The sequence below is a fragment of the Pholcus phalangioides genome, unplaced genomic scaffold (genome assembly GCF_987345545.1).
Source record: "Pholcus phalangioides strain wild (caught in Gottingen) unplaced genomic scaffold, Ppha-v1.0 ptg000015l_1, whole genome shotgun sequence".
Lineage (NCBI taxonomy): Eukaryota > Metazoa > Arthropoda > Arachnida > Araneae > Pholcidae > Pholcus > Pholcus phalangioides.
The window spans coordinates 11,649,062-11,793,240 of NW_028301608.1; the positions used below are offsets into that span (position 1 = coordinate 11,649,062).

Genomic DNA, 144,179 nt, shown 5'->3' on the forward strand with positions numbered 1-144,179 from the left:
TCCTTGTAGTGTACCCCCTCCTACTATCCCAAGAGGAGGAGAGAGTCCTTCTAGAGCAGTGGTTCTCAACCTTTGTAAGCCCGCGGCCCGGTTGATATCTTTTTTGTGATTGGAAGGCCCAGCCATACATACGAATAATGGGAAATAAATGGATAAAAATGAAAAAAAAATGGACGACTCACGGCCCTGTTCGAAGAATGTCAGGGCCCGGTGGTTAAAAAACACTGCTCTAGAGCAGCATTTCTCAACCTTTTTCAGCTCATGGCCCCCTATGGATCACATTTTTCTCTCGTGGGCCCCCTGCCCTATCCAAGACTCCCTCTACTCTCATTCAAAAGTGAGATACTTTCTATTTTTTTATTTTATGAATGAACTTTGTTTTAATAAATCAGATCAATCTCTGGAATCCTGGCTAGGAACGGATTCAAATGGTGGATTATCATCCCTCCCCGGTGAATTATTCAAATTAAATTAGTCAAATTATATGGTAAAAACGGTCTGTGTAAAATACGGGATGATCCAACCAACCTGCACGATAAATCAACCCTCCCAACACATCAACCGTTTCTCTGGTGGACCTCCATACTCAGCTTATTACATATGAAAATCATAGTACCAAATCCCATATAGTGCAGTTCCCCCTCCTCTATTATAGACATTAAGACCCGGGTCATGCCCATATAGACGCAAGGGTTAAGATGCCCTTGATTCTGTGGACGAATCTGATGGATTCTGATAGTAGTAATATTTTTCAACTATGTTTCATTTTTAAAGCTTTTCTCATCACAGCTCTCTATGACTCCCTTCACAACCTGTCGTGGATCACCTTTCTTCTGATTTTCTCCCGTGCCCCCCCCCCCCCAGGAATATCCCAGGACCACAAGGGGGACATATGGCTCCAGGTTGAGAACCACTGATCTAGAGGACTTCTCAATATATTTTTGCATTAACGAAATTCAAGTCTATGTCGGAGATTTGCGATTGATTGAAAACTTCACCCTCAAAAGACTGAAGGAGGGGGGCGGGGGACGACGAAAACTGTATATATAATGGCTCATCATCAAGAGCTGTAAAAGTTATCTGGCATAATCGAGAGCGGTGAAATAATTATGGACCAAAAAAACGGGCCAGTTTGTTTTTGGACTTTTTTTTACTAGACTACGTAAATTTAAAACATGCGCAGCAACTGTTTTGATTTTAAGAAAATTTAACTTTGTCGTAATTTACAGTAAATTTTCACCAAAAAATAAATTTCCCATGAAGCTACTTCCCGAATGTATGCTAAAAAGTAATGAATGAGTTCAGCTTGAAGTTATTTTTCTACATACGATATTTACCCGAAAGTTAGCAAACCTTAACTAAGTTCCGAAGGCGTTTCTTCGCCAAGTTTTAGAGCATTTCCAAGCGTTACATCCCAGATTACATCCAATTTATTTCTCCTCGTTGGAGAGGTACGAGGAAAAATTAAGATAAATTCCTTTCTTCAAACAGCAACGTATGCAAACACAAATACACAAAATTAGCTCATTTCTGAGGGTAATTAAAACTCGGACTAGCGTGACTTTATTTTTATAAATTCATGATGTATTTTGTTCGTAAATCATTACAGGCGCGACTGAAAACAGGAAACACCGAGATCACTGAAATAATGTTTGTTTGCTTTTTTTCTCATCTGCTCTCTCTCTCTTCCAAGTTTTCCTTATAATATTAATATACAGGGCAGTTTAAGTCGGGAACATCCATATTTAGGCAAAGGAGCTAGGACCAATTTTATAGGTATATTTTGCAAACCATGGGAAACTGCAATTCACGAAAAAGAATTCTAATAATAATTAAGTTATAAAAAAATGATAAAATATATTCCATTGCACATTCAAATTTATTGTGTGAATAATAAAATTTGCATAACGATTGTAATACAAAAAAAATAATCAGGAGAAAATGATTTATTAACAAACATTGTCTGACAATTCCCGATGTTGTTGTCATTTCATGAGTGTAATTTTGCTACTAAAATTGTTTTACACGAACGATGGAAACATGTACTTTGCATAACTTTGAAAAGTCATTTATATTTCAGACATTATTAACACAGTGATTACTACTCAACGACATCTAGAATTAAGATTTATTAATGTTTGTGTATCGTTCTTTTTTCCCATGTTCTGGACCTAGCATGAACTCTTGAACTATTCAGGTTATCACAGGTTTCATATATTTGAGTTGTTTCATTGATTCAACTAATTAAAGAAGTTTATCATAATTCCATAAGCATCTGGGTATTTGATTCAACAAATTTCTGTGATTTTCACTATCAAAAGATTCTTAATATCAAGAAACATGGCAATTTTTTTAGGGTTATCAATTCCCAGATGCGTAACTATTTTCATAGATAAGAAGTGCCGGAATTATGGAATAGTGGAATAATAAAGGGTTTATTCCGGCTTCAAATGTGGCCTCTGAGAGAAGCAGTGATAAACTATTGTACTTCTTTTATGCTCTACTACAGATCGTAAAAATCATTACGTATGCTCTATAGAATATTTCTTTCAGTTTCAGAAATTTACTTGAAGTGTTTTCAGAATTCTTTATTTGGTATTGAAAAAAGTACCAAATACAGCAATTTGAAACTCTAAGCACAATTTACATCACAAGAGCTATTTTATATTATAACTAGCTATAATTCCCGGCGCTGCCAGCTTTTGCTTTGCGTCATGGCTGGCGATGAGCACGTGATAGAGATACGAGAAACCGAAGTCGAGATTGTGTAGCAGCACCTCGGGGATGAAGCGTTGGAACGTTTGTGCAGCGTTTGTTAGTCCGAACGGCATGACTACGAATTCAAACAATCCAAAAGGAGTTATGATTGCTGTCTTGGGAATGTCGCCGGGATTTACAGGAATATGATGAAATGCTTTGAACAGGTCTATTTTAGAGAAAACTTTACATCCATGCAGATTCTGTGCAAAGTCCTGTATATGTGGTATTGGGTAGTTATCCGGCACAGTAATTCGATTAAGATTTCGATAATCACCAGTTGGTCTCCACTCATTCGGTCCTTTTGAAACCATGTGCAACGGGGAAGCCCAGTTTGATTTCGTAGGACGACATATACCTTGGTCCAACATCATCTGGAATTCGGTCTTGGCAATTTTGAGTTGAGCTGGGTCCAATCTGCGTGGCTTCGTGAAAACAGGAGGACCTTTAGTCTCGAGTGCAACGTATTATGGGAGGCTTTCTTCGAAAACGGACAAGGTCTCGTTTATTCGGGAAATTCCCTCAGAATTTCAGTTATAGCACTATACCCTGAGATTGTTTTAATCGTCGTCGAAGGTCCATTGTAAGTAAAACCTTTACACGTGAAAGAAGTGAGCGGATCTATAAGTCGCTTGTTCTTGATATCCATAATTAGTCGTAGTGAGCAAAGAAATCAGATCTGATAATCGGTCTCTCAACGTCAGCAAGGGTGAAATGTCATTTGTAATTCCAACGTAAGTTCAGGTCCAACTCCAGGAGTTTCAAACTGTAGGTAGATATGAGTTACTTACCCCGACCCGTACATATGGGGGTTCCCCGGAGGGAGCATTTATTTTCTCAATTAAAAAAAAAAGTACATATGTTAAAATATGTACACATTCTATCCCCGGAGCACCATTAGCCCGAGGTTGACAATTCACCTTACAAAACAATTTACATTGCATTACAATTAAAATAACAGAACAAAGGATTACTACTACTATTACAACTTACATTATACCTCAGGCAGTACCATTAACATTACGCGAGCAGGAATTTAATGCTCCCGAGGTTATTACATTAAGACGTCATTATTGCTTTGATAAATATACATTAATATACATGCGTTTTATCAGTCTCCCCAATGTTCAATATGTGATCCATTCATATTATGTAACATCGACTGGAACATACTGACATACTGATGCAAACCAGTTCAAAATAATACAAATTTATTCAAATAATATGTCATGAATAAATGAAATTCGTATGATAACATGAATATATTCAAATATTAAAATGAAAATTAACAAAATTTTCACATATTACTTGTCACTATTCACACAACACTTGCTATATGCATATTGTTATATATGTATATATACATGTATACTGATAGTATATTTACACGTTATCCTTAGCCATATATATCTTCGTTTGGGTACATGTACTTTTACTAATATTTATTAATTACCACTTTTCAATCTATTTGTTTCTCTCAGGAACATTTCACTCTGTTCCTAAATACCTTTTCACTGCCAAGTCCATTATACCAGAAAGAAGGGTTCTCGTTTTTTGGTTTTTAATCAGTGCCGTAATTGGAATGTTAGTGCTTGTGAAGTTTATCTTCTTTCTCTCGCTTTCCCAATATTCGCATTGATATATAAGATGTTGGGTGGTGCCACTATCTTTGTTGCAGAAAATGCACATCGGAGACTTTCCATGAAACCTAGCTTGAGCAATTCCTGTGGCACCATGTTGCGTGAGTAATTGATTTATATAAAAGTCTCCTTGAATTCTTGTGGTACTAATCTTAGGGAAGATAGCATATGTCACCCTTCCTTTGTTGCTATCATCCCAATATTCTTGCCACTCTTTGAGGATGTCTTTTTTCATAACTTGTCATAATATATGAGTTTGTATATTTGTTGTTGATGTCAATCTCATCCTTTTGCGTGGCTTGTTTTGCTCTTGCATCAGTATAGTCATTTTTAATGTTTTCGTGGTGTGCTTTAACCCAATGTAGTTTTGTATTAAATTTCTTAAAGATCTTCTGCATTATGAGCACTCTGTTGTTTTTGTAATTTAAATTACCGATTGCACATAAAGTTGATTTTGAATCTGTATAGATGTGGGCCTCATATATTTTATTTCCAAGAATATGTTTTGCTACATTATATATTGCTAATAATTCTGCCAAAAAACGGTACTATTGTCTGACCATCTGTACATTTTTTCAAATGTTCTTTTGTTTTCATGATAGTACATGTACGCACAGCCCACTCTGCTTAACATTTTGGAGCCATATGTACAAAATGAATGTGTGTTATTGTCCTTAGCATTTTCGTCAAATTAAATCTTGATTCCATTCCATGGTGGAATATTAGAGCAGTCTGGCTCTTGTATTTGAGAGTGCATTATAGTTTGTTCTTCAAATTGTGTAGATTCTTTCAATTTACTGATATTATACCATCTTATTCGATTTTTCAGAGTAATGTTGATTGGAGGTATACCTGCTAGTGTGAACAACACTTCGTACGAAACCGTCGAATAGCATTTCGTTATGTCTAACAAGAATTGCCTTTGTATTTGAAGAAGTTTGTTATTATGTGTTGTTTTGTCTTCAAACCATATTTCGTAACCATATATTATTTTCTTATTAGGTAAAAAGAACAACTTTGTTTCTGAGGGTTACGACGAAGCTTCACGATGATGGGGAGAGAAGAAAGAAAACAGAAAGAACTTGTTTGAATTTATTCCACTCTCGCGTTTGGACGCAATATTACGACCGTGATCGTAAATCAATTAATTGGAAGTATGCCTCTATTATCAGCGGTCCACGAGTAAAATGCGGCTAGCGGAATTATGGAAATCACCCTCTATACCACGGACTACCATTAAGAAACGGTAATACAATTTTAATTTCGACGTAAAGTTTTAAACGATATACTGATAAGCAGTCGATCGAACACATACACACGTCACAGTTATCTAATACCAATTCATTCCGACACTCGATCATTCGAGAAGAATTCGATATCGCGCACGTTTTCCGCGTTAAGACAAGACTCGCAGAGTTACATTGACTATATTTGATATGGTCACAAAAGCCTATTCAAGTAGGCCGTATTTCAACTGTCGTCTTACGCGGTACCGACTTTAATGATGCAGAAACATTGCTGAGATATCTCGGAGGATAATTATCCTAGAAATATTATGCCTCGTATATCCATAATTTAAAGACAAGGAGAGGGGGAAGCTGTGACGCACATTCACTTGTACACACACAAACGCTGAATTCAAATGTCATACGGGATGTCATTATTTAAGTCTGGAGGGACCAGGATGAGAATCTCGGAAATGGAGTATCATATTTTTACGGTCGAGAGAGGGAAAGACTCAAATTCTCCGTCGAGGAAAATTCTATTTGAAATTTGCAAATTTTATGCAAATTAAATTATGGTTAACGTATTCCGTCCGTCGACGATCGAAGAAGAAGGAGAAACGAAATTAAAATACGCCTACGGTGAATGAAATACGATCCGAAAGAGAGATGACTGAGGTGGATTTAACAAACCTACTATTGTACTGGTGGATTGCAATAAGTATACAACTATTATATGCTTACTTATACCGTATTCCCCCGCATTAACTGGCATGCCGTGAAACTCGAGGGGACACCAGCTTTTTGAATGTTGGTGTCTGGTCCGTTCTTTGCATATCAGTAAAAGCGAGGTTTAATCATGGTCACATTATCCATTAAGCCGATTCAATGGATTTTTATCCAAAGAAATGCAATAAAGGAATAAGTTTGATTTTTTTCCTCCAATTTATATGTTTCTACAGTGCAAAAAAACAAATTCGTTTACAACGAGAAGTCCGTTGTAATGACAATTATACCTCTGATCATGAACTATCGTTACAACGAACTTTTACTGTGTTGCGCCGTCATTCAAATGCTTTGATTCGGGGACACGAGTTTCGGTTAGTTAGAAAGTCTCGCTGGTGTTTTTCTTCTAATTCGGTCGTAAATGGATGGAATTACTTACCCTCGATAGTCGTAAATCCCCTCCCCCGATAAACACCTTCAAGAGGAAATATAATGAGCTTGGTGGGAGTAATCGAGTAGTTATTCACAATTAAATGAGAATAACACCACATTTTTATGGGCAGTGTAATTTATATAACCCTTAGTTATTTTAGTTTATTTTCCCTGAATTTTTCCTAACTTCGGGTTGCTGTATTTAGATCATATCAAAAAAAGAATGAAACAAAATATTTCATCCAAAGTTGTTTTCAAAACGCTTTCAAAACAAACTAAAAGTATTTTCGAAATTTATCGACTTAATTTAGAAGTTGGCTGTTACTGGCTGTTATTCATATAAGGCAGGAGTCTGCAAATAGTAAGCGGGCAAGCCTTTCATTCACGGCTGGCCAAATTAAAACTTCCCGCAAAGCCCGCGGGCCACCAATTTATGTAATTCAGTGGCATCTTAATGGGGGGGGGGCAATATAGCCCAGCGTAGAACAGGGACAAAAATAATTAGACTTTTATTTATTTTAAATTACTTTTTTTTATTCATTATCAATTTTAATTTGATCCGAAATAATTTTTTCGTTGATGCTGAAAAAAATTTTCGATTAATTAAGAAAAAATTAATTTATTCTGATTAGTTTTAATCTGAAATCCCTTTATAAATGATTCTGTAATTATTAAAATGAGTAATTTTGAAATTATTTTTTCTTTCTCATTATACCTATAAATCATTTCTTTCAATATTTACGCAATTATTCTTTTATTGATTGTGAAGTCATTTCTATCAGAAATTACGAAATTATTTCTCTAATTATTATATTTTAAGTTATTCTAAAATATTATGTTATTTTTTTTGTTTATAAAATTCTGAAATTATTTCGTTCATTTATAAATGATTCTGTAATTATTAAAATGAGTAATTTTGAAATTATTCGTTCTTTATTCTTTGAAATTATTCGTTCGTACATTAATTCTGAGTGTCCATCAATTTATTCTAGAATTATTTCTTTCGCTTATTCTAGAATTATTTCTTTCGCTTATTCTAGAATTATTTCTTTCGCTTATTCTAGAATTATTTCTTTCGCTTATTCTAGAATTATTTCTTTCATTTAAGGGCCATTCAAGTATTACATCCATAGAAGGGAGAGGGGGGGGGGGTTGAATTATGCTTACGTCATCAGCAACACTTTATAAAAATATAGATATTCTAATGGTATCGTACTCGGTGTGCCAAAAACGAGAAAAACCTTTCCTAGTATGAGGGCACCTGAACTAACATTCCACCTATTGATAAGTCTTCTACAGAGCCACTTTAGTCATATCTAAATGTTCCGTGGATCCTTGAAGTGCTATAGAAATGTGTCGCGGGTCACTCAAATGATCCGTAGTTATGCTCACTTAAGTAATCTAGGAATGTGCCTCTGGTAACTTGAGTGATGTAGAACTGCACCGGGGGCCGCTTAAGTGCTCTGAAACTGTGTCACAGGTCACTTAAACTATCTGTAAATTTGCCACTTAGTTCATTTTTACGAAATTATGTTTGAGATGCGGGCCATGAAGCATATATGGCTTAGAGGGTGGTTCGCAACAAATTTCTTAAAAATAAATTTTGAGTTCTTAGCCTTCAAATTGCATTGAAATTAACAGAAATACCTTATAATAACATATAAAAGTATTTTCTTCCGAAATTTTAATTTTTTAAAATATGTTTTGCATTAAATACATTTTTGATTGTCTGGGGGGGGGCAGCATGCGCCTCCATGCCCCCCCCCCTCGTGTATCCTAATATGCGAAGTAAAAGGCAGAGCTAACGAAATTTTGCTGACGGGGGGGGGGGCTCAGAAATGGCTAAAAATTTGCAGACGTAATACTTGAACGGCCCCTTATTCTAGATTTATTTCTTCCATCGACACCAAAATTATATCTTCCATCAATTCCGAAATTATTTTTTCATTAATTCTAGAATTGAACGTTTTTCAATGTTTCCAACCATTTTCTGAAAATGATAGGCGGGCCACGAAAAAAAGCTCCGAGGGCCAAATGTGGCTCTCGGATGTGTGCCTTACGTCTAAGCACCCTGATATAAGGCCTCTCCTGGTCAATTCACCACTTGCAATTCCATTCCAAGTACTCAATTGAAGTAAAAAAGAAAAACCTATTGCTTTTAACAAAGATTGTTGGTGACTAGAAATAGATTTTATTTTCCCCTAAAGAAGAGAAAGAGGATCCATGATGATAGAGAATGTCTTCTTGGAAAAAGCTTTCGGACCCATAATAGCAGTAGCAAGAGGAGGAGGCATAAATGGATGAATTCCCAATTCGATTATCAACTTAGAAGAGTGCCCATAAACCTTTACTCGCTCAGAAAGTGGGAAGTGAATTTAATTTAGTTAAGCGTGTATATATTTCTGTCTCTTTTCTCTTTCCGTCGAAGAAAGGAAAAAAGACAAGCCTATCTATCCATACATTTTTATACTGATTTGTAGCAGCAAAAGTATCCCAAAGTAGCTTTTATTTTTCGGAGAAGTTTGAATAAATTGAAAAGTTCTCGATTAAAATCTACGGCACTTCAGTTTGCAGGATCTGAAAAATAATTTGATTACGTTTTTCAGGATTTTATATTTCGATATTTCTTTTCAAAAAATTACGATGCGTTGTGTTTGTATGTTACGGTAAATGTAATAAATCCGGTTATATTATGTATAATCGCCGACCATTTTTGTAAGTTTGATAAATTTTCTTAAATTCACCACTCTTACCGGCGATTATGCATAATTACCAAACGTCGTTTCCAAAATTTTCGAGCTCCCTTCCGAAAATTTGGAAATTATAATCAAAAGGCAATGGTGAGGTGAATATACGAGAACAATGCACTATCGGAAAATCAACAGAGGTTAAGACAGGGGACGTCACATGTAACCAACCTCCTTTGCTTCTATGATCACGTGACTAAGGCTTTGGGTAAGGGCAAAAATGTCGAAACTCGAGCGGAGTATCGATGGGATTGTTAGCAAATTCTGTTCAATTCTAATTCAAATGTCATGAAGCTATTGGGAGAGGGGTAGTCGGGAATCAAAGCGATAAGGAGTTGCTTCAGACCAACCTAAACGGAAGTGCAGCATGGGCAAATGAATGGAGTATGTCTTTTAGCATTGACAAGTGCATGGTCGCTCATTTTGGTGCGAACGGTCCCCGTTTGACTTAGGAGTTGAATGGTGTTATATTCCAGATGCAACTTGGATCACTGATCTGGGTATTCTCATTGATGAGCGGCTTAGGTTTTCTGAACATTTTTCAACGGCGGTCACAAAACCGAATAGAATGTTCGGTTTCATTCTCAAAAGTGTATCTTCGCGTTTTCCAAAAGTGATCCTACTACTTTTCCGGGGCTTAGTTCTTTCTGGATTGGAGAATGTTGTCAGGTTTTGGAGACCATACCTCCAATGGGACATAGACTTGGTAAAGGGGTTGCAGAGAAGAACCACGCGTGCTGTTGATGATACACGGAGATTAAGCTATGAAGAGAAACTGGATTTTTTGAAAATGTTTACATTAGAAGAGCACAGATGTCGTGGGGGGATGTGATTGAAGTGTCAAACGTTTTCTACGGATGGATAAAATGGACTATGAGCTATTAATCGTCAGTTAACTGTTTCAACAAGAGACCCAGTATCGACTGGTAAGGGAGGTTTTTAAGTTGGTATCATTGTGAGTTTTTCTCTAATAAGGTTGTGAATAATTGAAATAGTTAACCTCCGGGGGCATGAATTCTCACACAATTGGCACGTTTAAAAAGAAATACGATAAACATATTGGGATATAAATTGAGAAGCTATCCATACTTAGATGAGACAACCATAATTTTTTTGCTAGTATATTTGTATTTTATCATAATTACTGGTTTTTTATTGCTTTTATTGGGTTGCTGTATTTTTGATATAGTTTAGATATATATTCGACATTCATATTTATTACGGGCATCTTTTTTCTGCCACCTCGTTGGACATTTTGTCTGTTGTGACCCTTGTATTTGTAAACATGATAGATCGTAATACATTCATCACATTTCACGGTTATTATACATAATCACCATTTCGTACTGGCAAATAAGTTAAACCATTGCCATGATAAGATTTATTATTTATCTGACCGCACTTGTGAGCCAGTCTCTTAACAGGATATAATGAACTCTGATTTAACGAATTTTTCCAACACCCCCGAAATAACCCATATACCTACTTTAACTCGTACTTTACGAATTCTTAAATTAGGCCTCGATATAACGAAATCCTATTAAATAATTTCACGACTGTACCTCGATATAATGAACTAATGTTTAACAAATTTAACTGTCGTTCCCCGAGCCCATATTGAAAATTTTACTATCATACCCCGATGTAATGGGTTCTCATATAACGAATTAAATATAAACTCCCATTCAACAAATTCTTCGATTTAGCAAGTTTTTGCAAGTTCTTGTGTGTAAGTACAATCAGACCCCCCCCCCCCCACAAAACAATAACTGACTATAACGGATGTTTATCAGATACTACAGTTGCGCCCCGATATAAGCAGTTCGATATGATAAATGTTTAGAAGATTCCTTGTGAAAATTTAGGTATATATTTATATAAATTATTTACAATTTATAGGATATTATTTTTGTATTAAAGTTATATATAACTAATTTTAGGCAGTTATCAAATTTACCAACGACACTTGTGTATCATGCATAATTGCCAGTAATAATATTTTATCAAATTAACTAACATTTGAGTATTATGCCTGGTCGCTGGTAAAAGCGTTAAATTTATCAAGCTTACCAAGATGACTGGTTATTATGCATAATAACCGATTTATCACATTTACCGTAACATTTGTACAAAACGAAGCATGGCGACCGAAGGAATTTATGATCATTCCATTTACTTACAGCTTGTCTGAAGATTTTCTGTCTGTAGGAATTTATGATTTCTGTCTGTTTGATTTATAATATATGTATGGAAAGGAGAAGCAAAACGTAATTTTGGTAAAGTATGTATGGAAATCACGTAAAGCGATTCCACCGATGTTAGTTTAGTAAATGAAATCGAATATGGAACAAATTACTGCCGCGATTTTCGCGTGCCGGGGTATTGTATCAGTATTCTCGAGGAATTTTCCCAGGGATTTTTATTGTACCAGATCACGTTCTCGAAAAAGTCTTCAGAGTAAAACTGTATATAAGCTCTCACAATTTTTCGGATTAATAGCTTAGATGATAATCCCTACTCTCTTGGTAGGGTTCGATTCCACAGGGTTGTTCTCAATGAGTTGTTGTTGTTCGTTCGTATCCCGTGCTCACCATGTAGAGGTAATGATGTCACGTACCACGGGGAAACAAAACCGGTTTTTCCTGTTTGGGCATTATGAAAAACTACGAAACAATAAACAGAGTGAAGTCTAATCCGTCAACGTTTCACGAAACGAAAGGAACGCCACTCTTTCAATCTGCAATTAATCTAGTAGTTTGGAAAATGACTTTGTGTACCGGTGTATAGCTTGAATATGCTTCGTTTCAATTGTAATCGATCCCGTTTCAACGCGATGTGTGGATCGATCCCGATATGCGCAGCCTAATAACATGTATGCAAACAACAAAAAATTTGTGTTATTTTCACGTGACATTTTTTGAAAAGGGGAAATATCGGTGTCTCTATGGCATCGGTCTCGCATATTAATGCATAATTTCCATATCAAAAACTCTTATGAATATGTAATGGCTTTTCATATATATTCGAAAACATCAGAAAGAGTGTGTTTCTGACTAATCCACAAAATCGATCCCAAGCAATAGGTCTTTGTAGAAGGATTTAATTATTGCACGAAGCATAAAAGCTTGAAATTTCTCAGGTTAATACGAATAGGAAAACACTTTGATGAGCATTGGTTTTGCACTGGTATTCACCAATCACACTAGTGAAATATGCGTGATAACTGGTGAACGTTTTAAATTTCACGTATTTATAAAATTAGCCTGGTATGTTTATTGGGTAGTATATATACAGGGTGCATAGCAAACGGGCGTATGACAATTTACTGGCGAACCGTTATTCTTAGAGTCATACTTTCAATTAGAAAGTTTCCAAATGTGACGTGTAGTATTCAGATACGTCATTTGTGTCATATGTCATTCGGGGTATATGTAAGCGCGCACATACACACGGCTGCAATGCTACACCTAGTTTCGTATCGTAAATATTCACACTCGCGCGTGTATAAATTTTCCGAGTGAGGTACACTAACCGGAGACTGTAGGGGAGAATATTACCCAAATTTACATAACATGTGTATGGGTGAAAGCAAAAAAAAAAAAACAAAAAAAACGTCAGTCCAGTTATGATCTCGTCAATATAATTAAATAAAGCGAAAATGTTTTGCTCGTAATGCAAATCATCGTTCGTTAACCGTGTTGCTCGTTAATCGAACCACTCGTAACCGAAGTTCCACTGTAATAAAACGAATAAACGAGAATTCTTCTCCAATGGAAGGAGCCCCGCAAATAATTTGCTCTACGAGCTTTGTGATTGATTGGTAATGAATTGATCTTCTAAATTGACCAGAATTGACCCAATACTGAGGGTTCACTAACATTTTATTTTGGGATTGAAATCAATTTAACTTGGATAATAATGCAGTTACTATAAATTACTTCATGCTTACGGCATGAATTAGGAAAAACTTCTTTAAAAAAATAGAATTATACTTTAATGACTCAAATATTAAAAACACACATGATAACCTGTGTAATCGTGCTAGGATAAAAATAAAATAAATAAACTTCAATGCATATAGAAACGTCCTCTCCACTTGTCAATACAAGATTCATCGAAAGACTGGTTATTTGTGGAGATGAAGATTACAAGGAAGGAAATTCATCACTGCCCCCACGGGGACTCGAACCCCGGTCTCTCGCTTGCCGGACGAGTGCTCTACCATCTAAGCTATGGAAGCAGATAGAATATTTCAACCTTGGAGCGTATATATATACGGGGACTCGACTGCCATTCATCGACCTTGGAGCGTTATTCTATCTGCTTCCATAGCTTAGATGGTAGAGCACTCGTCCGGCAAGCGAGAGACCGGGGTTCGAATCCCCGTGGGGGCCGTGATGAATTTTCTTCCTTGAAATCTTCATCTCCACAAATAACCAGTCTTTCGATGAATCTTGTATTGACAAGTGGAGAGGACGTTTCTATATGCATATGGCCACCTGGTTGGCCTTTGTCATTCACGAGCTATTAGTTGATTGTTGACGCCGTCCGTGTACGGTGCCTTTCAACATATATATATACGCTCCAAGGTTGAAATATTCTATCTGCTTCCATAGCTTAGATGGTAGAGCACTCTTATAAACTTCAATGTTATACAGTCGAATCCCGTTATAACGAACGCGCCAAGAGACCGGAGGAATCACTTCGTTGTATCGAAATGTCGTTAAAGGAATTCCAGTTTGCCTAGCATTGTTCCTTATGTAAACTTATTTGGGGGATTAGAAAAGTGTTCGTTAAAACGAGATTTTCGCTATAACGATATTCGTTAAAACGAGATTTTCGCTATAACGGTATTTGTTAAAATGGGATTCGACTGTATATAAGCCATTTTTCTTGATATTAAAAAGCTTTTCACAGCATAAAACAGAAAATTCTTCTGAGTAAAGTACTACGCACTTGTAGAAATCCAGAGAAACTTTAAAAAAAATAATTTAAATCGCACTTTAATGAAACAATTCGTATATTAAAAGTATATAACATAGATAATAACATAGTAATCCTAACATTAATGCTAGGCCTAAAAAGTAATATTCAATTTATATAATCCCATCGTATTTCAACACGTCGATAAAGACGATCACGTAGGGAATAATGGTTCTTTAATCCATCTTTGGAATCTTGGTGGCTTTCAAAAGTAATACCAAACACAAGTTCCGATCAGGACTTTTATCATTCCACAGCAAAACGGCAAAGGGGGCATTTTCCTTCCTCACTATGTATAAAAATGAATGTATGAAATGAAAGGATGTGGCAGAGGAGGAGAAAGAGTAAGAAAAAAGGAATTTGCTGGCAGTGTATGTGGATTATTTGAAGTCCAGAGACAGCGTAATCCATCATTTTATGACGGGCGATAATATATACTTTTATGCTGGAACTATGGCCGCGTTGGCTGGGTGGGTCACTAGAAAATTTCACGGGGCAAAGAGAGAGACAGAAAAAAAAAATAAATATATATATATATGTGGAGATAGAGAGATAGATAGATAGAGATGAAATTGGAATTAAATTATGATTGACGACTTCGTGATGTGAAAGTACAAGAACATTACTATGGAGACTAAGTATTCTTAATCCGATGCAGAGGCATTTATAACACAAAAGGGAAGGTCATCCATCCATTCGCCTCTTATTCATACTTATACAGGGTTTTTTTATATATAAAATGAGTTAATGTACCACGAAATAGAAAAGCCGCAAGAATAAAAAATAAAATATATATATATAAAAAAAAGACATCAAGTTATTAATTTGAAACAGATTCTCTCTGGAGACTGATACTCGTATTCTTTTCGTAGATGAAGCCATTGGAGAAGGTCAAATTCTGACGATAATGGGTATTTCGAAGATGGAATAGCCGGCTGTGTGACCTGAAACTTTCTGATGTATACCGGTGGAAAATAATCCGTTCAACAGTGAGAATCGAGTTACGAACCATGATTTCTGTAGCATTTGCTGAGTCTTAGAAATTTCTGAGTGTTTAGTTGTTGATGAGAGGAGAAACGTTTTACACTTATATTTGAAGTACTACACACCCTTATTCCCACATTTTTAATTAGTCTGTATTTCTCAGAAATCACCGACGAATAAGGCAATTATACGAAAAATACAAAACTGCTAATGCATTTTGACAAGCGGTGGATGCCGTCTTCAGAGGAAAAATATATAACTGTTACATTAAATGTGATAAATCCAGCTATTATATATGATAATTTGTTATTATGCGTAATCACCGAGCATTTTGGTAAGTTTGATGAATTTCCCTAAATTTATCACTTTTACCTGTGATTATGCATACTGCCCAAGGGTCGTTGGTGAATTTAATAAGTACTAAATAAACGATCACTTTTATCAGCGATTATGCGCAATACTCAATTGTCTCGTGGTTGGTGAACATGATAAATCGTACTATACGAAATTATTCACATATGTTTAATATCATTATGTCGAGGTACGATCTTAAAATTTGTCACAATTATTATATTAGGGGTCCGACTACATTCATCGCACATACTAGACCCATTTGGGATTTTTTTAATATTTATCAAATTTACCAATGATGCTTGGTAATAACAGATTTATCATATTTACCATATTATCACACAACCGCTAATCACGCTGACCGAGGATCAAAGTTCGGTTGGGTACCATATACAAATACAAATACAACGCCACAACAGGCAAAATGCCCAACGAGGTGGCTGAGAAAAAGATGCCCATAAAAATATGGATGTCATATATTTCAAAAATACAGCAACCTCATTAAAAATGCAATTAACACAAATTATAAACAATATATATACATGATAAAATATTATACAATGCCCATAAAGAATAGTTATGGTTGTCTTATTCTAAGTATGGATAGCTTCTCGATTTACCCCAACATGTTTATCGTATTTCTTTTTAAACGTGCCAATTGTGTTACAATTTACTACCTCCGGGGGTAAGCTATTCCATTTATTAACAACCCTATTAGAGAAAAATTCCCTGCGACACCATAGTCTTGCATTGTCCTTCACCAATCGATACTGGTGTCCCCTTGTAAAAGCAGTCGATTGGTGGTGTACTAAAAGTTCATGGTCCATCCTGTCCATCCCATTGCAAATTTTGAACACTTCGATCATATCTCCTTGACACCTGCGTTCATCCAATGTAAACATATTCAAAAAATGAAGTCTCTCTTCATAACTCAAGCCCCGTGTGCCAATAAGGACACCCGTCGCTCTTCTCTGCACCCCTTCAACCAAGTCTATGTCCGTCTGTAGGTATTGTCTTCAAAACCTTACAGCATACTCCAGTCCAGGACGAACTAAGCCTCGAAATAGCGGAACAATGACTTTAGGAGAACGCGAAGAGACCTTTTTGAAAATGAGACCAAGCATTCTATTCGATTTTTTGACCACCGCTGAACAATCTTCAGAAAACCTAAGCCGCTCGTCAATTAGAATTCCCAAATGGGTGACCCTAGTTGCATCCGGGATAGTGACACCATTCAACTCGTAAGAGAACCGTTGGTTGTTCAAACCAAAATGATCAACCATGCACTTATCAACGCTAAACGTCACGCTCCATTCATTTCCGCATGTTGCAAACTGTTTAAGTTGGTCTGGAGCAACTCCCTATCGTTTTGATTCCCGATTACCCCCATTAGCTTCACATCATCTGCGAATTTGCTAGTAATCCCATCGATACCCTGATCGAGTTTATCGATAAAAAGTATGGGGCCAAGGACACTTCCCTGAGGAACTCCACTTGTGACGTCTGTCCAACCAGAGAATTCCTTGTTCACTATAACTCGTTGCGACCTATCTCTTAACCACGATTCTATCAAATTCAGCAAGTTATCCCCAATCCCAATCTCGTGTAAAAACGCCTCAAGAATTTACAATGTTGGATTCAATCGAATGCCTTCTGGAAATTAAGGTAAACAACATCTACATTTTTGACCTTACCAAAAGCCTTAGTCACGTGATCATAGAAGCAAAGAATTTTAGTCACAGGACTTCCCCTTCCTGAACCCATGTTGATTATCCGACAATGCATTATTCTCGTCTATCCACTTCATCAATTGCCTTTTGATAATAATTTCCAAAATTTTCTAGAGGGAGCTCGTGAAACTCATAGGACGATAATTGGACGCAGCTTCTCAACTACCCTCATTAAATATCGGAACAACATTAGCAAGTACCCAATCCCTTGGGACGATACCCTCAGCAACACTACTCCTGTATATCTGTGGGACTAGCCCCAACAATTCATTAGCACATTCCCTGTGGACCTGGGACAGATATCATCTGGTCTTGGTGCTTTGCTTGCACATACATTTCTTAGAAGATTTAGGACCTCCACGTCTTCTACTTGAATATCGTTGAGGGTTTTATTACCCCATGCAACACCCGTATATCGAATATCATTATCTCTATTAAAAACCGATGCGAAAAAGTCATTGAAAGCACTACACATTAGGGTGGAATGAAAAAGGATGTTTTTTCACTTTTTTTAGAAATTGATGTTGCCTTAGTATTCAAAAGATGCCTTTCAATGTTTTAAGAAGTTATACCAAAATCTAGGAAAATATTTTAATATCTTGAGGTTCCTCACAGACCCTAAAGGTCTAGCGAAAACACTTTTCTAAGTACACTTTTTAAAAATGTTTTCAAACACAAACGAAGTTGATGATTTTTAAAAAGCATTCGGGCTAAAAAAAATCATTTTGATCATTTTTGTCGCACCACGGTCATTTTCTGCACACGAGGGCTAATTAGACCGGGACCTACAATTTATTGCCGATTCCGAACGGCAGGCTTGCTTTTTATACTCATCGAGAGGTTGGTACGCTAACCCTTCGATGGGGGACTCCCTGAGGTAGCAATTTTTTGCTGCGGTCAAGTCGCCGTTTTTTGTCGTACCCCTGCCAGGAAAGTTTTCTGACAAGACGAACCGGGTATCGAACTCTCGACACCTCTAAACATCCTTTGGTACTTTAGGCGAACATCTTATCGACCTGGGCTACCGCGCCCCTAAAAAAAAGCAAAAAAAAAAGCACACACACACCCACACTTTTAATTTAAAAGTTATTCAGTACATCAGGCAACACTGAATATATATATATATATATAAACCCAGAGAAATACTCACAAGTTAAGAGTTCCATATATGTTATAACTGACAAGCATATGTGCTTATTTGCAGCCGTCATGGTAGTTGAAAGGAGAATTTTTCAAGCAATCCGAATATAGTGATTGATAAAGGGAGATGAAAATAAACCCCCATTTTTTTTTGGGGGGGGGGGTGAAGACAAAACTATAACCATGTTCCAAATTAAAAATAAAAACATAGTTTGACAATATAGGTGTCAGGAGAATGCCTCTATTGCTTTCTCTGTTATCAACATTTCACTGTTATTACGCACTGTTTTACACGTACACGCACATTCCCGCATGTACCGATTCATTGGTGGGTTCCGCGGGGGGGGGGGGGTGCAGGTGCATGTGTGGTGTAGCATTTTCATTTCATTTCATTCCGTGCACCGCCCAGGCTCTATCGACCATTGTCAATTTTAGCCATTGCCCGGATGAGGGGCTGGGCGATGTCGGGTGCTTTATTATGCATATAAAATATAAAATACATGACATTGAATATAAAAACACATTATTAAAAAAAAAAAAAAAAGTATATACAGATTTAAATATTTATATTATACAATTTATTCCGATGAGCTGTTCTCATGTCCCTTCCAGCTTTATTGAGCCCGAGCCCCCTGTTCCTCTCTGTGGCCAAGCGCCAGGTCCTGGACCCATGTCTTCCCTCGTTGGCTTGTTGGCTAGTGTGAGTCCTTCGTGTCACATTGGTCCAACCAGGTGCCAGGTCCTTCAGCATGAGGGGAGGGGGTTGTTCGATTATTCAAAAGCTCCTCAGCTTTTGGTTGGGTGCTTCACAGTTTAAACACTGATCATTGGGACTTTGTTTCTTGATTACTCTTTCACTGGATCATCCTATTTGAAGTCAGAGTCAGAGTCTTCCCATATTTCGATCGCTTCTTCTCTCTCCGATTGCTCTCCCTCTGTGTCGTATTCTTCGTCTTCTAATTCTTCTATTTCCTGGGAGAGTACCCTATCGACGCTGTCTTCGGCTTCTGCCCTTGTGGTGTAGCAGTAGTAGATGGGGCTTCCAAAAAATGGCTCGGGGATCCATGATGTTCTTAAGTCAGCCACCTCGTTGGGCAATTTGTCTGTTGTGGCGTTGTATTTGTATTTGTATTTGTATTACATTTTGCAAAATATTCCGCTTTTTTTTGAAACGATGGAAGAGTACTCCTTGATTTCATTCTGGCTTGAATGAAGGCTTCACGACTCCCGGTTGTTGATACAGCAGGAGATGCTTCAGTTACGGGTCGTACGCACCGTTCAACTGCTTGTGTGTGACACGGAAAATTCGGTATAGATGGAAAAAAGCAGGTTCAGATCATTTTTGTGGGTCCATTTCCTGATTTTTTCATAATAGGTGTTCAGTCACTCGCACTTGATCCCATGCAATTAGCTCCGAATAGTGCTTAGCAGAAAAGTTTATTTTCGGAACATGGAATCTACGGATTTCTGCTTCTGATAATCCTCATTTATAATTTTTAGAATTCTCTTGGTTCCCAGTTCTTTGTAAATGAGATTCTCATCTGAGAGTAATGGGAGCAATAAATTCTCTGTGCGTGTGTGTGAATGGACGTAGAAGTTTTTCCTCCCATCGCCCCCAACACAATCTAACCCATAGGATCCCATGTTACACCCGTAGCTTCTACCGCCCCCCTGGAACATTCCCTCGATCCCCCCAGGGGGCGTTAACGCCCACGTTGGGAATCACTGATCTAGATGCTTCACAAGATGCCTTGGAGGTAACTCATTAAAATGAAAAAGACAAATAAGCCATTACAAGGGATGGCCTATTTTTTTCTCTATTAATTTGATAACACCATTTTTATAACCGGTATTGGTAACAGTCCCGTCGCATCCGATCGCCATCAGTTCCTTCGTATCAAAATCTTGCTTCAAAAAGTCTAGGATTGATGACTTTATATCCCTTGCTCTACTGCTTTTTGGAGTTGTTCAAAAGCAAATGAAGTACTTGCTTCGGCCTCGATTGATGGACCAGCTTCTAGTAGTACCAGTACTAGTAGATAAAAATGCTAACTTCAACGGTAAACTGTGTTTTGGCTCATATAGATCACTTTCCTCAGAATCGTTGGATATAGATGAGTTTTCAGTGGTTGATGAACTAGTTTCCACCGTTTCTTCTTGAGATGACTTCAAACCAGATACCATTTTCATTTTAATTTGTTCATTGTTTTTCAATTTCTTCGTTGTTAGGACATCAACTCGACCAATGGTCATCTTGCGTGTACTTTCGCTCTCGCTCTAAATTTGGGACCTTTCTCAACTTGTCACATTTAGTCTTCAAAATCACATTAGCATGCTGCAATGTCGAACAATTTCCGTGCTTGCACTAAAAATATTTCAAGTTCAACTTGAAAGTTTGAGAATCTTTCCTTTTCCTTTCATATTTTTCTGAAGATTCTTGTATTTACAGTAAAATCCGTTGGTGAGAAACCGTAGGAATTGAAGCAATTTCCAAATTATTTTCTATCTTTGGCACGATAATTGCAAGGATGTCTACAATAGCTGGATGCTTTCTTGATTGTTGTGCGTTGAGTCATCAAATAACAAAACGTAACCACGCCATAGGTGGGTGAGACCCGAGAATCCCACTCTTTAGGATATCCTAAAATGTCACAAAAGTAAAAGCTTCTGGTCATCATTTCGACTGCTAAACACCCTCTCAGTTAAGGGGTAAGATTGCAAATGAATACTGAAAACAAGGGAAAAACATCGAGGTCACAGAATGAATCACGTGTTCAGGGGAATAGGAAAGCCTCCTCCGCGGTGTCATGTTACAGAATTCCACACGTGCGTAAAATTTCAGGGGCGATGAGGAACCTCAAGAAGTTTGAATTTTGGGGAAAAAAAAATTAGGAATGGCATTTCCTCACATAAATGCATATTTTAAATTCTATTACAATGGCAATTTCGAATTTTTTTTTTTCGTTCCACCCTACTACACAGGCCTACATTGCTCTTTAACCTAGAGCCTCCTATCGAGAGGGGGCGCACTGTCCCCTTACATCCATTATTGACGTATCGAAAAAAGATTTTGGGTCATAGCCAATGTTATCTGCCAACCTAGATTCCATTTCCTTTTTACTATCTCTTATCGCTTTCTTCAACACTCTTCTTTTATCAGTAAACAATGATAGATCACCTCGTCCACTTTTATACTCTCTGAATGCTCTTTTCTTTTCAAATATCTTTACTCTCGGTTTCTCGGCGGAAAAAAAAGTACGTGTGTTTACTTCAAACGTTTTAGTCATTCTGACCACCAATTTTTGTTTGACCAACATTACCTAAATGGGAAAAAATATATAAATAAATCAATACACCACTAAATGATTAAATTTAAATGTTGATCATCCATATAAGAATATTCAAAACACCCAATTACGCGATATAATTCAAAATAAAACTCTAATCTCAGTGGACCTTCCTCAAATTCCTCTTGTAACAATAAACTGTTTGTTTTGACGTGATAAAAGCAGGCATTTTACACCTGAAACATACACGAACAAAAAACTGAGAAATTTGAGAACAAAATTGTTTGAAACATAAAGTTTTTGGTAGCTAAAACGGTTGTAACTACGCCCGTAATAAATGTATTAATATAAGTGTGGATCACAGTTGTTATAATTTGGTTTATTTTTATATGAATGTGGCAAAACTTTGTGTAGAATCAGAGTGGGGGGGGAGGGTAAAGAAGGCAACTCCTCCCCTACGTGCCGTAGGTCGTCACTCCGAATCACGTAATTTGTGTTGACGGTCGGTCGACAGCATCGACGGTTGTTTTTTCATCTGCGTCTGAGAAACGTTTGCGAGTAACGAGGAGTAACGTAGTGATATTCGTTTTTTAGTGGCAGAAGAAGTTAGAGTTCGCAAAGTGCATCGCCGAATGAAGGCAGTGCATGGATTACCGATCCTTTCCCATTGAATGACATGGAGCCACGATGTTCACAAAACAGGCAGTATTTTTCAATGAATCTCACGGAAATAATCCACCTTGATTCGCACATACACACACACAAGAACACAGGCGAAAACAATTATAAATATCCCCCAAAACAATTGAAATTAAATCGGATGGACAACTTCGATAAACACAACGAACGCCCGTCTACTAAACCGCCGGGGGAGATCCGATGAGAACATGCAGAGACACGCAAAGACTCGTGTGCAGAACTGGCACAAGCGTTTCCACTGTGCACTTACTTTGCTGTTGTGGATTTTCTCTATCTAACGGTGGCATGAACGTAATCGAAACGCACTCACACCTTCTAGCTGATATTCCTTATTGTAAGTCGTCTGTTTGGATGGATCATCTGGTCGACTTCTTTCACCAAAACGTCTGTGATGGCTTTGACCCGGGAGCGTATCATCATTCGATTCCCGCCCCTCGCGGAAACGCCTATGTCAGTCCTGCATACGAGTCAATGACAGTTCATGTTCTCCTTACACTGCCTTCGTTCGCCGATACCCTTCACAAACCCCAACTCCTTCTACCACTAAACAACGAATACCCCAAGTTGCTCATCTTTACTCGCAAACATTCTGCAGACACAGATGAGTCGCTGTGGTGGTCGAGTGGTCATAGTGATGGACTCGCATCGTGAGGCCCTGGCTTCGAACCCCACCGTCGCCGCAGTGGTGGTCGGCTGAAGTTGATTTTCTGTGGTTTCCAACTTCGAGGTGGTAATGCAAGCCGATCACTCATAGTTCGAAAAATATGTGGTAGATGGCAGGACTATAGCAAGCATTACAAAGAAACAAGCTTCACATTAGGCTCACAACACGGACATGCATATTCCAACATGTACCAATTCGTTAGAAGTTCCGCAGAGGAATATGGATGAGGTACATGTGTGGTTTAATAGTAGTAGTAGTAGACATAGATGAAAAATCAACCGATTGCCTGTTGGACGATACTGTCGGCCGACCGCCAGCGAATATCACGTGGGTCCGCGTGACTACATAGGGCAAATCCATTCCACATTATAGGGCGTGCCTTCTTTACTCCTCCCACTCTAAGTCTACACAAAGTTTCACCATATTCATGTAAAATAAAACCAAATTATAACAAATGATCCGTTTTCAATTAATCCACACTTATACTAGTACAACTCGATAATCTGCGCTACATTGTGGAAATCATCAGCTTATAAGTGGAACTATGAATCTTTAGGAAAAGAGTATTGTTAAATAATCTAATCCCCCCCCCCCCCGCACCCAAACTTTCAAAAAGAAAACGCTCAAAAAATTTGTTTTTCAAGAAATTTTCACAATGTGATCGATATTAAAGCAGAATGATATTGTATGTTGTTATCCGTATCCTATGTTTTATCACCGCCGCTTCATAACCAAAATCCGCAATTAATAGTCAGCTATAAAAAGAAGTGAATGCGCTGGGAAAAGGTAAAGAATGATTCCATATCCCGGATAATGCCCATAGGGCAGCAATATTTCCTCCGAAAATAAGGGGGCAAAAACAGGAGAATAGTCTAGATTAATTTTGCCCTTCCGTTCTATAAATATCCTTGTTGTTTGCCATTTCAATAAGAAGTCCTGGAGGAGTAGGGACCGTACCACGTTGTTATCCCGCTGCAGTGCCCTCTGCCCTGATGTTAGGAGAATTTTATGGGGCGAACATTTCTATGAGGGAATTTGTTTTCGTGTGTACGGTCATGACCAATATCAGGTGTATATATATATATACGGAGGATGAGAGACTTAGGGACTATAAACGTTTTCCTATAATAGAACTGTTTTGCGCAGCGGTTGCTTATGATCAAAGTAAATGTTCCTCCTGCCCAGAGGAAGATAACAGCAATAAATTGAATGCGATTAGCAGCCTTAAGGTGAAAAGGTAGAAAATTACGTTTATACGTAAGCAAAAAAAAAGTATGATGAGATAAGAAGGGTAAAGATTGTGATGATATGAAAGGGAATTAGAATTTTTATACGTTTTAAACCTTAGGACACTATTGGACACTATCGGACTCTCGACTATCAGGCTGGTGACTATCCGTACTATCCGGCCTAGTTTAAAAACAATAATGCGTTGCTAATGAATTACAATATTATTTTTTCACATTTGTGTACAGTAATCATTTATCGGATAAGTAGGACAGTAGAATAAGTTTCAATAATTTTTGTAAGAAGTTAGTTCTGTTTTACGTTCATGTTTTGTTCATTTTGAAATTGTAATTGTACTGTACAGCAGTGTACCCAGTGGCGGATTCAAGTCGGTTTATAGGCCTCGTGCGCAAAAGAAAATATTGGGGCCCTTAAATTAGAAAAAGTGTAAAGTTTAGGTTTTTCGGGGCCCTTCAGAATTTGGGACCCCGCGTTGCGCCCTTCAGAAGTTGGGACCCCGCGTTGCGCCCGCCGTTAAATCCGCCTCTGAGTGTACCCTAGCCTTTTGATGTAGTGGGCCCCTTTCAGTGAAGGTCAAGGCACCAAAAACTCCCTGTGACGAAGGTCAATTTTCACGCTGCCTCTCCCATGAAATCCGAAATATGTTTTTTTTTTAAATATATAATTTGCATATCATAAAAAAATTGAGTGAAGAAATAAATTACAATTTCACAACACCAAACGTGGCCTTCATGCAATAATAGTAAATGAAAGTGATCCCACGAACGTACGGGGATTCGTTGAAAACACTGCAGTACAGTGTACATGATTTTATATTCCTTGCATTTAGACATTGTCATAAGTTCGTCTTGAAATGTAACCAGTATTTTTTTATTCTTGGACTTCCTTTTTATGTAGTAAATTTTGAAAACAGAACAGTTCAGACGTACATAAAAAACAATAATTAAGTACTGCCATGTACTTCGAGGTCAGAAAATGTGAATAAGAACGAGTTTTAGTATAAAAAGAGCGTTTTTGATTGTGTGTGTGTGGGGGGGGGGGCATGGGAAGGATGAAGTGGGCATTTATAGAACTCCTCCCTATCCGGCTTTTCAGTTATCCTGCCCGCCCTTCCGCCATTAGGACGGGTAGTCCATAGTCTACTGTATTTTAATGTTTCTTTGTGTCGAAGAGACACTATGAAAGTATATTTTATGATCATTGTATGTATACGACCAACACATTTCCAAACAAATCGGCGAGTTACATGCATTACAAAAGCTGCAGGGTAAATGTATAGCCAAATTCGGTTATAATGACATTGAAGATTCCTCGAAATTGTATAGTTGCAGCCGAGGAGTTGTTAAAACCGAGATTGACCATGCTAAAAAAGAACCAATAACTTTTGTAGCATGGTAAATATAATCAGATGCAATCAAGTACTATATACGAAGTTTTTCTTTCATTATGATTAAGTTGACCATATTTTAAGAAGAAAAATATGGGACAAACAAATCGAGATCATGAATTCGGAGTTCAGGAGTCTGAATTCGGAGTCATGAATTCGGAGTCTGAAATGAAGTGGGGGGGGGGATGATGGCGTTAAGCAAGTTAACCACTAAAAAACAGCGAAAAGACATTAAAAAGTCGACGTCTTTGGCCGTCCCGAACAATAAAAAAATGTATTTTCGGCTTCACTGCAAAAGTAAGTGGGTAGTGGATGCCGTCAGTGATGATGATGACGATGATCGTGACGATTATTATCGGCAAAAGAAAATAGAAAAGAAATAAAGGCGCGAGAGAGAGAGAGAGAGAGAGAGAGTCTGACCCGCGCAGACAGGAGAGTTGCGCACGACGCAGACGTCGGACAGACCTTCAAGAAAAGAATCGCGCCGTTTTTACGATCCTTTTACCTAATGCGGGAGAAAAAAAAAAGATGGATTCATGCACAATGAGAGACAGAGAGGAGGCATCACACAACGCCTGATTAATGATTCAGAGGTTGAAAAGCAGACACTGCAAAAGACACGCGTGTGCCAGAATAGCACGCTAAAAGAAAAAAATATTATTAATAATATTATTCAAGATAAATACCGCCTCGAATGATGAAGCAACAACAACAACGAGGAAGTGCTCGAAAAAGCGTTGGCATCCGCCATGTTGGAAAAACAACTTCATTTATTATCCGTCTGTCTCTGGCACTTGTGGCGTTTTTTTTTTTAACCCTCACCATCATCATCGTCATAATAATCCGTGAGAATTGAAATTTTATTCGCATATGACCCCGAACTAGCCGAGTGAATGGTCAGATCCAAAAACTAGCCTCCGCATCCGTGAAGTGTCGGCACGGATTTTTGCGGTTGTTGTTCTTCGAATCGATTCCCGATGACATCTTGAACTTTTGTCAAGATGTCTGAATCAACACTTCAAAAAATAAAAGTAATAATAATAATAATAATTATGATTAATGTTTTGATTTCGAAGAATTTCTATATTAACTTATATTGGTGGCTTTCAAAACAGCTTAAAATCATATACGTTTTTTTAACCGGTCTGAGATGATCGTAGATATGACGCTGGATTTTATTTGTGTGTACGTGTCCATTTTATTGTTTGTTATGTGCATTTTACACTTTGCATATGTTCGTGTGCGCGCATATTTAATTGCTTATTTAATGATATTCCCTGCTTTTTCCTTCGAATTTTATTGATTGTTTGAATCGTGCACTTGTGAAGTTAGAGCTACTGGCCTTGCACAGGTTTGTATATTAAATAAAATATAAATAAATGAATTCCTTAAAAAATTTGAATGACATTAGTTGAATTATACGTATGTCCAAAAGTTGAGGACGAATTAGTTACTTGTGCACATGTTATACACATATGTCATGTATATGACTTGCATTTGTGTTACCATTCCTGTTTTCTCAACGTGTGTAAAAAAGTATTCCGTGCTCAACTTTCGGACATGAGTATTTTTTTTACAAGAGTCTCCCGACAGTAAATAATTTGTTTGGATGCGCATGCACGTGAGGTTGCTTTGAATGTTGGTTGGTAACTGGTGACTTTAATTGACGCCAACATCTTTGTTGGTGACCAGCAGATGTTAAACAATCGATACATTGTATATCAGGGATTCTCAAACTGTGCGCCGTGGGGCCCTGGTGAATCGGCAACCTTTAGTTCTTTGAAGAGATTCTTTGTTAGACTTCTATGAGGGAGCCGCGGGAAAGCATTAATTGGAGAGATGCCGCAGGTGAAAAAAGTTTGAGAACACCTCTGAAATATTTAATTACAATTAAAACCGCTAACCGTGGTAGTTACAAAAGGCAGCGCGCTTAGGATTTTTATTACGAAGGTTAATAGTTCGATTCCCTCTCATTCGTCTGCGTTTTATTTTTTTCTCTCTCTCCCATCTTCGTTTCTTGTGTGTGTGTGTGATGACTTAAATTTATTTTCATTCACCGTAATTTTTTTGAAACCATTGCGCTAGTTAAATGCGGTTCATTCCTGATTCTAGAGCGAAAACAAGATTAGATTTACTACTTTTCAAAGGTGGCAAAACTTAGTCCTGCCAATCTGTAGGTCGATGGTTCGAATCCCACTCCTAACGGGTTTTTTTTTCTTTTTTTTTCGCTGCATTCATTACACGTCACATTATTTGAGCTCATGCGAACCATCATAACAAAATAAAAGCGAAATTGTTAGTGCCTCTTTAATTCTTGGCTTCAAATCGGAAAAAAAAACCCCCATTAATAATCGAACTGTTGGCATAAGTCAATTTTTCATTTGAAAAAAATGCCTCTCCAATTTTGCGCATGCGCCTTTTTACAGAGTTACTATCGCGAGATACTCTTTTTCTTTTTAAAGTCTGAAATATTGAATCAACATGCTATAACTATAAAAACTCTTTATATAACGTAATCAATAATAATACCGTTACTCGTATGATAATGATTGTAGGCGCAGTACGTTTTTATTGTGATTAAACACAATTAAAACTAGAATGGTGTAGTTTATTTCGAAATGATTTCGCATCAAATGCTTGCTCTTGACTCAGTGTGTCTGTCATGCTGAAACCAGGAAGATAGGCTGGAACTTGTTTTCCGTCATCTCTCTTAAAACTGCCTCGACTCTTTCAAAACCACTAATGTCAAATTGTAAAACCTGGCCTAACAGCTTCGATTTCGTTCGAGGAAATAATTAATAATAATAATAAAATAATAAATAATAATAAATAGTTACACGGAGCATGGATATGTTTGTATGGTGAATGTATAGTAATATACAAGATATAATAAGTTATAGTAGTATAAAAGATGTTTTCTTAGGTTTATAATTGGGTAATAGCGTCGACAACGTGAAGGCGTGAAATTATTCTCTCATCACTGCCGGTTTTAGAAAAGGCTGAGGTTATTCTGGAAGTGATATCGGAAGACGGGTTCTAGCACGTCTTCCAAGAATGACAGACACGGTAAGCCATGTTCAAAAGTACAAGCAAGTCGAACCATTTCGAAACCAAACATATCAAGCAGCAACCACAGTGGAAATCACTGAACCGTCTGTAAAATGCTGCACCCTCTTTTTTTTGAAGAATATACAATATATTTTTTCGATTTTGGTAGCTCATAAGATCCCCTTTCTGAGAATAATGAAAAAAACCACAGAGGAAGAGAAATACTCCGGCCTTTTCTAATATTTACACTTTGGGTACTTTTTCTATTATTTACACTCAAATATAGGAATATTACCCCAAAGGTTTGGAAAAAAAATACAATCTCTCCCCTTCCGTTATCAAACTCTGAACAAAAGAAATTACTCTGCCTAATGGGAGTTAATCTTGCAGGCTGGGGGGAACGGAAAACATGGTTTGTGAACTAAGCCTTCCGTACAGAGCTAGCTAGGTTCAGCATTGCCGAAATAAGGTAATGAAGTATTAAGAGGACGTTGCGAGGTTTTCAAGAAAGTGATGAGGTTTTTAAGGAAGCGATATATCTCGTAGTTGCCAAAATATAAGGGATTGATTTATGTGAGATACCTCGACATTGCTGCTGAGAAAGTTAGCGTCACATTTTTGTGAAACAAACCACAAACTTTTCTGCAACGGACAATATTAAAACCAAAATAGACTAGAATTATTCGGAGAGAGACTCAAATCAACCCTTTTAAGAAGGCATTCTAGAGAAAAACGTCATTTTGAAATATCTTTTTAAATATGTAATAAATTAAAATAAACACAAAAACAAAAAGTATAGTTTGAAAATTTTTTCATTGCAAAACTCAAATGAATTGTTTCTGACTGTTAATATTGTTACGTAGGAAAAATTACGCTCATTTGAAATCAACAACTCGATTATTTAAGCGCTGTGTTGAAGTTTGAAGTCTGTGTTGAAGAGTGTGTGTGTGCGCCATGAAATAAAAAAGATATATCGAAAAACACTGAACCTACCCGATCTAACAATTATTTCGAGCTACGATAAAACCGAATCGAACCCGTTAATTAAAACTTGTCTTTAATAGGAAGTGGGGGGGGGGAATTCCAGGAACATCCTCATTAAAGAAAGATTCCTCAACCAATTTTTTTTGGTTCATCCTCCCAAAGAGTGACCTTAGTTAATAACGTGTCCAAGCTTGATCGATGAGTTCCGTAGGTTAAACCGAGTAATGTCCACACAACAGATAATTTACTTTCCCAGCTTATCTAATTCATTAACGGGTATATTTTTTTCCCCATTTAATCTTCAGATTTACCCTATTTTTTTTACGTATACATTTTGTTGCACAGTAATAATAATAATAATAATGAAAAAAAAGAGGCCTGACGTACTGGAATAACCTTTTTCTGGCATCAGTGCCTCAATTATTTCATTTTGCGATACATGACGACGAAATACACCCGGTAATCCTTCATCTGCCCATGACAGGATGGTTTGTTCACTTATAACGCTTGAATGGATCCAAAGAAGAAAAGGGGGATCCAACTGTAATCTGGATATACCCTCCGTGTAAACGGTATTACACTGTGAATTGTTAGGAATCTTTTGTACGCTCAGCTTAAGATGGGGACTCCGTATCTGATTTGTCTCTTTTATCGAATCCTTTGTCCTCTACTAATTCTTCTCTGTCTTGGAGAATCTAGTACGTGGGGCATCATGGGGTTGAGATGCGAGATAATCGTTGTATTGTGGAATGAACTTTAGCTGTAAGTTGACCTCGTTTTGAGCATATAATGTAATGCATTAAATCTCTATGAATTTTTTAAAATTTAATGCATTTTGTTCAGTTTTTGCTATAAATGACATGCAGCGAAATCCGACTCACTAACAGTTATGGTTCCAAATACTGGACCGTAAGTCAAATCGTTAGTAAGTCGGAAGTGCGGTGATAAATACTTTTTTATTAATATCGATTAGAGACATAATTACAGATTAATAAATACATCAATATATTAATCTATAATATAGTATAATCACCATAGGATACATGTTGGTGATTACAAAGAATTCGTAAAGAAATCTGCAAGTACATATGTCAATATATAGAACAAAATACACAAACACGAAACACATATAAGACACAAGTGTAGTTTTATTGACTATTGATTAAGGTAGAATGAGCTGAAAAAAAAATTAAAAGTTAAACTTCATAATCGTTTACTTATTTATTTATTTATATACTTTATAAATTATGATTAGCTATTATTAATATTTACTATTCGTGTCTGAAAATAAACTCAATAATAATCGTGTCCACCAGTATGGATCGACAACGATCCCTTGGATGGATTTTTCTTCGTTTTGCCAATGTAAGTTTTATGATGTGATGAATAAAATTGAATTGAATTGAATAATACATGTTGGTGGTAAGCAGATGTGTGTCAGATCATGATGTAAATAAATAAATAGTTTCAGTCATCGAGGCGCTTATCTTGAAACAGAAAATAAAGAATATGTACATATACACTGAAGAGCCAAAAAAACTGGCAACACCTGCCTAATATCGTGTAGAGCCCCCGCGAGCCCGCAGAAGTGCCGCAACACGACGTGGCATGGACTCGACTAATGTGTGAAGTAGTGCTGGAGGTAATTGACACAATGAATCCTGCAGGGCTGTCCATAAATCCGTAGGAGTAAGAGGGGGTGGAGATCTCTTCTGAACAGCACGTTGCAAGGCATCCCAGATATGTTCAATAATGTTCATGTCTGGGGATTTAGGTGACCAGCGGAAATGTCTAAAGTCAGAAGAGTGTTGCTGGAGCCACTTTGTAGCAATTCTGGACGTGTGGGGTGTCGCATTGTCCTGCTGAAGTTGTCCAAGTCCGTCGGAATGCACAATGGACATGAATGGGTGCAGGTGATCAGACAGGATGCTTACGTACCTGTCAGAGTCGTATCTAGACGTATCAGGGGTCCCATATCACGCCAACTGCATACGCCCCATACCATCCATCACAGAGCCTCCACCAGCTTGAACAGTCCCCTGTTGACATGTAGGGTCCATGGATTCATGAGGTTGTCTCCATACCCGTACACGTCCATCAGCTCGAAGCAATTGGAACCGAGACTCGTCAGACCAGGCAATGTGTTTCCAGTCCTCAACAGTCCAATGTCGGTGTTGTCGAGCCCAGGCGAGGCGTAAAGCTTTGTGTCGTGCAGTCATCAAGGGTACTCGAGTGGGCCTTCGGCTTCGAAAGCCCATATCGATTATGTTTCGTTGAATGGTTCGCACGCTGACACTTGTTGATGGCCCAGCATTGCAATCTGCAGCACTTTGCGGAAAGGTTGCACGTCTGTCACGTTTAATGATTCTCGTCAGTCCCGTTCTTGCATGATCTTTTTCCGGCGGCAGCGATGTCGTAGATTCAATGTTTTACCGGATTCCCGATATTCACTCCCGGACACTCGTGAAATGGTCGTACGTGAAAATCCAAATTTCATCGCTACCTCGGAGATGCTATGTCCCATCTCTCGTGCGCCGACTATAACACCACGTTCAAACCCACTTAAATCTCGATAGCCTGCCATTGTAGCAGCAGCAACCGATCTAACAACTATGCCAGACACTTGTTGTGTTATATAGGCGTTGCCGCAGCTCCGTACTCTGATTGGTTCCATATCTCTTTATTCGCATACGCATGCCTGTACCAGTTTTTTTTGGCTCTTCAGTTTATATACATGTAAAAAAATCATACACATAATTTTTCAAGTTCACATACATACAGTACATGCTTGCGTATACACAAAAGAAAGTTTAGATTCAGTATATTGCTTCAAGACGTTTCTCACACCATAGTAATTTTCTGTATCAGATATCGGGAGTAGAAACTTTTTCAAAGATTTTGTTTTCACGATAATTTTAAAATCACGGGCAATAACAGTTACGATTACTATGAGATCAGCCAGCACCTCCTAGAGATAGAAGGACTCTGTACGGGTTGCTAAGTTCATTTGTGACGTCATTAAACTACCTAGCAAGTTTGCCACATTTTCAACCACAGCATCCTATTTCTTTTCTTCTTATTTTGGCATAGAATCTTCCTGGTTGGCTCACAAATACCGCATGATGATTGGATGTGGGGAATAGAAATCGCCAATTCTGAACCCGATCATTTCTTTTCCGCACAACAATGATACTGGCACGAGCAGGAAATTTTTTTCCCTGAATATTCTGAGGGAAAATTGGCATCTTGCTGACGTCACGAGCAGATTGCGGAGGCCTTCTACTTCTAGGAGGTGCTGGATCAGCTAGGTGTCCCAGATGAATTTTGGGAATTGAAATCATATAAGAAATAGAAATTGAGACATTTTAGTTAGATCAGTGACTGACCATAAAATTCTGACCGTAATTCTCAATTGATGTATGACGTGGCTTCCCATTTACTTGATTTACACCGGTGGCCCTATAGAATATGTAGAAGAATACTGACAGCATGATGATGACAAATAACAATTTATACAACACCGACATATATTTCGGCACTCATGGGTGCCGTTATCAAGTGGAAAAACAAACAAATGCATTGTGGCACAATTACTGAGAACACAATTACTGGCTTCAGAGTACCACTGAATGCCGCGAAATGCTAGATTCAATCTTATTTCCAAGGTGACTGCAAACATGAAAGTTTAGAAAAACTGATGTATCGGGGGGCGTAATAGGGTCAAGAGAAAAGGCGTCAGTTTCTGATCCAAATAAACGTGCAGTGGCGATAGTATACGTAAATATTCTGAAATGACGATGATTCGACGCAATAACCTGGTGTATTCAGCTAGAAACGACAAAAGAAGTACGATATTTTTATATTCCGCCATTTCTCATAGCTCCTCATGACCAACACTATTAAATATGATAATGTTCACGTCTCATTAGGATAATTTGAAGCATTTCCACCAATCCCGACGATCTATCTAAGAATCTAAACAACGCCAAAATATTTATGATCGTAACTGGGAAGTTCGTAAGTCGGAATGCGGCATGTTTATAACCACTGATACCTCAACGCATGGAATCGTTTCAAAGTCATTGATTAATTATTTGTTTTCGTTTTCAAAAGCCATCGTTTCTAGAAGGTCATATTCGTAAAATTAGAGATTTTTCCATGGCTTTTCGAAGAAAATTCATCTTCTCCAAAGATGGCTAAGGTGATTCTTGTCTCATTGGTTCAAGGATGATCGTCCGTGCAATTAGTCATCGTCATCGTGGAGATTGGAGGAGGAGAAGAAGACACACTCGTTCACGATTTTCTTGATGTTTTTCGTGATCTTCAATCATTATAAGTCGGTGCAGAAAAGGGGCGTCAACACGAAATAACTTGAAACTCTAAACAAGCTGTCGTAAGCGATTCAAAAGAAACATCAATCAAGCATGAGAATCATCCTCTCTTCAAAACAGAAATAGCTACAAATCATTAATTACTCCCATTTTCTAAGATGCCGAGTCGCCGACAAACCCTTAGAAGTATTTTAGGAGTAGGATATCATTCACATATACGTACAATTTTGAAACCGCATCTCTTTTTGAGCACCATAGCTTTAGTTCGTTACAAACTTACAGTTCTGCACAAAATAAAGTATCATTGATCCAATTTAATATACGGCAACTTTATCTGTATAAAGTTTTAGTATACATCTATAAGAATCCTGATTGGTATCCCAGAGTGAATATACAAAGAACTATGAGATCACAATATTTATATCAAATACCATTACCTAAAAAAACAATTTTCAAAAAATCAATATGTTTTCTTGCTCCAAGAATATGTAGAGAATTTGATGATATTATTAGACAACAGCAATCATTTTATATGTTTAAAAAGACTATAAAGGATCGTATACTGGAAATAGCAGATATGGAGCGGTTCGTTTCGTTCGATAGTTAATGCAATTGCAAATGATATAAGGAGTAAAATTTGTTTATATTTTTGTTGTGTAAGAAAATATATCTGTATTTCGACATATCAGACTATAGTTTAACTTTTAAGGTAATATAGTTGGTGTGACTTGAATGCAGCAATTGTAGTAAAATATATCTATGTATGTTGCCAGAAATTCTTTATGTAATGTATCAATACGACCCATGGAAGGTTTCTTATATCCCTTTGGGTCGAAAAGTGTTTGTTTAATTTTTTTTTTTTTTTTGTCTGTTTTGTCAATTGTGCTGTTTGTTCAATAAATAAATAAACTAAAATATTCGATCATTTTTGTCGCACCATGATCATTTTAAACGTGCACCGATTAAATTGTGATCCATTGATAGAAGCCGAAACCTAACTTTTACTTTTTAACTGTACACGATCCAGACTATATCGAATCTTGTCAATTTAAACCATTGCACCAATTAAGGAGTGGGAGTGCGTCGGGGAAAGCCTTATTATCACCATGCATACGAATCCTAACGAATAACTCCTAACGGAATTCTTCTTCAACGCCTCAGCTGGGATACGGACTCAAGGTTGTCGAACATGAATCACTGAACATAAAGCATCAGCACTGAAATTAATCTATAAACAAGCTTGTCAAAAGATGTGATAAAAGTACTTTGTTATATTTGGCCGGTCGTTCACTGGAGGTGACAACATGTGGCGAGCTGCGCGAGCGGTAACAGCCGGCATTGAGTCCGATTATAAAGGGAGTCTGACGTTGTCCACTGAAAGCGACTTCTACACGCTACTCAGTTCGTGACTGCACTCCATTTAGACGAATGTGTTCGCTAAATAATCGTGAAGAAATATTGAAAAAATAAATAAAAATTTTGAAGAAATTTATTAATATAATTTTAATAATTTATTTATCGAAGTCCATACTTAATGAGGCATTTGACAGAAACTCGGAGAAGGCATTCTTGTTGTAAATAAATGAATAACTAGATTTAATCGATTAAGACTTACCATCACTATCCATAAAAGGCAATTATCGAATTGCAGCTTCCTTTCTCACGTGCGAAAGGAGAGAGAGACAGACCGAGGAGAGGAGGAAAAAGACGGAGTAAACGGAAAAATAACCGTACTATGTCTGCGCAGATACGGCAAGAGCCATGTTATCCCACAGGAATCGGATATTTTCTCGTCCACTATTGCAGGCCGGAAATCACTTGTTGAAGATCACTGCAAATGGACAAAGTTCTCGTACTTTCTGTGCAATGGGATCAGTTTTGCAAATACAGACAACTGGGCGTGACTTGTTCATCGCGTCAAGTCGCTGCCAGCGAACGACCGGTCTTATTCGTGTTTGGAGAGTGACTCTCTAGTGACGGCCTCAAGGCGGATACACTACAATGACGTGACGTGTAACCACGTGAGGTCAGATGACGCGGGATCATATCAGACAATATACGGTGTGCACACTGGTGTGATGCATTAAGACCGAAACACACTGCGATGTCGAATTCGTGAAATCTTATTCGTGGAAATTCACAACGTCTCTGACATGACGTGCAACTTTATTGCGCTAGGCGTTTGTGCTCTCCAAGCGTGACCCATTTCAGCTATTCTGTCGGCTGCATTCTTCAATCTGTGCTCTTCGGCCGAGAATCGTACTTTGGACGCCATTTTATACTCTAAAAAAGTGGAAACAGAGAAATTTTAAACGCACTCAAAGACGAAATTTATTCATTTCTTTGGGGGAGGTGGAAGCTGATTTCTGTCCTTGTTTTGGTCGATTTAATTTCTCAACCTTTTTGATATCACCGACCTCTTGTGTTGAAGTTCAATTTCGAGATGTAAACCCCAAATAAAATTTAAAATCATAGACGCTGGAAGGTGGGGACTGCAACTATATGAGACCTCCTCCAATAAATTTTATGAGGAGGCTGAGCCTCCCTTCCCCCCCCCCCCCGAAATAATTAATTAATGTACAATGCAATGCAGCATTTCGCATCTTTCGCGTATAGGGTATATACATACAGGAAGAAAAATGATTTTCATCTCCCCTCAATGTTTTCTACGTGTCGGCGCCTCGGTCCAAAATGTCAGACCCGTCATTTGGGGGGTCGGGGGTGGGCCGTTCCCCCCCTCCTCAGCTTTTTAAAATACACTAAAAGTGGCATATATATACAAATATATATATATATAATTATAAATACATTGAGTGCATGTTCCTTGCCCCCCCCCCCCGGAAAAATTTTGCCCCTCCCTGGAAAAAGTTGAAATGACGGCCCTGCAAAATGTATTGTTTTTGATAATTCGCATATAAAAAAAGTAATTCCCTAGTGTAGTTGAGGAATTTTATAAATATGAAAAAAAATTCCAAATGAGTTATGTCTGATGAATATAGTCGGACCCCGATATAATAACAAATTTGACGATCGTGCCCCGATATAATGATAATAAATTTTACTATCGTACTCCAATATATTGATACAATACATGTATGAATTATTATGTATATCATATACATAATACGTTTTATCATGTTTTATCACCTGGTTATTATGCATATTCGCCAGCAAAAGCTACAATTTTTTATTAGTTATTAAATTAACCAATGATGCTTGGGTACTATGCATAATCACCGGTAAAAGTGATATAAATTTAGGACAATTTATCAAACTCACCAAGACGAGTACATAATAATCAGTTATGTATAATAACCGCATATATGAAATTTACCGTAACGTAGCCTATATGTTTGTAACGAATCTATTTTCCCATGTATGGATATTTTTACTAACTCTGTGGCCTTACAGCACATAATATGCTTTGTTTGTTTATGCGTTGCTAAAAGAAGGTGAGAAGAGAAAATCTATCTTCCAAGAGAAGAGAACGTGAGTTGGAATGTGGCTTCCGTTCTGTACGGTTGTCTGTTTTGAGTGTGCTTCGAAATAAAGACTTCTTCTTTAAGTTCCGCAGTTTCGTGCTGTAATTGGACACCCCTCCAATATCAAGGGTTTAGAACTATTCCGCCATCTCCCGGAAAAGCGACGCACCTCCTACACGACGTCCCCTTATAAAACTGGCGCCCAACGTGGGGCTCGAACTCAAGGCAGTACGAAACGGACATTCGATCTCAACTGTGAGGTTCCTGATAGCTCCTAAAATCGAAATGGCGTACTTGGCCAAAGGTAAGAAACGTGATTTGATCCTACTCGCTCTAGAATTAGGAGAGGAAGTTCCGAATGATTCGCGTGTAGTAGATCTCAAGCATATAATAACAAAGTCCTCCGGTTATGAGGAAGAATTCGTGAAAGCCCTGCTGGCTACTATTATCGGAGAAAGAGAGGGAGAAGAAGAACGAGCTAGAATAGTTGAGGAAAGAGAAGAAGAACGAGCTAGAATAGCTGAGGAAAGAGCTAGAATAGCCGAAGAAAAAGAACGAGCTAGAATAGCCGAAGAAAGAGAGAGAGAGGAAAATCGCTCTAGAATCGCCGAAGAAAAGGAACGAGCCAGAATAGCCGAAGAAAGAGAGAAAGAACGAATCGCACTAGAACGTTCGTTTGAACTTGAAAAGATGCGGTTGCAGCTTGAGTTTCAACGACTTTCGCAACCGGCAGAAGAGTCATCCGTCGCTCTCATCGATCAGCCCAAGTTCGACGTGAAGAGGTTGATCCCGAATTTCAATCCGAGTGAAGATGATATGTCGCTATTCCTAAAGTTGTTTGAAAGACAGCTAAAATTCTTGAAAGTGGAGAAGATGGACTGGGTTGCGTATCTGCTGGGAGTTTTGCCGAATGAAGTCGCTAAACTCATTGCTCGAGAACCTGAAGATAAGGCTCATGATTACGACCACATCCGGGAGGTTCTCTTACGCCGTTTCAAGCTGAGTGCGGAAAGGTTCCGGCAGCTCTTCTCTACGCACAGAAAATCACCTGGAAGTGCCTGGAAGGACTATCACTTTGAGATCCAAAGTTATTTCGAAGGCTGGCTGTCCGAACTGAACATTGGAAACTTTGACGAGCTGAAAGATCTAATGATTTCGGATCAGATGAAGAAGAGGATCCCACTTGAAGTTAAAGAACATTTTCTGGATGTTTGGAGTGAGTGGACTACCCCTGAAGAAATCGTGGAGAAGCTTGATGCTTATGATAACCTTCGAAACAAAAAGAGTGAAATCCAATGTGAGAGGAAGAAGTTGCAGTCAAAGCAACATGAACCCCCTAGGTCCCCAGTGCGACAAAGAGACTTTCATTCTAATCAACGTGCGAATCCGGAATCGGAAGATGCAGGACGTCATCCTGCCTTAAGATGTTATGGTTGTGGGGAACCTGGTGTTACCAAGTCCCGATGCCGAACGTGTAATCCTCCAACGGATAGACCAGGACCCAGTGTCAACGCTTTGGACTTATACAGTTTATCATCCCATCCTAATACGGAATCGAAAGATGACAGTAGCAGTCATATCCTAAGATGTTACGGGTGCGGAGAACCTGGTGTCGTCAAGTCCCGATGTCGAACGTGCAATCCTGCCACGAACACCCCAGAAGTTAGTGTCGACGAGTTGGACTTTTACAGTTTTTCAACTGAGAGACGTCAAAAAAATGCTATCGAAGTGATGATTTGTAACAGGCGCGGAGCAGTGTGTGCTGACACGGGTGCCACCCATTCAGTGGCAGGGGAGAAGCTATACCATCTCCTACAAGAATATGGCTTGCCCTTTTCCCGCAAGACTATCGTTATGAGACTAGCCGATGGATATGCTCGTAGAACCGAAGTCCTAACTACGACTGTGGACATTAACGTCCAAGGTAAAGTGATTCCCACCGAGATGATGGTGCTACCACAGGCCAGAGAAAACCGAACCCTTCTCGGTACCGACTTTCTCAGTGATGCTGGTATTGTCCTGGATGTTCAGCAAGGAAAGTGGTACTTCTCTGAAGCTCCTGAGAAGCGACATCCGTTCGTCGAAGGCCCATCTGAAAGCAGTGCCCTCCTGGCACTACCTGCTGAGTCACAATCGTGTCGACTTCGTGAAGATAAAGGTACCCACCTTACTTCTCAGCAACGAGAACTTGACTCATCCCCGGCGGAGTTCAAGCGATGCTTCAAGCCAGGGGGAGGCCCGATACCTTTCATCGAGCAGCGAGAACTTTATTCCTTCTCAGAAGGAATCCCATAGATGCTCCAAGTTAGGGGGAGGAAGACCTTTCCTCAAGCACCAGATCAACAAGAGTGGTAATGACGGGGTATACCGCTGTAAAGGTGGCCCTGGAGAAGTCTACGAAAAGTGTCGTGCTTCAAATTCTCGCTCGACCTTGCGAGGAAGGCATGCTTGCTATAACTGCGGTCGACGTGGACACGTTGCCCGAAGATGTTGGGATCAGATAGTGTGTTACCAGTGTAAAAATCGTGGTCATATTGCCCGTAACTGTCCAGGTAGCCACGCTGATAAGCTATCCAGCCCGATTGGTAAAGGAGCCAAGCAGTGTGAGCTGTTGAACTTCATTGTAGTGGAGAAGAGTTCACGGACTCTCCGTGAGTCCCAAAGTGGGAATGATGTTTTGGATAAGATCATTGAAAACGTTGAATCTACTCAGGAAGCTGAAGATTTCCTGAACGGGAGGAAACAAGAACTCGTCTTGAATCCCTTAAGGCAGTACCGATTCCAAGGGGAGTTGACTCCATTACGAGATGCTGAGACCACAACCATGGTTACCCGGACCCCAAGAGAGCGGCGTTCTTCAAAAGTGCATCCGAACCCTAGTCGACGTCCCCAGAACCGGTGTGACTCGAAAACTGAACTTCGACCTGACACAAGAGTGTCAGCAGTTGCCCGGAGCTTCCCGTTCTGTTCGTCAGGAACTACTCCCGAAGGAAAGATGGCTCTTACTGGCTCCTCGCCGAGCCGTCGTCGGAGCCAGAGGGGGAGATTGTAACGAATCTATTTTCCCATGTATGGATATTTTTACTAACTCTGTGGCCTTACAGCACATAATATGCTTTGTTTGTTTATGCGTTGCTAAAAGAAGGTGAGAAGAGAAAATCTATCTTCCAAGAGAAGAGAACGTGAGTTGGAATGTGGCTTCCGTTCTGTACGGTTGTCTGTTTTGAGTGTGCTTCGAAATAAAGGCTTCTTCTTTAAGTTCCGCAGTTTCGTGCTGTAATTGGACACCCCTCCAATATCAAGGGTTTAGAACTATTCCGCCATCTCCCGGAAAAGCGACGCACCTCCTACACGACGTCCCCTTATATGTTTATTTATCTCATATTCAAATACACTTGTTAAATTTTAAAATTTCAAGTACTAAATAAATAATTTGTTTACTGACCGGAAACTTCATGTTTTTCTCCGATCTCGTCCAGGGCCTTCCTCCGCGCATTTTGATTTCTGTATTTTCAGTGGGTAGGGTCATAGAGCAAAGAATTTGACCGAACGTGTTCGATCAGTTGCTCTTCCATCATCAACGCGCGAACAAAAAACAAATCAAATGAAAACACGAAAAAAATTTAAATAAATCAAAACGCGAACAAAAAACAAAATTGATCAAAACACGAACGAAGCAAAAAGAACGAGGAAAACAAATATGGCGTCTTCACATGCCATCACACGACTGACGAAAATCTGAACGATTTGATTTTTTTGTGACGCGTAATAAGGCATGTTACGTCGGATTTCATCATCCGACACATTCCCACGTCGCGTCAGCACAGTGTGGAAGTACCTACAGAAGACTCATTGGTGGAACTTTATATCACATTAACGTGTGGTAACACGCCACGTCAGTGTAGTGTGTATCCGCCTTTAACCTTTTGCTGTCCTATGTCAAGATGGACTTGACATGGGTCTGCGTCAGAAAACAATGACACTTCGTTGTTACAACGGCCGCTTACGGTGATAGGAAAGCCCATGTAGATTCGGTTTCTTAGCAGAACTCATAAGCTATGCAAAAATTGCGACGGGACAAACTTCCAGGGCCTTCTTCATTGCGGGGAGAGGTTAATTAGAACCGCACTAACGAAATGCTGGAAAAACCTCTGGACCGCAAAGAGTTAATCCCGTCTGCTCTTAAACGAATGCTGTTCTCGCAGATGGTGTAGTGATCTGATGATAATGTTTCAATCATACACATTTAGTGTGTTACAAGCAGGTCTTTAGTGTGATTACAAGCAGGTCTTGACCTAACGTTTCGATATCTCACTGATGGGAAGCGGAGTGAGTTTGGTCTTCACCTAGGTGTCGTTGGCGTACTTCCTTAAACACCGTTTGCATGAAAAATGGAAGATCCAGTTTCTTCACTCAGCAATAGGGAAAAATCGCAAAGGATTATTGGAAAAGGGTGTGCACCACAAAAATTCTCATAGAAGAGGATGTAAATATTTCCTTCTCTTCCCTGCGAGGGAAAAAGGCGTGTTAGAACTCCCGATGCTACCGCAATATTGCATATGTAAACGGGGCTTCAGACAGCCCGGTTGCCAAATGTATTAGCAATAGAAACGTATAGGAAGGCTTTTTCAACTTCCTGATTTTGCTTGGTATATACGTCTAATGACATTGGTTTTCGGGCACATACAAGGTGTTGGATCGAATTATGGCAGCAGAACGCCTCAATGGTAACACGTACCGCATCATGCATCCAGTCTAGAGGTGATCCAAAAAAAGTCGGAACAACTAAAAGTATATGAATGTCTGAAAAGTCTGAAACATTCATTTCTGGAGGGTCCACCGGAGACCCTGGCCTAGGGATCAAGGCCCCTTAAAACTGAAAAACTACTCGCATTCATCGGAAGAATCAAACACTTCTTAGCAAAAAAAAAAAAAAAAAAAACTGAAAAAAGAGTGGTTTGAGAAGGAAGTTTTAAAAAAAAATTCCAGCACCTCGGACGATTCGGAATTTCGATCTTTTGAGGATCGAATTATCGAGACCCTATTGTGTCTCTAATTATCAACGGCGGTTGTCAGGTCGGGAAGCGTGCACAGCGCAGTCTTATCTATCTCGTCTGTTCTCATTAGCAGCCCCATACATCCGATGAATATCTGCCAGCTCCGCATTTGTATAGCGATTCATCGTGCAGTTAAAAATACAATCCGGCAATGATGACGCTCATCACACAAATGATGTTATCGACTGAACAAAGCAGCTTCGTTTAAAAACATCATATTTGTGGAAACTTTCTTACCAAAAATATGTTTATTTTCAGGCTTCCGTTTCATTTCCAAATTTGGCATGATATTTCCAAATCACCCTATATGTGGGAAAAAAAATATTAGGAAACCACTTTCTAAAATATTCATCCATCGATCTGGAAAAGATTACATAAAAAATTTCTTTGTTAAGAGAGCATAATTACATACTCTTAATTTTTCTCGGAAATTTGCTAAATTTTCGGTTGCGCACTCACTTTAATTAATTAATTACTTCGTCCACACAATCAAAGAAAATAAATTTTCAGGTTTCGAGGAAAAAAAGACGTTCCCGGATGTGTCCGGGAATAAATATGTAATTTTTTTCTAGTTTCCTGCCCATAAATTCCAGTATTAAATCATTATTTATTCCGTTTTGTTTCCCCAAGTATAATAATGTGCTATTTTTTACTTTTTTTAGCTCAGATGTATTATTATTCTGGTTCTTTCCTACGAATTCATTTGTCTTTCGGGAACTGGGAAAAAAATTTCTGGGAGAAAAAAATTCTCTCTTTCTTAATTGCTTAGTTATAAGGAATTAATGAATTAATGTGATTCTTTCTTAAGGAAATTATATTCTTTTGTTCGAATGTAGGAGCCTTTTCTTTTAAATTACATATTAGGTTTTGCTTGTTTGACCCTTCGACCCAATTCACTGATTAGGAAAACAGTAATTGATATTTAATGGTACTAAAGATTTCTTTTTTCTATTTTTTTGCATTCGGCAATAGCATTTGCAGATTGAATCCCATTTACATGCAATTCATAATTTTAGAAAGCAAATTCTCCGAGTATGAAATGAGTTTTTGTGAGAATTCCTTGAAAATTATTATTTTTTTAACTATGGGGGTTGTATTTATATATTCAAAAAAATATGTGAATTATGTATAAATTGATAATATGACATGTAATATATTTTAATAATTTTTTATCTGACATTATAGTATAATATTTGAAATTGAATATTATGGAGAATGAATTTGTTGGTGATAGCTCGAAAAAGTTGGTGATATCCTACAACACATAGATAGCAGCGATTTTAAATAATATGCGCATTTAATAATGTTTATAGAAAGCACGGGTACACAAACTCCAGCTCACGAGCTAATTGACTTATTCAAGACTGTTATCCTGCCTTCAAATAAATTAACGAAGCCTGCCTTGAAAGAAAACTTAACAAACTTAACAAATTGTTTGAATTTGTTTATGTATATTCTTATTTTTGTGGTTTCCCTACTAGAAAGGTATGCGTTGAAGGTCCAAGGTTGTATTTGGCATTTTATCAACTTTTACATATTGTAGCTAAAAGGTATTCCGGATGAAGTATGGCCAGCAAGCCAAAATGTTTATGTATGGGCCTACTGATGATAAAAAAAGATAAGCTTGAGAAAATCTGCAGTATACATCAGGGATGCACAACTTCCGTCTTGAGCGCCAAATTCGTCCCGCTAAAGGGTTCCATCCGGCCTGGAAAGTTTCAGTGCTAGAAATTTGTTCTGGCGGAAATGTACCAATACACAATACGATAAATACTTAGACTGCCTCTAGGATCAACGTTTCGCCGGTAAAGTGTCATACGCCCTGTTACCTATGCACCGTGTACATCAGTGATTCCCAACGTGGGCGTTGACGCCCCCTTGAGGACGATGTAATGTTCCAGGGGGACGGTAGAAGCTATAGAAGCTACGGGTACAACATAGGATCCTATGGGTTAGATAGCGTTGGGACGGGGGGGGGGGAGCGATGAGAGGAAAAAGTTTCTGAAGAAGAAGGCGATGGGAGAAAAAAATTTCTGAAGAACGGGGCGATGTGTGTGGGACAAAAAAGGTTGGGAAACTATGCTGTATATGAACGAAAACAAATATATACATACGAACCGAAGTCAACTGCGAATAAATAAATTTTTCCCTCATTTCAATAGACTGGGAAGCCATGCTGATATAGATTTGTTCCACCTCGTAGTTGTTCGATCAAAATTGGGTACTACCTTTCAACCGCGGTCTGTCCGTGTCTTCATGTATGCTAACTATGTTTTGTAAGAAAATAAAAGTCAGGAAATTTCGATTTTTATTTTTTTAAATAAGTAAATAAAATTCACGTGGTACGGCACCGAATAGATCCTGAAGCGAAGAAAAATAGACGAAGCGATGCTAAAAGGGATGCTGAAGATAGAAGATGAAGATTGAAGCCAATAGAATTCATCACTGTCCAAAGAAGAGCGTTGAGAAAGCATTTTGACCGATGGAAAATATCGAACGTGCTGTAAAGCAAGTTGACGGGTTTCCTCTCAGGGGGTATCGAGCCTTATTCAATCATGTTTCCTTTCTCCAAGGCCTTACATTTTTTTCCTATTTTTTCCTTAAACTTTCGCCATTATCCAGGTTGTCTCTCTTCAACACTCTGCGTATGGCTTCTATAACAAATAGGCTCACCCGTCCTTATATAATCGATATCTCTTCCCCTTTAAAAATAATGTAAACGGGGAAAAATAGAGGTACCTACCTTGGTATAGTTTTAAGGTAAAGGCAAGATTTTTAAGAGAAAAATACCATAGATTTATCGGATCGAAATATATATATACGAGAATTTCGTGATTCACCTCATCAAAAATATTCGGAAATTTTTATTATGACTTTTTCTGCACTGGAAAAAAGTTTATAATGTATATTTTTTACTTAAAATAGGAGAGTCTTCTTAAGGTTTCCAGCAGCTCTTCATTAGACTGCGGTATCATCATAGTCCTCGTACCAATGTTAGTGGTCTATGGTCTATGCTATTGTTCATACAGGGATGTGTATCGCAGAAAATGTAAGAAAGAATCACATAAACTATAACGGACAATGCTCTTTTCTCTCATTTATATAGGTTTTCCATATACTCTCCATTTTTGAATGTAAATATCTCAGCGAATATTGCATGTAGAAACATGAAATTTTTTTGTTGACCTCAGTAGAGACAGGGAAACAACTTTATATGTATGCAAACACAAATATAAACACAAAGGTCAAAACAGGCAAAATGCCCGGCGAGATGTCTGAAATAAGATGTCCAGACGAAAAAAATATGGATGTCAACTATAACCAAAATACAGCAAACCAATGTAAAAGCATATATAACTTTCTAGGTGAAAGTCAGAGGTGTGAGTGTAAAACTTATTAATTTTTTATTTTATGACACTATATTTTTACTCTCGAAACTGTTATAGAATGATTTCTGAACAATTTCAAGCATTTTTTAAATTGAAACCATACCTCTACGACGAACAGTTGATGAGATAAAGGTCGGATTAGGACTTACAGGACACCCTGTATAAACGAGGTGCATGATCATGTGAGCCATCTTCAACCTGTCGCTCGCGAGCACCATGGTGTTCCTTGAAGCATCAAGAGTGCTCAATGCTCGGGTCCGCTTTCTTGCTCGCGAGCACTTGATCCACGCTTCAATTAAACACCCTGTAAAAATTTCATTCAAGGATTATAATTATGTAAACTTCAGGCATAAGTACGTCAAAGTTGCCGCAAGGAGTGTTCTCTGTCTGACGATGAGCATAAGCAGTGCTTGTAACTCGAGAAAGGTTGAAGATGCCTGGAATAAGTGGTAGTACTGGTCCTACAGATGCAAAAGCATGGTGTGAATGACATTTTGACCATAATAGCAGTTGAGAAATTTCAGAATTCGTTCAGGAAATAATTTGAAAAAAATGTAAAAGTGTAATAATTTTTAGAGGCGCGTACTCTTTAAAAAAATGGCGAGAGTGTTTCAGCCTCTATAACTATCAAACCATTTACGACTAAAAATTTTTGTACGACAATTTTTCCAACATTATGACATCGAAAGAATGCAATATTAAAGATTCATGATTCGATTATTTGTTTCCACAGCATATTAAAATTCTATACATTCCAGGTTATTCTATCGAAAATTTGACATTCGCATCCATCAAATTTTGAATACTTACTGACGGTTGCATTCTAGAAATATTCCTTTCTAACAGGATAAGCCAAAATAAACGGGGCCCGGAATTTCGAATCGATTCGAGAAAATCCGCAGTTTGAGACATTAATAATGGCAATTTAATTCCGTGGAATCTCATCAACCACATCTGATTAGTTTATCGATCTCCTCCAGGTCCTCCAAGTTGCGTGTTATCCGAATTCCTCGCGTCTGTCTTTGCATTCTTGGTGTCATCCCCTTGCGTTATTACTGTTGAGAAGTGTCGCTGAGCATATAACGGTGTTTTAATTTGATATGAAAAGTTATTATTTATATTAAATTCCTTCCTTTTTTTGCATGTTGAAATAATTTCTTCTTATGCGTGAAAATACTTCATGACATGACTGTAATAACTAAATTTATTTTTGACAGTCTACGCCAGCGTTTCTCAATCTTTCTGAACCCAAGCGCCAGTATGAAACAAATTGACGGACCTGTTGTGTTCCGTATTACGGGACATTCCTGTTTTTTGGTTGTTGCGAATTTTTTTTGTACATTTGTCCCGTTTTTTCAACAACACTTATTGTTTAATGTTTTCTAAAATCGTTAATGAACAGCATTTTTGCATTTTCATACTTATTAGGATAATTATAGCTATAAATACAAATATTCATCTCACATATTTGTCAGGTGCAAATTTTTTCCTGAATTTTTCAGTGGTTTTGACGATAAGCGGGAATTTTTAAGACTCGTGACAAAGTTTTTGGTGGCAATTTGTGACGTCACATATTTTACCTAATTTATGAACCCAGTTCCCCTTGTTTTTCTCAACGAAATGTAGTCATCCTGTCGTTTGAATGTTTTTTCGTCAAATACATTTTTGCTTACTGCAATTTATAGCACTCCCCCCCCCCCACCCTTCACCCATTTTAGCATTAATTAGCGCAATTTTGTCGTAAATTTCATTTTTGGCTCAAACTAGTGACGCATCCCATGTATTTAGTATCACAACTTCCAGCATTTTCCTTGATGAGGTATGGTGAACCTAAGTATGAATATACAGTTTTTATTTGAAGCCATAAGAATATCATTAATATAAATTAAAACGAATAATTTTTCATTCAGTTAGAATCGAATTATCAAGTTCTGCCTGCAGACCATGTCTGGTCAGCGGACCATAGGTTGAGGAACGCTGTTCGGAAAAAATATGTTTTCTCTTCAACTCTCACCATGATAGCGATCATTATTAATAAGGGCCATTATTAATAGTTTGTTAGCGAAGAGTGAATACTTTTTCTCGGGTGCTCTCAGTAATTTTTTGTACTGCTATTTTGCATTTAGTTCTTACTAGTTCCGTGGACCTTGTTGAACATGTTTCGGTGAGGGACGGGTTTTCTTCCAGTGATCATCGTGTCCTCAGTTTTCTCTGTAAGTTTTCTTCGGCTGAGGTTGATAACAAAAGACTGTTTCTTTTTTTTCGGAGAATTAACATTGATGTTTTGAGAGAGAGATTAGTATTATTAGAAGAAAGCGATAAAGGATAGTAAAAAGGAAGTGGAATCTAGGTTGACAGATAACATTGGTTCTGACCCAAAATCATTTTTGCGATACGTCAATAATGGATGTAAGGGGACAGTTGGTCCCCTCTCGATAGGAGGCTCTAAGGTAGAGAGGTTACACATCAAGGTAAACAACATTTACATTTTTGCCCTTACCGAAAGCCTTAGTCACGTTAAGTCACAACAAGCCTAGGTTACACATGTAGACATGTGTAGTACTTTCAATGACTTTTTCGCGTTGGTTTTTAATGGAGATAATGATATTCAATATACGGGTGTTGTATGGGGTTATAAAACCCTCAACGATATTCAAGTAGAAGACGTGGAGGTCCTAAATCTTCTAAGAAATGTATGTGCAAGCAAAGCACCAGGACCAGATGATATCTATCCCAGGGTTCTCGAATCGAGTGAGCTACAGCACAGGTACGTTATCAGATATACTACACTAGAGCCACACTCGTATTCCCACAAATGTGCTTCTGAATTGTTGGAGCCAGTCGCACAGATCTACAGGAGTAGTGCTGCTGAGGGTATCGTCTCATGGGATTGGGAGCTTGCTAATGTTGTTCCGATATTTAATGAGGGTAGTAGAGAAGCTGCGTCCAATTATCGTCCAGTGAGTTTCACGAGCTCCCTCTAGAAAATTTTGGAAATTATTATCAAAAGGCAATTGATGAAGTGGATAGACGAGAATAATGCATTGTCGGATAATCAACATGGGTTCAGGAAGGGAAAGTCGTGTGACTAAAATTCTTTGCTTCTATGATCACGTGACTAAGGCTTTGGGTATGGGCAAAAATGTAAATGTTGTTTACCTTGATTTCCAGAAGACATTCGATGGGGTCCAACATGGTAAACTTTAGGCGGTTTTACACGAGATTGGGATTGGGGGCAGCTTGGTCAGTCGAAAATCGTGGTTAACAGATAGGGCACAACGAGTTATGGGGAACGGGGGAATTCTCTGGACACGCGTCACAAGTAGAGCTCCTCAAGAAAGTGTTCTTGGCCCCATACTTTTTTCACTTTTTATCGATAAACTCGATCATGTTATCGATGGGATTGCTAGCAAATTCGCAAATGACGTGGAGCTAATGACTGTAGTCGGGAAATCAAAGCGATAGGGAGTTACTCTTAACCATACTTTCCCAACCTTTTTTTCTCCCATCGCCCCCAATACAATCTCACCCATAGGATCCTATGTTTAACTCGCAGCTTCTACCGCCCCCAAGAACATCCCATCGTCCCCCAGCGGGCGTTAACGCTCACGTTGGGAATCACTGCTCTGGCCCAACTTAAAACAGGATTGGAGCATGACGTTTAGCGTTGACAAGTGCATGGTCGCTCATTTTTGTTCGAACAACCCACGGTTCTCTTACGAGTTGAACGGTGTCACTATCCCGGATGCAACTAGGGTCACGGATTTCGGAATTCTCATTGACGAGTGCCTTAGGTTTTCTGAACATTGTTCAGCGGTGGTGAAAAAAGCGAATAGAATGCTCGGTTTCATTTTCAAAAAGGTATCTTTGCGTTCTCCTAAAGTCATTCTCTCACTTTTCCGAGGCTTAGTTTGTCCTGGACTGGAGTATGCTGTAAGGTTTTTGGAGATCATACATACAGAGGAACATTGACTTGGTTGAATGTGTGCAGAGAAGAGCTACGCGTGTTTTTATTGGCACACAGATTCTTGAGTTATGAAGAGAGACTTCATTTTTTGAATATGTTTACATTGGATGAACGCAGGTGTCGGGGAGACATCATCGAAGTGTTCAAAATTTTTAGTTTGGATAGGATGGACCGTGAATTATTAGTGCACCTTCAATCGACTGCTTTTACAAGGGGACACCAGTATCGATTGGTGAGGGACAATGCAAGGTTATGGTGTCGCAGAGAATTTTTCTCTAATAGGGTTGTTAATAAACGGAATAGCTTACCCCGGGGGTGTAAATTCTAACACAATTGACACATCTAAAACTAAATACGATAAGCATGTTGGGGTGAATCGAAACGATATCCAGACTTATAGAATAAGACACCCATAAGTATTCTTTATGGGCATTGTATAATATTTCATCTTGTGTATATATATGTTATCGCATTTTTAATTGAATATTGCTAAATACGTTGTAAGAAAATATTTTTAACTAATGATTTCTTTTTGAAATAGGTATTCGCAAATTGCGATTTTTCAAGAAATTACAAATCGTTACTTAAAAAAAAAAACCAGTTTTTTTTTACAAATGCAAATACAAAGGCCCCCAACATGCAAAATGCCGAACGAGGTGGCTGAAAAAAAATAAAGATGTCAAATATATAGCTAAACTTTATCAAAATTACAGCAGCCTAGTAAGAGTAATAAAGCGCTTGCTTTAAACACCATTGTTTGCGGGAGTTAAAGCACCATTACCCGTCAACTGTTTGAAAAGCCATTCTTCAAACAGTTAAGAAAGCCATTACCGATGAATTACTCTTTGCACTTTTCTATATTTGATTACTTGAAAAACTTTCATTGTTAGAAAGACCATGAAATAGATTTTTTTTCTCTTAACAATAATTAATTTCTGTTAAAAATTAAAAAAATTTCTGAAAAAATTATAGAACAAAAATATATACTGTTTTAATTAATTTGAATAATAATTTTGTTATATGACAATATCTGAAATAAAAATTCCTCTCATTATTAAAAAACAATTATTATTATTATTTTCGCTCATAGAACTGATTCGAAAAAGAGAAATAGTGTATGCATTTTACATGAATAGAATAAAAATAAACAAACCTCAAAAAAGGAGTAAATGTTGACGTGTGACATTTTCACGAAGGAGTAAATTTACATGCATATATTACTACGGTATATCTTTCTGCGAAGAATATATGTGGAGCTCTCACAAGTAGGTATTTCTTAACACTCATAAGACCCTCTAAGTCTCCTCACGACAAACTTTCCATACATACAACGAATGTCATTTCAATGGAAATTCACCCGAAAACCGAAGTTTAAATAAAAAAACAACAAACAAACATGTACTGAAAAGCATTGTTTATTCACCGAGTATACACATCGTCATACTTTTCTTATTTTCGCCCTTAAGATTCCCGAGAATCTTTGAAAATCGCTCGAAGGAACTTGAAGTTACTCTAAACATTCCGAATCTTTTGTCGAGTTCTATGCTCATTTTTCTCCTATATTCCTATGAATTTTCAATACGTACCATTTTTTTTTGTCTCTGTATACTGTATTCTGGTGTTTCTACTATTACTTCTATAATATACAGAATTCTTCCAAAGTTTTAGAAAATATATATGTTTTTTCTTTTTCCATGATGCTTTCATGTAAGAAGATTTATGCGTGCTTAAAACATGTTCTCTGCTGTTTTACATTCGGGAATTTTTTAATGGAACATTTTTGTGTTGTTTTTAGTATTATTTTAAATTCATAAGAGGTTATGCTCCGAGGTTTGTGTGTGTGTGTTTCGCTTATATCGCTTATATTTTTCTTATTTTTTTTATACATATGTATGTGATCTGGAAGAGAAATGGAATTGCTTAGTGGAGAGAAAAGATGCCCGAAAATATTATATTTTTCTTTAAATATATATTTCGAAATATAACCAGAAGAAATATACTTTTCTCTCATTATTCTGATACATATGTTATTTTCTTTTTTGGCTCGGTGATTGAAGTTGTATGAATTGTGCGCATATTCAAAAGAAGAAATCGTGATTATAATTTATGCATGTATGAAATCGGAATTTTTTTTTGAGATTGTGAATGATTTATGAATGTTTCTGAATGATTGATATACATTTGAATATGAATGTTGAAATCACTTCTGGGAATTTCACTAAATTTTTTAGTTGCATTATTTATTTGGAATTCAGAATCTCTGTTCTTAAAACAGAAATTTCTTTTTAAGATAATCTTAGAATACACTCTGTCAAAAGGTAGAGTTTCGAGCTGAATATTTTAAATAAGGAAAAATTATAAGAAGATTTAACATTTAACATAAAAGGTATATTCGGTCTTATTCTTTCATTGGTGCTTTTCTCTTCATGTAGTGTGATATTATAGCCTTGTTATTACCAGTAGTTTACGTGTAACTACGTGTTAACTTCGTCCACTATGTTAGCAGATTTCTCACCAGATTTGTAAAGTGTCAGCCAAATGAGACACTACTTGATTTTTTTTTTTTTACGAAATCAACACTTTTTTGCCAAAATGAAGTAATTTGCTCTCCTTCACTGATAAGTGAAATTTTTTAAGGGAAGGTTCATACAATCTATAGTGTTTACTACGCGATCGTTTTTTTTCATCTTGCCTTTCGAATTAAATCACACGTTCGTCAATAAAACAAGGCAATGTTTTGAGTAATTTTAAACTTTCATCGAAACTGTTACGCGTGAAAATCTTCAATGAAAGATATAAAAATGTTACTTTTGTGACGAAGGTGCGAATGGTGGCACCAGTAAAATAATAACTATTCAGTCATAAACTTTTAATCAAACTCATTATTTTATGAATTGACATATTCAATGTAATTAGTAGTTTCTCGGATTTTTCTATTGTTGTCGTGTCATATTTTTTTGCCAATTTCTACATGTTCCAACTAAGATTTTTGATTTCCTTGTGACTGCAATTGATATTTATCGCACTGAAATGTTAATAAATATGCTTTACTTTTTTATCAGAAATATTTTGACAGTACGTTCGGTGAATTTGGCAGGATTATGATGGGACGTCATCAATTTTTAAAGCCTTTTTTTTATTATGCTTTAAATTCATTAATTACACTAGTCTACAAGATTTTTCTAATATGAAAAAAACTAGCCGTTCTTTAATAATTTTTGGGTGCTGAATCCAGATCTGACCTTAAAAAATGACTATTACGTCTAGTGTTTTTGTTATATGATATTTAATTTTCAATATATTTCAAAATTTACATATCAGGTTGTACGAGTGAAAAGATACTGAAAATCATATTTGTATTTTTCGCATCTAAAACATGGGGAATGGCAACACCGATTTTATCTCGAATTCAAACCGGATTCACCGTTTTTCTAATTGAAAGAGACACAGGCTTTATATTTATTTACAACCCTTCAGTCAAAAATTGGAGCTAAGTCAATGTCGCAAATGCATTTAATGTTCCAAATAAGTTTCGAGTTATGTGTTCCGTTGCCACCATTTCACATTAAATTGTGGCTGATCTGAGGTGTACGCAGAGGTGCATTGGGGCTTATGTCCCTCCCAAGGCAATCAAAAATTTAAAATATTTTTAATTTTTTTTATAAAAAACAAAATATTGAAAGACTATAGATACGAGAGACTAATATACCTTTATGAGCTATTTTCAACTTCCCTTTCCCATCAACTTCTATTAACTTATGTGTTATTTGAAGGTTAATGACTAAAAATTTATCAGGGGGAAAACCTAATTCTAAAAATTAATAAACAATCGGTAAAAAACCGATTGTTATTAATTTTCCTCACTATATTAATTTCTTCACATCTAATAACCTCACTATATTAATTTTCCTCACACCTAATAACCTCACCTATCTCGTTGCAAATTTCTATAATAATTTACTCAATGAAATTAATCGGAATACAGACACACAGACATGACCGCCGACCGCCCAGAGAGACCATCTTTAATCGGAATACAGCTTCTATACCGACCTTTAAGAAAATCTTTACCCCATCAGCCCGAAATTCTCAGGCCATGCTTACCAAGTTGATTCGAATCACCTTCATAATAAATTCGTTTCTAATTTCTTCAAGTTTTTTTATTTGAAATTATTATTATCTTTTTCTCATTCATATAAAAATTTATACTAAGAATTAACGTAATCCATTGATATTGTTCCCAGCACAACTGCCACCCTCAACTATGTGTGCAGTATTTCGTGTTCCCCTTTCCCCCTTTTATTTATTATACATCATTATCATTATTTGTTATAATTATGCTGAATTTTCTGTAAATATCTACTCTGTGGCGTTATCGTTGTACACTGCTGGCCACCGTAAATGCAACACCCTGAAGGAAGCATGCAAATAATATGAAATTTACAACATGCATTAGCGGAGGTGAGATATGCAAATGATTAGAATTTCAGCGCAGACGCACATCACGCGCGCCTGTGGCGCCACTTCAAAGCGCTATTTAAGGCTTCGAGATTTCGACGATTTGAAGTAGGGCAATTGTGTTTTTCTTGTGGTTTTTTCAAAAAAACGATCAATTATGCCTCGTAGAAAACAACGATCATCTTTTGATCAAGTATCCGAGTTCGACAGAGGAAGGATAGTGGCCTACCGAGATTGTGGATTATCTTTCAGGGAAATCGGTAGTCGTGTTGGACGAAACCAAACAACTGTAATGCGGATATGTGATCGTTGGATGCAGGAGGGTACGACGGACCGACGTGTTCGATCGCATCCACCTCAGTGCACCACTTCACGTGATGACAGGCGTATTGTGCGTATGGCAGTGACGGATCGCTCAGCCACATCACGAACCATAGCACAGCACATTCAGTCTGTACCGCATCATCCAGTGTCTGCGCGTACCATTCGACGCCGTTTACAGCAGAGTGGTCTGTCCGCAAGACGTCCATTGCTTCGTCTACCCTTGACGCAGAACCACAGACGTCTTCGCCGCCAATGGTGCGATGAAAGAAGGATGTGGACGGCACAATGGAATGAAAATGTCTTTACTGACGAGTCACGCTTCTGTCTGCAACACCACGATGGTCGGATTCGAGTCTGGAGACACCGTGGAGAGAGGATGCTGAACAGCTGCGTTATGCATGCAACGCCACACTGGTCCTGCACCGGGTATTATGGTATGGGGCGGTATTGGGTATCACTCTCGCACTCCTCTAGTACGCATTGCCGGTACTTTAAAAAGCCAGCGCTACATTGGTGTTGGAGCCAGTTGTCCTTCCTTACCTTCAGGGCTTGCCCACAGCCATATTTCAACAGGATAATGCGCGACCACACGTGGCACGCATTGTCCAAAGGTTCTTCGTCAATCGCCAGATTGAATTGCTTCCCTGGCCAGCTCACTCTCCGTATCTTTCGCCGATAGAAAACATGTGGTCCATGGTTGCTCAACGATTGACCCAGATTGCATCCCCAGCTGCCACACCAGATCAACTTTGGCAACGCGTGGAAGCTGCTTGGTCTGCTGTACCCCAAGAACACATCCAAAATCTCTTTTGAATCAATGCCGAGGCGTGTGGCAGCGGTGATCTCCAACAATGGCGGCTACTCTGGCTACTGATTTTGGCAGGAACCACACTTCACAGAAGTCTATAAATTTAATCATTTGATGCTTGGTCAACATGTTATCTACAAAATACATATTGTTGCGATATCTCTCGTATTTCTTGGTGTTGCAATTTGGGTGGCCAGCAGTGTAGTTGGAGTATACAAGATGTATAAGGGCCCTTTTATCCAGGAATAACTCGTTAACCATTGATCTTAGAAGCATTCTTCCTGATGGCTAATTCAATGGCTAAAATTGGCCAAAGCCGATAGATCCTGGGCCATGTTCGGTTTGAGAGAAAGAAAGAAAGAAGCATACCTCTGAGTGGAAAAAAGATCGAAATAATGTTTAGACCTCAGATACGTCATTCATATTTGAAGGGGTTGTTTCGTTACTGAAATAAAAGAAATTACCGTTTATTTGTTTACCCTGCCCTGAAAAACCCAATCAAAAAGTTCTTGCCCTGTTTCTCCCGAGGCAAACAAAAAATAGCATATTTTAAGCGCAATATTCCCAAGACATAAATTTCAAAATGGCTGAAAGTGAGATAAATAACAGCATATAATGCACACAATGAGCTTGTGCGTTAGTTTATATGGTTAGGAAGCAGTGAATGGTTTATGTGGTTACATAAAGGAACTTACCTTCATTTTCCAGCGATTTTCGAATTCAAATATCTCAGTGAAAATTTCACTGAGAAACGTGGATTGTTTTTTTTTTTTTGCCTCATGGGAGACGTGTCAACAACTTTACAATTGTGCTTTGAAGCACAGGGTGTTCATATAAAAAGCTCAATTTTTTGCATAACTATACAATCCATCGCAATATGAATGATGTATCTGAGAGCTACATGTTAATTTTTCTTTTCAGTTGGAAGTATACGGTTCACGAATTATTTCAGGATCAAGAGACTTGCCTATTCACCCTGTAAACACTATGGGAAAAAAGCGCACTGGGATCACACACTGATATCGCTATATAAACGATTATCGTTTTTGAAGGTGTTATCTCTATAAGGATTTTCTGTTTTCTGTGTATATATATAGTAGAAGGTACGTATTGAATATGTCTCGTATGATTTCTCATTCTGATGTCAGTAGAATCAGTTCAATCAAAAATACAGGGTGATTCGAAATTCATGGGACAAGCTTTAAGAGGTGATATAAGACACTTAAACAAGCATCTTTGGTCATAGAATGTTTTGACGGATCGCAATAGCAAAGGTGGTAGACGGTAATAGAAGTGGTAGTGTGCACAACCACACTTGACCAAAAGCAAATATATTTTTCAGATGTATTTACTACAATAAGTGCAACCAACCATTCGAGGGTTCAGGGTATTGTATTGCGGTAGGCCTTCTCATGTTTCAACCTGAGTAACACAAATTCTAACATAAGTCTATCGCTGGATGATTATTTGGAGCACCATAACCTTGAGCACCAACACAATACAAACTCCAATCCAATGCGAAGGCGCATGTGCACCTTCCAATGGTTGATAGCCTATATCGCAAGAAATCCGTCTGAAAAATACGATATCTGTTTTAGCGAAGTGCTGTTGAGCACTTTCTGAAAACGCCCTCTACGGATTTTACTATTGTGATCCGATAATGCTTGTTTATTAAAGTTTGCCCCATGAATTTATTACTGTATAAAATTACTGTTAAAAATACTGTTACCCTATATACAAAATTTATACTCAAAGATACACTTGTGTCAACAAGAAAAGCATGTGAAAGAAAAATTTATGGCAATGCCTTTATTATCAGCATCTAACAGAAGAATCCATCAGCTAAATAAAATTAATATTTAATTAGAACATAGTTAGCTGTCTCGTAAAAGTTTCGAAAACGTAAATGGATGAATCCAAAATAAAGAAAAAATATTTCTTTCACGTTCGAGCAAATTCCACTTGAGTTCATCGAAATTCCAAGCATGATAAACCTGGAATCTGTCGCTACAAAACTGAGATCAATTCCAAGACTCCGAGTATTTCTCGATATTGCTACTTTACTCTTTAATGCTATTTCGCTTTGCACGTGTAGAAACAAATCGTATTTAATCGTTCATTCCGAGAACTTCTCAACGATAAAATCCAGCAAAAAAAAAAAGTAGAGCAGGAGGATTCGTTTCTAACCTGATTATCTATACATTGCCTTCCTCTAAAAGAATATCACATGCGTAAGCACCTGGTGTCATAAAGGCGTTGTCTTAGAACTACGCGAATATGAATAATTTAACAAAAATGCGGGAGGAGAGCAGTGATCTCTGCTCGTATCTTCACAAGAGATGATATCCTCTCTTTCACTAATAATGGATGGGCTCTTCTTAAGGTTCATCGCTTGATACATACTGTTTTCTGCAATGAGTAGGAGTATCTGATCACGTGACTCCTTTAATTTTCGATATTTCTGTCAGTTATTTTTTTCTACTTCCATTTTTTTTTTTTTTACTTCGATTTCACATTCTATGAATAATTTCTTATTTCCATTTCTCTCTCTCACATTCATACTACAACTTTATGAATTCATAAAAATGTATATGATTCAACAACGCATAACCTGATGAGATTTTGTTCCCAAGCTTTAACATATTCAGATAAAAAAATATGAATATCAGTGCATTTCTCATATAGAGCAAAGGCGATCAATCTTTGGAAAAGAGTGCGAGATACTTCAATGATTCAAAAGAGTGCCATGGGTCACTTAAGGGATCCGGAACAGCTCCGCGGGACAATTAAGTGATCTGGAAATACCGTATATATATATATAAATATATCGTATATATCGTATCATAATCTTTATTGATTTAGGAAAAAAGGATCTGCAAATATACCGCGGGCCACGTAAGTCATGTGCCTAGGGCGGCTTGAGGGGGGTCTGGAATTGTGTCGCGGGTAACTTCAGTGATTTGGAACTGTACCACGGGGGCCGCTTAATTGTTTTAAAGCTGTGTCGCTAGTCATTCAATAAACTATAAATATGTCACGTCACTTGTGTGTGAGCTATCTGAAAATGTGTGTGTGTTACGGGTTATTTAAGTGATCTCTAAATGTACCGATTGGTTCATTTTTACAAAAATTGTGTTTGAGGCCACGGGCCACATTAGATGATTCCGAGGACGACATTTGGCCCACGGGCCACAGGTTCAGTGATATGCTCCAAAACCTTTAAAAAATATAATGTGCTATGGAGCCATTGAAATATCATACATGTTCTGGGAAACCCTTGAAATTTGGAAATATGTATTTCGCTAGTCACTTAATTGATCTGGAAATTTAACGTGGGCCAACTGAGGCAGTCAAAATGTCGTATAAATCCAAAAATCGCACGACTGAAACACATTGGAAAAAGAGAATTCCCCCACCCTCCCCTACAATAGACATACAGAATATTTTAAATTCAACGTTTGATTACATCTCCATTTCTCAAATTCACAAAATAATCATTTTAATCATATTTGGGGGGGGGGGAGGGAAGAATAAAATGAATGTCAAAAACGCATTTCGAATTGCTTGGAGAAATCAAACTACTAGAACATTATACCTTTTGCTTGTATCTTGATTATCCATATAGAAGGCTATTCCTTTAAAATATATAAGAAAAACATCAGCATACGAAGCACAACAACGAAAATACCACTGGAAATGATCGAAAGAACTGATACTGTGTGTATCTACCGTATGTCTTACTCTTGTTGGATGACCTGTACCCAGTGCGGTTTGATGCATGGGCCCGCCCGTGCAAGGCCCGGGGCCTGAAGTGCGTAAGAGGCCATGATATTGAGATTTGACAATGATTTTCGAAAGAAAACATTGAAATTAATGGTAAAATAAAAGAGTTTCGGTTCTTAGCGTCATCTGTCAACTGACTTAAAATACTACTTTCTAATTTCACAATTATGAATTGTGTTAATGTTTTTTCTCTTTCTATCGTTTTTTTTTATCGAGAAATCAATTTCTCAACAATTTATAGAATATTTTATTATTTCGGTAAGTTGCGCCCACTTATAAAAAAGAATCAGGTACAATAAAATATCAGTTAATATGATGTTTCTTCTGCCTTCATGAACCTAAATTGTTGAAAACTAACGTTTTTGAAAACTTATTACCTCTTTACAATGTATTTCGCATTTATCATGTTTTCAATGTAGAAATCCTGGACAAGTCTATTTATTGCCCGAAGAATGTAGAAGTTTTGACTATAGGCATACATTTTTTATATCGCTATACTTTTTCAGGGTGGGAAATTTTCAGAATGACAAAGAAACTCTAATTTTTTTTGGATGGTTTTTCAAAAAAAAAAAAAAAAAAAAATTATTTCTTCTCTTCACTTCTCTTTTAGTGTCATTATGAGCTAACGGCGAATTGAAATTGGGTGTACCGTTTTCATTTTCATTGGCAGATCTGTACACCCCTCCCCCCCCCCCCAAAAAAAAATGCTTACTATCGGCTTTCTCACCCTCTGGGAATACGAGTAGTGTTGGGAATAAACATAGGGGGAAATATGAAAAGACATATGACCGTCTTTCAAACAATTAAAACCCGTTTCGTTGGGTCTCGCATCGTCTGTGTATTCTCAGAAACAAGCGACAAGCAAATCACTCAAGTGTTAACTCTTAATGGTTATCAATAAGCCAGGTCAATGGCAAATTTTGTACATGGCAATAATCACCCTAAAATAAATGAATTTTGCCCCTTTCTACCTGTCATGGCTACCCTGAAACTTCATTTTTGCCCGTGGTTCACTTAGAATATCCCAGGATCACAAAAGATAGGGCATATGGCCTCAGGTTGGGTACCACTATACTAATATATTCATACTATCGTATTATCTAGTCATTAATTTGATGTCTCTGAAGATTTATCAACTGAACAATTTCATAAATGTCACAAGATCTCGGGTGACTCGTGCCACAGCAGAATGTGATGAAGGACATTGCGGTCATCTCTGCAGGATATTTTTTTTTCTTCTGTAGGAGATGGTGAAACATTTTGTGCGTTTAAACGATTCTAGAAATGTAAATATTCCTTAATCAATTACCCTACAGCATTTCTTGTCAACAGTCCAAACAATGATCGTTCGTGCTAGTGGTTAGGTCACAACAATTAAAAACACATGGCAGAAATCACCGATGTTATTTTTTCAGAGTACTCTCAAACCACTTCATTTTTTTTTCGCAATGTTTCCTCGACGGCATCGATACATGAATAATTCATTATAAGCCACACAATTCACAACTCTGTATATATAAATATAATATAAATACACACACGAATGAAATGATATAAACAATCCACGAACCATTTTCCGGCCATCAACCAAAACAGACCATCATCCATCAAATCTCGTCAAAGAAACTGGCGCCATCACGTATTACTCCAAAGAGAAATGACTCTTGGTGCATTTCATTTTTATTTTTGGTGGCTGACCATATCTATTCATTAATTTCCAGTCTACTTGGCGTTAATATAATATTTATTTTTTTCTCCACCATCCACACACTGATACCATAAATGTTCAAGACCGATTGTATTAACTGTGACCGCAGGAAAGAAAACAGACCAAATAAAATTTTATTTACAACGCTGCCGCCGCCGCTTGTAATACATAAAAGAAATAATAATATAGAGAGATATTAGAGAGTCTCGTCTTGGTTTATTTGGTCTCGGAGGACCATTTCTGTATCAACTGGAGAATTGTGGCTCGGATCCGGAGAAAAGATGACGACTCCCTCGAGCAACATATCGCTCGACACGTGCTTACTCAGAGTCCGTTCCGGTTATTGTATTATATTATACCATACAAACAAGGGAATTTCCAGAAACTCGCAAAAGAAATTTATAATGAAGCGTATATTTCTTGGTAATAGGACAACAACGAAAGTATTTATCGTGAATTTTTGCAACGAAATAGTCAAAGTTGAGGTGAATAATTACGTAACGTCTTTGCAAACTTGACAAGCAAGAATTTTCAATCTTTTTGAGCAAGTGGGTGAGCGAATGAGCAAATGATAGCTAGAGTCAGTGCCGTAAAATTTCATTCCTGTTCCCTGTGGCAAGAATGTGCATTTAGCCCCCCCCCCTTTCTGACCCATTCTTGGACTCAGAATAGGCTTAAACGGGTCAGTAGGCCCCCCCTTAAAAGTGGGGCCTGTGCGGGTGCACCTGCCTAGTTACGGCACTGGCAAGAGTAATGGAACCGCAAACATATGTCACCGCTAGGACGAGGGAACTAGAAATTTCAAAGTGATTCCTTTATTCAGTCTAACTTGCTGGATGCGAAATTAAAAATTACCGTAAAACCGAATGGAACTACAGCTAGTGTTATCTTGCTGTCACTCACTCCATCTTCCCCGGAGGCACCCGAGTCCCCAAGGACAATGTGCTTATATCACTGAGTGTGACAGAGCCTGGGTGTCTCTTGGTTTCTATCACTATCACTATCTCACCAGGTTGCCCACTCAGTCACTCGCTAGGTCGTTCACTTTGCCACTAAGCCTTTGTTGCTGTTTCATCGACATTATAAGCAAGGTTAATTAACATTTATCTCTATAGGAATCAGTCGGGGCAACCTTCAGTCGGGGTGCCTTTATTACTGATTTTGTTTAACATTTTTAATGTCAGTGCCGAGATTGTAAAGAGTGCAGTCACTTACGAACAGTTTCAGTTCCTAATATCGGTCTGTAGGTCAGAATTCATAAACGAGGATATGAACAAGATTGGCAGTGGAATAAATTATATGTAGGAACAGGGTTTCGGAATAAAATTTGTTTACAATAGTTTCGGTAATAAAATTATGTATAGGAACAGAGCCGCAACTAGATAGTTTGTCACACGGGGCAGGCCAGCATTTTGGCGCCCCTTGTAATATAAAAGAAGCAGTTAGAGGATGAATTTTAGAGTGAATTTAAGGTGCTAAATCCGAATCTGGCATTGGTTCTGTCGGGTTGGCTCTAGTACTTTTAAAATAAAGTGAAAATTTAACTCAACAGTAATACCCTGGCAGCATACAAATCACATTGTTGAGAGTATGCATTATCTCAAAAGCTAAAGCCAATTCGGCGAAAGCAATGCCAAATTCGGGATTAGCGCCTCAATATGACAGAATCGCTGAAATATTTTTGGAAGTTATTTATTCATATGCTAATGTATTTGTATGCTAATGTATTTGTATGCTAATGTATTTGTATGCTAATGTATTTGTATGCTAATGTATTTGTATGCTAATGTATTTGTATGCTAATGTATTTGTATGCTAATGTATTTGTATGTCAATGTATTTATTTATTATTACAGTATCAATATGATTTATACGTTGATCATGCATTACCAATGAAATTTAATTTTCACTTTATCTCAAAAACTAGAGTCAATTTGACAAAGCCAATGCCAGATTCGGAAACAGCGTCCCAGAATGACTAAAAAATAACTGAGACATCTTTGCTTTATTTATAACACACAGTTTCAGTGTGATTTGTACGCTGCTCGTGTGAAAATTAATTTTCACTTCATCTTAAAAACTACAGCCAATCTAATAAAACCAATTGACATGCGGAATCAGCACCCAAAATCATTCTAAAATCATTGAATCATCTCCGAGAATAAAATCAGTGTTGAACATCGTAATTCTATCAAATATGATAATGTCATAAGATAGTCGTCAAAAGGGCATTATTAAAATTTAGCAGTCTTTTTATTGGTATTTATTTCTTTCGATGATTGTTCAGGACGATATTTCAGATGAATAATGAACTGCGAGGCCATCATTCAAAAATTCTGATATTGTTAAAAAATTTCAGATCCCCCTTCCAAGTAGCCTAATGAAATTTTTTCGTTCAAAGAACTCGCGTTCCTTGATTCATTTGGGAAATTCAGGGAAAGTACGGGCCAAAAAAGAAAAATTAAAGTGGATAAACTTTTAGCAAGTAAATACACAACGAGACAAAAGCTTAAGCAAAAATTTTCTCCCGCTACTTGTAGCCAGAAAAAAAAACCTAGGAAAAGCGCCATATTTTCTCATCAAACGGCAAACAGAACATCTGTTCTCCCGAGAAATCATCGTCACAAACTAACAACTAAACGAGAAAGATCTTGGAAGTAATAAAATGGGGAAAAAAAACAAAAAAGGTGAGAGAGAAGATCTTTGATTAATAGACCTCATTTGTCTACGTTTGCGCGCAATTTACCCCAAGAAACTCTTGAGCTGAGACCCCGGTTCGTTCCCCGAGGGGAATACTCGTCTCTCTTCAAGATGTCTGGGAAACTCTCCCATGATAAGAGCTCCGAAATTGAGAATTATTGGCCGAAAACACAGATACGGTCCAGTTCTCTTGTCTTTTTAACATCGGACCACTTTGCGAGGCATTGAGTGAGTGATTCCCGAAATAATAAGATTCCGGGTACATTGGGATTGTGTGGAAATTCGAAATGAATAGTGATGCGTTAACTCCATGTCCAGGAAATGCATTGGAATAGTAGAATGCACTATCAATTAGAGAAGAGAGAGAAGAGTTGTTCACATATAATATAGATTTATAAAAAAATCGTGACCAATTTATATATTATAAAACACTAAATTTTTATACAAAATTTTTGTCTTTATATATATATATATATAAACCTTTATCCATTTTTAAACCAGTTAAAATCATAGCAAAATTAATTTTTTTTTAGAATTGTTAATCTAAATGCCATTATTGTCTTGGGTGTTGATTGATGAATGATGAAAAACTCTGTTAAAAAGCTATAGTTGCCTAAAAAATTTCAATTAAACGTTATTACGTGAAACATTTCAAGAAGCTATCACTTCTCCAATTACTGCAAAAGCTATTACTTCTTCAACTCGTCACACACACACCACACACGCATGTCACGAATCCTATCAACTTTTTAAACGAAATGCATTTTAGGTTCCTCTGAATATAAATTAGCCAAAAAAGGAAGATACGAATACATTAATGCTCGGTAATGAGGAAGGTAAAAGAGATGTCCACTTAGATTTTTTTCCGTGTGTGTGTGGATTCAAAATCGGTTTTCGTGATGCTATTTGCAACAATGGAAGGTTTAAGATATCAGCAATAGTTGATGTATAAATACAGCACACGGTCGATGAGTAAATATTTGGCGAATTTATAGTTTTCTGCCGAGCTTGATAGTGTCATGAGGCATCAGTCTTTTGTAAGCACGCATAAATCAAAGACAAGAATAATATGCTCTCAGTAGGGACTTGTAATCAAGACATGATGTTGGTATTTACCTTCAAAAGCTGAATATATCTGGACCATTTATGCGATTTTTTTTTTATTGAAAAGTAGATTCATTTTGATCAATTACGTCAGAAACACAGGACAGGTTAACCATTGCTTGCAAAGTTAAAAAAATTTATAGTATGACAACAATAATAAAATAAATTGCCATACATTAAACATCAGGTAGTTATATATTTATAGAATGATTAACTTCTCTACAAAAAACAACGAATAGTTACAGAGAACAAATAGTTGCAAGTAAAACCGCGATAAGATTCAAACACGAATATCAAATACCAAATCCTAAAAAAAAAATCTTTTCTAAAAAGCATTTTTCCTTCAATGCACCTAAAATATTAAATTCTTTTCAATCGGAGTAACATGCAACGAAAAACACTAACAAAAGTATGAAATATATCAATTTGCAAAAATGTCAATAATAACCAAAATGATGTTTTTGTAGTACAGGGTGGGCAAAAAGTCCGTAGAAACTTTAAAATTGAATAAATACCGGAAAAACCGAAGTAAAAAAAACGGTTTGCAGGGTTAGCATCGCTAGATCATCCGAATATTTTAGGACAGGGGGAAAAACTAAAAAAAAAAAAGCCAGTAGGTGGCTCTGACGTACACAAGTCAAAGAAAACATACGCAAATAACGAACAGAATGCCCCAAAATCGTTTATTATATCAGTATGTGATCCTCATGACCACCACAGGATATAACATATTGCTGGTCGATCGTACCAGCGCCAGCTATGGGCTGTTATTTTAGTTATTTTTTCCCACCTTAAAAAAATTCCCGTGACCTAGCGATGCTGACACTTCAAACCGTTATTTCGTTTTTCCGGTTTTTATTCATTTTTAAAGTTTTTACGGACCAAAAAGTCCGGCAAAAACCCACCCTGTATTATAAAAAAATGAAGTTAAATTTCATTTCCTTGTCTTGTCCAATATCATACCTCGTTTTTAACATTGCAAAAAGGTGTTTTTTAAGCATTGCACAAAAAAAATTGCTTCTTCAAGCCCTGCAAAACTATTTTTGCTGTTTTTTCAAAACTTTAATCCGATTTTTGTATATTCTAATGATATAACTCCTTAAAAAGCCTAAGGTATCTCTGAGGATACTGGGAGGTAGAATATATAATTATTTTGAACTCGACTAAATTCGCTTTAAAACGCATTGTACATGCACGTCCCAGTATTTCAAAACCTTCATACAAAATATCAATGTAACAAAATTCATTTTTCCCCCTATAACACGTCTTATGAATAATATAAGAGATACCATACCTATATTTTTCTTTTCGAAACGATGCTGACCAAGTAAAAAATCTCGATCTTTCTCGTTTACACGGTCTATAATATTTTATTAAGAGGAATAAAATAAAATAAAAGATGGATATGCAGTTTATATCGGTTATCGCAGCACCCAGGCAGGGCTCTGGGAAAAAAATTTATTCCTCTCGAACCTCAAAATCGCACACACACACACACACACACTACATACTACCACAAGCTTCATCGGACTTGGGGCGTCTCTACACATAAATCTAATTTAACACCATCATCTGAGGCGGAAAGTGTGCCGGAAGATATTTCAAAATTTCCGGGACGAGCTAGAGAATTAAATTTTGCGGAAATGATTTCGAAATTGCGGTCCTGGAAGCCCAAGCAAATAGCACGAGTAGCAAAAAAAAAGAAAAAAAAAAGAGGCACAACTCGCTTCTTCTATTTTTTCCGGGACTGTGATTTTTTTCCCGAACATAAAATTCTCTTTTACCCGGAAGATTTCCCGGGAAAATACAGATTTTTTTTTTCCTCTTCATTGGATGCGAAAATTTCGAGAAATTCTATCCGATGGTCTCGAACGAAATAAGGACTTATCGGAGAATCTGTTACTAGAGAGAAAGATCCCGTCCTGGAAGTAATGAAAACCGTCTTTTCTAATTCGAATGGTGGGAAAATTTTGTGGGCGATGATGATGATGAGTACAAGGCTCTCTACTTAACGAATCGACGCCGAATTTGTCTATTACTTTGGACAGTACTGATACCTATACACGCTGCTGCTGCTGATGCTGATACACTTTACTAAGTGAGATCCCTCATGGATCGAAATGAAACGACACGATTTGAATATTCGGTGGAATTTTCGTTCCAAGTTCCGTTGGAAAGACTCCAGTTGATTAGATTGGTCGGCTGAAGTACCCGGTAATTGCTAAGGCACGCTTGAAGTAGTTTCCCAACTTGAATTCCGATTGACTTTATATTCCTGGCGGAACGTCGCGAAAAGTGTTACACCTCGTCTACACCATTAAATGTGAATAGTGATAGTTAGAGTTCGAGTTATATGCGCTTAAAAAGTGGCAAAAAATGTTAAAATATGCATAAAAAAAACCCTGAAATATGCACTAAAAATAAAGAAAAATCTGCATTTAAAAATACCGAGGGACACAAATTTATACAGACTAAATTCCATGAATATAACTTCAGCGTTTTTGTTCAGCATGATTTCTAAATGTTACCTTCGAACCCCCTTCAAGTTCGACGTAAAAGTGAAAAAGTCATGTGAAACAGTATTATTCAATTCTTTTACAACTGCCGGCCGGTGTTCAATAAGTTCGCGAACCTGTATAAATGGGGGAAATATTTTATGCACCAGCAAAAAATGAATAAATAGGAGAAATAATTTGCGGATCAGCATAAAAATAAAAATTGGTGAAATAATTTACAGACCGGCAAAAGTAAGTAAGAATAATTTGTAGACCACAAAAAATAAATAGACACAATTTGCGGACCGATAAAAAATGAATGGAAGAAATAACTACCGAACCAGGAAAAATAAATAAACACCGTGAATAGAAGATATAATTTGCGAACCGCAAAAATATTAAATAAATTTAAGAAATAACCTCAGAACTTAAGAATAACTAAATATGAGAAATAATTTGCGAGCCAGTAAAAAGAGTAAATAAATGAAAGAAATGATTGGTTTGAACGGCAAAAAATAAACAAAAACACAAAGCCCACAACAGGCAAATTGCATAACAAGGTGGCTGAAAAAAGATACCCATAAAAATATGGATGTCAAATATATCCAAAATACAGCAACCCGATATAAAAGCATATATCACGAAAGAAAAAACTAATAAATAACGCACTGCCCATGAAAAAGATTATAGTTGTCTTCATTTCATTTATTAACAACCCTATTATGGGAAAATCTCTGGACATACAACCTGGCAGTGTCCCTCACTGAACGATACGATAACAATTGAGAGGAAACTATTAGCGAACCTGGAAAAAATAAATGCCATGAATAGGAGAAATAATTTGCAGGCCGGAAAAAAAAAAACAATGGAAAAAATAACTTGAGGACCGGCAAAAAATAAATAAATGGAAGAAATATAATTGGATATGTATAGATCATTACAGATCTCTTGGGAATACATAAGATCACGTTTCATTGAAATAGTAGTAATCTGAGGGGACCATCAAAGACAATAAGAGAAATAATTTGCGGACCGACAAAAAATAAATCAATGGAAGATATAATATGAGCACAGGTAAAAAAAATAAATAAATAGGAGGAAAATAAAATAATGCAGTGTCTATATGGATTAGGCAAAAAAAGTTTTGCGGACTGGTACCGGTCCATGGAACAGCTGTTGAAGAACACGATGTCACGACAGTGCAGCGCGAGACAACTCAGCGCCGCAGATTCGGCGCAGTGATTGTGTTTTGTAAATAATTCCCTTCCCACTTTCTCCAGATTTAGAACTGACCGAAGATGTACTGCTCTAATTTAATTTCGGTTAGCTGCTCTACTTTCTGCAGAGCCGTTACGAATTTCCAAATATTGGGATTGTGAACTTCAATAGTGCTACTGAACAAATTATGCCAGCCCTCAATATCATTGTTGGTTTTTGCAAAGCCGTCAATAGTGGTGTCGAACTGATTCCATAGTTGTGCCAGAAAATTCTAACCTCACATTATTTTCTAAATCATTTCAAAGCATTTTGGAAGTGCGTATGCCAGTCCTAAGTCTGGAAAAAATAGGAAGGGTTAGGAAAAAATTACTCACAAAACATAATCACTGCGCTGAATCTTCGGCGCCGAATTGTTGCCACGCTGAATTTTCTGCGCTGAACTCTGTGGAGAACTGCTCTGAAGAACACTGCTCTAAAAGTCACAAACCTTGGACCTCCAGGGAACGTGAAATTTCCAATTAGTAAGACTAGAGTCGAGAGACATCTAGATAATATTAATGACAATAATCGAATATAAATTCGGGAACTCGTTCCGCTAGGCACCAATCGAATTTTCAGAGTACATTCCTCTTTTATTCAAACCTCCATACGTACCACAAAATTTTCCGAATATGATATAATCTACTTAACTGAGCGGGCACGTGGAAATCAAATACACGTCGCAATATTTGTAATGAACTTAAATACGAAATGCAAATTAAGCATCCTCCATTTATATTTACATATACGTATGCGAAATAAGGTATTACGGGTTGGGAACCTTATAATCCTCTCTCTCTCTCATCCTGAGCAGATATGAACTCTCTGCGTGACATTTTGAAGAATTTAATTACGGAATGAATTCGTCGAGTTTTCTCGAAAAATTCCTCAAATTTTAAGATTAATGGAAATGGAATTATGTTTTTGAATGGACTTTGACGTTTGACATTACAACTTTATTAGTCATTTACCGTAAAGATATTTTTCGATGATAATTTATGAATTGTACTTAATAGAAATCACAAAATTTTCTGGATGAAATGAATAAGGTGAGAAATCCAATTGGAATTTTTCACCTCCCTGTTCCCTTGATGTGATCGGTTTTTTTTTTCTTTTCTTTTTTTTAATGAATTTCTGTCCGAAGAAAGATAAAATGAATTTCATTAAAATATGAAGAGAAATTGAAACATTTAAGAGGTTAAAAACATATCAATAAGGTCAACGACTTTTAGCGACGCTTCCAATTTGTATACAGGGTAGATGCTATCGACCGCCCAATAATTAATTGCTTACGTGATTCCTCGTAGAAAACTTATATGGAAAAGTGTTTTCAATTTTTTGATTTGACCAATAATTACGGAGTTATAACGCATTAAAAATTTATAGCGTCACTTTCGAGAAATCGTGCCAAATTCACCGAACGTACACCAAACGTATAACTAGGAATTTTTAAGCTGATGGCACCAATGCTACAACCCTCAGCGTAAACAAGAAAGCTAAAGCTGGGTGAACCAGTTTTTCCCTTTGCCAATTTCCCTCAAAAATTTCACTAAAAAGTGAAGGGAAAAAAACCAAATTTTAGCAAAAATGCTTTTCCAAAATCACCATGGGTTTTGATTTTGGGAAAACAATTTTTCCCAATAGATCTCGTTTGCTAACCTTTTAAAAATCTGGTGATAAATTTGTCAATGTAGTGGGGTGATGGTAACTCCTAATAAAACAAGGCTAACACCACTCTATACGAAGAGGAAAAAGCGCCAATCGTGAAATGAAAATAACGGAACTTGGCTTCTAATGGGGTTGAATATTTCAGTCCAATTTGAATTAGAGGCAACCCGCTGCATGGGGGATTTTTTCTCTTTGGGCGTTTGGTGCTTAAATGACCATTACAAAAGTGACACGTCACAAATTTTCAAACAGTTATAATTCCCTTAATATTCGTTCAATCTTTAAACGGAAAACACTTTTCTGTATTAGACTTTCACAAGGAATCACGTGTGTGATTATTGGGTGGTTGCTAGTATCCACCCGGTACGACAGGGACATCCCATGTGATTATTTGGTATCTCACCAATCCCGAGTGTAACGGATGTAAATTGTACAAAGTTAGGCAACCATAAAACGAATCCTTTCATATTTGGAGTTATTGTGACTCAATGAGACTAAACCAGAACATCAGACGATTCTTTCCTTGACAGCGACCGTTGAACGTTATAAAGAGCGCCAAGCTCAAAACTGTCTTATTCTCCATTATCTTGGAGTAGCACAGTATTACATTGGTATAAAATATGGCACAAATTGATAATATTTGAAGAAAAATAAAATAACATTTTGTTGCGGAAAATTGCTTTATCTACCAGTTTGTCATATATTTGATGTCTTCGTTCGAGAGACTGCCTTAAATGTGTTGAAAGTTGAACTATTGAATGTTTAAATATTTACAAAAATATATGTGTTTTTGTAATGGAAAATATGGTGCACTGCCAGTTATTGTCAAAAGTAAAAAAAAATTTACCATTTATAGTATTGCTGAAATCACTTAAAAATTATCAATGGGTGGAAAATGATTCACAACTGCAAACTGCAGCGGATCAAAATGAATTTTACGAAATAAAGCATTAAAACAAAATGTCAAATATTGGAGAAGAATATGCTTATTTATAGTCATCATAATACAGGGTGTTACAAAAATAATAATTCGATTTTAAAAAAAACCATAACTATTCAGCTTTTAATCTTTACTGATCGAATAATGCATAGGTAGAATGAGAGAAATCTCGAGTTTCACGCAGTTGCCAACATGTAGCGCTGATGCTCTTCCTTCGGCTGCCACTTCAGTGTTTGTCAAGATTGGCTTTACCCACAGTTAGAAACCGATTCGGATGATTTCATTTGCCAGCAGGACAGGGCACCACCACATTGAAGCTTGGACGTTCGAGAATTTTTTAACAATCGCATTCCTAAACAATCGTCCATACGGGACCTGACGATTAAGTTACACTTTCACTGGCCTCCAAGATCGCCGGACCTCACACTGCGCGATTTCTTGTGCGGGGTTTATAAAAGACTGCGTTTGTGTGCCTTCCCTTCCAGCCGAACTGAAGATACGCATAACAGCCGTGGAAGCAGTGGATGCAAACACGCTCGCAAAAGTTTCGGACGAATTTGACTACCGTATAGACATATGCCGTGCATCCCAAGGTGGACATATTGAGCACCTTTAATTTAGTTTGCAAAAAAAATTTTATGATTATCCATGTAATATAAAATTCATCTTAAGTGTCTATGTGTTCAATATTTTTCGTAATATACGCATTTCAAGAATCGGGTGATTCTTTTTGAAACACCCTGCATAATTGATGAATTCGGAAGATAATTATCGGGACAATTTAATGCTGTTGCAAGAGAAAGAAAAAAATATTCTATAGCTTATTCCTTTGGGTCCCCTCTGGAAGGCCTTTGAGGCTACAAAGTGTTTGTTTGTAATATGTGTGCATTCATTTTTTTTCTTTTCTTGTGTATTATATGCTTGTATTTGTGTAACATGTCTAGATTTGTGTACTGCTTGCTTGTATTTGTGTAACATGTCTAGATTTGTGTACTGCTTGCTTGTATTCGTGCAACACATGTTTGTATTTTTGAAATAAAATAAAAAAATTCAGAATTAATTAAAAATAATAATAAAAAAATCGCAATCGCTAAAAAAATTCCTTTCAAAATCGATTGTTATTCAAATTTAATGAAATAAATTATTTCAGAATAAATAAAAGCGTTCACAATATTTTGGGGAACTTTGCTTAGTAACGGGGAAAATCACGGTATGACGCGGTGGCTCGCGGGCTTCATGGGAAATTTTAATTTTGCCCGCGTTGTGTGTGTGTGTGTGCGTGCGTGCGCGTGCGTGCGTGCCTGAAAGATTGAAGAACCCTGATCTAAACGCTACTCACTTACTCACTTTTAACACCTGTATTCTGCTAACATCGAATGCGTAAGAATCTAGATCACTTCCGTGATTTTCGTCTTCAGTTCGTCGGTGTTGGTTATACATGAAGCATACACTTTGTCTTTGACACATCCCCACTAGAAGGAATCAAAGAGTTTACTCCTTTGATCTCTTCTTGAGACCGAGGTAGAGACCGAAGTGACAACAACAAGGGGGGCTCATCTTGTCCAATCCGTTGACAAGGAAATTCATGACATTAATTTTTTTGCTTTTTATGTGTCTTATATAGTTTTCACGATACGATCTGCAAGTAAAATTTTGAACATTTTTTAAAATTAAAATTGTGTTAAAAGTTTTAAAAATTCTTTACACAATAGTAAGTTAACACTTTTCGTCAATTGGTAGATTTATATTCATTTTTAAAATGTATCATTAACTAATCACCCACCCTGTACATAAAAAAAAAGAAGAATTCGAGGACAATTCTGAAATCAACCGGGACGTTTTGTTCGGACAAAAAAAAGAATTCATATACGTACTGAGCTGAAAATAATTTGTTGTTATATCCACAGACAGACATGACCGCTGACCACCCAGAGAGACCATCTTGGAATGGTTTTCACTCTTTCCCAAAGAAATGGACAGTCTCGGAGAGCCTGATCATGTGTGACTCGATAAAGGAAGAAAAAAAAACCACACTTATCTTACCCCAGGAATCACCATTAACATTTCGCGAGAAGAAATTTAGTGCCCCTGAGGTTTACATTCTTGCATCAAATTAAAGCATATGCCAGCCATCTGGAAACGTTGATAATCATAAAAATCTTCCTCTCTCTCAGACAAATATTTTCCACAGAAGGTTATACATACATATACCGTATCGTAAATTCACGTATTACATTCACTGGCTGAAATATACTGGCACAAATCAGTCCAGCTCTTGCAATTCTCAATTATTGTTATGTTGACATTAGTACCGTTATATTCACAATCGTTGCATTTTCGTTGGCGTTAAAAGCAAGATTTATTGATTCTGAAATTACAGATGAGCTGTCGGAAAAACCTTAGTTGTTATAACCGAGTTTGACTGAATATAATTAATATGCAATTTATTATAGTAATTCTAGACTAGGCCTCAGGAATTTAAATTGAATTTTTTCTTCGGTTTATATGCGGTGATAACTTCCATAAAATAAATCGTACCATTCACTTCAACTCAAAGTACGCAATTATCAAACGCTTAACTTCACAAAATCTGTAATTGATAGTAATCAGTATCTAAATCAATCACCATTTTCCTTTTCAGAGTCTAATTTTAAGAGCCATGATTAATGAAATGATCATTAATAATGTGGAGGAAAAAATCGATTTCATTCAAACTTAAAACCAAAAAAGGTAGAATAATCACTGGCATTATACACACACACACTCGACGTACGAATCACAACAAGAACCAAATTGGCAATATTCCCAAAGATCGCGTGGCTATTATGGTCCAGGATGCTTTTTTTTCCTCGTTGTAGATCGTTATTCATTCGATGCTAGTTCATTCTATAAAGTGCCGCACATCATATGCTTAAGTCCTATGAAAACTAGCGATTCCAATTTTCATCCTAGAGAAATGAAAAAAAAAGAAGGAAAGAAAACACTTAACAAACAGCAGAGGTATGTACGTACTTATACGTATTCTGCGCATCAAAGTACCTACTAGTTTTACGCTTGAAATCCCACACGCAAAGGTACCATTAATTTATCATTACCATCACCATCATCACTCGCACCATTACTTATTCATCATATGCGCCTTGGCTCTTCGCGGTTGCAGAATAGAGTTGATGAGGTATAGTATACGTACGAGATGTACCAAAGGTATAAAGTCTAAGAGGTTATTTTTCGACATTTAAGAGCAGAAGAAAAAAAAAATTCTATCATGGACGTTGCTTCTTCGTTTACATGCTAATTTCTTAGCGTGGAACGGATTTCTATTAAACTTTTCCCTCCATTCCATATCCATCATCATGTCCCGTTTTTTTGCTCTATTTACGTGTACGAAGCAGTTCATACACGTGTATGGAATTCCATCCAAGAAAAGAGCAATTTTTTTTATCGAAAAACGAAACTATCGAGTCTTGATAAAATATTTTTTTATTTTGTTTTATTTAAAAAAAAACTCATCTTTCTCAAGGCTTAGAAGTTAATTAAGTGATGATAATACCAGGCCTGGGCAAATCCCAGGTGCCAGGTCACTATGAGTGGCGTGGTGGTAAAACCACCGTGGTTGTTGCCGTCACGGTCCCAGGTTCAAACCCGTGGGAAGATATCGATAGGATATTTATCCTAACGAACGTGAGGTGACCACCGTTTGATAGTGCTTTCATTCTCAACCAATCTCATTAATGACAGAAAAATTGCAATATAGCGATATGGCCAGAGTTGGTGTTTGGTGAAGTTGGTCGCCACGGCGACTAAAAAATTGGTATTGCTGCCTAAAATTTTCTTTGTGTAGATACTATATTTTTCAAGCTGAGAGCAGCACAATGTTCAGAATTTATAGCAGCATATCTGCCAACATGAAAGAGGGTCACTATGTCTTGAAGTCAAAAGAAGCATTATTTTGGACGTTTTTCTTCGGATAAAAAGAAAAAATTGTGTCTAAAATTTATTTTTCCGGTACCTAAATTTTTTCGTGATTTGTCCAGCTGCGGTGATCAGTAATCAGACGAAAAATTATGTCAATTTGGTTACGAAATTGGAAGAGCGAACAAAAATGCATTGATACATGTGCCAAAGAAAGGGTTTCTACTAGCGTCCTCTGCTGTTGACTTGAAACACTAATATCTGAATTGATGCATATGTATATAATATGTTTGTCTCTTTTTAAAAAATTATATTGCAATTTATTATTTGGATAAAATTTATTGCAGCTGAGCTTAGTTGTAGGGAAATTTGATGCAGTCCAATACTGGTTAACATAGTTTTTAATTTAGTTCTGGTGGATATATTATGTTCAGTATTGGTTTCGGTATCGATACTTGGCAAACCAAATTAAATTAGCTTTGGTTTCTAGCATCATCTGTCTTTTACTTTTAATATTAATTTTTAATTTCACAGCTATGAGTTTTGTTCATATTTTTTTCACTTTCTATCACTTTTTTTATCTGAGAAATACATTTTTTTAATAATTTACAAAATAGTTGATTGTTTTGGTAAGTTATGCCCACTTTTAAATATGATCGGATACATTAAAATATCGGTTAATACGATGTTTCTTCTGCCTCAATGAGCCAGAACTATAAAAAAAAGACTTCAAAGAACTTGATGCCCATTGCAATGGAATAAATATTTCATAGCGGTTATTTACTATGTTTTGAATGTAGGAACCAGCGAAAGGGGGAGGGGGAAATCTATTGTTTAAGGTATGTAAAATATTGACCGGTCATACATTTTTTTAAATCCTTATAATAGGGCTGGACAAAACCTAAGACACTACGCCAACACCAGCTAGAGCTGTTCTAGCTGATGTTGACGATGGCAACTGAAAAATTTGGTATTGGAGAATAAAATTTTCTCTGTGTAGTTACTAAATGGCAAGTTGAGAGCAGCATAAAATGTTTGGAATTTACAGCAGCATATCTACCAACATGAAAGAAGATCACTATGCCCTGTAAAAGTCATATAATCATTATTTTGGACATTTCTTTTGGGTAAAAATTTCTTTGAAGAGTAAAAAATTGTTCTAGATTTTTTTGCGATTTGTCCAGCCCTGGATTATAAAGAGGGTATATATATCTTACTTTATATATACCTTACCTTTAGAATGAATGACCACTTTATAATGATAAGTGGCAATACTCCTCTTTAATATTTCGTTGAGACATTTTCTGCCTTCAATACAACGTTGATTCTTCTTGTAATGGACTCTACGAGATGCTGATAGACCGTTTGTGTAATCGGAGACCGTGCTTGATGAATACCACTTTCCAATTCTCTAAGATTGGATGGTTCTGGACAAGGCCGCAACTAAAAGGGTCTTCAGGATACCGGGCCATAGGGGGCGCAAATTTTACCCTTTAAACATTACAAGGGAGCGCAAAAATGCGTGATGAGGAGCCCGGCTGGCCCAAGCAATCGGTTGCGGATATAGATGTTTGATGGCTGTTTCAACTTAAACGCTCAATGGAGTTGAGGTCTAGGAATTGTGAGGGCCACCTGAGCAAAGTAAACTCTCCTTCATATTCCTCAAACCAATCTTGTACAATACCAGCAATATCCCTTTATGCCAGAGTCCGAACGATCGTGCGGGTTGGATACTAACAAAAATTCATGCTTTCAAAAATTTCCCGGTCTTGAAGGGCTATGGCAAAACACATTATCTTGTTGAAAGTAGCCATAGCCATTAGAATAAACCATCAACATGTACTTGGTCAGCAACGATATTTAGATTACGATGTCTTATTCACGCGCGCATGAACACGAATTGAATGACCCAAAGCGTGCCAAGCAAACATTCTTCAATTTTTTTTTTTTGCAATGTGCCAAATATATATTTATAACAATGCTAATTTACACCAAATTTACATCAAGTTCGTATCAAATCCATTTGAATTAAATTGACAACGGGATATTTTAGCGTTGGGCTCACATCTTCGCCTCTCCCACCCCCAGGATCCACCTTTGACAAGGCATCGAAACATCTATAAAGAGTTTCTTTATAGACGAGGACGTCAGACTTCTATGAATCTACTTCACAACACGCCAACTCTGGTGATGTCGCTATAGTGCAATTTACTGCCATTAACGAGTTGGGTTGGACTTGAAGACGCCATCTAGCGGTGGCCACCGCTGCCTTATCTATATTTTTCCCCCGGTCGAATCTGGGACCTGACTACAACCTTCATGGTGATAGACGAGCATCTTATCACCAAATCACTCGGACGCACTTCTATGAACCTTGCATAAATACAATGGAAAGAACATACTGCCTCTGATGTATACAAATACTGTGTCTACTTCTTCGAAAAATAATAGTTTATTCATAGTTGCTGCTGTTTGAAATTTCTCTGATACATCTGACATTTTACTCGCAGAATCCTTATAGTTTGGAATAAAATATGAAACTCCATCCTGTCCTAAAGGTCACCTTGTGCACTGTGTGGTGTATAAATTCACTATGCGGTCAACTGTATTATATTCTTTTGCAATTTCTCTGGTTTTTGGAAACATTTCAATCTCCGTTTCTTTAAAAGAAAAAAAAAATACATTTCTTATTTTTCATCTGGATTTTTTTTTTCGGTTCGTCAAAGAAAACGTAGCAATGTTTTTGACGATTTCCTATTCTTCCGAATTTTTTTCTTCTTCTAAGAAAAGGAGTTTTTTTTTGCACAAAAGAAAATCGGCTTAGTGAAATTCCGGAGAAATTGTCAGATGCAATATGTTTTTCTTTCATAGATGGTTCGGGAAAAAAAAAAAAGATTCTTTTTTTATACATTCTTGCTGATATGAAGTCAGATTCAAATCGACAAATACCAATGTTTCTGTGCATTGCTTCTTAAGTTATGAACATAGAATTTCTGAAATACGTTGAAAATATCTGTTGAATTTATAGGAAATAATATTATATTTTGTGTGGGTGCATTTTTCTGTTCTGATGACCGCAGAATCTCATGATAGAGTGAATTCAACAATTTATCTACCAAATTTAAAGGGATCGTATACTTAACTCTTAAATGCTTATTTATTTTTTTCGAGTAATAATTTTTTCGGTAGTTAATGACACGTTTTTAAAAGAGAGAAAAATCATTAAAAAAATATTTTTGAATTGTTTTGCTTACACAGGGTTTTATTGAGACAAAGCCTCAAAAATCACACATTAAATGAATGTATTAAAGTAATATTACTTGTCAAATATATATATAACTACATTTCTCTGCGATTCAAACTATAGTGAGAAAAAAAATTTGGTTGTGTGCAAACTTCTCTCTCTCAAAGTAAAAAAAAAATGCGTTCAAAACAGTGAAACCGCAGCAACAAACAAAGATTTGAAGGGTTGTTGTTAATTGAAAGATCTACCAGCAAATTCAAAATATAAATGAAAAGAATAATACCTCCCCCTTATGAGCAAAAGCGATTCTAAATTTTTGTCTTCAAACTGTCTATGCAGTAATGAACGTTTAAAGAACCGTTTGCACATATGCAAAGCTACACATTTAAAAGGTTTAATCCCTAGCCTGCAGAATAGGTGAACAGGCAAAAATGCTGCTCTAAAAACGGCTGAGTAAAAAAAATTCTTTTTTTTTTAGTTGTCTTTTGTGAAAGGCAGATGGTACTCAAATTCATACGTTGTAAATACAGTGCAACCTCGGCTGACGAAGATAATTCGTTCCGGAATCACGTTTGTTAGCCGAGGTATGCAGTGAAACCTATCTAAGACGGACAATTTATAGCCCCATGCGGATAATTATATAGCCATCATTATATACGGAGTATCGTTCAATAAAGGAGTTTGTGGGCTTTGACCTTTTGGCAAACGGGGGCTCTGGCATTCGTATTATTGGCAAGGAGGGACCCTGGCATTCATTCATCTTACTGACAAAAGGGGTCTCTGGCATCCGTCTTATTGGCATAAAAGGTCCGTGAAACACAAGAGGTACAGAATATTTTATTTCATCATGTACTGTATATATATATTGTTTAATTGCATTTTTAATTGGGTTGCTATATTTTTGAAATATATGAAATCCATATTTATTATGGGCATCTTTTTCTCAGCCACCTCCTCGTTGGGCATTTTGCCTGTTGTGACATTGTATTTGTATTGTATTGTATTGAACCCCTGGTCTAAGCAGCAATCACAAAAGAAACTATAATTAATGACGTGAAAGAAATGACAAGACTCAGTGCACACTCGAAAAAATTCGAACCCGTAGAAAAACAAACCCGCCCACACAAAAAACAAGATCCACCAAAAATGAACTCATTTTCCCAAAATTTCTGGGAGGATGGTAATTTTCGGATGTGGATGAGCAGTGCGTGATGCGAAGCCTCTCTTTCTATCTCTCGGCTATTGAATAGGGCGGCAGAGAACACGTCCAAAGTCAGAGTCAGTTGGTAATGACCACCATTCAGTTGACCGAACTTTAATGACGGTCGTGGGCATTTCTCTCTCTCCCATCTCTTCAACCACCCTATATACACTTCTCCTCATCATCCCCCGTCTTCAGTCCTTTCCTTCCTTCACACCAACGATTGACAGTGACAAATGACTAGCGTGGCACTTCCCACATAATACTCGCTAATGGCCCTTTTGGGACGAGGTTGCTAACTTTGGCAATTGGCTGACTAAATATTTCGCGCCGTGGCAGCAGCAGCAGCGTTGGGTATCTCACTGGCGGCTGTATACTCGGGATTCCAAACTCCCCGAGAGAACAAGACCGTCAAAAGCAGTTGATTAGTATACTAATTATGACAAGCTGAACTAGCATTCCTACACGATGATATCGATCTTCTCTGTCTTCGGAGGAGGGCGGGGGGGAAATATGTGACCAAATTCGAGAGAACTTCCTCTAAATACAGCAATCTTCATTGAATGGTATGGCATATGGGAGTAATTATTCATCGCTTATTATCAATTAATTTGTCTCCTTAACAATATTTTTATACTCCCGGAATTAGATCTTGATCTGATCTTTGAAGAGTGAATCAATTTCAGAAATATTGATGACAAGCAAAAAATGACCCGGCGCAGCCCGGGTTTTCTCTATATATTGGGAGCATCGAAAAAGCGACAAACCGTTGCAAGGGATTAACCATGTTTGAAACGCATTGTTTGGGAACCACAGTAACCGAAGTAAATATACGTGATACGCATATGCTTTTATAATCGGTTGCATGTATTTTAGTTATATACATTTGGCATCCATATTTTTATGGTCATCTTTTTTCAGCCACCTTGTTGGGCAATTTGCCTGTTTTAGTGTTTGTGTTTATTTTTAAGCATTCCAAAAGTCATTGTGAGCCACAGGAACCATTATTGCCTGACAGTTTATAACCCAGTTCTTTCAAAGCAGCCTATCTTCCAAGTCATGCCTTGTTTGGTATATACGAAAAATGTGGCAAAAAGTGGCCTAAAATAGTAGATTTGTGTAGAGAACGTACGGACAAACACACACACTTACACACAGAAAACAAATTTTATAGATGTAGATTGATGAAATTAGAGAATTCGCTTTTTTAATGATGTGTCAAGTCACATCAAGTTCCTTATTGAGGATAAATAAAATCAATCAAACTTACAGTCGACATTTTTATGACTTCAGTCAGCCCCACTTAATCGGATATCAACAATTCCGCCTCACAATATCCGATTAAGATGGGTATTCGCCTGTGCGGGGAGCAATTCAATTATGATTTTACAATGTTAGTACAGTTTGTATATTGAAAACTGATGAAGGATCAATAATAATAATAAACGTCTTGATTAAATTTAACATCAAATCGATGATCACAATACCTAAGATTTGTACTTTTCATTAGGAAAGTCAGCGCCTTCTATTGGCTGGACAAAGAAAAAAATAATAATAGTTAAGTGTGAGCGTATAGGACAATTTGAATACTTGGAGGCCAATACCACCTCTCACGAATGTTTTTTCTCTTTTTAAATCTAAACTTAGTAACATATTTTCCATAATTCCAAATGTTTCATTCAATAAAAAACATATGTGTAGTGGTTGATGTGTGAAGTATAATATTCGATTAATCGGGGAAAAGTATATATATATAGTTTAAATTATCATACTACTAAGCGGGGAACTTCAACATTGTGTCTCTATGCGGGAGATTTTATCCGTTTAAGCGGGGTGTCCGCTTTTATCCGTTATCCCATCAAGCGGGGTAGACTGGAAATGATTTTCATCATCAGATTGCCTTTGAGATCCGGTGTTAGTATCTCTCGTGGGAAACAACGATTTTGGCGACGGTTTGGTCATTGGTAACCCCCTAATCCAGAAGCATACAGATTCCTTTCATTGCATCTGTACCAAACGAAAAAAAAATTAATAATAACAAGTAGAAAGAGATAAAAAAAATGAAGCAGGAAGCAAATTATACGTCTTTGAAAACGAACTCCTGTTATATGTATCACATTGTATGGATCTAACGCATGGATCTCATTCGCCTCGTATTCTTCGTCGTTTGACTTGGAGGTTCATGTTATGAATTCGTCGATATCTACAACAACATCCGATCAATATTTTCGGATGGGTCTTGATATCTTAAACTGTATAAAGTAAAAATTACATTGGGGAGAAAAATCGAAGAATATTATTTAGGAAGAAAAATTCGTTTACGAATTTTGTATCAGAACATTAAAAAAAAGTTGTTATATGTGACCTAATTTATTTAGTTACCAACTTCTTTGACATATACGATGCAATATATCCTGTACTGTGTAATGTTTTTTAAACATCTTAACGACCAGATACAGCTTTATAAATTGATATTAATGATTAATACTGGGTGGTTCAGAAAGGACTTCCTAATTTTGAAATGATATAAGTTGGAAAAAGCAATAGTAGAAAAGATGAAACCAGTAGTACATTCCGTGGGTAGGCTTGGAATTTTAAAAATGCCGGTTTTCAAAATCAATTAAAATATTAACTACTTGATAGTGTCATAATCTTTTAATTTCATGGCTGCTTTTCCGACAGAAAGGAGATCGTTATTAATAGAAAGTCTTCATACGCTGTACATAAGCCAGAATAGGTTATCTGTGGGGCATAAGCGTCCGTTGCAGTCGAAAGATTGCAGGAAAATGGCTTTAAACTCCATTTTTTTTTCCTGTCATTACTAGACAAGAAGACTATTTATTTCAAAGCCATCATAATGTGATTCAATTCATGCTTGCAAAGGACTACATCACTCACTCTTTAAACAACACTGCACTAAGGCTGTGGTGTCATTTACGATAAAGTTGTAACTAATTTCACAAACTGGTGTATTTAAAATTCCAGGCTTGCCCATTAACCCAGTCACGTACAGAATTTTGGCTACAAATTTGAATGGAACATCGAATAGGCGAATAACCTTGTCCAAACCTAACCGCACGTAAGGAAAAAGGAAGAAGAAAGGGTAAAGGAAAAAAAACTAGAAGAAAGAATTAATGCATTGTGTTGTGACATTAACGAACGATCACTTGTGACAAATTTGTTCTTTCATTACTCTGTAAGGAAATTTTGTTTCGTCACGATTGAATTTACCGGCAATTAAAATGGAAATTCTTTGCAATGTATATCTTTGTTGTTATCTATAGCGTGAAAATGGTGATAGTTATTAAAGTCATTCTTGCGGAATATAAATGTGCAAAACCAGGAATTTCAGCTACGTCGTGACATCTTACAAGGGGTTGTATAGGTATTAAAATAAAGGAATTAACTTTTTAAATTGACATCCATGTCCAAAAACCCAATTAAAAAGTTCTTGTCTTGTCCTTTGCGGCCAACAAAAAAAATTTCCCCGTTTCTAAGTACAATGTTGAGAGATATCTGAATTCAAAAATCGGAGAGAAGTTGGTAAAAAGCGTTGTTCTTGTTCTTTCCCAACCGTCTAAAGTTTTTGAATTCAAATATCGCAGTGAATATTGCACTTAGAAACGCGGAAATTTTTTGTTGGCGTTAGAATAGTCAGGGCCACAACTTTCCATCTGGGTTTCTGGGTACAGGGTGCCCATATAAAAACTTTACTTTTTATTTTAATTTTAATAACTATGCAACCCCTTCTAACATGAATGGCGTTGCCGAAATTCCTGACTTCACACATTTATTTTCCTCAAGAATTACTTTAATATCTGTCATAGTTTCCTTGCTATCCCATTTAGAAAACCGTCAATCGATTGTTGATTACTGTACGTACTGGGTCATTCGAGGAGGGGACGCAAAAAATTGCTAATAATGAAAGAAATATGAATGCTATATATTTATCATTCATTGTATCCAGGGCAGTCTGGTAAATAGAAAACGCAAGATATTAGTCCTTGTACGCAATGGCGTCGGAGTCGGGGATGCTGTGGATGAGAGCATCCATAGTAATTTGTAGAATGGTTTTGAGCACTTCTAAATGTGATTTAGAAATCGGAATCTCATTACGTAAAGCTGAATACGAACCCCAACAGGACTGAAGCACTTCCGACTGCCCTGAGTATATGCAGGGTCGTCGTAGCGATATCAGTATCTCGAAGCGCAAACGCTCTTGAAGGAAAGTGAAACTGAAGTGTACTTTTTCACACGCTCTGTGAAAAAGTACTTGGAATCATCAATTATAATCAACATAAAAAAAATATTGAAGTAATAAATTTCAGAAAATGTAATTAATGGGAATTTTTAATAATTTCGGGAGGATGGGCTCCTGTTTTGCTCGGAGCAATGGTTCTGAACATTTAGGTGGCCAAAACGTTGAGAAGTCAATGAGTATGATGTACTAGGGAGCACAAATGTCAAAAACGCATTCCAGTGGGGAAATTGAAGTATGAAATTTTGCATTAGCCCCACTGCTGTACATCGAAAAAAAAAAAAAAACATCTCTCTTTCTGTTAAATTTTATGAATTTTATTATACTGTATATTATTTACAGAGGCATTTTGTAAAGCAAAGTCAGTATTTGATCCTAAAGTCACCAAAAATATTGAGATAACAAGTGGTGTCATATAACATTTTAAGCACGTTATATCACAACGCTTTAAGATCCGAGCATTCATTTTTTTGGAATTTTCAAGATGTTCTTGCATTTTTTTGGTATTTCGGTCTTACTAATTGGCAATTATTTTAATCATTATATCAATTCTTTTATTGATGATTGGAAAACGCTGTTAAAAATCACGATGTGAAGTCAGTTTTAATGCATTCATAAAAAAAATTTAATCAGGAAAAAAATATATTTTATTAGCTGAAAACTTTCAAAAAAGGGAAAAATTAATTGACCAGATGCCTGGTTAAAAACAAATGCCATCATTTTTTTTTCCAATTTTTCATTTTTTTTTCCTTCGTGAAGAAATAATTCAAAGGGAATTATTTCTTCACGAAGGAAAAGGAACTCTCGTTCAATTTTTTTTCAGCCAAGATGATGCAGAGTATATTCATCTTCATACATATTTTTTTTTTCCAGAATTATACTGACAAATTTTATATAATAAATTACACTTTTTCCGGATGAACTTCCTCCTGTAATATTCTCCCTCTTAAAAACCCCCGACAGTTCACCTTTAAGTGTTGCCCTATGATGAAATCCCCAAAGTTCATATTCCTCATATTTTCAAATAAAAACTTGCACAATCCTTTAAGTACACACCGGCGTAACTCTCTGAACTTAGAAAGAAAAAAAATTCTACTTTGAGAAAAAGCAACTGCCACGTTTGTGCGTGCAGAGTCTGAAAGGGATAAGACTAGTTCTCTCCGTATTTTTGGTGACTTCAAGATCAAATACTCTGGGGGGGGGGGGGAAGAAAATAAAAACAGCCAATGAATAAAACGGCTGGAAAAAGATTTTAATAAGGATATCCTGTTGAAATGAAAAACTCAATTTGTTTACCAGGAAGTGTAAACTATCACAAAGCAAACTAAGTCACGTCAAGTCTCTGATAGAAATCACGAAAACGGCCTTCTCTAATCGATTTCCCTCTCGTTCATCATTTTTCATCCAAAGAGAACAAGTCTGATTCGAATACAGGTATTTCCTCGCTTTACGTGGTTTCGTTACAACGCGATTTTTTAAAGTTGGTTTTAGAAATTCTAGCCTGAAAAATTCGGCTTGGAGTTTAACTTTAATCCTAGAAATGGGCTTTCAAATTGAAGATATACAACGTAATTGAATCCTTTGACAACGAAATATATATGTTGGATTTTTGATGATGCAGCTGAGAAAAATATGAGAGAAATTCCCCAATGGAACTCACCAGATCTCACTGATGAACAGCGTTTGGTAACACATTGACAATGCCATGAGAAATTTAATCGAAAAAAGCGGTTCCATTGAAACTAGGATTTTATTCTTTTTTCTTGCCAACGCTAATCCTAGCGTTGGCAAGAAATATGCGGAATTTTCTGGCTTTTCTACTGAAGTTTTTATAATGAAACCAAAGATGATGCTTGTCAGCAGAATCTCGACTGTTTCATTAAAAGGAGTTAGTTATCAGACTATCATAAAAAGGCTCTTCAAGAAAAAAACATATACACTGACACGGGAATCGATATTCATTAGTGAAGACAGAAAAAGGTATTGATTCAATTCATTCATATTGCCTAAATTCATGGAATTTCTCATAAGTTTGAATAGTTAATTCATTAAAATAAGTTTCTTCGCTGCTGGGTCCAATTTCTGTGATTCTTCTGAAGCAAAACAACAACCTCCCCATCCCTATCTTTCCCATGTTAAATTCTATTTACTTTACGCAATTTCGTCTTAGGCGAGACGTACGTCCTTCCGTTTTCTCTTTTCCACAAACGATCCATAAAACCGACAATATCCATTTACACCCGATCGGGAAATACAAATTACTACTTACGTATATATAATACATGTTACATTGTGTTATATAGCCATTTGGGCCATTGACCGACATCCATCCATAGCCGGTATGAAAAAAAATAATAATAACACCTTGAAAAAAAAAATAGAAGTGTTGCCACACGTTGTGACGGAAAATGGCAACGCCCACCACTCAGTGTAGAAAAGCGCCACTCATCATGCGATCCTGTTGTTTGAGACGAAAGATAAAAACAACCTATCGTCCATCAAAGTAAACAATCATTGTTACAATGTAACCAGAGTGTTACATTGTGACAATCAAGGTAAAAAGATACATGCGTATCCTCCGCCGTCACACGATGATATATCCAATGGCCATCAGACGAATCTTCTCCGTTCTGTCAACTCTTTTTTTTCGACGTTGGCAACGAAATCTAGTGTAGAGGAAATGGATATTAGACACGTAAGTAACAGATTTGCAACGACTCGGTGGGTATTTGCGCAACACCGCGTGAAATTTATTTGCCTATTCCGCTCCGTGGTCATTCGGACTTTGTTTTCATATAATCAATCTTCATTTCTGGAGAATATTTTAACCGAATCTTCTCCTAGAAGACTGCGTAGACGTAATAATAATGAGTGTTTGTGATTTTTTTTTTTCATTATTCCGTGGTTGTTTTTTTTCTTCTCTTGCCTCCAGACAGAATGGTTATTATGTAGACGAGTTGTCTCTTGCATGATGAGGCTGAATTTCTAACTTCCTCTGAAATCACGTACGTCAAGTCTGTGTCTGTGTTATTCGTGTCTTCCAAGCGAAGACTCGTTCCATTCATCTTTGCTTCCGGAAAGGAATTTTTACGCTCCCATGCAAAACGTAGTTACACTTTTCCTCCTTCCGAGATTCGTAATCGAGTTGTTTACTTCTTGGTCTAAAGATGCGCATATTTTGTGTTATCTGCGTAGTTTTATTACGTAATACATATATCCCGTGCATAAGGATTTTCCCATAATTATTTGCCTCATCAACCTTTCTCAAAACCAATTTTTTGCACTTTTCCTTGGTAACCTGCAGTTAGTTCCGAAGCCAAATTCAAATTCAGCCGTTTATAATGTTCACTTCGGAATATGCAAGGTAGGTGGCAGCACCAGTTGAAGACGAAACATGCCCATCTCCAACAGCATAAATACATTTGCGGCACGCATATACACACACATCAACACGTTCCTGTATGTACCGATTCATTATAAATTCCGCAGAGGAATGTTCACGAGGTGCATGTCGTTCAAGTGCAATGGATTTCGCAAAAACGTTTCTTTGAAAAATCGTCACGGTAAGTGGGAGTAAGTTTGTAAGTGGTTAGTTTATACTGGCCAGTTTGTAAGTGGGAAATCTCGATGGGGATTAGTAAGAGTTGGGACCTCAAATGTAAGTCTAGTAAACGGGAAAACGTTCTAAGTAGGAGCGTTATAAACGAAATACACTGTATTGATAGTACTGACGACGTCTCCCTTGTGAATCTGTTTCGTCTTCTCTTGACAATATCTCTCACTTTGAGAAACTCTATTCCAAATTGAATAGGAATTAGATCTTCTATCTCACCCCTCTTGTTTCATTTCAGTTGCCCACAAATGAACGATATCTCCTTCTGTGTAAAAGCATGCTTCAAATGGACATGAAGCTATCCTTTCCCATTTCTCTTCATCCGTTTCAGCTTCGTCCACAGGGCGATTCATCCTCTTATTTCATTCAGCCCTGCTCCAAATCCTTGAGAAGATATTTTGTAATGCTCCAACTGCCTCCACAGGCGATATCACAAAGTAAAACCTTGCTCCAGATAATTCAGATTTCCTATCTCACTCTTCCCAATCCGTTCCAGCTACACACGAAGGGACAGTGACAAAATTTTTATAACCCTGCTCTAAATCATTTAAAAGATATATTCTATTTCCCCACTGATCTTCTCAGCTGCTTCCAATGGAAGATTAATCCATATTTTGAGAGACCCAACTCCAAATGTAAGGTAGATTTATCCTCCCCTCCCCTTTTCTAATCTGGGCTAGTTGCCCACGAAGGGTCAATGTCGTCTACTTTGTGGAACCCTGCTCCAAATCATTTAGACCAGTTTTCCTAACTTTTTGTTCTACCTTGTCTCTTTATTAAGATTTTTTTTTTCTCTCATCGTCTACAACTCAAGTCAACCCATAGGTTCTTATGTTGTTTCCGTAGCTTCTACCGCCCTTCTGGACCATTCCATCGCCTCCCTTTATCTAAGGGGCAATATTGGCCACTTCGGGAAACACTGGTTTAGACATTCGTCGTTATTCCTTCCTAAAGTGGGCAATATTGCCCCTGGGGGGAAATGATGGAATGGCCCGGGGAGGGAGGGTGCTACACGCTACGGGTTTAGTATAGGATCTTATGAGTTGGTTTGCGCTGGGGGAACGTTGAGGGGAAAAAATTGAAGATTTGGGCGATGGAACAGAAAGTTTTGGATGGGAAACTACGCTTTAGAACAGGGAGTGTCAAATTCTTAGCCCGCGGGTCTCATGCTGGCCCCGAAGGAACCAGTGGTGGCTCACGACGTCACAACAAGATCAAAAAATATATATTTTTTTTAATTTACAATAAAAAAGAAGAAATAATAAGGTTATTGAAAAGTGTGATTTGTATGAAATCAGCTGCATATTTGCGAAACATTCCAAGCCTTTCAGCGACGGTTCCTTGGTTAAGAAATGGATGATAAATGCTGCAGAAAATGCCTGGCTAGCATCTTAAATTAAATTGAATTAATAATAATTCATTGAGAGAGCAAAAAAAAGCGAAAAGAAAAATATGCATGCAATATACATGCAATATTCTACTCAAGGGATCGCTTGATCCGTCCAGAGTATACAAACAAATATTTCTGCGGTGGCAAACACTTTCATATAATAGCAAGTACAAACAAGATATGCAAACAGACACAAATATTACAGAGGCCTTGGTGTGACAACACTGTATACTGGGGACAAAGAAGTGCCTTCGTGTTGCAATAAAATATTAATATAATTAATAATTAGTTTTTTGAAAGCTCTCAATTTTTATGTGAAAACATTTCATGATATTTTTGTATAAAGACATATCGGGTCGAAAGAATAACAGCAATAGCCGCTAATTTGCGGCACCAGTTGAAAGTAACGTCCTCAAATGTACATTGCTTTTCAATAGTGCTCGACGAAATTTCGAGTGTTCATGGACGTGGCAGTTTCTTCGGGATTATATGAACATCACTGAACAACTTTTAGAACTCTTTTCTATTCACGAAACCATAACGAGGGAAGATATTTCAGACATCGGGGCAAACTGCATCAAACTTATGCTCTTAGGGAAAATATCAAGCTCCTATGAAAAAAACTCGTAGCAGTGAGAAAAAGTGGTTCGTTTAGCAATGGCTTACAAAAATGTAAATTTTCTTCAAGACTTACAGCGGAATTCAAGGAAATGTATTAAGACATTCTTAAACTGCAATCTTTCTATTGCGTCGAATACCATCAGATCCTTTGATGGAAAGAGTTGGAAATAAATTGCATTTTCTAAAGTCTGCGACGATCACTTTGAACTTCATCCGGTCCAGAGGCCCCAAGTAGTTCTTATTCCCGAAATTTCTTTTAACTCCTGCAATTTGTTTCTACTGTTTTAAAAGAGATAAAAATGTTCCTAGAGATGAAAGATTAAGATGTTCATTTCTTAATGATAACACACGCGTGTACTATATTTAACATTCTTAACGGATATTATGGTTGAATGAATTAAATATCTAACTTAGAGGGAAAGATCAGCTAATGACGCATATTTTCCCACGCACTTTCTAGTTTATGTGTTGAATTTTCTCAAATTTATAAGGGGATATTTTCAATTTTATGGTTTGTTTATAACTTTTTTTTTTCACTTCCCTTCGACTCCGGTTGAACAGTTTTTAAATGTTTAAAAATACTTTTTAATCCTGCTAATTAACAAATTTTTATTACCAGTTAACGGAGTTTTAGTAATTGATTTTAATAACTATTGGCCCACTTCCGAAATAATTTTGAAGGAAATGGCCCCAGGTCCAATTGCGTCTGACACACCTGGGGGTGTACCACCTTTTGATTCTTAATAAGAATCCGCTTCTTAACTATGGATTTGATCTTTAGTTAAGAATTAGGAGAGAATTTTACAACCACATTCTTAACTAAGAATCGAGTTAAGAACCAAGGCTATCCAATTCTTAGCTTGATTCTTAGTAAACAATTTTTTTCTTCTATGCGAGATAACTTAAATTCTTTCTTTAATGGAAGTTTTTTTATGATTCATATTTTAAAAAATGGAAAAAAAATTAACAATGCATTTTTATTTCCAAATAAGGAATCAGTCAGACTTTTTAGTTATGGAAAAGTTATCTGAAGGTTGTGTGGGAGAGTTGAAAACAGTGTTATTGTATTGTATATACAGCACATATATGTTGATAATAGTGATAAAATTTCGGATTATTTCAATAAATTTTGATAAATTTTGTTACATTTATCACATTTACCAGTGATTATGCATAATTCTCAAATTTTCAATCCATAAATATCATGATCGATGAGTCGTAAATACAATTTTTTTCATATTATGAGAACTTGTAGATTTGAAATTTTTTATTAGTTTAAAACTTGAGAGAAAATTGAATTTCTCCCACAAAATATGTGAGATAAAGCTCTAATCGGCCGAAATATAATATGTAATTTTAATTGTACATAAATTAAAAATCATTATTAACCTGCTGCTGCATTTGTTTTTTTCACATGCTTCATTGTACGTGAAAAAGCCAACATTACAGAAGCGATGATCATTTTTAATATTGATGTATTATCCAATCACTATTATTGTTATTTGACCATGAAGCAGCTATGCAATACATGTACATCACCACGTTCAATTCACCATGACAAGTAATTTGAAGAAACATGAAGAATATTATAAAAATTATTGTTAGTCTTGTAATGTTAGCTTCACTTACATACATAATGTAAACACAACGATGACTCATTTATCGCATTATCCATGGTTTGACAATTATGCATAATGACATACAAATGTGATAGATTCATGGTATATGAGCAAAATTTATCAAACTTACCGAAATGGCCGGTGATTATTCATATAATAACAGCTCTTTATCACTTTCACCATAACATATATAGCGTAGCTCCTCTTCATGGAGGGTGGAAGGGATCCATCCCAGTGAACGTGGGACGAATCTTTGATTCGAATCATATCGGATGATTAAGTATGGATATGTTTGTTTTTTACTGCAACATGTTAAAAAAATATTATGTATTTATCATTTCTTCTTAACCGTATTCACATTTACTGAAATAATCTCCGCCATTTTTTCAGGCTAGCGTCGCTCTAAAATTTCTTTTCCTCTCCATCTTGTCAACAACAAGTTGTTGTTAATTTTTAGCTGGGCCCTGATTGCCCAATGGCAAAATTCCCCAAAAGGGAAATTTATCGGCCTGTTCATCGTCACGTGACCTTATGAATAACTTTAAACAATCACACCGTGGTTGCATTCGGAGCTCGATTCTTAACGTGATTCTTACGTGTGGATGATTGGTTATTAAGAATCAGAAGGTGGTACACCCCCTGCTTTAGAAGATATCGACACGGTTCAGTCCATTAGAAATGGTTAATGGCTAAAATTTTTTATTGACCATAGTGCTTCAGTCGTGTGATTTTCGAAAGAAAGCTCAGTCCTGAAGAAATTACTCCCCTTAACGACACCCATAGGCCAACATTAGCCAATCATTAGTAATCATCACTATGCTATGATCAACTGGGACTTCTAACGGGCACTGAAAATTCAACTAAATTCCATTCAAACTTCACAAACATATTCATCGACAAACTAACTGTATTGAATGAAATTTATTCTAATAAAAAAGCTTAATACATCGAATTCGTAAAAATTCCGCACGGCATTAATGTCATAAATAACTCATAAAATATTCATTATATACATGCCCATTTTTTCCCCTCCCCCAAGAGAATAGCAAATAATTATCGATCAATCCTTCTATGAATATTTCCAACTAATTTCTCGGAAAATTTAATCTTTTTCCCAAGATTGTGCCCTGCTGCAGCGTCCATAAAACTCAATTAAAACTTGATGCAACTCATAAATGAATTACGTCCAGAAGCGACGGCGAGTGCTTCATCGACGACTCTATTTTCAGTGAAGCTCTCATTCCCTTCGGTAGCCCGAAACGAAATTAAAGCTTTTCAATTAATAAAAATTAATTCCTCATTTGTGCAGATAATTGTCTTTCGGAAACTTCGCCATTACCGCGGACGACGTCGACGTTTTCATCCGTTCTTTTCCTCCTCCTGCTGCTGCTTCCAATATAAAACTAGTCAAAATCCCAATCTTCCCGTTAGAATTTAATGACAAGAGGACCCTCTCTGGAAGAGAACGGGAGACAATTCCGGGACTTTTCCGGGACATTTCCTGCGAGAGAAGATTGAAGAAATAAAAGAAGGATGAGTAAGGAGCCAAAAGAAAAATGTCTTTCCTTTCATCGGAATCATCTTTGGTGCCTGGAAAGTTGTCCTTTTGTCCTGTTAGGATCATCGAAGTTTTCGATTGGCGCATTACCGTTTCTAGAAAATTCTAAAAAAAATGATATATATATATATATATGCTGTTCTTCCTTTATTATTCTGGAAAGGAGAAGACTTATATTTAGGTGCGTTCATGTACACTACACACTGTCAAAGAATATCTTCGGCATGTCACCCCCTAAAGAAGAACGCACGTTTAAAATCTGGAAGAAAAGATCGAGATTTTTATGCCTTAAAGGCTCTTTTGTTCTCCAGTGTTGCTTGTCTTAAAGCTTTCGAGTATCTCATTATAATGCTTTTCAAATGAAAGGCGTTTCGGCACCGCGGGGAAACTTTATAGAAAGAAAAAATACAAATCATTAACCATGAAAGGTCGTAATTTTTATCCATGACTTTTATCTGCAGAAGCTTCTCTCCTTTTTTCTTCTGAAAATGACTCCTTCAGAAAGTTGACGAAGTTTCGAGAATGTTTTTTTTAAAGGAAAATAGAGCTGAATACATCTCCCGTGTTTTTCCCGAAATGATTATAATGACGTTTTTGATTGGTTTGATGCGTGATTAAAATAGCATTAAGACCTACGTGAACATGCTCAAACTATGAGCCTGCTGGCCAGATATGGCCCTCGAAGTCATCTGATGTGGCAAGTGACCTCAAACATTATATTTAGGTACTTATAAAATATTAGGGCTCATAAAAATGAACTGACAATTAAAGGGTCCCAGGGTGTCGTCCTCAAAAGATTGTAAAAAAATTTAAGATCATTAATCTCACTGACAAATAAAAAAAATAAAATTAGGGTTGGAATGTAATTATTCAGGCTGCAAATCATTATCAAAAATTATAACAGTTGGCTCCCTCTATGCGCGCTTCTTGGAGATATCTATATAAAAACGTATTTTTACTTACTTTTCCTTTTTTTCCTCCGGCTTCTTTGTTTCTAGAAACGATTTATTGTTTTCTAGTTTCCTTTTCTGCTACAAAATATGGCATTACCTAAAAATATGTAATTTTAGGGGGGGGGGGGGTTAGTGAGTTTTACTGCGCCGCTTTAAGGGTTGAGATGTAACGGAAGCGTTACAGCTTCCTGTAACGCTGCTCAGATCAGACGAATTTCAATTATGCATACCTTGTATCAGGGTTCTCGTTCACTTAACAGAATCAATTGTAACAACCTGGCTGACTAGCTAGACGAAAATTGTACTAAATTGGATTAAATATTAGCCAGATTCACGAAAATTACTTATAATTGTCGAAGAGAAATTTTAGATTATAGCACGCGCAAGCGTGTATGTGTGTGTGTGTGTGTCACTATTAGACATTAACGCGAAATCAAGGAAGCTATCGCTCAGTATGAACCAATAGTAATCGATAATGTTATGACATCACCCCAACTGGAACAAAATCACCTCAAGTAAAAAAACGCCAATGTAAAAATGAAATTTATGGTAACGTCACAAATCGCATCAGCTTACCGTTAAAGTGTCGAGAAACCCAAAAGACCAGCATCCTTACTAGGCTTTTGTGAAAGCTGGCAAAATTGATTTTGCCGCGCCACTCTTTCGCCTTAATTTTATGACGGGTTTTCATTGCTCTCGCCTAAAAATTTTCACCCCCTTAAGTTTTTCCCCCGTTGGCAATTTCTCTTTTTGTGCCCCCCCCCCCTCTCCCACAGTTCCGAATCCGCAATGGGCGCTCACTTTTTTTGGCGCGCGCGAATACAATTTCCACTTCACTCGCCTTATAGAACATTTTATTGTATATATTTTCTTGTACATTAACTTTCGCACATTCCAATTTTCAGTTGCTTTCTCAACCTGTTGACAAAATTCGTTTCACCCAACTCGAAGAACCCGTTGAAGGCATATATCGGCCAAACTAAACGTTCTTTGAAAGTTCACCTTTCTGAACATAAACGCTACGTCAAAAATCAAGAGCTCAAAAAAAAACCTTCTTCTATAGCAGTGGTTCTCGACCGGTGCTCCGTGTGCACTTCTTAGGGGCTCCGCTTAAGGAAAATAAAATAAATAAGTAAATTTGATAGATATATATAAAATGAAAAAAAGAGGCCTACAGGGTTCCACCATAAAAATTATATACAAAAAGGGCTCCTCGAGTCAAACAGGGCTCTGATATAATAGTTATGTACTGAAAAGGGCTCCGCGAGTCAAAAAAGTTTGAGAACCGCTGATCTATACTATCTAAGTTGTTCCTGAAACGCGGATATGTATCCCTTTTGAAGCACACGTTACAACATCTTAACATCTTAGGAAAAATAGCTTCCATAGAGTAATATGGCTAGAGAATCCATTCAAATGTCATTTCCCATGGTTTTTTTTTTTTGTTTTTTTTTTGCGAGGACATTGCACATTTGTGATTCTGGCATGACGTAGCCGATATATTGGTTATTGTACAAGCAGAATTTGACAAAATTACGTTACAAAACAAATTACAGTATGATACATGGTAATTAGCTCAGCTGAATAAAGACATTATTTAGTTTTGACATATTTTCTAATAAAAATTTCTTATTTGTTTTTATTTTGGAGAATCTCTCATGACCCCCCCACCTCAGTTCATTGACACGGCCCACGGTTTGCGCACCACTGTGATTCGCTCTTACCATAGTTGAATAACAATGTGTTTCAACAAATGAATTACTTTCTCGCTCATTATTGAGTAACGGAATCTCCTAAACATACATTTTGGAGGTGTTGAAACGTCTGTTGAAAATCATTCGTGTTGGAGATTCCATTCCGGTAAGACGTGTTTGCGTCTAACCTCGAAGGAAGGCCTCTGTGTGAGGCTTAGGGCCCTTTCACACGGAGCGGATGCGGACGCGGATGCGGATGCGGGTCCGGAAGAAGTTTTAACAATTGGAATATACTGCGCCTTTCAGACGAGCCGAAAAATCTCCGCACCTAGGAAATGTTCATGCGGGTCCGGACGTCGTCCGCATGTGTCAAAACCTAAGTGCGGGCTCCGCATCCGCACATAGAAGTTTTGACAATAGGTTTATTCGGGGCTATTCAGACGATGCGGATGCGGAGCGAATTCGTCCGCATCTTTGGCTACTTTTTGAAGGTGATTTTTCACGGAATTTTTTTAATTATTTGCCATAAATATCCTTAAAAACACCATATGATGGTCTCTGCTCATTAATATAATGTGCCTACATGCGTGTATCCCTTCGTTTCCTTCTGAGATGGAGATATAGCAACTTTAACTGTCTTTTGTCCATATTTCACAATTTTATACAATAAAACCTGCCAACAACGGCCACTGACGGGACCAAAATTATAAGCCATTACGAATATTTAATTGACTACATACTTTAATAACTTTTAAATTTAATTTAAAAATTTTAATTTTTTTCTTTTTAAATTTTTCAACTGTTAATTTTTTTAAACTTTAAAAAAAATACTTTTATTAAACAACGTTATCCACGTACGGCAGCGATTCTCAACCTGTGGGGCGCGTCCCCCTGGGGGGGCGCGATAGTACTGAAAGGGGGGCGCTAGCATATCGAAAGAAATATGTATTATTTAAAAAAATGATTATTTTACTCTGAAAGGAAAGCAAAACAAAATGCATTATAAGATAATAAAAAATAAAATTCGCATTTGCACTGATATAATACACTTCAAATAGGACTTTATCAGTACTGCACAATGTATTTAATAATTAGAATACATCCCATATTGTTCAGTATTTTCGTGACTTTCTCAGAGGAAAGATTGTTTTATTTTCATTTAAAATAAGTTGATAAAAGTAATTTTCAGCAAATTATTTGAATGTAATATTCCATATGAAAGTTCCAAAAATTTCATGGGGGGGGCCCTCTGTATTGCACTTGTGGGGGGGGGGGGGGCGCGAAGAAAATTATGATTGAAAATTGGGTCGCAAATACTGAAAGATTGAGAAACGCTGACGTACGGTGTTCACTCAGGGCCGGATTAAGACGTTTGAAGACCCTAGCACTTGAATATTTTTGGTGGTTCCCCCGATACCTACAAGTTTATTTTACTCGATATTCAGTCTATAAACTTAAAAACATGAAATTTTATATTTCAGAAGTGAGACTAACCGAAGGATGGCATTTCACTCTAAAAGTTTTATGAAAGTTATTTTATAAAACTTGAAAAAAGCAACTAATAAATTGCAAGTTTTGCAAAAGATCTTTTATAAAAGTTGAAAAATTCAACCAATAGGCGCATCTGTTGCATTCAAGCAAATGCAACCGGTGATCTTAATGGTTGAATTTTTCACGTTTTATCAAAGAGCTTTTACAAAACTTTTATAGTGTAATCCCGGCCTAAGACAAAATTGTGATGTGAATATTTCTAAGCACAGACATTTTGAAAGTCCCAACCCCTCCCTTTTTTTATACTTGCAAATTCTTTGATATTTGCTTTTTTCTTTTTTTTTGGAACATCGAATGTTTTGGATGTTTTGGATTGGATTTTTCGAACATTGGATGTGTTTTTGGAATTTTCTTTCATATTTTTCCGAAAAGACAGATTCTTTTTCAAAATTTTTTGAAAATATTTTAAGATATTTCTCCCATCGACTACTTGTGACGATCGGAAAGGAGGCATCTTTAGGCTCAATGATAAAAACCACCAAAGAATGCCTCTAGGCTGCCTATGGGCACTGAATCAGGGGTGAAGGAGAAAAATAGTTACAAAAATTGCGAAAAAAAAGTTTTTATGCACGAATTTCGAACTAAATTCGCTGAAGATGCGGACGAATCGCCCGCATCTTCAGCGCTCGTTTGAAAGGGTATGCGGACCCGCTTCCGCATCCGCATCCGCTCCGTGTGAAAGGGGCCTTAATCTAGATTCAGGTAGGAGTCACAGTTTTTAGGGCTTCGGTCGTGGGCATTGACACGGTTAGGTAGCTCAGGGAAGGGTTCCCAATGTCTTCGTTTGATGTTTTTGTGGTTCGTTGTTATTTCTCCCCTGTTAGTTTGGCTTAGCTCTGTGGACCAGAGAGGTACCGAGCATCGTGACCCCCGGCAGTTTGAGTGAGCGAACCCTTTGCGTTCGTCCTCTCTGCATTTGGAGGTCAGTTGCTCAGCCACTTACACTGAACATCGTCGTGGCAATGGCATCACTGGCTCGTTGTTTCGAGTCACTGTGCCAATGGTGCCGGGTTTTGAGGTGGTGGGCTAAGGGTTCGCAGAGCTGAGCGGAAACCGTTTCATTCAAGACTACTGCAGTCAAACGTAGGTATGTACACTAAACCACTGTGGTGGTCGAATGCGAGAACCCGGGTTCGAACTCTACCGTCACCACAGTGGTGGTGAAGTTGGTTTTCTGTCTTTAGCGTAAAATTTTCATCGGGATGGATAGGATTGACCACATGAGTTATCAATACACCATCAATTGACTGCTTCGACAAGAGGACACTAGTACCGTTTGAATTGTCTGAGCGGAATGGGGTGCTCCACCCCTGTGTCATGTAATCCTTGATCGATCAAACTTTTGATTGTTCCTATGATATGATTTCACACAACTTTCTATAATTTTTTATTGGTGCCCGTTGAACTTTGACTTTCACTTGATTCTTCGATTAACATAATTATTACGATGCACTACATTTAATCTTTGGCATATCCATAAATTCTGGTTTTACCTGAGATACCCGGTTTCCTCCCCCCCCCCCGGGGGAGGGGGGGGTGAAGTGCTTACGTTGATTTTTGCGTCAGTCGGGGTGTCCCGTGGTTTCTCCAGTTATAACCGAAGTGACTCCACGCTGATCGAAGGAAAGCCGCCCATTAAGTAAAGCCACCCATTTTCTTAGCTTAAGAGATTTAGAAAGTATTAATTTGTTTACTAATCTCATTAATTACACTAGTAAAACCTCTAGTACAGTAAAACCTCTCTTTTCCGGTCACTGGTGGGACGAAAATAAAATTCGTCCGTAAAAAATGGGTGACCGTTTATCAAGGATTTCAATGGTATAATTTTATTACACCAAGGGAAAATATTATTTGGCCGTAAAAGAGGGGTGACTCCATCAGTGGAGTGTCCCCGTTAAGAGGGGTTTTACCGTACTACTTAACCGCACATGCATCTCGTAAACATTTCTCTGGGAAATTGGGGCGCGGTAGCCCGGTCGATAAGATACTCGCCAAAAGTACCAAAGGATGTTTAGAGGTGTCGCGAGTTCGATACCCGGTTCGTCCTTGTCAGAAAACTTTCCTGACACAGGGGTACAACAAAAAAAAACGGCGACTTGACCGCAGCAAAAAATTGCTACCGCAGGGAGTCCCCCATCGAGGGGTTAGCGCACCAACCTCTCGACGAGTATAAAAAACAAGCCTGCCGTTCGGAATCGGCAATAAATTGTAGGTCCCGGTCTAATTAGCCCTCGTGTGCAGAAAATGACCGTGGTGCGACAAAAATGATCAAATGATCTCTGGGAAATTTCTAAGGAATTCGTGCATGCAGAACGTGTTGTGTGCATATGCGTGACTCCCAATGTACAGTCAAACTCGGTTATAACGACTTCGGCTGTAATTATTGACTGTTCGTACTCATTCCCATAAAGAATAATGTTAATGAACATTGCTTATAGCGTCGATAAAATGCAACCACCTCGGATACAACGACGAATTAAATTATTAAATTAAATTTGTGTCCTCACGTATTCCCAAGGGATCAGCATGATCCGTCCAGGGACTTTGTTAGTAAACATTCATTCCCAAACCTGCGATTCGAACCCAGACCTGCACAGTGAGAGGCTAGCTTCCTAACGGCTCGACTGCCAGGCGGAAAGCGGCACGTTTGTTTCCATGCTGATGATGTTTTCTCAAGAAATTGTTGAGATTAGAGCTGATTACATCCAAATACAAATACAACGCCACAACAGGCAAATTGCCCAACGAGGTGGCTGACTTAAGAACATCATGGATCCCCGAGCCCCTACCTACTACTGCTACAACACACATGCACCCCCCCCCCCCGCGGAACCCCCCAACGAATCGGTACATGCGGGAATGTGCGTGTACGTGTAGTGCAACCTGACGTAAAGTTTGTTTCTGTGTAATGCTTGTTATGTGTAGTGCTGTCATCTGCCCCCAGTTTTACTAACTATGAGTGAAGTGTTATGGTTGAATGATTTACCGTTGTAGGACTGTTGCTCTCTGTGGCGAGACTTTTTAACGGGGAGATCGGCTCGCATTTGCGCCTTGAAGTTGGGAACCACAGAAAACCAACTTCAGCCGACCACCACTGTGGGGTTCGAACCCGGATCCTCGCATCACGAGTCCGGCACTATAACCACTCGACCACCACAGCGGCCCAGGGAATGTTCGTCTGTTTTTTATACCTAACGTTGGGGAAAAAGATTCGTTGCATGCAAATCGTAACAATCGTAAAATTTGTCAAACAGGCGTTTGTTATATCAAGGTCAGGTTTCAGAATTCGTTAAGTATGAGCTAATTATAATTGTTATTTCGAAGATGTTCGGAAAAATTCGCTAAATCAGAGTTCATTATATCTGATTCCGATAGTCATCTGGATAATAAAATGTTATCACACGGAAATGGGATCGATTTATCCCACTTACCAATACGAAATGTCGATTATGCATAATAACCGGCAAATGTGATGAATTTAGTATGATTCATCCTCTCATGGACGACGCTTGGATATTATGCATAATCGACGGTAAAAGTGATAAATTTAGGGAAATTTATCAAACTTACAAAAATGGTAGGTGATTACGCAAAATAAACGGATTTATCACATTTACCGTAACATGATCACCCTAATTATTATAAATAACACTGATTAACGGGAAAAAAAACAAGTCGCTATAACCGCGGGGTCGTTGCATTTTCATTGACAATAATGTGGAATGAATATATTTATGTGATTATAATTAATTATAGTCATACTGAGTCATAATTATCATGATATAATTCATAAGTCATGTAAATAATCTTAATTATTGATTTCAAAACTTCAACTAAGCCTTGTTGAAAATAGAGAAAAATAAAAGGGGCAAGGTTCGTTAACATTATTCTCTATGAAAATTAGTTACAACCGCCACTTATTGACGTTATAACCGAGTTGTCGAAACAACCGTGGTCGTTCTAAGAAGGTCGTTGAGCAAAAATATTGAAGTAATATTGAAAAATTATGCAAATCAGTCATTATTGAAGAATATCTTATATCCTCGATTCATGGGAAAATTCGCCGACAGCAATTCATCTCGCCACAATTCACCAATATGAAAATTTCACGGACAAACAGATCGTCACGAGTGAATGTGTGATTGAGCGAGTGATTGAGCAAGTGAGTGAATATGTGAGCGAGTAAGGGAACCGAATGAGTTGGTGAATCAGCCAGTGAACAAGCTAGTAAGTCACTAAAGTGTTCATGTACTCACCAGCTCACTCACTTGCTCACCTGCTATTTCACACGCTCATCTATTTACTTACTTGCTCACCCACCCACTAACTCTCACTCACTCACCTACTTATTTTTCCACTGACTTGCTCAGCACTCCTTCACTTATTCTTATTTCTCATTAACCGTCACTCGCTCAACCGTCAGTTTATGTTATCCGTCATCGTTTTGAAAAAAAATGCGTGAGTATCAACACAAACAAACAGACATCTTTGAAATTGTCCACGGATTACTTTTACACCCTACTGAAGCGGTTCTCAACCAGTGCTCCGCGGCCACTCCAGGAAAATATAAAAAAACAGATATTTGAAAAAAAAATCATAATTACTTTAGAATAACAAAAATAAGTCAGTAATTTTGCTAAATAAGTAAAAAATAGGACTACGGGGCTCCGCCATAGAAATTATATGCCAAAAAGGCCTCCGCGAGTCAAAAAAGGTTGAGAACCGCTGTTCTATAGCATACAATACAAATACAACGCCACAACAGGCAAATTGCCCAACGAGGTGGCTGACTTAAGAACATCATAGATCCCCGAGCCCTACCTACTACTGCTACATGCAAAATAACCTGCAAAGTTGTTTCCTTCTGCACTTGGAAAACAGATATCAGCATTTTTCAAACACATGACAGGCATTCCACAAAAACAAACTTCATGTTAAGTACATAACGCAAAAACGGGCATTCCGACGTACCCCAATACTTCAGAGATTCCCCAGAGGAATATCGAAGAAGTGCATGTGTGGTTTAGTAATAGCAACAATGCCATTTAACAATTTTTTTTCCCCCTCAGTATTGAGCAATAGACTCTGGAAATACTGAAACGCTTATTGTGAAGATCATTGCTATTGCAGATTTCTCTCTGATTAAACGCGTTTGCATCTACCCTCCAAGAGAAGATTGGCCTAACCTAGACTCGGGTAAGTATAACAATTCTCGGGGTTTCTTGTTTTTGTTTTGAATTGGATATTCACACGGTAAAGTTGCACTGGGGAGGGGCGGGGGGCGGTTACCAATGTCTTTTCGTTTGATGTTTTTGTGGCTCGTTGTCTTCCCTGTTAGATGGGTTCAGCACTGCGGATCAGAAATTTACATACCGAGCATCCTGACCTCGTGTTCAATATCTCTGCGTGATTGGAGTTCACATGCTCAGCCACTTACACTTAACATCGTCATAGCAATGGTATCACTGGCTTTTTATTTTTAGCTACTGTGTCAATTTTCCGGGTTTTGTGTGGGGGAGGGTTTGTTTCTTTCCATCGCTAAGCGGGTGAAACACCCGCTTAGCGATTAAGCCATCAGAAGCTTAATAAGTTCGAAACTGGGATTCAGTCGTTTGGAATAACCGCCAGTGGAGTCCTCCAAGAACGAGATGAGACTTGGCTAGATCACATCACGTTACATTTGATGATATTATTTTATTAAGGGATGCAGAAGGGGAAGCCAAACGTGAAATCTCAGCCACTGACGAGTGATTCTCGATGTGCAATCACTTTACTTAAAATAAATTTGTAGAATCATCACAACGCGATGTGACATCACGTAGTCAAGTCTCATCTCATGCTTGGAGGACGATGTATCGAACCAGTGGACAAGCATGGACAAATCTGTTTACGAAACCTGTATACCAATGCTTCACCGTATCAGTTCTCACATTTGTGCTAGAAGCAACTCAACAAGGTACTGTGGCTCTGTTATTCCTGTGACAATAATCATTCATGCATACTAGTATGAGTTACTTACCCCGATCCGAATACGTATGGCGTATCACATTCGCCATACGGGGGTTCCCCGGAGGGAGCATTTATTTTCTCAATCAAAAAAAAAAAAAAAAATTACATGTGAAAAATGCATACATTCTATATCACCGGAGCACTATTGGTCCGAGATTAGCAATTCACCTTAGAAAATTCGGGCAACACCATTAACAACCCACGAGCAGGAATTTGGTGCTCCCGATTACCACTTTTCAATCTATTTGTTTCTCACGGGAACATTTCCCTCTGTTCCTAAGTACCTTTGAATTGCCAAGTCCATTATACCAGAAAGAAGGGTTCTTGTTTTTTGGTTTTTAATCAGTGCCGTAATTGGAATGTTAGTGCTTGTGAAGTTTATCTTCTTTCTCTGGCTTTCCCAATATTCGCATTGATATATAAGATGTTGGGTGGTGCCACTATCTTTGTTGCAGAAAATGCACATCGGGGGACTTTCCATGAAACCTAGCTTGAGCAATTCCTTTGGCACCGTGTTGCGTGAGTAATTGATTTATATAAAAGTCTCCTTGAATTCTTGTGGCACTAATCTTAGGGAAGATAGCATATGTGACCCTTCCTTTGTTGCTATCATCCCAATATTCTTGCCACTCTTTGAGGATGTCTTTCTTGATAACTTGTCGTAAATATGATTTTGTATATTTGTTGTTGATGTCTACTTCATCCTTTTGCGTGGCTTGTTTTGCTCTTGTATCAGTATAGTCATTTTTAATGTTTTCGTGGTGTGCTTTAACCCGATGTAGTTTTGTATTAAATTTCTTAAAAATCTTCTGCATTATGAGCACTCTGTTGTTTTTGTAATTTGGATTACCGATTGCCATACGTACTAGTATGCTCCAGCTTCACCCGACCCTTAACGTTAGTGGTGAATCGCTAAACGTTGCTGTGAATGAACGCGGAAACACTCGTTTTGCCATTTATCTTCATTTCTATCGTGGATTGCAGAAAGGATGGCTGGTTTCACGAATCAAATAAGGGTGGATATGCAGTTCCAGTAGGGTACTACCCTGCTACCGACTGGAATGGTTTTAAGCCAAAAGACTGTACTGCAAGCCCGTTGAAAGAACTTTCGTTCGGAGGGGGACCACAGTGATAGAACAATATATTTGCCATCTTTTTTTCCTTTTTTCGATCATTTTCTCACATTTCGGAGGGAGGGGACAAACCTCCAAGTCATTCCACCGCTGCCAAGCGACGATTTTACCCACCGAGCCTGGGGCGACCACGGATGTGGATGGAGTCTTCATTTCCCACCCAACGCCATTGGCTGCAAATTGCCGCATGGCGATATATGACCAGAGTTGGTGTGCGGTAAATTAGACCCCCCCCCCCACCCCCATCGCTACGGCCTTGCTGTACTGGTAGCATTTTTTTACACTGATGAGTGTCACATCAAAGAACGTTTGAGCGATTGCACCAGTGTATCAAAGAAATGGGCTTTTTACACAATTAGCGCATATGCATGCCACTGACAAAAGACGCTTCAACAATTTCGGCATGTGTCTTGGCGGTGCAAGTGGCGCAGTGGGTAAGATACTCGTCTACTACCTTGATAGCAGCTGCCAGGTCCACGAGTTCGATCACAGGCAGCGGCAACGAAAGGTTCTTCTGCTCATCAGACCTGTGATGATCAGGGTTAGATGCTGCCTCAATATGCCCTCGCCGAAGGTCCCATTTCGAAAGACCAGGAAGGAAGTATAACGTGACTTTCTTTAAAAAGAAAGATTTCTGACCCAAATCGATCGGTAGTAAGTTGCACAATGACCGGACGTGGTGAGTGGTAACAAGCGTCTTGTCGCAAAACAATCCCGGTTCAGTGTTTGGACTTCCAGAGCATTCCCGTCCACAACACAATACATGTCCCGAATATGTATGGTGTATGGTATGATGTGAACCTTCTCCTGATTCGTGAAACCCATCGTTCCTTCTGAAATCCCCGAAAGAAATGATGTTCCAAACTAACGCTTTATGTGCTCAATGACATTGCCATCAAGAAGTTCCTTGCCTGCGTTACTACTATGCATTATTATGAAGAAAATCACGTGTTTGAATGTTTTATATCACTCCATGAGTTCTGAATCACCCTGTTATAGTAGGTGAGCACATACGACTTTCCATTTGCTTGCAACAACTCCTTCGTCGTGCGTTATTATTATAGTCATTATTATTATTATTTCGACCGTACGTGTACATGCTCGAGCACGTGTTGACCCAGAGTCGAAGGTGAACGTGGCATCAACACACTAGTCCAAGATCGAATGAAGGACGTTGTCCATCAACGTCTTGGATAACAAGCTATTGATCACACACATAGCCCTTAGCCGTCTAGTCGTTGATGGAGGAATAATCACTTTGTGATTGCATCCTATGGTTATACTGGCGGACACGAAATCCCTCTGAGGGAAGCAGAAGTATGGAAAAAAGTCTAAAAAATACATATCAATGCATATCTACGTATCTCTACCCTTTCTCTATCATTACCTGTAATTTTCGCCGTGAAAAGTGATTTTGGCGTGATATGCATGCTCGAGTACACGTGGATCGTTTGTGTTGGTTCACAGATGAACCAAAGAGTTTATTATTATTATCATTATTTCTCCCCTCCCCCTTCAGAAGTAATAATAATAATAATAGGTTTTCTTGGTTAGAAAAGAGCGAAAACAATTGGACAAATGGTTAATCTTTTAAACTGGCATGTCTTTTGCTTCTTTTTTTTTTCGAATCTGGCGCACTGACAATTCGCCAAGCGTCACATTCTCCTCCACGATATTCAATAATGAATCCATTCCGTTTCTCGTGGATAAGGTAGCCTATCGCTTTCATTCGGTTTGATATTGGCTTTATTATGGTGTTCATAATATTTTTGGTTTGAATAAGACTGCCCCCAAAACAGCACGAATGCTATTGAAAATAAGTTATGCTACTGGTATTGGGTTAATAATCTATATTTTATGATCTAGCAAAAGTGCTTAACCTTTAAGAGAATGCAGGCCACTTCATTGGTTTCGTTTGATAACGTGCTGCAGACCACTTAAGTGATCTGAAACAGCACCGCAGGTCCCTTACGTGGCCTGTAAATGTGCATTAATGCCGCTCCTCTGGGTGGGTCCAGAAACTATTTGCTAGTTCGACATACGAAAGAAATCCACCAGCACGAGAGACTCAGTGAAATCACAACTCGCGATTTCTTAGCACAAACAAAAAACGTGGGGTCAATAGCAAAGATGCAGCTTGCACCAAATTGTCAAGGGTCAGGGTAAATTTTTATTTCAACCCACCTAAACTTTCTCGTCCTCTCGACTGATAAACTTCATTCGATTCCCTTAGGATGTCACCAGGGCTACATCACTCTGGGATCTGTGAGTACAATTACAACTATTTAAGATCTGATTTTTTCTCATTCCATTGACTGAAAAGGCGAATCACCCTACTCTCATCCTATATTAGATCCTTATTAATGGAAATATTGATGACATATCCATCTTCAGAATATTTTTTCTGTATCTATCCTTGTGAGAACTAAGCCTACCACGGTTCTATTCTGTACACTGCACACCTAGAACTAATGTTCGACTTGCGTTTTTTTTCCTCAACATGCGTGACATCTATAATAAGATAGCTTTTTCTACAAAAAGCGCAAGATTTTTTTTTTTTCCTTGAGTGACTTTTTGAATAATTCAGTGACTCGATTTTTTACCTGTTCAAGGTTGTTTGTCATTGAAATTATTTGTACGTTGACTTGCACACCCCATTAAGCAAACATAAAAGCAACAAATACTTCTTAGCATTCGTGAGCGGTCTGTAAGATCAATACTGGCATTTTACGAAGAACAAAGCATGACTGAACGTGAAATTACAGAGGTTTAATCTAATTAATTGTTAAGTGCGAGATTGAATGTCGCAATTAAATTTGCAAAAATAATAATAATAGTTGGAAAAGAAGCGCACGTGTGACAATTTCTCTGAACCAGGGTACATTACAGTAAGAATTCTACTTTAATACAATTCATTAGGTTCCGATACTTCTTTTCTTTCATCTCTGTTAACTAAACAAAAAAAAAAGCATTAATTTAACATTCTTTTAAGAGAAAATTCTCAGCATAAGTAATTCAATAAGGTAGGTTACAACACTGTTAGACCCGATATTATTTTTTAATAAATGCGAAGATCTCAGTCACTCCAGAACTTAATTACGTTTGTCGGCCTCGTAACTTGGTTTCTTCCAGCGCGTTCTAAATGTTACCACGCATTAAAAAAAAAAAAAGGCATATTTACAAATAAAAATTAAAAAATATAAAGGTAAAACAGGAATTTCTAAAAGAGAAATCTAGAGATCTGACACTGCATTTCACCCTGTTCATCACCATGAGGTCTTCGAGTTAATTTTCGCTACTGGCACTCTGCGCAAATTTTTCACTCTTTACTCATTTTTTTTTTTTTATTTACTCGTAACATGTTAAGTTACGCAGTCGACGTCGAGCTAATTTAATTTCTTAGGCCGAAAGAATTTCATTTCGCGATTCGGGCTTTTCCTAATAAGATGGCTTCCTCTGAGTCTGTGGCGAAAACTGTAAGTATAACACACCCACACACATACACGTGCATAACATGCATACCTTCGGGTTCATCCTAGCAAATGATTAAATAGTAATGAGAGACGAAATTTGATCGTGAATTCCATCTTGACAACTTGGCTTATCACGAGTGACTTAACAGATTTTTAGTTCGGGGCATCTTTTTCCTGGAAGATATCAAACTTGACAGGAAGGGTTGGATTTTTAGATTTTATCGCCAGGATATACATATACTTTTATTACGGAGACTATCTAAATATTCACTGGAATGATAATGTTCGACGTTTTTTTATTAATTTTTGAATTGTTTTACAGTTTACTCTTGGTAAATACAATACTGTAAATTTTAAACGTGGTAATGTCGAGCTGTTAATGTCTTACATACCAGAAAACGTATTTTAATGAAATTTCTCAATAAATGAGACGTTTTGTTTAAGATTAATTATACAAATAAGTACAAATACAAATACAACGTCACAGCAGGCAAAATGCCCAACGAGGTGACTGAGAAAAAGATGCCCATAACAAATATGGATGTCATATATTTCTAAAATACAATCCAATTAAAAATTCAATTACGAACAATATATATACATGATGAAATATTATACAATGCCAATAAAGAATACTTACGGTTGCCTATGCATAATAGTCTGGTTATTATGCATAATCGCAGTTTAGGGGGTGTCATGACCCTTAAAGTCGAATTTTCAGAAATGATTTCAAAAAAATATTTCATTCAATTACATATAAGGTGCTAAAAATTTTGTGCAAATCGGTAATTTTTGTCTTTCATAATAGAAAAAAGAAATGATAAATCATAGCGTAAACATTTAACAAAAAAAAAACCACTTCGAACGTAATTTTCTCACATTGCAGTTTTTGAGATCATCCAAAATATTGAAACAAAAAACTACTGCCCCAAAAATTCTGAAGTTTCGTAGAAATGTTTATTTGCGTAAATAATGAGTAAATTGTGAGTAAAATGAACTTAGGATTTAGCAATTGACTGATGGGGAGTATTTTTTTCAATTTGAATTCATGTATAGATTTTTGAAATTTATATATTTTTTCAAACTTTAAAAATTCATAAAATTCTATCATTTTCACGAATAGTCAGACATCCAAGTTCAAGATCCATTTTACTAACACACGTCGAATAAACATTCCCGCAAAATTTCTGAATTTTTTGGAACACAGTAAGTAGTATTTTGTTAATCTTACGGATGAGCTCTCAAAAGCTAATCTGAGAAAATCGCGTTCAAAGTGTTTTTCATTTTATTTATTTATTTACAATATTTAGTTATTTACAATAACCCCAGAAGGCATGAAATGCACTTATACTGGAAGAAAAAAAAAAAAAAGTCAGTACGGGAAGCACTTCGCATACGGAGCCAGGTCGAAATCCCCAATAGTGGAAGCAAATCTTGCGTAGGAGGCACATACAAGTTCTGATGGAAGACTGTTCCATATTCTTGCCACACGGCATCTATATCCGTGGAAAAAGCAATCCCTTCTAGCCGTTGGTATTCTTATTTGGGAGCGATGCCTACGTAGGTTAACACGCCTGTCTATGATCTCAAAGCGCGTTTACGCTACAATTCATTAGGTCTTTCGTTTTTATTATGAAAAACTAATTATCCGATTTGCACGAAATTTTCAGCATTTTATTTGTAATTGAATAAAATATTTTTTTGAAGTCATTTTTCAAAATTCGACGACTTTAAGGGTTCGTGAGACCCCTTAAATTTGCCCTTCCTTATAGAAAACGTATTTTCGTGAGCTTTCTTAGTTAATGACACAGTTTCTTTTTGTATGTGTATATTATATGACTACCCAGCAAGTTTGCCACATTTTGAAACACAGCATCCTATTTTGGTTCTTATTTTGGCGTAGAATCTTCCTGATTGGCTCACAAATACTGCATAGCGATTGGATGTGGGGGGGGGGGGCATAGAAATCGCGAATTCTGAGCCCGATCATTTATTTTCCTCATAGCGATGATACTGTTACGAGCAGGGAATTTTTCCCCCTGAATATTCTGAGAGAAAACGGACTACTTACTGACGTCACAAGCAGACTGCGGAGGCCTTGCTGCTTTTAGTCGGTTCCACTATAGATTTAGATCGCCTTTATTTGAGGACACGTGCAGAAGCGGCTCAAGAAGGCACTAAATAATATCAACCCATCTAACATCATGAGGAGTGGCATGAAAATTTATTTCATCTAACCCTAGGCAACTACGGACGATTGCACACACACACACACACACACACACACATCCTTCTTCACTATTTTCTCTCTCAACCATAAATATATTTTAAAATTTTTGGAAAAAATATTTTTCCCTCTCACTGCCAGGGTTACTTTAGGACATTTTTCTCCACTCTTTTGGACGCACTGGCTTACATTCAGTTGTATACCTGATATACAGGGTGTCCTGTAAGTGCTAGCATGGCCTTTATCTCATCAACCGTCCGTCATAGAAGAATGATTCCAGTTCAAAAAATGCTCAAAAAGGAATTCAAAAATTACCCTGTACCAGTTTTGAGAGTGGAAATGCAGTATGTGACAAACTAAAACACCTAAAATATTTATATGCCCCCCCCCCCCCCGTGCTCTAACTCCCAATTAGAAGGTTATTGCCATGCTGTATCTCCTGAGGCCAACAGAAAAAAAAAATATGTTTCTAAGTGCAATATTCACAGAGATATTCGAATTCGAAAAACGAAGGAAAAATTCGGGAAAGAACAGCGTTAAATGCGGGTAAACCCGTTTTACCCACTGCCTCGTGATGTACCTGGCAGATCCCGTGAGAATGTAGAGTACCGCGTCATAACATTTTAAAATACATGCTTGTTAACATATTGCCGACTTAAAGTCCGAGTTTAAATAGGAATCTGTTCATAAGTCGTGAATTGACTGTCAGAGGCAGATTTGCTGCGTATTTGCCTGCTGAACGGCAGGCTTGTTTTTTACACTCGTCGAGAGGTTGGTACGCTAACCCCTCGATGGGGGACTCCCTGCGGTAGCAATTTTTTGCTGCGGTCAAGTCGCCGTTTTTTGTTGTACCCCTGTCAGGAAAGTTTTCTGACAAGAACGACCTTTTTCCATTCTCGTCTGACTTTCCTGACCACTCACTCCTAAAAAATTAGACACCTTGAGGTATTGCTTGGTCACTGACCTGGTCCCTAGCTGTCTAGATCACTTTCATGCGCACACACTTTCTAGGTCTTTTCAATGATTTCAGGATCACTCTTTTGATTGGTCGCTGATCTAGACCCTCGATCTTTAGGTTATTATTTTGGTCATTCATAGACTTGCACACTCTTTCAGTCCTGAACATTGTTGCACATTGTTTTGGTCACTCACATACTTGCACATGCTCTGGGTCACTCTTTTTGGTCACTCACTTGGTCTCTTGCTCTATAAGTCGCCCTTTTAGTCACTCACTGACGTAGTCACTTTCTAACTGGGTCACTCTTTTTGTCACTCACATGATTGCATAACCGTAAAGTTATTGGAAATATTGGGACGGCTCAGAAAATTATTGATGGGGGGGGGGGGAAGGGAGGGAGGGTCAAACCTAATATTTCCCTAGGTTACTATGGAGATGGTTGCAAATGTGGGAAGCTCAGGCTCTGGTTCACGGAACCTTTGCCCCCGATATTTCGCCTCCGACATTTCGTCAACGACATCTCGCCCCTGGCACGTTTCGTCCCCGGTACATTTGGCCCCCGGAAATTTCGCCCCTGACATATCACCCCGGTACATTTAGTCCCCGGAAATTTCGCCCTGACATTTCGCCTGCCCTGACCATATCAATGACCCAGTGAGTGACCATATGAGTGACTCAGTGAGTGTCCATATGAGTGACTCAGTGAGTGACCATACGAGTGACTCAGTGAGTGACCATACGAGTGACTCAGTGAGTAATCAAGTAAAAAGGAAATTTATGTCTGATATTTCGACTGCCCTGATCGTATGCGGCGTGACTGTATGAGTGAACATATGAATGATGGTACTAGTGACCAAGTGAGTGACCACATGAGTGATCGAGTGAGTTGGACATTTATTCGTGACATTTTGCTTCCCCTGATCGCATGTGTGACCAAGTGAGTGAATAGATGAGTGATCGAGTGAATTGAAAAGGAAATTAAATAAATTTAATGAAAATTTATCCCTCGGTCATTTCACCTGCCCTGACCCAGTGAGTGATCATATAAGTGCAATAAATTGCAATTTTTTGCGAAATTTAGTGCCGTATTCAGCATTGATATTTCCTGCATTCTCCTCGATGATACATGGGGAACCTAAGTACGAAGGTTTTTATTTTAACCCATCTGGATATCTAGGAAGCGTAAGGGGAGGGAAAAGGTACCCCTTGGGGGGATTTTAATGTTTTTGTTCAGGACGGTAATACCTTTTATTATATTGAAAAATTTCGCAGCAACGTAAATTTGGGAAAAATATTTTATGCTTCAACTGAAAATTCCAAATTCTTAGAATCCATTAAAGTGTGAGTCACTTGGTCACTCAGTTACGAAGCACTGAGTGACCAAGTGAAAGTGGTCATTCACTTGGTCACTCAGTGCTACGTAACCACCTATATAATGGAGGGGATGAGGAGGATCATCTTTGCAGACACTCCACCCTCGCACTTTGTCAATCACTCAATCGCTCACTTTTTCAATCACTCAATCGCTCACTTTATCAATCACTCAATCGCTCACTGGGTCAATCATACGGTCATTAATTTTATCAATTTTTTGGCCACTCATGCAGCCACTCAATTGGTCACTCACACGGTTAGCCCCTTGATCACTCACTTGGACACTCGCACCGTCGCTCACCTGGTCACATATACAGTCACTCACTCGGTCACTCATACAGTTAATCACTCGGTACCTCATGTGGTCATTCACTTGGTCATTATACGGCCATTCGGTCAGTCACTCGGTCACTCATATGTTCAATCACTCAGTCACTCCGAAATTTATTCAAGCTTTCACTCGGTCGCTCATACGCTCAATCATTCAGTATTTCCCTTGGTCACTCATACGCTCAATCACTCACTAGGAAACTTACACCAGTATTTAATTAGTCTCTCATTCGGTCAGTCACTTACTCACTCAAATGTTCCATCGCTCAGTAACTCCCTTTGTCACTCACACGGTCAATCCCTCGATAACTCACTTGATCACTCACACGGTCAATCCCTCGATAACTCACTTGATCACTCATACAGTTAATCACTTGATCGCTCATACGTCCATTCGGTCAGTCACTCGGTCACTCATACGGTTAATTACTCAGTCTCTCCTTTGGCCACTCATATGCTCAATCACTCAGTCAATCACTTGGAAAATTACACAAGATTTAATAGGTCACTCATTCACTCAAACGTTTCATCGCTCAGTAACTCCCTTGGTCACTCATGCGGTCAATTCCTCGATCACTCACTTGATCGCTCATACAGTTAATCACTTGGTCGCTCATGCGGTCATTCATTTGGTCACTCATGCGGTCATTCATTTGGTCGCTCATGCGGTCATTCATTTGGTCACTCATGCTGTCATTCATTTGGTCGCTCATACGGTCACTCACGTGGTGAGTCATTCTGCCACTCGCTTAGTCATTTGTACGGTCATTAACGCACTCCTAAAATCCATTTCACACTAACTTGGTCACTCATACGGTCACTCGATCACTCACACGGTCAATCACTCATACGTTCAGGGCAGGTGAAATGTCAGGTGTGAATTTTTCGGGGGCCAAATGTAACGGGGACGAAACGTTCCAGGGGCGAGATGTCGGGGACAAAAGTTCCGGATCCCCAGGCTCATGGGCCGGATACAAGTTTAGGCCTATGAATGCTTGCAAGCTCAGACTCACCGACTTGGTCCCACGTCTCTAGGTCACTCTTTAGGTGAGTCACTGTACTTGGCAGAGATGGATTTTTATGGCTTTACCGCCTCTGCCATTCTACTGATTTCTAGACCAATCATTCCTTAAATTTGCCGGCCCCCCCCCCTCCAAACTTACCGCCCCGGGCTATAACCCTCTAAGCGCCTCCCAACCTCCCTGCAAACACGCCTCTGGTGACTGCAGCCAGAGTTAATGTAGCGTCTCAATACAAAGAGAATAGCATATTAAGAATTTGTATTTCTAATTCATTATAGATTAATGCCTCAAAATACGTTATTTCGCCCTTACGAGTAATTAAATTTGCAAATAGATATAAGTATCGGTATTATAAAATGTTGTTTTTTTTCCATAACTCTAGTGAAAATCTTGAATATATTTTTCTCTCTTAATTGACTTTCTGAGAAATCTCTAATGAAATCAAAATGATTTTCCCTTAATGCCACAAAAAAATCTTGTTTTTATTGTCGCCAAATCTCCACGTGTAATCCCTATTCATGGAAATCGTATGAACGAATTAGATAAAGCTAATGAGAGAGCGATACTGAGAGAGGTTTTTAAGTTATTTATAAAATAGATATGTCAGTTGAAATATTAATTAAAGTATTAGAATTAAAGTAATTTCAGTTCAATAATTCTATTTTCCCCCTTTTTGAATGAAAGCTTTCGCATCTAAATTCTAAATTTAACGTTGTTGTTGTTGTCGACTTTGCGTGACTTTATACTTGTGAAAGCGTAAGTTATCTGATGGTAATTTAATTATGCATTGTGATAATTATACTTGGGATATAAGACAATTATAATCTTTTTTTTACAGGTAGAACATTATACAGTATTGATTATTAGTTTTTTTTTCTTTCGGGATGTATGCATTTATATTGTTTGGATGCTATATTTCGGTTATATTTGGCACCCATGTTTTTTATGGGCATCTTTTTTACAGCTAACTCTTTCGGCAATTTGCCTGTTATGACCTTTGTATGCCCGCGCGTACTCCTTGAAATGTGAAATGTGTAGGAGGCTTGTTTACCACAAAATATTAGATCGCCTAGAAATATACGCGTAGAAGGCATATATAAAGGGCGTCCATAATTAACCCCTACCCCATAATTGCCTACGGGTGAAACCAGTCATCAGAAAATTCTGAAATTCTGTGGAGGACTTCATGAAGTGATGGGAATTTGTTTCGGTGGGGGGGGGGGGGGGGGGGTTAGTGGCACGTGTTGCCACCAAAGGGCGTGTTATTAAGAAATGACGCATTTAGGCAACGTTTATAATTTTAACAATAGTTAAACACTTTTACAATAGTTAAACACTTTTACAATAGTTAAACACTTTTACAATAGTTAAACACTTTTACAATAGTTAAACACTTTTACAATAGTTAAACACTTTTACAATAGTTAAACACTTTTACAATAGTTAAACACTTTTACAATAGTTAAACACTTTTACAATAGTTAATGCAACAAAGTATGTTCCGCATGCTGTCCATCATTTCAGATACCACGTGAAATCGCAAGATGGCATGTTCCACAATTGACCGAAGTGTGTGCGGGGAAATGTTCAGCACGTGGCGTGAAATTCTGCCTTTAAGATCAGGTAAATTTCTTGGATTTTCACGACTTATCAGACGTTTCAAATGCCCCCAAAGCCAAAAATCGCATGGATTATTGCCCGGGGATCGGGGAATCCATAGATTATGGAAGTGCCGGTTGATGACACGTTCTTCTATAAAATGTGTTTTAAGAACATTCTTAACACACACTGCAATATGTGGAGGAGCTCCGTCTTGCATAAAGATTGTGTCTGCAAGGCAGTGACGTACTTACACAACCGGAACAATTTCGTTCTGTAACAGCTATGCATTCCCGGTGATGGAACGTATCACTGGATCTGTAGAACGTAACTCCTCGTAGAAGTAGGGACCGACAATAAATGATGAAGTAAATCCACATCATATCGTCACTTTTGGTGAATGCAACGGAACCTTTAAGATAGCGTGTGGATTTTCTGGTTCCCAAATTCGGCAGTTGTGAGTTTTGACTGCAACATCCAAGTGAAAATGCGCTTCGTCTGTCCAAAGGATATTCCAAGGCCATTCTGAATCGACCTCAACGCGAGCTACAAACTGCATAGAGAACCAGAGTCGAGCGTCATAATCATACGGAAACAACCGCTGCACAAGTTAGTACGGATAATATTAGAGGATATTCCGCATGATCTTATGGGAAGTTGAATGTGACCCATCCAACGCCTGTGCTACACGTCTGACACTAGTGCGTACTACCAGGAGAATCTGAAGCTTTGTCCTCTTCCACTTGAAGCGGAACCTTCTGTACTGCGTCTATAGAAACGGCTTTTCTTCCTCTTCCAGGACGAACAGCCAACGATCCTGTGGTTTCAAATTTCGTTATCATACTCAAAAGGTTTTAACATTTATTGAGCCTTTTCGAATTCTCTTCCAAGTCTCATATTTCCGTAGAGCAGTTGCTGCGGAATTGCTGTTTTGGTGAAACAATTTGACCAAGAAAGCGCGATCTCGTAAACTTATCGTCATTGTGAGCAAGCAGCAAACACATTGAGAAACAAGATCTCCGCGAATGTTTCTAGGTTTTATAACAGCTGCTGAGTGGCATCACATAAATTTACATGTTTACTACAGGTATTCAAAGTGAAAGGCCCTCTGGTGGTGACATGTACAACTAATTTTTCCCCTCGAAACAAAGTCCCATCACTTCACGAAGTCCTCCACAAAATTTCACACTATGCTGATGACTGGTTTCTACTTTAAAATAGGGTCTTTTAATTATGGACGCCCTTTATATATGCCTTCTACGCGTATATTTCTAGGCTATCTAATGTTTTGTGGTAAACAAGCCTCCTACACATTTCACATTTCATGTAAATGTCATAAATATGAGGCATATTATAGATGGCAACGTTCATACAGGGTGTCTCGTAAATGCTGATGCTGCCTTTATTTCATGAACCGTCCCCGTCGTAGAGTTATATATAGTTTCAATTTAAAAAATACTCAAAAGGTGTTCAAAAATTACCGTGCGCCAGTTTCGTGTGTAAAAATACAGTGCGTAACAAAATAAAAAATCTCCTTGCTATATAACTTTCAATTAGAAAATTATTGTCCTGTCTCTCCTGAGGCGAAAAAAAATCAATGTTTCTAAGTGCAATATTCGAATTCAAAAATCAGAGATAAGTCGGGAAAGGAGCGCTGTCCGTTAGCTTTTGCTGTTTTCTTCATAACCTTTCTCCGAGATTTTTGAATTCAAATATCTCAGTGCATATTGCACTTAATCACTTGAAATTTATTTGTTGGATTCAGGAGTTACAGTGAAACAACTTTCTAATCCAAAGTTAGAAGACAAGGGGATCCAAGATTCATTGAAAGACTGGTTATTTGTGGAGATGAAGATTACAAGGAAGAATATTCATCACTGCTCCCACGGGGGTTCGCACCTCAGTCTCGCTTGCCGGACGAGTACTCTACCATCTAATCTGTGGAAGACGATAGATTATTTCAACCTTGGAGCGTATATATATGTTGAAAGGCTCTGTACATGGACGGCGGCAGCAATCAGCTAATAACTCGTGAATGGCATAGGCCACCAGATTTCTATATAGATAAGGGGATCGTCTAAAAATTTTGATTTTGATTTTGTGACACACTGTATTTTTTTTCTCAAAACTGGTACAGATTAATTTTTGAACGCCTTTTGAGCATTTTTAAACTGGATTCATACCTCTACGATATAGACGGTTGATGAAATGAAGGCCGCATTAGCACTTACAAGACACCCTGTATGTTCTTCTTTAATAGTGAAAGAAGTGGGTAGGGTCTTTATACTTTATCGGAAAAGAAGTAATTTTTATATTTCAATGGTAATTGCGCCATAGTACGTTTTGTTCGGTACACATATTATCCGGCATTTTACCAGGGAAAACATCATTTCGATATCATTGTCCACCGAAGACAAATGTTGTATTCTAAGGAAAAACTTTTCGAGAAAATTCGCGGCGTTCGTGGAAAATGGGCATTTGTCGTCGAGATGTGCCTCGTGTGTATTCTCATGTGTAACACCCACCATAGATTCGAAATCGATGTTTTTGATCCATGGGATGTAGCACGCGACCGTTTCGGACGACAGTCATTCTCATGAATAAGTTATACACATGAAAAACTGCTCTTACTGCTTCTCTATCTCTCTCTCTCCCTTCTAAGAAAATGACTGCAAATACTGTTTTATATTGTACTCCTTTGTTCTCTTCTTCTTCGTGGGAACAATCAGTCACATTTCATCTCTAGCTTATCTTTTGATTATGTTAGATACATTAGATTTAATGAAAATGTCAAAAAATAATAGATGTAGCTCATGACCGGACACAATACTACGAAATAAACAAATAAAAAGGAAATCACGGTGACTTCGTGAAATAATGGTGCTTTCGGAAGAAAAAAAATGAAAGTAATCATGAGATTAAATGTGGATATGGGCTAGTTTGTTATGTTATCACATCATATTTCTTGCATACTACCAGTGGTGAATTTACGAGGGGGGGGGGGGGGGGTTAGGGGAACACAGCCCCAGGGTGGGAAGTTCGGAAGAAAATTTGAGAAACGAGTGGCTATGGCACCAATTTTTACTCTTCGGATACCAGAAAACTGGCATCAAAATTGTCACACATTAACAAACTTTAAGTCAAAATTTCAGTGAAAAAATATCTAAAACAGAGGCTCAAACGTTAGAACTTGTGCTGCCATCTATAGTGAGCATAATTTGAACACAAATTTCGATTATCGGTGTCCGTACAGGGGTTTCAGTCCAATGGAATGAATGATGAAAATGGTGTCCGAGACTGTAATCTGAAGGTGGCCGTTAAGTAGGAGGGTTCGTAATACATTATTTAAATAGGCTTTCCGCCGGTATATTTTTATTTTCCCGTAAAACAGGTGTGTCCGCACCTGAGAGATGACCGTCAAGAGGGGTTTTACTGCATGTGTGGTAACATTTGAAATAATATTGATGGAACAAGAACAGTATAACGCCGTCGTCGAAATCAAACAATTTCAATTGAAAATGAAACAGATCATGATTTCATATCAGTTTCATAATTTATCCTAACCTAATGATTTAGGATTTTAATATGCGATCTACGGTTATATGTTTGATTAATGATTGCATACGTAGATCCTGATCTTGGAATTTGATTTTATACTTAGATTATGATTTTATACTGGTCATGAAATTTGACCAGTATTTTTTATATTACATTTTATAATGTAAGTTCTATTGTAAATAAATAAATTGCCAGAGGTACCCAGTCCACCAGAACAATGAGTCGATATTGCTATATCGCGATGCGGATCCCTCGGTCTGACGGTGGTCACATTATAGTGACTCGATTCTGTATCGGTGCCACCACCACCATTACATAATGACAACGAAATTCTTTCTTAACAGTCGGTTCAGCAATAGCAACAACATCAGTTCTCTCCTGTAAGTGTTATCTGGAACGAGCCAATATAAAATAACCGTTTATACTCAATTCTTACCCCCAGATTAAATGCGAGCCTCGTTGTCATTATTCCCGGGAGAAAATAAAAGAGAATGGCAAGAAAGCCATTTTTTTCTCCTCATAGCTATTTTTTTTTTATTACCTTGACAGCACAGACTTATTCGATTCGCACTGAAAGAAAGAGTTGCAGGTTCGGTATTTCCCAAGCACAGAGAGTGACTAAAGACATGGGGATTCCTGGTTAATTTATTTCTAACATTCGCACCTTTCGCGACCGGGAATAAATCATGTCGTTGAACAACATGAAAGTATTTTTTTTTTGCACTATAAATAATACAATGAAACCTCATTTATACGACGTTCAAAAATTCGAGTCAAAACGTCGTCGCATAAATGTGTAAGTCAAATAACTGAGACTTATTTATATATAAAAAAAATGACTTTTCCCCACACAGACGCAAAATATTATAAAATTCAATGTGTTTATAACGTCTCGAATCCTAATACAAAAAGTATGTATAATTTGAATCATATTTGAGGGGAAAAAATTAAATTCCATTTCAAATCACTTAGATATAAAATATAAAAAAAGATATAAAATTTAGCAGAACAGAGTTTTTTTTGTTTTTTGGACGCAACAATGGGTAAAAAATTGCAACCTTCTCGACTTGAAAAATTTTCCCATTTTGGACTCTCATTTTTATGTCAGTAGATGATTTGCAACCATCAGCTTGGTGTACAATTTCGTTTCTTTGCTTTATAATCGTTTTCAAGTTTGGTACAGCAGGGTTATTCAACTCAGCAACCAAAGCACAAAAACGAAAGCAAATTCTACTCGGAATTGATCGAAAAACGTACTGTGCATGTGTACCGTATGTGTCTTTCATTAACAGACCTGTACCCTCCAAATGCTTGCAATGGACTTTCTTATCCTTATCTTCTGAGGATAACATTGAAAACGAAAAATGGAGAAAAAAAAATTCTCTAAGAACATATGGCCGTCAAAACAGTTGAAACCCGTTTCTTTGTGGCTCGCCGCGTCTACGTATTCTCAAAAAGCAACAAAACAAATAACTCAAGTGCTTACTCTTAATGGCCATCAGTCAGCTCACTGGCTGTTTTCGTATACGTCAGCAATCCCTCCCTAAAATTTGTGGCTTTCGGGGTGACAATATGCAAGAAGAACTGTTGCAACAAAGCGTTTATCACTGCATACAAAAATTGAGCGCATTTGATGGCTATAAATGACGTTTTTTCAAAAGATTTGGAATTCGAGTCAAAGTGAAAATGCCGAATAATAGAGGTTTTAAATAAATAAATTATTATATTAAGATTCGAATAAATAATTAAGATTCGAATAAGTAATTAAGATTCGAATAAATAATTAAGATTCGAATAAGTAATTAAGATTCGAATAAATAATTAAGATTCGAATAAATAATTAAGATTCGAATAAATAATTAAGATTCGAGTAAATAATTATTAAGATTTGAATAAATAATTAAGATTCGAATAAATAATTAAGATTCGAATAAATAATTAAGATTCGAGTAAATAATTATTACGATTTGAATAAATAATTATTACGATTTGAATAAATAATTATTACGATTTGAATAAATAATTATTACGATTTGAATAAATAATTATTAAGATTCAAATAAATAAATTATTTTAACATATTGAAATGATTTATGAATCAATTGTGACTGAAGACAAACGTCATATAAAGCCGTATAACTGAGCGACGTATAAACGAGATTCCACTGTATAATAATGTGAAAAAAAAAAAGTAATTTCTAGTACTTTTATAGAGTTATATTACATTTTATCATTGTTTTTTTTTCTTTCCTCATACGCTTTGTTGGAGTGACGAATGTTTGGTCTTGCTCTTACAGGACATGACATGACATGAAAAATCGGGAAAAATAACACAAAGTGAGGTAACAACACCAGGTGTTCTTATAACCTAGAGGCCCTCCAAGTTACTTTATGGTTAGTTTACTCTCTTGTATAGTGGATACTTTATATCATGTCTTGAAATATATAAATGTATACTAATGTACCAGAAGGATAAGAGAGTAATTGCTTTTAGCATTGATTTATGTATCTTTTCTTCTAACATTTAGGTAACGCTATAATGGAATTCTAAAGGTTTCTAACGTAGAGAAAAGCATAAATATCAACTTGCCCCGAAAGAAAAATATCTTAGAAAAGTACATACCGGGAACAAACAGCACTTGTGGGAATGCATAGAAGCCATTTTCCTTTTTTCGCATAAATCTTGGAGAAAAAAAAAATTCTTATTTATTTTTATACAAGCAATTTAGTACGATTCTACTTTTTTTGGATATTATTTCTTTTTAGGGGTCTCTCGAACATGGTGAAAGCTATGCTCTAGTAGAAACATCCTTAAAAATGCTAATTAACCATTGATTTATTTTAAAATTTTTACACGTATTTCTGTTTTTGTATGCTATCGTATGCCAGTATAAAGCTCTACACATATCCAATATTTAATTTTTTTCCAAATTTTCAAAAAAAAATTCATTAAAAACAGCTTGCGTCCATGATAGAATAGCATGACGTCAATGTACTTGAATGGAAATTGATTCAAAATAATAGAAACAGTTTATTTCATAAAATGAAGCAAAAGATTGAGATTTCATTGACTAATCTTTTCTGAAATTAGACTATAAATATAATTTTTTTTTAATTTTTTAAAAAAGTTTTAAATTTTTTAAGTTTAAAATTTAATTTTAAATAGGATTAAGTGAATGAAATGTCAATCTTTTGCTTCATTTCATGAACTGAACAGTTTCCTTTATTTTGAATTAATTTTTATTCAGTTACATTGAGATATTGTATTATTGTATTATATATCTTGCGCAAGCTGTTTTTAATGTATTTTTTGAAAATTTGCAAAAATTAAGTATTAGTGATATGTAAAATTTTATTCTGGCATAGGAAAGCAAATGACATCAAAAATATTTTTAAAAAATTTGAAATAAATCAGTGGTTAAATAGAATTTTTACTAATATTTCTACCAGAGCATAGTTTTCGCCAATTGAAAGGTATAAGACCCCTTAAATATATTTTAAAAAAATGAACATAACAATCCATTAGATTTTTTTTTCTACTTTCTCCTTCCAAATGTTTAATTTCATCCCCAAATGAATTTCAATGGAATTTTTTGGTCGGAAATGTAGTTCTTTTCATATTTTTATTTCAAGTATAACGCATATAACTAAAAGAGTACTTGGCACACATGTGAGTGGATTCAATTAAGAATCTCTCTGAGGTTATCAAAAAATTATTTTTTGTAATTTATGGTTCGGTTACTCTCTTGTATAGAGGATACTTTATATCATGTCTTGAAATATATAAATGTAGACTAATGTGCCAGAAGGATAAGAGACTAATTGCTTTCAGCATTTATTTATGTATCTTTTCTTCTAACATTCACATAGTGCTATAATGAAATAATAAAGGTTTCTAACGTAGAGAAAAGCATAAATACCAACTTGCCTCGAAAGAAAAATATACACCGGGAAATATAAATAGCACTTATGGAAATTTATATAAACCATTTTCTTTTTGGCATAAATTTTCAAAAAAAAAATTCTTAATTTTTATAGAAACAATTTAGTACGGTTCTACTTTTTTTGGGATACTATTTCTTCAAATATATTAAAAAAATTAACATAATAATTCATTAGAATTTTTTGTTTACTTTCTCTTTTCAAATGTTTAATTTCATCCCCAAATGAATTTCAATGGGCTTTTTTTCCTAATTTTTATGAACAAATTCGTCTTTTGATTTCAATGGAATTTTTTTATCGGAAATGTAGTTTTTAAAAATAATTTGCTCTTTTTTGACGGGAATAATAAATATGCTTTAAGTATATGTATAAGAAAGAGTACTTGACACAAGTGTGGATTTAATTAAGAACCTCTACGCGAGCTTATCAAAAAACTATTTTTGTAAATTTTGTATTTATTTGAATGAAAAAAATAATGATTTTTTTTTTTTCTAATTTCTCTCTCTCATGTAACACTCATTTAAAATCACTGAGAAAAGGTATAAATATAATTTTATTTGGCTTTCTTTTATCAAAATATCATTAAAAAACTGAAGGATTGATACTTGAGGCTATACACTGAACTTAAATGACGTTCTCTACGGATTTCGTGACTTTTTTGCTATAAAAAATGCAACATATGCAGTGATACATCGGCTAACGAACACCTCGGCTTACGAATTTTTCGGCTAACGAGGATTTTTTCCGGGATTTTTCTGTCTCGGCTAACGAATACGGATTCAAATAAAGAACATTTTCGTTAATATGAATGCACGCGCTCACACAAAATAAACACGTCATGAGCTGAATTTTCGTGCCAGTCATTATCAGAATTACGGTCACTAGAGCCCGATTAACTCATATCCACCTCGGAATATTTTTCCAGTTGTACCTACACTTCTCTTCTAAAATTCTTTGAACCATTTCATTTAAAATGAAAGATTCAGCTCATAGACATTGGCAAAGAAAAAAAGGAGTCTATATTCTCTGAACACGAGTTTTTTTTTTTTTGTTTTTTTGTGCACCCAAAAACCATCAAGCCGAACAGTCTGGACATTCTAGGAGACCATTATCTTTTCCATCTGCATGCATCAGACACAGAAATGAGCTGACCAAATCACAAATGAATACGGGACACTTACGAACTCCATTGGGTTGTATGCATACTGGAAAATAAAAAGATCTTCAGCATCTCTCATCTTCCTGTAGATTCTCATTTACCTAATTTTGAAGATGCTCAGTTCAGCCTTCAATCGGTTTTTGTCTTTTTTATAGCATTCTTTGGTGTTTTAAAAAGCTTATCTTTAAATTTTGAGCAGAAGATGGAACGAATCAAACATAGAAACCTATTATTTTATAAAAGTCTAGATTTTTCATGGAAACCTATGAGAAATTACGTTTCGACTAACGAACCTGATTCCGGAATGACACTTTTGTTAGTCGAGGTTTCACTGTGTACGGAAAACTGGCTGTGTGAAGCGATATCGATGTTTATGAAAGAAAAATTCATCTTTTTCAACACGGGGACTCGAACACCAGTATCTCGTAAGCCGGGCAAGTGTTCAATCTCTTAAGCTATGAAAACAGATTGCATATGAGAATGTCAAATAGAACATCATCTGCAAGTTATTAGAAAAATGTCGCCGTCCATCGTCGAGTCATTTAATACACGTATATATGTTACGGTAAAAGCCTGAAGTTGGTTGAAGGCGAGTTGGTAAATGCCCGAAATATGTATTCATCTCGGACTTTTAGCTAAATCAAACCCCTTTTTAATGAGTAAATTAACCATCATGAATTTTTTATTGTCCCTTATTATCAATCATTAAGTATAATTTTTTAGCGTCAGAAACGAATAAGTCCTAGGTAGTTGATTAATTCGATAGTAAATTATATATATATAATTATAATTATGAAATAGTTATAATTATTAATTAAATTTTAATGTCAGGAACGATACACGTTTTTAATACGCTCATAATGGTTAATCGCTTTATTAAAAACGTCATTTGACTCGACAAAAATCAAAAATGGAAACACCAACTCGTCTTGGTAAAACCTACGTCTTACCAGCAAAACCTAGGTTTTACCAGTCTTCGGACTTTTACCGTAACATATATATACACTCTCCAAGGAGGGAAAATATTAAGGAGGAATATTCCTAAGAGGGGAATATTCTATCTGCTTTCATAGTTCAGAGGTACTCGTCCGTCCAAGTACTCGTACTTTCAAGTACTCGTCCGTCCTACGAGAGACCGGGATTCGAGCCGCCATAAGGACAAAGATGAACTTTCCTTTCCTAAACATCGATATCTCTTCACAAAGCCAGTTTTTCGTATATATTGTATAAACAAAGGAGAAGACGTCTTTCTCTACACGTAAAAAATGGTTTTACGTGAATCATAGAATTCATCAACAATGGTTATTTATGTGTTTCACGATGTTATGACACCGCATTTTAGAACAGAAAGACAGAAAACATTTTGAATCTGAACTAATCGAGCGCAACGCTTACGTTTTATAAACCGTTATCTTAGAGCAGTAGTTGTCAGACTTGTGTCACCCGCGGCTCTCTTATCCAATTCATGGTTTATATGCTGCTCTCCAGAATAGTTTGGTAGATATTTTTCAATATAAAAGAACCACTTCAAAGCAAAGATAGGCACACAAATCAATACCTCCCAGAGTCACCCTTAGGGATGTGTGACAGGTGAGGTTGCACCGGCCACTGCGTTTTGGGCGGGGGTGGCGCACACTTGAGGTAATAATAATTTATTTTATAAATTCTAAATTTTCATTCAATCTGGAATTACTTCATTCATTTATTCTGAACTTTCATCAATTCTGAAATTATTTATTTCTTTCATTTATTCTGAACTTTCATGGGTACTAGAAGTGAATCATTCTTCTTCAAAATTTGTTATTTTCAATTCCTCGATATCGATTCTGAATTTTCATTATATATTTCTCAGACGATTTATTTTATTAGTTCATAATTTTGATTGGTTTCGGAATTATTTCTTCCATTAATTCAAAATTTTCTTCAGTTCGAAAAATTTAGTTTAATTTTTTTTTCTATATTTACGTTAAATTGTGTCCATATTTTTTTGTATGGGTATTATTCAGCATTTCTGTATATTTTGTTATTATGTATGAATTTTTGGATGCCGATTCTCCCCTCCCACAGAATAGGGGTGATTCAAGTATTACGTCGGCATCGGGGGGGGGGGGGTTCGGATTTGTTGATTTTGACAACAAGGGGGAGGGGGTTTGAAAGTTGCTTACGTCATGAACCACCCATTTTTGAAGATATGAAATATTCTAAGTTGCTGACGAAATTTTTCTGACGGGGTGGGGGTGTCAGTGCTTTTCTGACTTTTGCTGACGGGGGGTCAAAATGGATAAAAATCTACTGACATAATATTTGGATGACCCCATATATGAAATCGAGGCTGAGGGGATGGGCTATTATTTTTGCACTGGGCTCCGCATCTGGTAAGGGCGGACATGATACCTCCATGCGACGCCCGGATAAAAGTTGGTGATGCCCCTATGAACCGGAACGCTCACTTTCGGAAACACTTTCTTAGAGGCTTGTAACACTCACTCTGATGTGGTGTGTACGTTAATTTTAATTTTTAAAAACTTCTATGCCATAATGATTATGAGTGACCATTCTATGGCATTAAAATCACATTTTTTGAATGTTTTTTTACAACTCTTCATTATTGATTCCGATTATTAAGCTATCATTCTTCAACAAATATTTGTTTGCAAATTCAACTAAACGGTCTTCAAATGTGAATGAAATACAAATGCTGTAGTTATTCCGAGAAACATGGTAATTTTTACCTAAAACACACATATTTTCTCATTCGTTTCCCATATATACGATAGTATTAAGAAATTTACCTTATGTACAAAATTTTAAATAAATGAAACAACGTCACAAACTTTGGAAGAAATATGTGTGTGTGCGTATATACCCATGAGAGAAACATGGAGGGAAAGCTTTTATGTGTATTGGGGATTATATGAAAGAGGTGAAATAACGGAGCAAAATGGAAGAGAGAGAGACAGAGAGAAGAGAGGTGGAAATTGAACCAGTAATCCTTCAGTTATGAAATTCCTCCACGTCGATCGATTTTCATAAAGTTCGGATCAGTGAATGCTAGATTTATACGGTGCTGACTTCGAGAAATTACTTGGCGTTTTTTTTTGTTTGTTTTTTTTTTGAAAAATGATCAAAGGCGAAACCCCCAAAACTACACGTTAAGGAAGAGGTTAACCAATCTCATTTATTTAGAAAATTTATTATAAAAATTTCACATGTAAATATTGTATAAATTTGATTGTATTTAAATACCTTGGCCAAAAAAAAAAATGGTAACATATTTTAGTACATCTAACCGATATGATTTATAACTATTACTTCACCACACACCAGTTCCGTCCATATCGCCTTACGACAATTTACTATCGAAGAAGTTGGATTGGAAATGAAGACGCCACCTATCGATGGTTGCCTTAGGTTCGTTGTGGAAAAGAGCGTGTTCCGCCTCAGGATCTAACCTACAAACCTTGACGGCAACGTTCAGGGTAGAAGATGAAGCCCCCGGGCCATGATGGACATATGCGTTAAGTTGGCAATGGTTCAATGCGCAGCTCTGATGGATTCTGACAATGGTCACGTTTTTCCTCACCATATTTCACTTAAAAGCTTCATTTCCGTGTCTTAATTTCCATGTCTTAATGAGTAAATTAGCCATTATGACCTTTTTATTGTCACTTATTATTAATCATTAAGTATAATTACTTAGCATCAGAAACTATAAGTCCTAGATGCTTGATTAATTCTGTAGTTAATTAATAATCAATTATAATTATTAAATAGTTATAATTATTAATTAAATTTTATTGGCAGGAACGAAACACGTTTTTAATACGCTCATAATGGTTAATCGCTTTATTAAAAACGTGCTTTGAATCGATAAAAATCAGAAAGGAAAACATTTGTAAGAGTATTTCGAGCTTTTACCAACTCGCCTTGGTAAAACCTAGGTCTTACCAGTCTTCGGGCTTTTACCGTAGCATATATATATATATATATATATACTCTCCAAGGAGGGAATATTCTATCTGCTTTAAAAGCTTACTGTCACTCTTAAGCACCATTTTTTTAGTGTACAACTTCAATGAGTTTAAATAGCCATTTCTCAGGTCGATTTCAATTCACCACGGAAGTTATCAGGGCGTTTGAAGGCTATAGATCTATCTAGAATGATGGCGAGGAACTTTGAGAGTCAACTCAAATTTCAATCATCTTATTGGTGTATAGAGCTTTTACAGATAATTCAACTCAACAGCTAAGACTTGATGATAATATTCCTCAACGTCTTGGCGGGAAGATGTCGGAAAGATGACGGGGTAAAAATAAGGAACTAGAAGTTTTATCAGCAACGAGATATCTCAACTCCTCCATGTCTTTTAACTTGATTTTTCCTCCGTGAAAGAGTCCTCTGCATAAGTAATGAATTAAGAAAAAAAAGATTGGTGGTCTTTTCTTACCTGTGTGCGAAACGACATCTTGACAAACAGGAAGGAGCCAGTGAATGCGAATATTTCAGATAAGTTGACAAGAATTTCCTGTCAGACGCAGGGTAACGATGTTTGACGCGTGAATATCACTATCTAACGATGAAGTTTCTGTTGTGTTTTGAATGTTAACTAAACCTATTTATAGCTTCATAAAAGGGTATGTCCTTTAGGAAATCTTTAAACGAAAATATTCTTACATAAGAATTAAGAATTATCAATCAAAATCCAGGTAAAACATTTTCACAATTCAATATACGGGTGTATCTCAAAAGAGTATCCTCCTCCTCCTAACCAGATCATGAATCATGGCGGTATTTTCATGGTCCACCACTCTGTCTTGATGAAGAGATATAAACAGGTGGTCGAAGGAGACATGGACAATGCTAAGAAATGTGCGTGTATGAGTTGTGAACCTAATGTGAAATTTGTTTTTCTGTGCAATTATTGTTATAGTGGAGTCATCTGCCATCAATTTTCCTACTATGAGTGAAGTATAACGATTGAATATTTGCACTGTTGTAGGCCTGTTGCTCTCTGGCGGACTAGTTTGTTCTCTCTAGACTGTTGCTCTCTCTAGGATCGAGACTTTTTAATGGAGAAATCGGCTCGCATTCGCGCCTCAAAGTTGGGAACAACAGAAAACCAACTTCAGCCGACCAGCACAGTGGCACCGGTGGAGTTTGAATCCTCAAAGAATATCCGAAAGGAATGAAAATTGTACAGCTAACTCTAAAACTAAAATGAAGAGAATAGTTTGCCGTATAGGCAAACCGTAGGGCAACAAAAAACCGTAGGGCAACAATGGTTTTTGGACCTCAACAATCACTTTCCGAACGTTTACTTTGGCTACCGTGGTTCCCTAGCAATGCGTTTAAAACGTGTATATGCCTTTACAATGGTTTGTCACTTCTCTAATCCTGTTAGCATATGTATAATAGTTTATGCCTTTATAATGGTTTGCCACATTTTCAATACTCCCAATAATGAGGCGTTTTGAATAGACGCCATAATCATAATCAGCATCGCTGTGAGGGTCAGGCAAAGGATGATTCCCATAGAAATCAGTGTTAAAATTGCCGATTTTACTGTAGAACTGCGGAAATATAGTGGTTTTTTCCGTCACATCGGTAATTTTAAAAATTGTATTGAATTCTAGATTATTGAAATATTGAGTTCGCTTTGAGAGATATACGAAGCCCCAGGAGATTAAATATGAAGTAATTAGCCGCACCTATACTTTTGAGTTAGATATCCAGGCAATAACATTGATTTCAACTTTTATCTGTATCTTCTCAAGGATGAACATTAATGACACTCCGTATTGTCTTTTGATTATTCAACTGCATAAATTCATGTAGGTTAGGATATTTTAAAATTAATTATGGGCCGGTAAAAAGCCCATCGAAAAAATTCCACAGCTTTAATTAAGCATTGTTGGAAGCAGAAACAGACGGAAATAGATAACTTGAAGTTCGGGAGGGGGATCGAAATACCTAGCGCCCCTTAAAAAAGGAAAAAAAAAAAATCGTTTCTATGTTTCTTCAAATCTAGATTTGTTTATTTCATGAAGTCGCGCAGGAAGTCGCCATATTGGTTAACTTAGATACAGTTTGCATGTCCCTCAAAGAAAGAGGGAGATATCACGTGGTCCAAAAAGCCTCATTCAAGAAAACCCGGGCAGCGCCGGGTATTATAGCTAGTTAGGTATAATAACAATAACGTAAAAGTATACCCAAAATGCACCCCAAATGCGGTTCTTATGTCTATTACTTGAGGTATTGTTGACCAAGTAGTATCGACTAGATTCTAGTCCACCCTCAGCAGGAAACAGTATTCATTCGGTTTCCAATTATGTCATCCATATCGTCGATATCTTCGATGCACGGGAGTCGTTCTGGCCAAGGAAGAATGACCATATAGCATCATAGAGAAAAATACGGGACATGCAGTCCGTAAATGCGGAAATAATACAAGGAATGTCAATTGTTGCCAACTATCGGCAAAGTTGCTAAAATAGCTAAAACATTATTACCATTGGCGGAGAGACGGAGGGCTAAAATATATTTCACGGAAAAAAAACATTGAATATATATGATAAATGAGTTGGAATTTATAAAAAAATAAATAAAATGAATCATAATTGCACAGTATCAGGGAAACAGATTCTTTTTCCATTTAATGCCAAGTGGATCTGGAAAGAAAAGTCATCTGGTCTCTGGGACTCGAGCGGAGACCAGATGCATTCAGGGTTCGAACTTAGGCCCTCTTTTTTGCATTCCAGGCAAGCAAGAGGGTCTGGGTTCGGGTCCAGACGGAGACTAGATGACTTTTCGATCCGATGTGCACCTTGGAATAAAATCGAGAAAATATCTATCCAGAAAAAAAAAACGTCTTTATCTCCACCGTCCCTCCTGGGAGCCATTTTCTGAATCTAGGCTACTTATAGGCTACTGATGCCTCTTCTTCAGTGCCTCATGCCACAGTGCGTGAAATAAGGAAGGCAGGGTCATGTCTCCAGTGGTGTAGATGGCGGCATGCTTGCCAGGAATGTAAGAGAACCTGGGTTGAGTCCCGGCAGAGACCAGATGACTTTTCTTTCCGAGTTCACCTCCGCATTAAATCCAGAAAATACATGTTTCCTTCGTATATTGGGCTGAGAAAAAGCCGTCTATAATTACAGAATCATTACAAAATCGTATTTACGTCCTTCACGTACAGGCTTTTGGCAACAATTTGGATAATTTGTATTTGAAGTATCAGCGATAAATGTTAAGATTGTCGTTTGCTTGCTCACTTGTTAGAAATAGAAGAGTAAGAAAGAATAGTGCAATGGATTTCTCTTTCACCCGTCCCTCTCCTATGTGTCTGTCCTCTTTCTCTCTGTTTATGAATATAGCACAGCAGAAACTGTATATGTTGATACATATCACTTTATATGTTGGGTAAAATCCACTAGACAGGAGTATAGAAACAACTGGGAGGAGAAAAATAAACTTCCCCTCATAGGATTACAACAAAGCAAACATGAGAAAAGAGGATGAGATAGAAGAAATTTCTTCTATTTGTACTTGCACGAGATATCTCGTCCCTGATTGTTAAGGAATTCCCTAGTATCATTTACAAAACATTGAAATTATCATCACCCATGATCTCAGTGAAGATTGCGATTTTAAGCAGCTTCGTTAAAAAAACGGGAAATTCAAAATAAAAAGTCGAGATGGCTAAAAATACGGGTAAATACGGGTTATATAATTTTCCTATATAGTCAGTGTAGTCTGTCAGAAACAAGCATATTTCCACAATGAAAATGAATTATATTTTATTTAGTAACTTTAAAAAAATACACAACGCACCATCAAAGTGTTTTACGTCACAATTTCCATTGAAGATTTCACCATGGAAATCGATGATGGGTCAAACCAGACCCCGCCAAGAAGAAATCCGCCGAGTCATGATCGTGGAACACTCCGGTTTGTGAGTAGCAGACTTTCAAAGACATAACCGAAATGAATCAGTCGTTTGGAAAACGTGAAAGCTTAAAGTTATTATTCGCCTTACTTACAATTTCTCTCATTCCGATGAATATTTCATGAACTAGCGTCTGAATTCTAATGCCCATCGTTCGCTTGAGCTGATACATTGGATTCGCGCGCGAGTTTTGTCATTCCGTACGCTTTGGATTTTGCAGAGCTTCAACCTACCTTTCCCCCCCCCCTCCTTATGAATATATATATATACACTCACATAACGAATTCATGAATTCTAGAACTGTTACTTACCTACATGCCACAAGTAGAGAGTCCGGCTTCAAGAGACTGGTTATAAATAAATGCAATAGCACGGACAGGTACCGCTACATCAGAAAATGATTATGTAATATGGATTATATGTATATTTCACAAAAGAGTGCAATGACCGATGTTTTGTCTCCTTGCATTCTATAAATGCATAGCTATGCACGAAACTAATTCCACGTGCAAATATCGATGAGAAAATTCGTGGTCGGAGTAGATACGTGAGATATACACGCATCGTGTGATTTCAGTGATGGTGTACATCTTCACTGAGAGTACAGATATCAATCTATGTCTCTTACCTAAATAATCAAAGTTTTACGAGGCTTTCCACTGTCTATTGACTGATAAAGATTTGGTTTGAGGGTTTACTTAGCTTCGGACGAATAACATTTATAATACACAGTCAATCACATTTTTATGGAGTAACTGCTGATATTTTTTATCGGAACTGTGTTTTCTGGGTTTCGAATAACCGATTACCTCGTTACTGTATGCAATGTGCAATCACCTGACCAAATTTTATTTGAATGAAATTGGGACATTCGGACAACTATCAATCAGTTAATAATCTCCGACTGATGTCCTGCAGTAAGATAATCATAGATTTTCACTATCTGCTGATTCGTCCATTTCTCACTTTTTTTTCTCTCTTTCTTTTCTTTTTCTTTCTGTGGGGGGGGGGGGAATCATCATCTTCACACCCTTATATTTCAGAACCCCTCCGACCATTTTTCTCTATCCTCCTCCTCTTTTACTATGGGGTGGACATCTCTTCCTCCACCCCTATGCATTTTTTTCCTAATCGCGATTCTTGTAACTTGTATCTTTTCGCTCCACTCAGAGCGCAGCCTTAGGCATATCTTACATCACAGAGTTACGAGATTCTGAGTTTACAAAATACGGATACTTATTTCTGATCATATTGCAATGAAACGAAAACGGGGCATACAAGCTATCGTTGATCAATCTACACCAGTGGTTTCCAACATTTGATAAGCCTACCCCGGTAGGTACGTGATAGACTATTCAGGGGGTGGGCGAAAAATAAGCAATAACAAGGGAAAAATAATAAAGTAATAAAAATGTGCTAAACATTAGTTACGCCATTATATACACTGCTGGCCACCGTAAATGCAACACCCTGAAGGAAGCATGAATATAATGAAATTAAAGCAAATAATATGAAATTTACAACATGCATTAGTGGAGGTGAGATATGAAAATGATTAGAATTTCAGCGCAGACGCACATCACGCGCGCCTGTGGCGCCACTTCAAAGCGCTATTTAAGGCTTGGAGATTTCGACGATTTGAAGTACGGCAATTGTGTTTTTCTTGTGGTTTTTTCAAAAAAACGATCAATTATGCCTCGTAGAAAACAGCGATCATCTTTTGATCAAGTATCCGAGTTCGACAGAGGAAGGATAGTGGCCTACCGAGATTGTGGATTATCTTTCAGGGAAATCGGTAGTCGTGTTGGACGAAACCAAACAACTATAATGCGGATATGTGATCGTTGGATGCAGGAGGGTACGACGGACCGACGTGTTCGATCGCATCCACCTCAGTGCACCACTTCACGTGATGACAGGCGTATTGTGCGTATGGCAGTGACGGATCGCTCAGCCACATCACGAACCATAGCACAGCACATTCAGTCTGTACCGCATCATCCAGTGTCTGCGCGTACCATTCGACGCCGTTTACAGCAGAATGGTCTGTCCGCAAGACGTCCATTGCTTCGCCTACCCTTGACGCAGAACCACAGACGTCTCCGCCGCCAATGGTGCGATGAAAGAAGGATGTGGACGGCACAATCGAATGAAATTGTCTTTACTGACGACTCACGCTTCTGTCTGCAACACCACGATGGTCGGATTCGAGTCTGGAGACACCGAGGAGAGAGGATGCTGAACAGCTGCGTTATGCACCGCCACACTGGTCCTGCACCGGGTATTATGGTATGGGGCGGTATTGGATATCACTCTCGCACTCCTCTAGTACGCATTGCCGGTACTTTAAAAAGCCAGCGCTACATCTCCGAGGTGTTGGAGCCAGTTGTCCTTCCTTACCTTCAGGGTTTGCCCACAGCCATATTTCAACAGGATAATGCGTGACCACACGTGGCACGCATTGTCCAAAGGTTCTTCGTCAATCGCCAGATTGAATTGCTTCCCTGGCCAGCTCGCTCTCCGGATCTTTCGCCGATAGAAAACATGTTGTCCATGGTTGCTCAACGATTGACCCAGATTACATCCCCAGCTGCCACACCAGATCAACTTTGGCAACGCGTGGAAGCTGCTTGGTCTGCTGTACCCCAAGAACACATCCAAAGTCTCTTTGAATCAATGCCGAGGCGTGTGGCAGCGGTGATCTCCAACAATGGCGGCTACTCTGGCTACTGATTTTGGCAGGAACCACACTTCACAGAAGTCTATAAATTTAATCATTTGATTCTTGGTCAACATGTTATCTACAAAATAAATATTGTTGCGATATCTCTTGTCTTTCTTGGTGTTGCAATTTGGGTGGCCAGCGGTGTACAATGAGAATGTGCAGGGTTTTATGATTTATAAGTGTACGCAAACTTCCCACACATTTCTAGCGTATGCGAGTTTACTAAAAGTGCGAGAATACCAAGCACTTATGGTGGAAAAAAAGTACTAGGAATTTCTAGGTTACGAAGGCATCCTACGCTTGTCTAGGTAAGCCAAATTTGCACAACCTTTAGCAGTGCTAGCTGAAGCCTACGTACGCCTATCACGTGTTGCTAATAGGAAAGCTACCTATACATCTTGGCGAAGTGCACATGCTTTCTACACATATCTTTGGGAAAAGCAAGAATCTTATCCCTTTTTAAAGGGATTTCTCAATAAGCATAACAGGCTTTAAACGTAAAAAGCCTACAAAATTTTACGGATGCGTATTTCTAAGCACGTGCAAGTATCCTACTTATATTCAGGGTGCTCAACCTTAGGAGGGTGCGGGCCACTTTATTGGTTTGATAACGTGCGGGGCACTTAAGTGATCTATAAGTGTGCCGCTGATCACCTAAGTTCTCTGGAGATATGCTCCACGTCCATTAATCTGTAAATATATTCCCGGGTCACTCAAGTGATCTGGAAATGTGCCGCATAGTTCATTTTTACAAAACTAGGTTTGATGTCACGGGCCATATCAGATGACTCCGAGGACCACATTTGGTCCACGGGCAGTGGGTTGAGCATATATTATCTAGGTCTACCTCTAGGAAGCTTCTTAAGAATTTCTAGAGAGATAAACACATACATTCTGCCCATTTCTACAGAAAAATACAAAGTATTTCCAGGGATGTCTTGAAATACGAAAGGGATAAAAGTCGAAAGAACCACTGAACTACACCAGTTATCGCCAATTAGTGCCCAGGAGTAAGTTAAATTATTTATCAAAGGTAAACGAATCGGGACCAAAATCAGATTATGTGGCTAGCACGGAAGAATCTAACATTGTAGCTTCTAATTTCACACTTTATGTCACAAGTAAAAACTTTTTCGTTCAAAATCAATTGATGTACGATATTCCAAGTTCACTTATAACAGTAGTTCCCAATTAGCTGCGCCTGGTCCCCCCAGGGATCCACGGCTTTTTTATTGGCGGTCCACGAACCCAATTGCAGAATTATAAAAAAAAATATTGTCAAGTTGAAAAACAAAAAAGAATAATAAAACTGTGTAAATAGTTTAGTAAAATAGTTTCAATTTATACAAAAATTGACACGTTTTCAAGACAAATAAATTCAATTGGTCGAATGGTCGACGCGTTTCGGCTCTTCAATGGAGGGCCGTCATCAGGACCTCGTGGTCAGAATTCACACGAATCAGTCGTGGAGGGGTGATGTTTACGTCTGGTCGTCCGAAGAGTTCGCCTTTGTAATTGTGATAAAATAGTTTTAGTAAAATAAAGTGCAAAAGCACCGCTACAACGTTCGACATCTCTCGATAGGAATATGGAACGTTTTTTAGTTTTTTCCAATCCAGTAGATGGCATTTCTACAGCATTACATTTGCTGGTACTGGATAGATTGCTACCCCCCCCCCCCTCCATTGTCGAGAAAATTATCGCTGTTAGATGGCTGTAGTTTCTGTTGCTGTAAATGATTGACAAGTACAAGGTTGCTCATTCATTTGAAAAAACCTACGTTTCACTTACGAGTTGAACTGTATTACTATATCTGATGTAACTAGGCTTACCGATTTGGGAATTCTCGTTGACGACGGCTTAGGTTTTCTGAACATTGTTCGGCGGTGGTCAAAAAATCAAATACAGCAGGTACTCGGTTTGATTCTTAGAGAGAAAGGTCTCTTCGCGTTCCCCTAGTGTTGTCCTTCCGTTTTGCTTTTCCGAGGCTTAGTTCGTCCTAGCCTGGAGTCCGCCGTACGAGTTTTGAGAATCTATCTTCACAAGGATATTGACCAATGTTTCCCAACCGATTAGCTAAGGGGTGACGCGAGATATTATGTAGATAAGTCAAAAAATATTACGGTCTACTTAAGATTTTAAAATAAATAAAGTCGAATAATTACTTTCATGCGTGACAGACTTATCGGATAAGTCGCCATCTGGTGGCAGTGTCAACAATGTGAGCTTTGGCCTGAGTTAGGTGTAGCTGTCCATGTACGGCCCTGTTCAGCTCACACGATCTCTAAGGAAAAATGATTCGTTAGCATTCCAATTTAATGGTCTAGGGTGCTCACCCGGCAAGTGAGTGGACGTAGGTTCGATTCCCCTCAAGGCCAATTTTCTTTCTTGGTTTTATCTTCGCATCAGCCAACTGCCGAGAACTTCGAAGTAATAACAGAGACTGACACCACACACACAAATCTTCGGATAAGCTGTGGTAAAACCTAATTTGCCAACACTTATCAAGATTGCAAGATGCAATAAATATGTACTTTCCATCTTTTTCCACTGAGAATTTCGACTGGGTTGTCTCACAATTTGATTTCGCAGAAAGTGCGGAGGAAATAGATTTCACTGCTTGTGAACATGGTGAATTTATTGATGTTTGCGCCGATTCCACACTCAAATGTAAGTTGGTAAGTTCACTAAGAGTGAGGCATCGGTGGCTGCTTTTTGGCTTGGACTGAGATAGGAGTACCCTAATCTAATGATGAAAGCAATTAATGCACTTTTATCCTTTTCAACATCATATCTATGCGAGCAAGCTTTCTCTGGTTTGGCGACAATATAATACAAAGCAAGAAATATACTGCTATTACTAATCAGCCGTACATGCACCTCGTACACATTCCTCAATGGAATTTCTAACGAATTAGTACATGCCGGAATGTGCGTGTATGCGTTGTGAACCTAACGTGACGTTTGTTTTTGTGTAATTCTTGTTATGTGTAGTGCTGCCATTTGTAAAGAAATAGACTGCAAGTCCTTGAGGACAATTTACGTGTTTCGTTGCCAACTGTAAGACCTGATTTCAAGTATCTGCTCTCTAAGCATAAAATCACAAATTTAACTTTAACGATTAATCGAACAAATCTCTACTGATGTATTTTACTCAGTGATTTTCGTTGTAGTAAACTGTATTCTGTATTCAAGGAAGGGTGCCATAAGTTTTTAATGTTATTCCCAAGGGTGCCGCGAACTTCAAAAGGTTGGGAAAAGCTGATATAGACTTTTGGTAGAAGGTGTGCAAAGAAGAACCACTGGGGCACTGGCTGGTATGCAAGGCTTGAGCCATGAAGAAAGAACTTGATTCGTTAAATATGTTTTCTTTGGAACAACTTAGGCGTCTTATGATTGAAGCATCTAATATTTTCAAGGGGGATCGTGAAATATTGCTTCCCCGTTTTTAAAATGCTTCTAAAAGACACCAGTTTGTTATCTAGGGATAATTTTAGGTTATTCTATCGCAGGATGTTGTCTCCTGTAGGGTTGTAAATACATGGAAAAGTTCACCTTCTGATGTCGTGAATTCCCCCACGATATGCAGCTTCAAGAGGAAATATGATAAGATGGGTGGGAATAATCAATTCAGATGCCTCATATCCATATAATAATATTTTTACGGATAAATTATTATACGTAGATTATTATTAACTTCAATTAATTACAAATTAACAAATTGAAGTTGATAATAAATTAAATAATAATATCTGGTTCATTTCCACACACATTTGTGGTCTCCATCGAGCATTGTGCCCTCACGAAGGAAAAGCAATTTCTTCTAGCTTCTGACATGGCTCTTATCTGCGAGTGTGCAAATATCCCTGGAGGGGAAAGATTCGAGTCCCGTATGTTGTTCATGTTGTAGCTTCTGACATTCCACATCCAATGTACTTACATATATTATTTTCTCTTTTTTTACTATTATTTTGGTTCTTACAACAAGAGACTCTCAATAGCGGCCGCATCTAATTCGTTCCGCTCTTAGGGTTCATTACAGCAGGAATAACATTCTTGGCTTCTTGTTGCTCTTGTGTGTATGTGTGTGTGTGTGTGTCTCCTAAACTAAAACCAGGTCTCCGGTAAAAAAGGAAAAAGGAATTACTCTCCGTATCTTTAGGATGGAAATTAACCGAGTTTCGTATGCAATGTGTTTTCCTTATTTTCCTTTTTTTTCGGTTCTTGTTACGGAATATCTTCTCGAGATCTTTCCCGAAAGAACCGTGAGAAAATATTAGTGCAACTCACAGATATGATCTGAAACATATTTTCGTCTCTAAAACAAACAAAAAAATACTTTCGCTGAAACTAATTTCCATCTCGAAACTTTGGACAAAACAGAGAAATTGTAAGATGAGAACAAAAAAATACATCTCCTGTTTTCTCATTATATATGCACAGTATTTAAGAAAGCGAATGTGTTATTGATTTGCTTTTGGAAAGAAAATGGTATTGAAATACAAAAATACAAACATTTCTCTCTTCCTACATTTTTTTGAGTATTTTTATTTGGTAGATTCGAAAACTAAAGAGAAATGACACCTTGAGAATCTATTATAATTTTGAAGGTATATTTGTTTTAACATTGGAAATGTGCTCCTCAGTTTTTCTCATGAATCCCAATTACGTAAATAAATACAAGGTGCCCCGTATAAAGACTACTGATACTTAATTACGCTCATTGACGAGTGAATTAGGTTTTCTGAACATTGTTCAGTGGTAGCAAAGAAAGTGAATAGAATGTTAGGTTTTAATTTCAAAAATGTATCTTCGCGTTCTCCTAAAGTAATTTTTCCGCCTTTCCGAGGCTTAGTTCGTCCTAGACTGAAGTATGCTGTAAGGTTTTGGAGACCATACCTACTTTGGTGTTTGCATACCTACGGAGGAAGAGAGACTTCATTTTTTGAATATGTTTACATTGGATGAACGCAGATGTCGGGGAGATATGATCGAAGTGTTCAAAACTTCCATCGGTATAAATAGGATGGACGATGATTTATTAATTCGCCGTCAATCAACTGCTTTTACAAGGGGACACCAGTATCGTTTGGTAAGGAACAATTCTGGGTTATGGTGTCGCAGAGAATTCTTCTCTAATAGGGTTTCTAATAAATGTAATAGCTTACCCCCGGAGGTAGTAAATTGTAACACAATTGACACGTTTAAAATGAAATACGATAAACGTGTGATATAAATCGAGAAGCTATCATACTTAGAATAAGACAACCGCCAATACATTTTATGGGCATTGTATAATGTTTTATCATTTAATATTGTTTATAGTTTTTGTAATTGCATTTATAGTTGGGTTGCTGTATTTTAGAAATATATGATATCCATATTTGTTATGGGCATCTTTTTCTCAGTCACCTGGTTGGGCATTTTGCCTGTTGTGGTCTTGTATTTGTATTTTCTTTCCCCGTGCATGCATCTCGTGCATTTTGTACTTTCTCATAGTATTTCGTTCTTTCATGAAAATTGCTTCGATTTTGGATTGCTAAATTTCAGATATATTTGACATCCCTTTTTATTTTATGGTAATTTTTTTTCTGCCACCTCGTTGGGCAGTTAAATTGCTGTGGCCTTTGTATTATAATTTTATTTGTGTAACTTGGTTGATATTTACCACATTGGTTCGAATAATAAACCAAGTCCACATACTGTAAATTAGTGGTCCGTAGGTTTTCTCTTGAAATGTTTGCGTCCTTGGATTCAGGGAGGTTGAGAAACGCTATGCTAATATAGCTTATAGGCTATAAACTTTAATCTTATAGGTTCACGGGGAGAGAGAGAGAGCGCGCAATTCCATTTATTCACAACCCTATTAGAGAAAAAGTCCCTGCGACAGCAAAACTTGGAGTTCTCTCATTATTAGATACTAGTGCCCCCTCGTCGAAGCAGTTGATTGACGGTGTACTAATAACTTATGGTCCATTCCATCCATACCGTTGAAAAACTTGAACTCTTAAATTGTATCTTCCCGACACCTGCATTTTTCCAACATAAATATGTTCAAAAAATTGTCTCTCTTCAACCTTTCAAGTCTCTCAAGCCTCAAGTTACAGCAAGGACCCCACGTAGCTTGGTCAGCGAGTGTAACAAAAGAAGGGCCGCTTCCTCGAGAGTTGGACGAGTTTGGTTTGAGTTTTATTTTCGGTGGAACAAAAACAAAAAATGTCCCCGATTGCAGTTTTCAGTGTCCACAATCAACAGTCTTAGGCCGGTATTACACTATAAAAACCAATAAGCACATCTGTTGCATTCGAGCGAACTTAACTGATCCGCTTATTAGTTTTATAAATAAACTTTTATCAAACTTTTAGTGTAATACCGGCCTTAAGAATGAAGTCAAGCATTCCATTTGATTTTTTCCCCGCCGCAGAACAGTGTTTAGTAAACCTAATTTGCTCGTCAACGAGAATTCCACAAATCGGAGTTGTATCCTGAATAAGATATACAGAAAAATGACTATAAGTACGGATTGTGATTTTTTTTCTTGGAAAGAAAAATCCATCCCTGCCTCCACGGAGACTCGATTCCTGTATAGCCAGTTTTCTGTATATCTTGTATTAACAAGAGGAAAAAGGACATCTTGCTCTACATACTATATGGAGCCATCTGCTAGACTTGATGTTATTTACGAGCCATTTAGCCGCAGAGTAAGAATAATATAGAGCGCGCGCGAGGGGTTGCAATGTGAAGCAAAGATCCGGAGTCACGTGACTCCGGTCAAAAGGCTGGTCAGGGAATCTCGCTGGCAATGCTTTCCTTATGGCTATTCGTATTACGACCTACACGCGCTGTCTCATTTTTGATTAGAATGGTCAACACTTGCGCAGCTTTCGGATGCTCTGAACGGTTTAGGAAAGGGAGACCAGTATCCTTTCACAAGGAAATACTTTTTTGCTTATTCCCCTTCGTATAAATTAAAAATTGGAACATTAAATTGACGATTCAATGGATTTTTGACGTAGTCTCAGTTTTTAACGATTCCATTTTGGATTTAATTCAATTAAAGTTCCAAGTTTTGGTAAAATTCAAATGCCATGAGCCATTATTAAATGTTTTAATATAATTTTTGGTAATAGATGATTGAAGTAATGAGTTTTATTAACTTTTAACTGAAATGTACGTCTCCGCAAGATTTGGCGAGATTTGGCGAGCTAGTGAATTTATTCGAGTTTCGCTCAACTTGAAGAAAATATGCTTTTCAGAATGAGGAATTTATGGCAAATATTTTATTTAAATAGAATGTAATGAAAACTCACCCTCTAGACAATGGCAGTTTTGCATAAAAATGTATAACTACCTCTAAAAATAGTATTTTTATCTCTCTTCACGCTTGAGATAAAACTATTACAGAAAAGAAATTTTTTTATTGATTAATTTGTGTTTGTGTTGTATGTGTGAAATTGCCCTCAAACAAGAAAAATCAATTAATTAATTGATTAATTAATATTCAGTCAATATCTTTATTAGGACCATCTGAGTTAATATCTGAAGTCACTATATGTATCTCAGATGTTAACTTGAGGAAAGAATCATTCTAAAAACTACTTAATGCCTAAAAAAAATGAAGATTCACATATGTATACTTCTGGAGCGAAGAGGTTGCACATATGTCACATGTAACATACATTTACGTACTCTAAATTATTACATATATACGCTACACGAAATTTCATTTCTTATAATTTAGAAAAGTACTGACGATGAGGTATTTCAATTTTCTTGAAAAATTCATTTTATTCCTGAAATATTATGCAAGTATTTACATTTTTGTGTGATAAGGTTATAAAGGTTTTTCAAGAATGTTGGAAATGAAACTTTTACTTATTATTTAAATATTTCATGACTGAATATGGTACGAGTGTGAATGTGTTACATTACATAACATAATATGATGCTTTATAATTATATACTCAAAATAAATGTATGATTAGAGTGATTTTAATGTTCTTGGAAGATAATTTTTATGTTTTAATAATCCCTAGTTAAAATAAATTTTCGAAATTAAAAGTGACAAAGTGAATGAGAAGAGAATATTTAAAAATATAAATGAAATTGGCTGTATATATAAGAGATAGGTTATATATATAATAATATTTAAAAACTCAAAAGTCTTAAATTATTAGGAATATATTAGGAATATATATTAGGAATTATCCCTTTTGGAAAATAAAAAAATTTCGATTTTCAATATTTGTTTATATTATAGAATTGATTTTTTTTTTTTCAAATCCCACATTCCCTAAATATTTTACAAAAGAATGAATGAAATTCATTGAAGAAATTCAAATGAAGGAAAGTTTTCATCAACTCGATCGAGTCAAATTTCGTTACAGCAACATCCTAACATTAACACGAAATCACTATGTTCTGCGAAAACGAGCCAAATGTAATAGCGCAGAACCTGTTCTACCCCCCGACAATACTGCTCATCTTTTCTTCACGTTCGACAAGTTTTATGAATAGCGTGCGCGGTCTATTTATATCTTTAGTCTATGCATTTAGCTGATTGCTGTCGCTCTCCATTGTATGGTGCCGTTCAGCGCTTTCCAAGGAGAAAATATTCTACCTGTTTCTATAGCTTAGTGATAAAGTACTCTTAAAGTACGAAAAACCGTGGGTACGAGTCCCCTAAAGGCAGAGATGAAATTGTATTTCTAAGAAAGAATCAGCAGCTCTACACATAGCCAGTTTTCTGCATGTCTTTGTATTAACATGTGGAGAGATGACAACTTTCTCTACATATCCGGAATAATTTTTCTATTCAACGCATTAGTGAAACGTGAGTTGTTTGAACTAAAACAAGTGACCATGCTCTTGTCAATACTGAAAATCATGCTTCATTTATTTGGATCCATTTCTTATTAAAGAGTGGGTGTGTTCACAATCTATACATTTGTTTTCTGTCTTCCTTGGATGAAATTTTGCCACAAAGTCATTCATTCCCAAATGGCGTAGTCTCAGCAGTCTACGGTGCAGTGAAATCCGCGAGGTATCTCTCGAAATATATTGAAGTTAAAATTACATCGAATGTCTTAACCACTTCACGCGTACGAGCTTTTGACAAGAAATTTAAATTATCTCTGTTTGACGAATCAGCGATAAATCTGATAACCTTATCCTAACTTAATCGCACGTTAGTTATTTCGCTATTCCGTGTATCGAAAGATACATTATATGAGTGGAAAAAATCATTAGCAATAGTATACAAAGAAAGGAGGGGAAAGATACAGCAACATCCGTAGATAGGGTTACAATAAAGCTTCGCGGTGGTGAAGAGATATTAAAGAAAACACAGAGAACTTGAGTTTGAATTTATTCCACTGGTGTTTGGACGTAATATTATTCCCGTGATCGTAAAGAGGTTAATAAGGTGATACTTCTAAACTTGAATTCAAACGAAAATTCAGACTGCAGCAGGAATCCTCTAAGGTGGGCAGGTGCCAACAGATATTTATAATTCATGAGAATGCTGTGAACATAAAAAGCTTGAGAATCCTATCACTGTATCGTGCTGGACTCTCATCCTGAGGATCCAGATTCGAACCCCGTTGACGC

At 37.3% G+C, this 144,179-nt stretch overlaps 1 non-coding gene across 1 annotated transcript; it reads right to left on the reverse strand.

Annotated features, from left to right (window-relative positions):
- Positions 1 to 13,693: 13,693 nt before the first annotated feature.
- On the reverse strand, positions 13,694 to 13,765 carry TRNAA-GGC (transfer RNA alanine (anticodon GGC)). Its single transcript has one exon. It is a non-coding gene; the product is annotated as a tRNA-Ala (tRNA).
- Between the last annotated feature and the right edge of the window lie 130,414 nt (positions 13,766 to 144,179).